At 43.6% G+C, this 121,896-nt stretch overlaps 2 protein-coding genes across 5 annotated transcripts; one reads left to right on the forward strand and one right to left on the reverse strand.

Moving 5' to 3' along the window:
• Positions 1-5,754: 5,754 nt before the first annotated feature.
• Positions 5,755-89,084, reverse strand: GRAMD4 (GRAM domain containing 4). Of its 3 annotated transcripts, XM_054220563.1 has the most exons (21): positions 88,890-89,084; positions 62,486-62,696; positions 51,677-51,797; positions 36,940-37,060; positions 29,723-29,784; positions 27,484-27,616; positions 26,967-26,992; positions 25,168-25,259; positions 23,512-23,603; positions 22,461-22,509; positions 21,538-21,609; positions 20,133-20,176; positions 19,932-20,041; positions 18,488-18,642; positions 15,614-15,649; positions 14,796-14,813; positions 14,117-14,264; positions 13,554-13,647; positions 12,404-12,488; positions 10,672-10,740; positions 5,755-9,653 (listed from the first exon to the last, which is right to left on the reverse strand). In XM_054220563.1, the coding sequence occupies exons 1-21, from the start codon at positions 88,916-88,918 to the stop codon at positions 9,552-9,554; spliced, it is 1,869 nt and encodes a 622-aa protein (XP_054076538.1). In that variant the 5' UTR covers positions 88,919-89,084; the 3' UTR covers positions 5,755-9,551. The 3 variants fall into 3 exon arrangements, with proteins under 3 accessions (XP_054076538.1, XP_054076546.1, XP_054076555.1); XM_054220571.1 differs by lacking the exon at positions 14,796-14,813; XM_054220580.1 differs by lacking the exons at positions 14,796-14,813; positions 15,614-15,649 and having other exon boundaries at positions 5,757-9,653; positions 88,890-89,082.
• A 382-nt stretch (positions 89,085-89,466) lies between these two features.
• LOC128904362 (histone H2B 5-like) lies at positions 89,467-106,158 on the forward strand. Of its 2 annotated transcripts, none has more exons than XM_054188553.1 (2): positions 89,467-89,550; positions 103,981-106,158. In XM_054188553.1, the coding sequence occupies exon 2, from the start codon at positions 104,010-104,012 to the stop codon at positions 104,388-104,390; it is 381 nt and encodes a 126-aa protein (XP_054044528.1). In that variant the 5' UTR covers positions 89,467-89,550; positions 103,981-104,009; the 3' UTR covers positions 104,391-106,158. The 2 variants fall into 2 exon arrangements, with proteins under 2 accessions (XP_054044528.1, XP_054044529.1); XM_054188554.1 differs by lacking the exon at positions 89,467-89,550 and adding an exon at positions 90,151-90,157.
• The last annotated feature ends 15,738 nt before the right edge of the window (positions 106,159-121,896 follow it).

Raw genomic sequence — 121,896 nt, forward strand, 5'->3', positions numbered from 1 at the left:
AACCAGCTAAAGCGGTTAATCACTCCCGGCCTTGCAGTATTGCAGGTTCAAGGTGATGCCAGAGACATCCCCCAGCGATGGGAGCACCAGAGCGATGCCACCAGCTCCTGAGGCACGCGGTGGTCCTTGGTCCCTGCAGGAGCACAGGGCGGCTGGAGGCAGCTGCGGGGACAGAGATGGGGAAAGCTGCAGGAGCATGACAGCTGGGCACAGGGGCTACGGGGCTGGAAAAAGAAGGGCTACCTTCACATGAATGCATCTGCTGTGCGCTGAAAGGTAAGTTTTTGGCCCATTTTTCAGTTCACACTGCTATGTGCCCACAGGCACAGAAAGGAAACAGTAAGTCTGGAGAGTAACTTAGGTTAAAAAAACCCAACACAAGAAATAAATCCCTTTTTATTTCAATTTAACATCTAAGATCCTTACTTGCGATTTTTAGGAGCAGAATACACTGCCCCACAGATGACAAGTCTTCTGCTCCTCCTGCATGGATGCTCTGAGAGAACCATCCCCACCTGCCCCAGCTTCCTGGAGGGACCAGCTGGACCCAGCGCAGCGCTGGGACCTGCACCAGTGCCCGAGACAACGTCCTCAAACGAAAATCCCCCACAACCTCTCCTGGCCATGCTCCCTGATCCCCTCCAACCATCCCTGCTCTGATTGCAACGGCCCCAAAAATTAGATGACCAACTACCACTCCTCTCCTCACCTTCTTTTTGCCAGCTCTGGTTGAAGCTTTGAGAGAAGGAGCAGGGAAAAAGTCGGTGCTTGAAGGAATCGGATTTAGCAGATTAAATCTAGCTCTAACAGCAGCATATGGACTCTGTAAATATCTGCACAATCAGGTTTTGTGCAGAGTTAACTTGCACACATAGATGTTAGTTTTAGCTCAGGTTTTTTGCATTATTCTTTAATATTATAAACTTGGGACCAGCCTTTAATGTGTATCCAATTCATATTCAAAAGTTACCTCTGAAGTCTGATGGACATTGCAAAACTGGAAAGGGGAACGGAGGCAATTCTATGTATCAGCTCTATTACAGACACCAAAACCATACCTGCAGCTGCAGATCCAAGGGCCGCTAAGAGAGCCTGTAGCAGCTTGGCTGAGCTGGAAAGGGAGACATACATTGCTCTTCTCACTGCTCTCAGGTCCTCTGCTGGCCTCCTGACATTTTAGGAAGGTCTGGCGATACCTAGCGCTGGCATAAGGCAGGTGGCAGGAGGCAGGCAGCTCTTAGTTTGGCATGAAACCATTGTCAGCTTAAAATATTTGCTTAAGCAGAAGCCAGAGTTTGGGCTTTTCAAGAAGGTGTTTACCCAGCTGGAGCTGGAGCCTGGCACACCTGTAGAAGGAGGCGTTAAAGGGCTCCCGTCATCTCCAAGTGAGGAGAAAGCTGTACGGTGCACATTAAGTCTTCACTAAGCAGTCCGGCTTGTCAGGAATATAAAACAATAAACCTACTCAAACAGGAGGAATAAATTTTAAGCATGAGTTAGCAGAGCAGTAAGTCCAAGGTGTTTGCTGAGGCCATATATGATTTTTTGTGTGTGTGTTTATTCTCACAGAGAATCACAGAATGGTAGGGGTTGGAAGGGACCTCTGGAGATCACCTAGGCCAATCCCTTAAAAAGCCCCAAATGCAAGTGATACTCACCACACAGTGACCTCGCATGGAGACCATCGTGGTCATATTTGAAAATGGCCATTAGGGCAATACAATAAATCCACATTCTTCATATAAACATTCTTTATACACTTTTTGCTATATTTAAAAGCAGAGTCTCAACATATTTACATGTCTTTGAATACAGCATCTCCCCTCCTTCTCCAAAAGCCTTTCTGAACTCTGCTCAGCCACAGATGGTGGGGGGAGCACCCACAGCCATCACAAGTCCAGTTTTGGACACAAAGCTGCCTGTCCCCCACATCCCATCTGTCCTCCTTTCCAGCAGACACCATTTCAGTCCTGCATCACTCAGAACAAATCCCAGGCTTAACTCCCCTCCGCTGTGCTTTGCTTTCCTTGGAAAGCACCCAGAGCCCCTCATCTTGAAGAAGGATTTGAGCACAGCTGCCACCACTCCATGAGCCATGCTTATTTTGGGAAGTCGTAGGGGTTAACGCACCATGAGGAACAACCTGAAGCTCCATCTGTGAGCAGGAAGATGGTTTTCTGAGGCATTGTCCCTGCCAGGTGAGCACTGTGAGCAGTGATGATGCCCCATGTACCTCTGGAAGCTTTCCTAGAGCATGCCCACTAACCAACACCATTCACGCGTTTCCTGCAGGCATCCAAAACATAAGGTATTGCAAGAAAAACACATCTGAATACAGGAAAGCCCGGCACTAATATACTAAACCCAACCCCCAAGAGTAAAGAAAGGTAAATACTACTGTTATATACACACTCCATGAAGAAATGTCCATTTCATCATTTTCCCCCCCCCCAACCTTTTTTGCAGAGTTTCTTTTGTTCCCAAACGCTCCGCAGACAGCACCCCTGCAGATTTATAGACTTGCATGATATTTTTAGGGATTATTTGGTTTAGAAACAGCTCATGTGAGTTTTATTCCCTGTTCTTGTTGTGTGGCTGGTTAATGTTTGGCAGTGGCTAATGACGGTCAGAGGAGGTGATTTTTCAAAACGCAAATATAACACCGAATATAGTTATTTGATTTACAGACTTAACACTAGGAGCACTCCTTCCCAAATACTTATCTGACCTGAAAAAACTAGGGAGAGGATTTTCAGAAGTTCTTACTGACTTAGCCGTGAGAGGTTAAGACCTCACCCCTGGGCACGGAGTAGCATGGAGATGCCTGAGCAAATACTGGCTCAGGTCCCGTCCTTCCCAAACACCATTTTGCAGCAGGCAGCTACTTCTACGTTTATTCCTCTACAGACAGGTTTTGTCTGACATAGGCTTGCACCAGGAAGAAAAGTGGTTTTGTGAAGAAGAGATTGTCCGCTTTGAAGAGCTCGCTCAGCGGTTCCAAGCAGCATCCTCTCCCTTCAGTTGCACGGGTCATCGGTAGCAAAGATGTGACACATCAGCGTGAGAAAATGGAAGCCACCAAGTAATCCAAACCAGCAGAGGCACCAATTTAGCTCCAATTTACACAAAATGGAAGATGTAAGAGGTGGAGGCAGCTTTAGTGAACTTGTGGCATGTTCATCAGGACATGGTCAGTCAGTTATTGCTAAATAATCAGGACTGAAAGTATGAGGTTATTTTTGTCAGAGGATGAAAACTAGAACAACGCTGAAGCAGAAAAACCCAGGCAAGAGGAAAGCGAGGTAAAATTCTCAATTCAAAGCTTGAGCAGTCACAGAGACAGCAAACCAGAAATTTGGTCAATTTAGGAATGAAAAAAGAGCAACTTCTCTTCGGACATAATTCAGCTTGAACTTTCAGCTAGACTGTAAAGTAAAAGTCAGCCACAAAACACCAAATGAAGTGAGGATGAAGAGAAGTTTCTGGTCTAGGCACACACGTGCTAGTAGGATTTTATCCATTTGCACGAGATGATCCAGAGATGAACTAAAGAGCAGGGGATAAAGAAAAGGGCTGCAGTAGGTCAAATGGGCCAAGTGGGTTTGGAGGAATGTTTGTATATGCACTTGAAGAAAAGCAAGAAAAAAACATAAAGGAAAACAAATATAGAGAATTAGGGGAGGGTGAAGCATAAGGCAGAAGCCATAGAATAAACAAATCCAGTATTTAATAGAAAAGCATAGTGAAAAAGGAAGACTGAAGGAACTCACGCTCAACATACAACTATTTTCCATGGAAACTGGCAAAGATGGAGCTTCAGTAGAGGATGCAAAAGCAGAGATTTTGCCTAATTCACATCTGAAATAGGCCGTGAAACTCACAAGGTAGAGAGAAGAGCCAGCTATTTCAACACAGAAACAGGTATTTTACCTTCCCGTCATCTTCCCTCTCTGTCTCCCAACCAAATCCAACCTGGCCAAACACAGCAGGCAGCAGTTCAGGCTAAATATGGTACCAAAGACACGTTCACAACAACCACATCCCTGAGGCACTGCGTTAAGCCCACTCAGCTCCTAGAGCATCCACAGCCCAGTGAGGACTCTTGCTGCAAGGGAGTGTTCCCTTCGCAATGCCCAGACTTCTCTAACACAGAAAAGGAACGCTGCATCTCTTTCGTACTTTTTACTCACAATGTAGGAAAAATATTTGAAGGTCCGAGGTGAGCTAATAATTTGTGGGTTAAACATTTAGCTTATCCTAAAACTGTCTAAACAGAGGAATTCAGTGAATCCAGCGATTCAATAGAGGAACTCAGATTTAAAGATTACTTAAAAGTAACAGCAAAGAACCCCATCTGCTTCTGCAAGCTGAGTGCTGTAACTGTCCTCTACCGGTAATGCAGATACTGCACAAGGCCGTGCCTTTATCTGCTCGTCCGTGTTAAGCCTGCCTGTGCTGGTGACACCCTGTGGACCACCGCCAGCACTCCTCCTCTCCTTGCACAGGCATTACAGGGACACAGACAGCAGGTAAAGGGCTCATTTCAATTCAATTCTATTATTTCCAGGGGCTGCTAAAGTGAGCTTGAGAAAGCAAGTGCCACTTTCAGGATGACCGTCCCCTCCTCCCAAGTGCCATGCCGTCTACAGCCAAAATGAGACTTCCAGGCTCCACACCCTCCTTCCACAAGGCTTCAGGCAGGTGGGGTTGGATCCAATCGCTGCGTGCACTGCTGTAGAGGCAACTTATCTTGTACAGATATTTAATGAAAAATGCATTAAAGCGGTACAAGAGGGAAGTTAAGTATCGTCAGAACAAGTTAAGTATTGTCAGAACACATAAAATACCAGCTTAAAAGCACCATTACATCACCAGACGCATTGTTGCCACCATGAGAAACCGAAATGAATGGAGCAGCACACATTCACGACCGGAGGATCCGTCCCAGACCGATCTATTTCAGCTGAGCAAAACACAGAAAGGAGTATTGTAGAGGCAAACAAATAGGTCTGGATTAGATGACCAGGCAGCTCACTGCCCGTATTATGTTCCTAACCACAGACAAAGGCCCCTGTACCCAGTGACCGCCAGCACTGTGCAGCAAGCCTCCCTGGCACGGAGCATGGATAAAGAAGCCCTGCCATTTATCCCCAGCGGGGTTAGAGGTTACACAGAAACACAGCCAAAAGCTCGGCAATTAGGTACGTGTCGATGCGACCCATGAGGTGAAGCAACCGCAGATGCTGCAGAAGAACAACCATACCTGGATGTGAAACGCTCCTGCTGAGCACACCTCCTACAGACCTCTGGGGTGGCAAAGGGCGTATCCTCACCTCCAGTGCCCACCTCTAGCACAGGCTGCAGCCATTTGTTTCGTGGAGGAGCTCTGGAGACGCGAGTTTGTGATCCTATGCACAGCCTCGGGTCACCCACACCCTCTGGCAGTGGCAGCATCTCAGAAATCACCAGTTGCTTTTTCATCCCTTAAATTAACCGTATGATTACAAAGTGACAGATGTACTTACAGACAAAGATCTTACGAAAAATATATATACACTTTCCAACACAGTAACAGGATTATTTAAAATAAAAGCATGTTCCTTCAAAAGCAGTGAGAAACAAAACCCACCCGCCCTCCCCCCCAGTGATGGACTCGAGGGGGCTACGAATCTGCCAAAAAGCACCAACTCACCTTGTTTCAAGAAATCCGGCATAGTTTTGAAAGATAAGTTATTAAAGTTTGTAAAAAGTGTTAGCACAAAGCATTTTTAGGTTTATTTAAATAAAAATTATAATTTATACAAGACTTTTTAAACAAACAAGATTTTCTTAAAAAATGTACAGGGCAAATCATTTCATTATTTCAATTCTTCATACAGTATAAGTCTTTTGTCAAACAAAAGTTACACTGATAATGAATTATTTACAACTTCAAAATATAGACTCAAACTTCAGACATAAAAATTTTAACATCCATTATATTTCAATGATTAGTAGAAATTAAACATCTGCCAAAATGTACAGAATTCAATAAAAACTACCAGTGTTTTTAATACAAGTTTAAGTAGCCAAAAAAAAGTACATCCTTTCATCTCTTCACGATCGGGTAAAATCTCTTTTCTCTTTGTCTGCAGGAACAAGGGTAGGGATTTGCTGCTGGCGTCCTGTGTGATGTTGCTACTAATTAAGAGCTTGTTTCATTCAATCTTGCCTCACAAAAGCTACAGTGCACAGAAAGGCATGATTTCATATTTCAGCTTTTTTTTCCTTTTGAATTTAAATGGTCACCGATAAAGAATTAAAGCAGTCAGTTTTCATCTCCCTTTTTTTTTTTTCCTCTTTAAAAAAGGGACTCAAACTAACCAATGCACTTCTAAAGAAGTTAAATCCAATTACACGTGAATGATCCAGCCATGAACCACAGACATCAACAGAATTGCAAATATAAACAGCAAACAGACAGACAGAATGACAAGAACATCACTTTCTGCTATTAGAAAGTAGCACTTTACATTAAGTGGTACGAGCCAGCCTGTTACTGAAGTACAGCAGACTACACTGCAAAACTACGTAAGAAGATTGGAATTTAAGGTGAACTTCAGTGTAATTATACAAGTCAAGTATGTATTTACTCCCTGCCCATCGCCTCCCGCGAGGGTGCAGCAGGAGGACAAGCACAGGGTTATCTTCTAGTGTCTCCGATGTTACGTACACCACAGGAGCAGTCAATGGAGCAGGAACCTGGACAACCCAACGTAAAGTGCACTTTGCAAAATATGTACATAGATGTTTGTCAGTTATATTACAACTCTATTTAAAAAAAAAAAAATCCAGTCTGTTTCCTATATATTAGAATGAAACAACATTGCATTGCAGTTTGCACCAGGTTTACTGCTTTAAGAATTGTTAATTTTTATGTTCGCACTCTTAAAAGTGGGGATTAATTTCAAACGTCAACACACCAGATTTTGTAAGAAGTTTCCAATTTCTTTCTCCAGAAAAAAAATTTTAAGAGCATATTGTACGCATGAGGCATTCCAGTCTGGGAAAAGGGTAATGATCTCTTTTCTTTGTCTCCAAAGGTACGGTTAATGGTCCTGGCACCGCCAGCATAGGACTTAAAGCTCCTCCAGGAACCAGAAATCCAGGACAACCCTATGTGCCAGGACTAACCAGTGAAGGGTGGGAGCGGGAGGAGGTAATAAGTGCAAGTCAACTGATTTCCTACTGAAACTGCTGTCATGATCAGAGTGAAGGTATAAATTACACTTGAAAAATGATACAAAAATAAGAAAAAGAGCATGCTCTTTGTAAAAAATATAGTTTTGTGTTTCTTCAAAAAAAAGGATAACCTTAAACACACCCAAGGGATTTTGTTCTTAAGACAAAATGAATGAATCTGATTAAGATTTATATAACATTAAGCGATTTTAATGCCTATTTGTTAGCCACACTTACTATTCAAGGAAGCTTCTGGAAAGGAAAGCCAAATGATAATACACAGCAATTAAAAAAAAAAAAAAAGAGATTAATTGATTTTAAAGTAGGTTTGATGAGAAAAATTTAAGATGGAGGATTTTTACTTAAACATAAAACCTGCACGTGTAAAGTGAAGAAACTGTCAAGCCACATCCATATTAGATGGTGGTAAAATGGATTTCACACCAGCTTCACTTACGTTTTACGTTTTCAGGCCCTGAGTTACACCAACCTAAGGAGGTGTTAGAAAAGCACCCCTTTTTCAGGTCACGTAAAGACACGGTCAAGTGCTACTCTAAAGGGAGAACTCAAAAATAGCATTTTAGCCATTCTGGTGGATTCTCCCCCATTCGTGTTCACATTTCCACCCAGGGCACAGAGTTTTACCCCGGTAGCGTTTCACTTTACAACACACAACCAAGTCATAATATTCAACAGTGTTTCTTCATTTCAGGTTCGTATCACGCCTCTTCACGGCCAGACTGAAATAAGGTTTGTACAGTTTGACTGTCACCTTCTTCATCACTGCTGCATTTGGTGAGAGATAGTTTTTAATTAAACTGTGCTAAGTGTTAAAGACCTTTTGGTGTTTGTCTCCCCTCTCCCTCCTTCATTTTGCCCCTTTCCCTATAAAGAAAGAAAATTCCTGTTTAAAAAAAGAGAAAAAATATCCATGAAATTAAGTCTCATTTTTACATAACAATTTGCATCTCCATTGCTTTTTTTGGGGACGTTCATATAATGTCTGGAGTCATCCACACAACTCAAAAGACTCAGCAAAGGAAAAGACATATTGGAAGGCTTGGCATAACTCCTACTGTGCTTTCATGAAAATGCAAATAAGATCCTAAACCTCTCAGATGGGTGCTATTATATAGAGTATAAAAGCTTTCTTATTAAAGACAAAGGTCAATATGTGCTTTGCTGCTAAAAAGGCCTGAGAGAGTTTAGAGAAGGAGCACAGCCTTCCTGTTTTACCTGGCAGTTTGGTTCGATTGTTACTAAAATTTAATTTTGCAAGGGGAAAGACAGCAATATACCAATGCCCCTCAAATTACGCTTTGAAAAGGAACTAGTGCTTTCAGCTGCTCTATTCTAGTGTTATTGTATTACAAGGTAACTCCAGACAAAAGCCAATTTAAAAAGAAAAGAAGAATCATGTCTCAGTTTAGTTTAATTATTCCCACCTCCCCTAAGACAAAAAGCCTGCAAGTCTTTAATGCATTAACATACAAACACTTTGTACATACAACATGTACAGTAGTTGAGCCCTTCCATGGCAAGTATCTACAGAAATACAAATATACGATGCCTAACATTTTAGGAACATTTTGGTGCCCTCTTTTATAAAAAGTATCTGCCTGCCTTCCTTCCTCTTACTTTGGTTTATCAGGAAAGGAAGATATAGTTACAAACTTTCCCTCCAATTCATTGTACAAGCAATTTAAATGTCTATGCAGGAAAAACTGAACGTAAGCAAACCGGTAAAATACCCTTCTGCAATGCAAGAATTAGCAAGAAGGAGTTATTTTAAGTGCAGTTATAAATATGGAAATACTAAGGATGATAACACTTCCTTGGTGTCGCCGTCAGTTTTAATAAAGAACCCAATTAAAAACTCTGAGCTGTAGAAAGAGACTTCAGGCTGCTGCAGTCATCATTCTTACATCTCGGGGAAAAATAACTAAGATAAAGGGACAAACATATCCCTCGTGATATCAGTAGCGTTAAAGGGATCAATCTGTTTCACTTTGTTATTTAGTTAGCTCTCCAAGTATCTTCCAAGCTTTTAATGTCAGTAAATAAACATTAAAAGTGCTTAATGTGCAAGGCTAATAGTGATGATAGCACTTTCACCGTTTTGTTTCATTTTGTTTTTTCTTTTTTTTTTTTTACAAAAACCTTAAAAACAAACATGAAGGCATATATAAAATACACTTGATTTATGTAACAGATAGAATATAAACCACCAGACAAGAAAAATTATTGCAAAATAGATGAGGATGTTCATTTTTTTTCACTACCAAGTTGTAAAATAAGAAAGTTTCCTTTAGATCTTCTAAGGTAAGATACTAGCTCTCACTGCTTGATGATGCAGAGGTTATTTTCACATACTGGTTGAAAATTGTCTCAAAAGCTTCATCTCTGTGTACCATGGCACCAAACACCAGAGGCTGAATGACAGAAAAAAAAGATCACGTCAGTCTGGAAAAGAAAAATCTTCCTCTAAGTATAGTTTTGGCCAAATCAATAGGAACAGGAGATGAACTGTACTCAAAGTGCATTAACAAAGACATAAGAATCTTTTTTGCTACTAAATCCTTGGATATACGGCAGAGTTTCTAAGATTTTTTCACTTCTCCATCTTCTTCTTAAAACAACTATGGCATAAAATGCATCAGCACAGAGCATTAGCAGTGGAGAACACTTCAACCCTCTTTCCTCTCCATCTGCTCAGTGCATGATTGACCTCTGCCTTCACTAAAGATTTTTTGAAGTCTTTATCAGTGTCTCTGTTGCGGCTCATAGAATATTTATTTAGGTAGATGAATACTTTCAACCTTGTAATTAAGAAGTAGTTCTCAATATTACACAACAGGCAGAAAGCCTGGTACCATGGTCCTGTGACTTGGAGAAAAGTTATTTATAGGTGATTAGTTTAAAATAAGGTTCAGTCATATGTTAAGAAAAGCTTCAGTCGCCCAAAGGGTATTTGAGGCTTAGAGAAGCTTAAATCTTTAGCACCACAAGACTGAAACAGGACAACTGCATCTGAGTGTCAGGCCCTTCCATCCCAAAGCCTCCTCACCCGCAGATACTCTCAAACCACCAAGCTTTTCGTTCCAGACTGCACGGCAGAGCAGTCACCGTGCTCCTGACGAACGATGCTGGGGAACAGTCAATGGAGGATGTGAAATAATGAAGCAAATCTTTCTGAAGTGTTACAGTAAAATAGTCCAGATCCAGTGGAACAAGCTAATAGTTTAAATTAAAATTCCGAAGACAAATATACTGAACAATAGACAACTGAATTTAAAAACCAAGCAAACAAAAAACCAAAACCAAAAACCAAGAACAAAACCCCACTGGCATAAGGCAAAAAAAACCCCTTTATGTTGGTGCTAGCCAGAGAAGGAAGACAAAAAGGACATAAAGTCAAGCACAGCAATACAGATACAGCCAGCTACTTACTTTTTGTGTAGATGGTGTTGATACAGCAATACCCATCCCTGATCCCGGGAGAACAGAGAGCACTTTATACTAAAAAGGAAAAACACAGAGCAAAGATACCTTATGTCCTGAACAACTGCAAAAGGTGCTAAGAAGGTTACTCAACTCGTCACCAGCGTGTGTATCCTCCCAGTCACAACTAACAGACCTCTGTTAAAAACAAGAGGAGGACAGATGCTGTTCTTTGACCCCGGAGTCAATGGGTACAGCATCGCCCGTACAGCGAGAACCTGACCCTCCTCTTCCTCCCATGCTCCGCGGTGGCACCCAATCTGCCTGCCTGAACCGTCCCCATCCCTGAACCGAGCACACCGGTACCACCACGGCGCATGTGAGCTGGCCCAGCCACGACGGCAGGGACCACGCCTGCAGCTGGATGGTGAGGGCAGACAGTACGGCCCGGCCCCACCTGTATATACCTATGTGAGAGTGTGCCTGTGACCATCACCTACGGGTTTCCCTAGGAGTAACATTCATCCACTGTTTAAAGGAGCAGCAAGCAGACCAGAAGAAAGCTTCTTTTTCAAAATTAAATAGACAAACAGGGTATGTATAGGCTGCTTGTGGTTTTTTTTTTTTTTTTTTAAGTCTGTGATGCTAAGAAGGAATATAGTTGGCTGAACTGGGGAACATCCCCAAGGGGGAAGAGACCCCAAGTCTGGCCTGTGTTTCCCACCCCCAAATAAACTCAGGCATAGTATTTTTTTATGCTTGGCTGGATGATCTCTGTCTCATCTTCAGTAAAAAAGCTACGCAGATGCCAAAGGACCTGTATGGCAGTAAAGACCTACTAAACAACGAGCCAGCATTACTTCGAGTATGATGTTGAAAACCCATCAATATGAATTATGAATTCCAACGGGAATGTTCAAGTTTTGCATAAGTTGTCTGCTTTATAGACGTGATATAAATAGAAGGAACTCATTTGAAAATCTGGAGGTATTTAAGCAGCAGACATCGGGCTGAGGTGTTTCTTTGCACAGCATGATTTAGTTTGTGGCACTCCTAGCCACAAGGCGTAGTAGAAAGCAGGGGAATCTGCATTTAAGAGTACAACAAGTTCAGAGAGAGTAACAAAAAATGACATTAAACGCCACAGACAGTGGTGCAAGGCACCAATAGAGCCACTGGTGACTGCAGGCTGATAAGACTCGACCAGAGGAAGGATCACGTTGTACTTGCCATGCTTCTAACCATCTACTTCTTGACTCTGTTAGTGATGGGACCCCAACTAGATGAAACTCCAGCCCGATCCAGTCTCGCTATTCCAATGATTTACCTTCCTCCACTGACAATAATCCCTCATCTCTCCGAGGCATCTACTTTTAAGATGGGGCATCTACCAATATCAACACCCAAACTGAAGTTAGTATTTACACAATTCCTGCTAACAATAAATCTTAAAGCCTACACAGCTCTAGTCAATGCAGAGGTTAAGAAACAACACTATTTTTAAAATAATTCAGGAGTGTAAGGGTTTAGTAAACTACTTTGTTTTCATAGTCATAGTGAGTTTGCTTGTGCTGAGTCCAAATGGCTAAACAAGCAGTTCTGGGAAACATACTTGATCAAAAAATTACATTTTACTTATAAAAATTATCAATGGTATGCTTTTTCAAAATAACATAAGCAGAAGAGCAAAATACGACTAGCTGAACAGAAAACCAGCTTTCTCCCCTATCTGCAGACATACCTTTTGAATATCCGTTATATCCGTTAGCTTTATAACTTTATTTCTTTTAGATGAGCCGGATTTGGAGCTTTCAAAGCATAAGTAACTGGAGACAAGGAAAGAAAATGCTCATTTTGATACAGTATTCTAAAATAAAGCTCTTAATATCCCTCCTGCCACTTACGAAGTTTAAAATCTCACAGGTTAAACTCAGCTTCAAAAAAAAGAAAGAGTCACACAACACGCAATTCAGCTATGGCTTCTAATTTAGAGCAAACATTTGTAAACTCTAGCAACTGGCTAATGTGTCTGAAAGCCCAGAAAATACAGCACGCGGACACAGAGAAAATCCTGTATTTATATTACTGCACCGAATGGTTAAACTTGACAAGCATTTTAAAGACATGGGAAGCATGTATATCCTTAAACAGTTGAAATACCATATCTCAAAAGGCTTATAAATCTTTTACCATCCTAAAAGAAGATTAATGGAAAACGCTGCATTAGTTTCATGTTTATTGTGATGCAGACAAAAGCTCAGATTTCTGAACGCTGGAGAGTGCTCTCCATCACTAGGTGACATTGCATACAGATGAGTTTTACTTCCATTCATTACACTCCAAAGGAATTTCAGTGCAAGACGCAAACAGCAGTGATGATAGTTATCCAGCCCTGGGAGGCTGGGGGGTAAGTAAGGATTAAAAAAAAATGGAAATCAAGTACTAGTTTTGAAACCAAGGCTTGAATTCCTATTTTCTTTTTGTTGCGCATTGTTTCAAGGAAGATATACATTCAATTTGACTTAAAAAAAAAAAGAAACTAAGAATATTTGCCAAATAACCATTGATCACAACTCTCCAAACACACTTAGCTTTTAGGCTTCTTCTTTAGTATATATTTAGTGTGTTATCCACATCAAGAACTGCAGCTACTAACAACTGACTACTCTCCATTCCTACACAAGCCTTTCCAAGGCAAAATCACATTTGTTAAGCATTACCACGCCCCAGATTCAGCTCTCCCTCTCCCACGGTGCTTTCTTCAGGTTTTATAGCACCATGAAAAGGCATTTTTGTTTCAAAATATTGTTAAAGGATTACTTTTAGATTCATGGGGTTTTAATGTCTGTTGCACTTCCCTCTTAACATACGTGTAGAGTGCAATAACTCACTTTTCTGTGACATATAGAACTCCATTTCTGATGTAGTCTGTAGGCATCTTCCTATCTCTGTTAATCAAGCAACAGCGCCAGCCATTTTCACACACTGAAAAAGTCATAACAAGAAATCTTACATTAAGAAAAAGAAAGAGACAGGCATAATCCCCAACAGTTTCCTTATAAAACAGCAGAAAACACTGAAAATTAAACTTCAGCTACCTAAACCTAGAAGTGTTTAGAAAGAAAAGCCTAAATAAGGTGGTTTTAGGCATCATAACATTTGTTTTAACACTAGTTTTTAAGAAACTCAAAACAAAAACCACACACAAAATCATTCCCTTTAACTTGACTATTCCATTTGTATTACCACAAAAGGCACAGCAGGCTGTGCATTCTCTCGAAGAACGGCAAGGATGTGGAATGAAAGACACTGTCTCCATTCATCCTAATTTAAAGCAAGCCTTTTTAATCAAATGCTTATACCTGTACATTGCACAGAAAGGGAATTCGACTTTAAACTGTTCTTGGCTTTTTAGAAAATATTCTACCAATGTAGCCTTCCTGTTGCATAATACCTGCCAAAGGACGCTCATTTTCCGACAGGTTAAAAACTTCATGGAAATTCCCCCTCTTGGTGGTATGAAAACGACTTGTGTCTTCATCTTTGCTTATTCCAGTTGGGGTGCTTGAGCCCACGTAACTTCTGGATGCTGCTGTTTGAAGCTGCAGAAAAAGAAACACAATTCCAAAATCTGAACAGCAACATTGAAGCTGCGCTCTTAAAAATCACTTCGCTAACTATTCTTCCTAAAAAAATCTGTAATGCAACAATTTTCACTAATTACTTCAATAAAGTTAACTTAGGACTATTGCACTATACTATTGCTATAGCTCAAATCTCTAATATGCTAGCTGAAGATCACCTTTCAAAGTGCTGCCCTTTGATGGACGCCCTTTGCAGGGGTGAAAGCACATGGTGCTAGATGTACCTATCCTACAATACCATTTTTCTACAGTAAAGGGTATATCTGAGTAGACACAGCTAAGTCACTGCACACAACTCCAACTACTATACTAGTGAGACTAGTAACAGTTAGTATATTATCAATACTTGGCTTGTCTTCAAGAGACAGACCAAGCCCAAAATATTATTGCACAAGAGCAAACAAAGAAAAAGCCACACAAAACTGCATCAGCTCATTAGTAACACAGATGCTGAAATTGAAAGGAAGTTTTCCACGCTACGATCCATACCTTTTCATGCCCTGACAGCTAGCAGGAAAAGAAACAAACAACACAAATGTGACAGTGACAAAAGAAAAAAAGTGAAGTCTATTTAACAGTATAATATATAGAATAAAACATGAACTGAGTGAAGCTGCAAGATCTTGCTCACAAACCAAGAGACTACACACAATGAATGCAATTAAAAAAAGAAGAGTTATCAGTGGTTAGAGCACACCAGTTCAGTTTATTCAGGTTGCGTTAGAGCCATTGATCTTTCCTTTGCTTTGAAGTTGCACTGAATTTTGAGTGTGTTGACACGTGAAATAAAATCGGAATGGTTGTCAGCATCCTTTGGGGCGGGGGTGGGTAAGGTAGCATGGAGTTCTTACAACCAAAGTGCTTGAGTAAAATCTACTTTTAAGCAGAGCTCCTGAACCATAGGAGACTGCCCTGGCAAAGAAGCCTTGCTTCTTGAAGGACGGTGGGCAGTTGCTTTTGGAAAGCTTGCCTGCACTTGGCTTCTTCATCTTGGTGGGGCACCACACGATTCCAAAGGCTGGCTTTTGTCATCGAAGCATAAACAGCTCCGTTCTTACACATGCAGTTAAACAATTGGCAAACTGACAACATGCAAGCTCAGGACTAAGCCCTTCTTCTGTAAAGGCCTGATGCTGTTGGAGGCCAACCGGCCTCTGCTGCGTTTTTTTTGCTTGTAAGTTGGCAGCACTCAACACTTTGCAGGATTTAGCGCTAACAAAAGCCATCCAAAGCAAATGAAAAAATGCGCACTGCGATCGCTGACTAGAAACCAGACTGACAAAACAGGCAGAGCAGAGGGTATTTACCATCCAGCTTTTAGGGTAACTGTAATACAACGATGCCTCGGGGGAAAAGAATAAAGAAAGTTGACATGGAAAGCAAATGGTTGGTGATAACTGTACTATTGCTTCAGTTACTACCCTTTTGTGGAGCCCTTAGCAATGACTGAGCCCCTGGAACCAAGAAAAATAATTGCTTCTCCAGCAATTTGTGTACAAGTAGAGATCAGATGAACTTTTGGAAGGCTTTTTTGGACAAGTTATTTGGCTTCATATGCACATAACCAGGTGAAGCTCCATGGCGCAAAACATACAAAAGGTCAAGGCAAGAGGTCTAAAACTTTTTGGGTTGGAATGAGGATTATTCTTGCTCTCTGCTATACTGCTTCGTACCTATCCATTATATAAAGAGATTAAAAACAGGTGTTTAAACTTCAGTATACCACATGCCATACGGTGGCTGAAGATTTGAGAATGTTTGGCCCTTACTTCTAGTCCTTCCTAACACAGGCAAATGTTTCCTCTGCCCTTAAAAAAGCAGCTAATTTACCCGTAACCACCCAGGCTTGACACGGAATCACGGAATCTTCAGAGTTGGAAGGGACCTCTAGAGATCATCTAGTCCAACTCCCCTGCTAGAGCAGGACTGCCTAAAGCACATCCCTCAGGGCTGCATCCAGGCGGGTCTTGAAAATCTCCAGAGAAGGGGACTCCACAACCTCCCTGGGCAGCCTGTTCCAGTGCTCTGTCACCCTCACTGTAAAGAAGTTTTTCCGTGTATTTGAACGGAACTTCCTATGTTCTAGCTTGTGCCCATTGCCCCTTGTCCTGTCGCTGGGAACCATTGAAAAGAGCCTGGCTCCGTCCTCCTTAAATCCACCCTTTAGATACTTGTAAACGTTAATCAGGTATCTGACACAACCTATGGTTGATTACTACAAAAAAGCATTGCATCCAATTCTGATAAGCCTTAAATGTAACTGGAAATGACTGGATTTGTAATGCTGGAAGAGCCCTGACTGTCTAAAAACGTCACCAACAACCTGGAGGTGGGAATACCTGGAGGTATTCCTTTTCACTTGATCTGTCACCAGCTTTTGACATACAACCTTTACCCATCAGATACTGTTGTCAGGATTGTTCTCTAAGGACACGGGGTCAGAGTGGTGGCATAAGCAATGAATATTGCATTGTGTCTAGGTTTACGGTGTCTTGTATGCTGTTTAATGATAAGAAGTCAAAGCAAAAGTACGTGTGCTGGAACTACATGTTTTTGAACTCTGCCTTTTCTATGAAAAAAATCTGAAACCTATTTGGTTTTTACATTTTTGTAGAAAAATCTACTTTTTATACTGTGAAGCTCCCAGAAATCTCTCAAGGGGTAAGAAAGTGTGTCTGAAATTATTGAGACCAAGTTAATGTTTTCAAAGACATTTGGAAGCAGATAATGCAGCTGCATATCCTTTCCAGGCAGACAAGCCAAGCCCATCAAGTCAGACACAGTAGTACCAAAACCCTGGTCTACTTTGTCAAAACTTAAGCCATAAAGAAAAGCCAGAAGGCATAATTAGTCTTTAAGTTTATGGATTCAAGTTCAGCAATTCAGAGCCCTTCCACCTCTAAGGCAGATTAGTGAGACCCAGCAAGAAGCTGCCGCCACCGCCACAGCGTGAGAATGATAACCTGTAAGCTCAAGAGGCACAGAAACTTTTAAGCCCATCTTCTGCAAGCAAGAGAAATACAGGCTACGGATGGTTCTGTCCAAGTGCTCATTCACCTCTCTCGTCCCTTAGAAAACAGGAGCAAAAGACTCACATTCAGTAAGAGATTGTATTTGTCTTCTATTTCCTTCTGAAATACTCAAATTATGCTGCAGTTATCATTTTACCACCAACTGCATCATCTCCCCCAGAACTCTGTATTTCTTCTTTTTCTTCTTTTTGACAGGTTAACAACTGAGGGTTCAAGTGTTTAACCCTCCTGCTCTCCAGTTGTGCATCCAGGCCGAATTATCGCTGCCTTGCACATTTTAGTCACGGAGTTTATGACAGTGCTCAGATACCCCACGAATGCAACTAGATATTGTGACAGGAGGCATTAAGCAAATGCTAAGATGGGATTAGACTGAATTTTTATTACTGGTATTTTTTTAACTAATCAACATTGACAAATGCAGGGATATGGAAAAGCGTGACTTGCTTTTCAGCGATCATGTCAAGCCCCAAAATAATTTGCAAAGATGCACAAAACACAACACTTACAGATTTAACTATGAGATTTTAAGAACAGAAGAATTTACTGTTGGAATACCAGCATGGTGAAAAGTCATTTATGACAACCTGCTAAAAGGTCACCTAATACAAATAACCATAAGACATAATGCCTACAACTATAAACTTATTTATTACCTCTGTTAAGGCTTATCCCCTTAGTAAGCTGCATATTATACTCACGCCTTTTTTATTTATTTTTTTTAACTAACTGTTCTTCAATCTCAACAAGCATCTGAATTTCCACTGAAAAAAAATGTCTGAGAATAGAGAAGGGGAATACAAAAAGAGTAAATTTTGACAATAAAATCACACAGAATGTATGCTACAGAAGTTGATATGAATATGGATGGTGTTATTTTTGTGTGTTTAGCTTCATATGATTTCCAGTATATGTATATATATTGATAGACACATTTTGATAATAGATTCCTTTCATATAAGAAACAGAATCCATATAAAAATTCTGTGGATCTTGAAAATAATAAAAAAATAGAACTAACATTGACTGTTAGGATTTAATTAACCTTCCCTTTAATGTGCTCTAGTCACTGGGGAAAAGGGAAAGGGAGAAAGGGATCTGATTTTCAGATGTTGAGAACAGAGGGACAAAAAGATTTATTACCCTTACCCGTCTCGACACTGTAGCATTAGACCTTTCTTTGAGCTGAGGATCTGTTGGGAGACTTGTCCAGATGATATAAGGAGTATCATACTTAGCTCTTAGTCTGGGGCATCGTTTGAAGATAAAATCAATAAGGAAAAACTTGATTCCAGCATAGAGTCCTGAAAAAAAGGTCACTTTAGTAGGCACGTTGAAGGAGCATAAAGAACATCACTGTTTTGATCATGTTTTATCAAATTCACGAATGGAACCAAATTCTATATCTTTGGTCATAGTGCTAAACCATTCTCTTGGTTTTAATATTTTAATATTCTGATTCTTCTTCCAAAGACAGGAAATTATTTTTCTTTTCGTCTCCTGCCCAGATTCCTTCCCCCCCATCCCCAGTTCTTTTAAACCACTTAGGTAGCTTCTCATTATTCAGAAGAACATTAAAATAATTCAAACATACATTCCTTATTACCAGAAGCATTCTGAAAACATGATATACTTCCAAAACAGAAAACATGCCAGAGCACTCAACTCTGCAGCGCCTTGCAAGAATTTAAATGGCAACAGAGGGCTCTCATGTACTACATTAAACTCTATCTTCCAGTAGTACAGTATGTCTTCTTATCATATCCAAGATATTTCCTTGCATTCTGCCAGATTAAAAAGGGCTTGAAATACTCTCTCAAAACTTCACTGAATGCAATTCAGATCTCTTTCTAAGAGTCAGAGTAAAAAGATAATTCCTCACGCATCTAATTCAATTGCCACATCATGCACACCTGCATCTATGTTCAAGCTAACACAAATTGAAGTTCAGTGCCCATAAAAGTAATATTCATTTGATTGTATCATTACTTTAATAAAAAAAAAAAAAAAAGAGAGAATTCTTGGTTCACAGGATGTGGCTTCACATCTTAGAGAAAAGATACTGTCATGCTGTAGTGAGAACCCTCTTTTCCCAATTCCTAGCTGAGACTTTAAGTACCTGCAGCTTCACTCACAGTAATCTGTTCATTTTGTCCAGTCTATCATCCAAGTTTTACAAGTCGTCCCATTAACCCTTCCATTTTTTTCCAGCCCTGTCATCTTCATGCCTGTTATGTGATCCCACGTATTTAATTTGCAGGAACGGTTGAGCAAAAAAAACCCCAAAATATAGGATTTCCCAGAAGTCTTACAGCTGACAGTCTGAAGAGCTCTGCTAATAGCTCGTCATAAACTTCCCCTCTTCAAGAAGTGAATGCATTATCCAGTCTTTTTCTATTATATTATGCATCCATTGATGTTTTTCCAAATGAACGTGACAAACAATACCAATCACAATGAAAATACTTCGAAATGCTGCATTATTTATTAATGCAGGCTTTTCTTAAACTCTAAAATTCTCCCTCTAAAGATCATGTTAAGTTTTAACACATTAAGTCTAGACTGTAACACGTCAATTATTTATTGTGTTTACCCATTGCAAGCCCAATAATCCTGTAGGGCAAAAAGCAGGATGCGATAAAAGCTGCCCATAGAGTAATGTAGAGCTTCTGTGTTATTTCTGGCTGGACCCACATGAACAAGCTGAAAACAAAAAAAGAAACAAAATTTTATTACTAGACATTGGTCAAGTCTTGTTTTAAGAGGAAAAAAAGACTCACGTCAGATAACTTACTTTTTAATTTTTTCCAGTATGTCTGCCATCTTGCCAAAAAGGTTCTGCATAAGAAGCAAGAGAATTAAAACCAAGCCCTGCACTATTTTGTTTTTTTTTTCCACATAACAGAAACCAACAGAGTTATCTTACAGAATAAGCAATTCCCAGAAGTGATTTTTTAACTAATTTTTATCCATTTATGTACTTCACAATTGAGTAAATACAGAAAAGGATAGGAATACTCTACGACTTCCATCTAATTTAACATCTTGTTCTGTAACTCATGATTGATTGTTAGAAGTGAAGCAGCTATTTGACCCCACTGTCATGAGTGGAAAGTGTTTACATCACTGCAAAAATTTTAAATTAACCTGTCAATCTAAAGTTACGAGCTTCTGTCAGTAGGCAACAAAATGGGAAGTTTCTTCACACGTTTTGAGCACTGAAATTTCAGGAAATGGTTACTAAGTTCATCAAGTGTTGGACTGTTAGCTTCTTTGGAAACACACCACTATCAGGTTTTTGTAATACAACCGTGGAGTTGCTAGATTCCATGTCATTCCAACAACTGTTGATGCAAACCGACCCCTACTCAGGACTAAGAGGGTTATTCTAAGAGCCATCTTCTCTAACCCATTCTTGCTGTCACAGCACCTGTAAATTTCACCTTCCCCATAAATTTCCAAAGGTATTCATATAAACACATGCACCACCACCACCAGCAGGAGGGAGATGAGCATAGAGAAAGATTGGCAAGAGAAAGATAAGCTACTTCAGCAGCAGCACGTCATTAGACATGGCACAAGCTGCAGTTCAACTGGATGGTGGAGTCCCTCAGCTGCTGGGATAGCTCATCAAACTGATGGACGTGGGAGAAAACCTTCCTTCACCCTCTCCCAACAACCAGTAGATTTCAGGGCTGGGGATGGTGTTTAAAAGAGGCTATTTCAGAGATGCTGTACAAGCTGTTGAATTAACACACCTAAACAGACAGCAGCCTTCAGCTAAATCTTGAAGGAATAAGGTCTCCCACACCAGTTTTGTGACTAGCAGATTTGGTATATGGATCCACACTCCATTACATCGGGGTAAGATTCGCCACCTGATCTACATTATCAGAAGCTCATATGCGTATATTAGGGGGAAAACTATCAGAAGCTGCTTCTGTTCCCCTCCAGATCTCGCTCAGAGCCACGACCAGAGAACCTCCAACAGTTCTCTGAAGCATCGTGCCATTTCAGAAGCTCCAGGAATCTTACTGAGATCTCTACTGCTCGTAGGTAAAGACCCCTGTGCAAGAAAGGTATTGCTTGTTTGAGTGTTTGTTTTCACATGCTGCATAACAACATTCTTTGACCACTTGGACTATGAACCTCCTTGTTTCTAAGGAAGCAAACAGAGAGATCCGAGAGCAGCACAGTACCTGCGCCTTCTGAGCCACATCTAGAACAAGCTGAAACTTTTCAGACACGGTCAGGTCCTCTTTTGGGGGTTCCTTTGGTAAGAAAGAGACAACCCATTAATTTTCACCTCAGCTGAAACTGTTATTTTACAAAACTCCTCATGACAAGGCAACACCTCAAACTTCTTGGCAATAGACCTCTCACTTTAAACAGTCTCTAAATTTGCCAAGTTCCTCCCTTGTTTCAGATCTACTGTTCATGCTTTCATTGCTGGTTATCTTTAGTTCTCGAGGCTTTTGCCTCATGGTATATACAAACAGATTAATATGAGGCTGTGAAAGACACAGCAAGTCTTTGGAGCAGCATGGTTACAATGATTTTCAGTCTATGACCACACGCTTAAACTGACCTATTTCTGGTCTAGCACAGAAATGTCATTTTTGTTAGACGTTTTACATCTAGAACGTTTTAATTTATTTATTTAAATAGATTATTGACCTTTTAAGAGTAACAAAATTATCCTGGAAACAAGGCCTCAGTAAGTCTTAGTGAAAGGTCTGAAATTCAAAGAGCTCCATCTTACATTAACGTGTAAAATCCTTCCTGCTTAAAGCAGGGTATGCAAACATTAATTTCAAAATGTTACGAAGAAAACAGAATGCAAGGCTTCTTGAAGATCCCAGAAGATCTAACTTGTCCCAAGCTGGCATATTAACACTGATTCCAGAAATGGGATTCAAGTTTGGAACATTTTAGGGTGAAACACCCAAACCTAAGAGCGCTGTCAGTGAAGATTTCTAAATTGCAAGAGAAAGGAAAAAGTTGTAGTGTTTTTGCACCTCACTCTTCCTTCCTTTCACAAGTACCCACATGAACGCAGAGGAAGGTCTTAAAGGTGCAACTTTGAACGCAGGCATACAGGCCAGGCCGGTCAAACACCTACCACGGGTTCAGAAACTTCAGGCACAATGCTCCACTGTATTCTCCAACCCCTAGAAGTTATGGAAATAGTTAAAGAGAGCAAGTACTTCTTCTCCACCTGCCAACATGGATTATTTGTAAGAGGTTAAAGAGTAGCTTTCTGCAATAAGTACTTATGGCTTAAATAATAATAAAATAATACCCAAATCAAGGAAGGAGCCACAACATAACAAAAGCACAAGTGGACAACCACAGACAACTTTAAAGGTATATACATTTAAGAAAAAATAAAATATTAGCTAGGTAGACACTACACAATCACTGCTTGTGGGTTTTACAACATAAGTGAACTGTGTACACAGAGTAAATAATTAAGAAGATATTTTTTCCTATTTTTATTGCAAACAAAATTAGATCAACTTATTCAGGAGCCTATTTAATTCTAGCAACTTTCAGAGAATAGAGTGCCAGAGAGTAAGTACCAATGAAGAAGTCAGAAAATTATTTTAAAATATGCACATTAAGGTTCCCTCCGCCATTTTAAGGGAAACCATCAGCCTAAAATAGCATTTTAAAAACATCTTCTCAGTACAGAAAACGTACATTTAAAAAAAAGTCTTAATTTTTAATAGAGACTGAAGTTACAAATGGAAGATATGTTGGATAAAGTATGCCAAGAGCTACTGAAAAAGGCAAAACTGCAATTCTAGGCCTAGGTGAAAATTCTCCCCAGGGAAAAGCAGCAGGCTTCAACATTTAAGGTGACATCCTCCAACCACTCTGAATGATGCAGGATTTTATTTTAGAATTTTAACGTGCTGAGGGATTTGTATGAGGACATGCAGCATCATTTGTGATGATCCAAGTCACAGGATACAAAGATAATTTGTTAGACTACTCAAAAATTAGAGAAATTGAGTAATAAAATTAACGATATTAGAGTTTGAATTTCACTTTGTTAGACTTAACTCACAACATTAGAAAAGGCAACAGTTTACAACTCAATGCAAGAATAATAAAACATCTTTCAAGCAAAGCGTTACAAGAGAATAATCTAGTATTTAAGTAAATACCTGGCTATGAGGTAATTTAGGGACAACCTCAAAATTGCTAAAAATAAGAACATAGGAATGGCCCAGCCATGCCATACAGCATTCATGTAAATCTGCAGATTAAGAAGAAGAAAAAAAAAAAAGAAAAAAAAAAGAGATGTGGATTACAAACTGGGGTACAGTGAGCTGCACGAAATACCATTGCCCACTGTACTGTTGGTTCGGAATCATGCAAATCAGATCACAAAACCTAACAAATTTTAGCCACCCTGTGACTGACAACAGCACTGCATTCATTAATGTAATATTGAAACTAAGATTTAACCAAATCTCTAGATGACACTTAACTAGTTCTCAGCTGCTTGAGAGAGATTATTGAGTATTTCCAACACTGCAATTACATGAAGGGGTGGGGGAAGTAAACCCTAAGGTCTGTGAATTTGCTTTGTGACCATGATATGGTCTAACCTCACCTAAGGCAGTTGAAGCAATGGTATAGTAGAAGAGTTATAACAACTAGCCCCATACAGGGCAACAGGATAAACTCTCGCTCTATTATTTCAGGTCAATTAAACCACAAAATTTTAACCAACCTTAAAAAGATTGCAGAAAAACAGGTTTTATTTTACCTAACAAGTACAAACACAAAGTGCTTCAAAAGGTATTCTGTCCCTACCCTAGCTTCGGAAAACACAGAGACTACAGCCTCCCTGCCAAGGCTTTTTACTGATAACCCCAGAATGAAGCACTGCTCTGTCTCCGACGTCCCAGAGCGTTCTGAGCAACAGCTGAAATTCCTTCGTTCAGCTTTTATCTGAAGAATGGGTTTGCCAGGAGAGGCGAGAGAAAAATCAGTAGATTAGGAGAAGGGACAGACACAGGGCACAGGGAGGGGGAAGTCTCGCCCTCAATATTCCTTCAGCTGTGTCATGCAAAGTAGCATTAAATAAGGCTCTATAACTTACAGGGAGGGATCGTTTAACGAAAAGGTCTGTGATATTTCTACCAAACAGGTTCATTCAGCTACAACTACTGGTAATAATTTCGTTCAATATCAAAGTGTTTCACATACACTGTGACCAAAAGAATTTAGATCATTTAATTAACAATTAGAAGGAAAAAAAACAAGTCAAAACTCCACTAAATAGTTATGTGGCATGCAAACCTCCTTACATAGCTTGAATGCTTGAATTTAGCTCACAGAGCCAGTGTTTGCACATGAAATGACACCCAAGTCAAGGCATTTTGTCTCTCATCAGTAAGTATGATCCTAACGAATGGCACGGAGCACGGATGGTGAATGATAGCTTGTCAAACATAGCCACTATCATCACTTCAGCCCTAGACAACACGAGATTTTGCAGAGGCTGAAGTAACCACGAAATTACAGGACTGGAAGGCAGGAAACAAGAACCCAGATAACAATGCCCAGATCATTTTAAATTATTTTAACAGTTACAAAACTATGCTACAATAAACCCAGAATACACAATTTAAGTAGCTTTGAAATATAACTGAAGTGACAGCTACTGGTATGTTGCGTTAAATGAAATTACAGTATTTGGGTTGACTTAAACTGCAGCATAACCCCTGCTCAGTTATGGCAGTTTCAATGAATTTCAGTTAATAGTACATTTTAAAAGTCCTTACTACTCCTGGAGGAATAGGATAACTTACAATAAAGGCAATAGCAGAAGTGTAGATAGAATACCAGTCTGATAAGGCAGAAAGATTCTTCACAAAATTAGTAACAGGTTTGGCACCTCTCTCTAAACAGAAGCAGAGAAAAACACAACCGTTAGAAATAGCTGGCAGTGGTTAAATCTCTCGTAAATGACAAACAACCAAATTAGAAAATTAATAGGAATATTCAAGACATGTAAAGATAAAAAGGCTTATCCAAATTAAGAAAAATGAAACCCATCGATGAAACTGAACAACTTGGCCTCGGCCCATTGATCCAGCCTGTCCAGGTCCCTGTGTAGAGCCTTCCAACCTTCAAGCAGACCAACACTTCCACCCAATTTGGCACTGTCTGCAAACTTACTGAGGGTGCACTCAATCCCCTCATCCAGATCATTGATGAAGATATTAAAGAGAACCAGCCCCAGTACTGAGCCCTGGAGAACACCACTGGTGACCGGCCGCCAACTGGATTGAACTCCATTCACCACCACCTCAAAGCTTTTTTACCACTTGGGCAAACTAGCAAGGGGACACAGGAAAACAGGAGAGGGGCTGCTGCAAGACCTTTGCTTTCTCTGTTGGAACACGTGGGTTTTGCCTTCCCTGCCAAGAAGCAACACAGCTTCGGTTGTGTAGAGGGCCCCAGGAGTACCCACCCTCATTTGCAGTACAGCTCACAATGCTCAAAGGCTTTCCCCTCAAGAGAGCCTGCGACTTGCTGTCCTACTTTGTTTGGCTTGAAATTCAGCTATCCTTGATATAATCCCTGTGGCAAGTGATTAAACAACTAGGACTAGATTTCCTTGAGTATCAGCAGCACAACCAAAGCAGCGGATGAAGTAAGTGGAAGGGCATGTTCGAGGCACTGGAGGAGGTCACGGACTCGAGCACTGCTCCACCATCCTAGACCCAACCTGCAGGGAAGGTCAACACCTGGAAACCGCTGGTGACAACAGGGGTCTTAAGAGCAACCAAGGGTCTTGAGAGCTCTGGGTGGTTGTCAGGCACAGCTGGACAACAGGGATGTAGATTTTGTGGCTCACCGAGTGGAAGTTAAGAACCACCCAAAGCCTAAGCTTGATAGTGCTTTTTTTTTTAAAAGCTATTCTGAAGGCAATGCACATCCACCACGGAGAACAGGTCACAAGTATTCTCCCAAATGAAACTAGAATGAATAGCAATATTAGAATAAGGAGAACAAAACTGACCTTACATGGAGATTACAGACCCTTATTTCAACTTTACCTTCCCCCCCTACAATAACTTAACAATTTGGAGCATCAGCCATTTTTTTTTTCTGGCTGCGCGGAACTTTTGGAGGGCTTAACTACTTTGTTTAATCCACCATCTTCCATCCTCCACCTTCCAAAATAATTTACCAGCTTTCCAAGAGAAAGAAACGTGAGACATACTCGGGGCACACATCATCCAACACCTCCTTCTTAGAAAGCATAAGCTAATAGACTAGCAAACAAACTACAAGCAGCTCAGGCACTGGTGTATGAACACTCTTACTTTTGCCATTGGAAAAATACCCTGTTCTCATTCGTTACATGCTTACACATTTTAATTAACATTACATTTTTAGTTCAGAGATACCCTATGTAATTCAAGATTAAAGGCAAGCTTCTACCACTGTTCCTCTAAGTTCCTTTGCACTCCAAACACTAATTCAGGATTTAAGGATCATTTCCTCTTGTGAACTGGCAGAAGTATTTCAAAACACTGCAGCAATCCTCCCAATAGGGTTACTAAGAACTATTTTTACTTCCTCAAAATAAAACACTTACTTAATCTTCTCATATTTTCAGTCAACCTGAAAAATAATGGATAAAAACAACCTGTTAAATAGGCAAGTAGTGCACAGTTGTGTACATTTAGTCCCTGAAATACTGTTCAAAGTTACAAATTAGATGTTTGTGCTTAAAGCTTCATTCTTGGCTGTTATGAACAGTTTCTAGTAACTAATACAGCCTACTTTGCATCAGACCAAAAATTGAAATGTAAAAGCTCTCCAGCCTAACTAAGACTATGGCCACAGTTTTCAAGAGGCATATGATGGAACGTGGTAAATAATATAACTCTTATTCTACCTTAGACACCAGATAAACTTCAGATTTCATGTTTTGGCCAAAGCATTCACAAACCTTTTGAGATGGTTTTGTACTTTCCGTTTTATTACTTCTAATGCAAACACTTGCTCAAACCATGTAAAAGGTTGCTAAAAAAAAAAATAGAAAAGAGGGGAAAAAAAAAAGCAACTTGTAAAGAAGCCAACAATTTCTCGTAGTCACGTTACATATTTACCTTCTAGCACTAAGTGGCTCTTCTGTTTCCACTGTATTCTCTTCTGGCTGAAATCTGAAGTCCTCAACATACTCCCCAAATTTGTCACAAAACCACTTCTGGAGTCTCGAACAGACTGTGTGACTACGCTTATCTATAAAAAAGAAGCACTGAGTATCAGGGTAATACTAGAAGACAACTTCATACAAAGCCTGCCCCTGTTCCCGCACGCCATGCTTCATTGGGAAGCAGATTTGTACAGCTTTCCTGTCCTTCACCAACAGTCTTCACGGTAAAACTCACTATGCAGTTTCCTTCTGCCACTGCACTAAGTCTGGCAAAATAAAATGGTGACTCCTGCTTCGCTGTAAGTACAGCACATGGAAGTATCTTATTACCAGAAGTACAGAGATTACTTAAACATCCTAACAAACGAGAATTTTTAGCAAACACTGTAAAAACATTTTCTGGTCAAGAAGTTCCTGTAAACAAGAGTGATGTAAATCTCTGCGCTCCTATTGTGCTGAAGGGTCACTTTGAAAAAAGCAAGTGGAAAGCAAAACACTCCTGAGCAGAGAGCAGGACAATCAACTTGCAGCCATGCGAATTTGACAGGAAAGGGAGGGGGAAACTTAAGCAAGATTCTGCAGGAGGTATTTTTATTACCACTTTCCATCCATTTACCCACTGTAAAGACTCTGTGTGTGTATATACATAAAAACCACACACGTTCTTTTTTCTAAAGTCAGGCTACAGAAGTTATGCTGTATGTGCCACTTTCTATATACGGAATATATAGTCATAGCAGTGTCTGGAAAGTCTTATATGGCAAAGTGACATAGCACTGGAACAGGCTGCCCAGGGAGGCTGTGGAGTCCCCTTCTCTGGAGACTTTCAAGACTCGCCTGGATGCAGCCCTGAGGGATGTGCTTTAGGCAATCCTGCTCTAGCAGGGGAGTTGGACTAGATGATCTCTAGAGGTCCCTTCCAACTCTGATGATTCTGTGATTCTGTGAAAGTAATGGCACACTTTCTCTCCTTCAGTTTCAGTGGAAAAACATAACATAAATATATGGCTATGTGGAAATAATATGAGGATAAAAGCCTTAAAGTAGCACAAGTGAGAACAAAACAAACCCCTTTTGCTCTACCTGTAACTCGGAAAATAGACAGATCATTCTTTGGAAAAGGAGGCCAACACAGCAAGGTCACAAAGAGGACGCTGGTCACAACTATTCCAGGACCAAACTTAGTACAGAACTCCATAAAATTAAGATATGATTAAAAAGAGGCATGAAAGATTTATCAGCCGACTACAACAGCTGAAATGATACTTTTAAGCATGTGTGAAAAAGCAACCAGTGCACAGAAAATAAAATCAAACTATTTATTAATGAATGAGTGATACCTAGAAAAAACAAGGAATTTAGTGGCAGTTCACAGCTGAGAGAACACTTCCACTTGAAAATAAAAAAAATACGAAGTAGCTTCACACATGCTAATACTTCAGATAGCACTGAGAAAGAAATTTTGAGTGTACAAGACAGAAAAAAATGGCAGGTTGTAGTTCACATAACAGAAAGTATTGATATTATGGAGTACAGGAGGAGCAACTTCAAACTTTATCTGCAGATTTAAAAGCCTAAGTCTCAATCAAGAGGTGTGGTGAGGAAAACTTAAGTGTACTGAAAGATTGAGAATCTGCCTGTTGCCTTAATTCTTTCAGAAATCACCATATTATTGAATTCATAACAAGCAGCAGCTTGAGCAATGTAGACGCACATGTAAGAGTCCAAAAAATGAGTAACTCTTAAGCTTATTCCTTCTCCAGAATGTCTTTTCTTTTAGAAAACAGAAGCAGTAATATGGTTAATCGCATAAAAGAGCTTTTGCAGTTGAGAACAAGATAGAACAGCTTTTCTTTGTAATACACCTGTTTTCTGCTAAGTCAAGGATCAGCAAGGCATGCAAGAACGATGAAGTCAGGGAACAGCTTTCATTACATTCCTAAAAGCTTTAAAACACACAATCAATTCCTTGCCGAGGTGTGCAAATTCAGCTACAAAAAGTAAATGCAAAATCACGTATAGAGAGAGAAGCAGCAGCTGCTCAAATGGTCTTTCAGATTCGGCTTCTTCAGAAGCCTGCTTAAGGGATCCAGCGAGTTCTTCAGCAAGGTTTGATCTTCTAAGAATCAGAAGAAAGGGGTGAAAAAAATCCGACTGAATCAAACTGCTAGTAGACATCTGACCAAGATTACCTGTTCCGTTGGCTTGCGTCTGTGGCTTTGCAGGTTGCTGAGCTGCAGGCACCTCTTCCGTCCTACAAAGAAAATGGAAACAATGGGAAATGCTACAGATGAAAAATTTTTTCCCTTTTAAGTAAAAGAAGCACTGGAACCTCCAGGGTTTCCATAGCTGAGATAATACAAGAAAACAAGGAAAAAAACCAAACTTATGCTCTTTTGCAAGATTCAGAATATTCATTGCACTTAGGATCCAGGGAAACACCATCCGCTGGAAGGAGAGGTGTGGTTTAGTCATTTCCTGTCACCAGCAGCACAATTTCGTCTTACAACTACTAAATAATTTAGTATCAAATCTGTTGCATCACTTATGCCTTTTTGTTGTATATTCATTGCAATGCCTGCCAGGAGAACTCTTCAGAGCCCCGACTCTTCCCGCAGTAATAAATGAAAAGAGATTCCACATCGCGAGTTGATAACCACAGTACTAAAACAAAACCACAGTTTAACACGTGAACCTTGAATTCTGCCATCGCTACCGGAGCCAAACACCACCCATCTTCACAGTGAGAGGAACAGGTGTCAAGAATTACTTAAAATGTTATGTTGTGAGCTCTTGAAATGCACAGATACCAACCGATTTCAAAAGTATCTTTTTAAAAACTTGCAAAATTGAAATAACTGTCTGAAAAACTGGGACAAAAACGTTCTGAAAATACATGGCAAGTAGCAGGCATCATTGGTCTCATCTTTCAAAATGAGTCAAGAATAACATTCTCGTCCATTAAAAGCGAACAGATTTTGGAAAACACAAATGCCTTTGCCATTCTGCACATGTGCACGGTTCCAAATTACATTTGCGTTATCCACAGCCTCCAACTGCCAACCTGTCTTGAGAATGCTTCAGGCTTCAGTCCAAAAGTCTTCAGCCATCCATGTAGATATCCTACAGAAAGATTTTTTCTAATGAAGCAGCAGCTTTGACAACAGAACACCAGACACAGCAAGCTTTGCTTGACAGGGAGTTGTACGATTGAAAAGATTACTGCTTGAAACAAAAACATGCCAGGGGTGCAATTTCATTATCACTCATTTATCAGACAATATAGGTGCTTTCAAATGTTCCCTTCATCTTTTGCTCCTCGGGAAGGGATCCAAGCAAGACGCCGATCAGCAAATGCACAGCGAGAAGAAGGATCCCATTGTACTGGGCAGATTGCAGCAATATAGATGGATATAGAGTTCTCTCTCCTGCTGTTCCTCTAAGAAGTACATTAGGGAAAGATCTCAATGCACTGTCTGCACATGGAAAAGGTCATTACTAATGTGTGCTGTCTCAACATCAGCATACATCAACGACTAGCATGGAGAAATTACAGAATTAATTACCTCCCTTCGTTCCTAAGCACTCCCCATATTTAATGAGCTTTCCACATCCTTGTTCTTTTCTAAAAGGACATTTAGAACTAATTTAATGATTTCTAAATTATAACTGGACATCTATCTGTGTGGGGAAGCTGAATTCAATGGTTTCTGCTTTCAAAGCCATTTGTTCTCACACGTCCTCACCTCAGGACTTTTCCACACGACCTCTGCATTTGAAGCAACTCTTCTTTTCAAAAGCCACCTGAAATTACACCAGTTTATTTTTTCTAGCTAAACTTTAACTGTGGTTTCTGTGCCATCCTTCCAAAGTTTCTACACAAACCATGGGTTCCCCACCTAAATCCTCGTCTCCTTGCTCTTTCCCCTACGTCCTTTCATTTCCTCCATTTCCAGCTCCATCTCTCTAAAGACAGAGCCATTAATGTAATTAAATTTGCACAAACTATTATTCAGCAGTGTCTTGTTTTCCCCTATTGGCTCATCAGGTGGTTACACCATATAGGTGGGCATTTTCATCTGCAATCTGTCACTGTTTCATTGAAGCTGAAGACACATTTAAGTAGAAAGGAGAGAGTAACTCACAAGCAGGTTCACACAGGCAGGAGCCAGTTACTCAACACGCTCCAGTTGTGCAAAGGCAGTGGGGGGGTGTCACACCTGAATGGCTTCAGTGACAGAGCCAAGATGGGATCCCACCACCACCGGCACCTTCAGGCTGGGTCTTCCTTTGACATGCTGGGATATATTTTCAGAAGCAGCACAGCGTCATTACTCCCCATGTTTCTTGGGAAAATAATCCAAAAAAATCTCATCAAGAAGCAGTTCTCGATAGCAGCCTCACGGGGCTCCATAAGGAGCACATGATGGTTTGGCTTTGGCCCTTCTTGGTGCTTTTTTATTTCCTTTTTTTTTGGCAATGTCTCACTTGCCATCTGCCTGTTACTCCTTCCCTGTGAAGGGCCTGACCTTTACGAATCACCAGGTTAATGACAGCTCATTACTGCACCTGTGAATCAGGTTATAATTAGCCACTTTAGACAGATTTGGGCCAGGAAGCTCAGAATTCATTGTTTAGGCTTGCACACCCACTGGGAAGCTCAATCCCAAAACCAGGTCATGTTGAACCAGACAGCACATCGAGACCACTGACAGAGGGGAGGAATTATTTTTCCTACAGTTTGTGAACCTCTCTTCATGCCAGAGATCAGCTAAAAGGCTGGAAAACATAAATGGTCCCCGGAACAATGCAAAAGGCTCTGTTTCTGTGTTGGCTTCCTAACTGCAGCCTGTACCAAAGAAAACAAGCTGCATGAACCATGCTTTCCACCGAGAAAAAAGGGTGTGATTGGTAACACCAGCAGATCCCCATCCTGCGCCTAGGTTGTGTTTGTGCAACTAGAGATTGCACCCATTTGAAAGCACAGGCTGATTAAAACAGAAAAGAAGCAACTGCAGCCAGTGGAGAAGACAAACATAAATGTGCCGAATTTAATTTTTTTTTTTTTTTAATATATACTGAAGTCAGGGAAGCACGACTGTTAGAGCCGTTCATGACTAGCAGACGGGCAGCATTCAAAAATGACCAGCACACACTGATGCGGCGTCCACTCGATGCTGCCCCACAGAATGGCGCCAAGGGCTTATTTCTGTAGCTGCAAGTGTGACACAGAAGTTAAGGCAGCCTTGACACCAAAGGCCATTTACCTTAACTAAACATTTTGGTTTTGTGCACCTTTGGCCTTGAACATGGTTGCAAGTTGAGGCGTATGTGAATCAACAGACTCTCCCCAACAACTCTGTGAAGTCCAGACCCGCTGCACACAAATGGGTCCCGTCGCTGCTGGGATGTTCTCCGACATACTGAAAGCAGTTTTCCTGCAGGCTGGCTTGAGTACTGAGTTCACAAGCAACCCATCACTCTCTTGACAGCTGAGCTGGAAGCCAGTCAAGGCTGTTATATCTTTCTTACTGCTCAAAGCAACATAAATGTGTACGCACTTCTATCACAAGCACTTTACAACCTCAGAAATACAAAAATAAGCATAAAGGAGATATTTTCACAGCCCAGTTTAAAGACTAATCATTCAATTATACATGTTTTCTTAGCCTGAGGAGCTGTGACAAAACTGAGTTAAAACACTTTCATATGTTTTGCATCTTCTTCCCATTAAAACACACCAAACATTTCAGAAGCCTTTGTCCTCCCCACCAGATACTCCCACATTTTACCTGGCTAGTGTCCTAAACTGGTAGTTTCAGAAACAAAAGAAAAGGTTTCAGAAGAAATAACATCAACCTAAAGTTGTACAAGGTCCAACTGTTCATAGGCAGGAAAAAAAAAAAGTTTAAACTCTTGACAGGAGCTACTTTACAAGCAGCAGCCTGTCACCAAATCTACTAATTTAAAAATAAAGGCAGGCACCAAGTTCAGCCCACAGGATATGTCAGCAATCCCGTATGGATGTCAGCAATCGCAGCACGGCACAGCAGCCAGGTGGGAAACTTTTGACCCAGGTTCTTGCTACCTGCGTGGAGTCCCAGCCTGACGGGGATCCTTCCAGGTCGGAACGCTTCCTGCGCCCAGAGCAACCTCAAGCTGAGGCACCTTCTCAATGGACAAAGTCAGCCATAGCCAAAACATCGCTTGTCTAGAAGATGACACCATTTAACAAGAGGCCAGGAAGAGTTAACCAAGGTAAGTAGTACAGAAGGAATACTGGCTTATGCAGAAGCATCGTCTATTTTCTCCTCTTAAAAATAGCTCGCAATGATACTAATAAAAAGGTTTGCATAAGCCACAGCTTGTTGGTAGGTGTTGTTGCAAAGCTTCTTTTTTTGTTTTGGGTTAGGTTTTTTTCCCTGTGTGATGGATGTGATGGAGATAGCTCACAATTTGTAAAATAAGGCAGCAACAAGCCCACAAGTTACACCAAACAAGCATTGCTCACACAGACTATTCCGAATTATTTATGCATTGTTCCATTAGCAAAATGTCATAAGCTTCAGCTGTTGTACCAAATGCTGAGCCGTCCCAAAGTGTGTCTGTGGAAAACTTCAACTGAGGCCACTGTATTTCTGAATACTCAGATACACAGAAAATGAACACCATGACAAATCAAACCACTAAACACCCTCTTCTTCCACTCCTCCCTCCACACAATTCAATGAAAGAAGCCCATGGTCTTCACTGAAAAAAAAATTTAAAAAAATTAAAAATCTACATTGTTAGCTCATTGTTTTCTCCTTGCTGAACACTTTGCAGCATGTATTTCTATAGCTACATGTATTGATCTATTGCACAAATACTTTTGAATACTGCAACTATTAAAATAATTTCTTCCCTCTTACACCACAGCATGGTTTGTTTTTCATTAGTAGTTCACTTCTGTAAACAAAAAGAAGACTACATGCACACGTGTTTATATGCATATCTATTTAAAGACTATATGAAAAACTACCTAACTGAAAAGCCAGGCAAATTTGGTTTTGTTGACATAAGCAGAGATGACTTCCTGCAGTTACTTCGCTTAATAAAATTGAGTTTCTATCAGGCGTAAATTTGACCTATTACATATTTGATTGTGCCAGCCAACACTTTGCCTGTTGCCTTAACAAAAGTATTTTAAAATGCATACAGTGAAGTGCAAGAAGATAAAAAGCAGTGTAGAAGAATTTCACACAACGGAGCACAGGTTAAGGAAAAAACATGGGCAACCTGATTTTTCTCGTTCAGGGTAGAAACTGAAAATTTTTCATAGTCTTATTTTGTTGTCATCTTACATATACCTGCCTGTCACAAAAAGGTTGGAATATTAGCAAGACTAGTTAGAAAAAGATTTGGATAAAGGGGATAATTGGCTGAATGTAATCCCCAAGTGCAATACCCAAGCTAAAAGGGCTACCGTAATCCTTAGGATATCTAAATGGGAATACAGTGTTGAAGCAGACAGGTCATGCTACCTTAATTTAGCAACGGCACGCCTGCTAGAGATTTGCTGTTGTCCACAAACCAACAAGACACAGATGTTGACACTAATATTGATAAAGACAGACCTTCAAACTCTTTTTTTCTGTAAAACACATGTACCTCTTAAGTCACAGTGAAAACCAAGCATGAAATTTGGCAGCCCAGGTCAAGACTGCACGTGAACCAACCTTGCACGGAACTAGTGATTTTGGAAAAGCATCGGTGTGAAACACCAGCCAAAAATACCCCGTGGTACTGGGTACTGAGGATAAGAGGGAAGGCCTAATTTATCGTCTATATAATGCCTTGGCAAACCCACATTTTGAATACTGCACGAATTCAGCCTCTTCACCTTAAGACACAAGAGTTAAAGAACGGCAACTGAAGTGATGAAAGGAGTACTCTTAAGGAGACACTGGAAAAGCTGGAACTCTTCACTGGAAAGGAGAAGAGTAAGAGAGGAAAGGACTGACCAAGGGCGGTAAATAAGTTGAATGCTGAATAGTTATTCACCAAATCTCACAATTCTGTAACTACGGGGCACTTCTTGAAACCACTAAGAAATCTGTTAAAAAGGAAAGAAAATAAATTGCTATTTTAGAGTCAAGAGTGGACTTCTGTAATGTATTGCCTCCATAGCTCCCAGTGGCAGATAGCATCGGCACTTTCAAGAGGGGGTTAAACAAATTCACGGATAACATGTCTGCAAACAGATACCGAAGTGAGAAGGCAGCAATGTGCCTTCTGATACTCCTAATACAGCATTTTTGGATGCTATAGGCATAGGAAGTAAACAGACCACATAAAGCAACCAAGCTCACACGTTTCCTATAAATAGCTCCTATTCCCATTGCTACAGAACAGCAGGAGACATGGACCGCTGGTCTGACCAGAAAGGCATTTTTATGCTCAGGATGAGTACAGAAGGAAGCAGCAGGCTGGGGAGAGTTTGTATGGCATTGGGAAACCTCATATCCAAGCAAAAAAACTTTCCCTGTTTGTTCCTGCTTGTCAACTCTAAGTAACTGGCAGTGCTTATTGCACACAATTACCAACTCAGCCTGCACTATCTATCTCTCAGTGACAGTAGTTGACGGTGAACCACAGATACTACTGTTCAGCCAAGCAATCTTAGCTACTGCTGAGGAAGATAATGCAGGCAGCTACGTATGCAAGTGGTCTAGACCAACAAGGCCATCAAGCAGCTGCTATGGTCTTCAAATCTGAAGTCCACACAGCTAGGCAGACTAAGGAGAGACAACATCAAATGTGATGCTTGGCATCATCAAGGTGGGTGTCCTCAAGGCTGAAAGGACTTAGGGGTACTGCAAGGCATGTTTCCATTTGTCACGGCAGTGGTAAGGAAGGCTCAAACTCCAGTCACTCCCTCACATTTAAGGGTTGTGCTGTGGTACTGGGATGTCCTTGCTGATGCTAGAAAAGGAGTAACAAGGACTGGGCAGTCTGGACGTGACATAGGTTTTGAAGAGGCAAAGCACGTGCAATAGCATGGCAAAGGCTCTGGCATTCAGTAGCACACAGTGCACACCAATAGCTCCAAGTAGGTGAGATCCCAGAGGGAGGGCATCAGAGAAGGTGAAATGAAGAATATCCCAACTAGACAAGTGTCAGGACACCTCTGTAGCTAGGGCAGTATGTATGGCCAAGTAACGCAGGTGTACATGGGTGTACAAGATGCACTTTTATAGGAAAACACAGACAGTTTCAGTTTCTGTGAGCTACTAATTTATTTTAAGAGCCCCTAGGCTGGAAATGGATGCTTTCACCAGAATTCCTCAGAGACAGTCAAAGATCTCAAGTGGCTTTCAGTTTTACAGCGAAGATATTTATCTTACCTTGCTTTAGATATTTCTCTTACCTTGCTTTAAGTACTTCATTGACTTTTTGTTCTAGTTCTAATCTCCTCTGCCGTTCCTTTTCTAGCTCCTGCCTTAACGTTTCAGCATTTGTTTCTTCTCTCAGCTTCCTGAGCTCCTCCTCTGTAAATTAAGGAAGAAGAAAAAGATTTAGTTACCCTGAAGTATTTCTATAAGGAAATTAAAACCTAATTATGACAGATCAGGTGGTGGTTGTTGTTTTTTAATCTGTGCTATACCAAACATTTTCACCAGAAAAAATGATTAACCAAGGGCTAGAAAGACTTCATAAAAAACACACAACTACATTATGTACAAAATGTTTAGTTAAAATAGTTAAAGCAAGGAGAAAAACAACTTCAAAGTTTTCTTTTCAAGGTGCAATGTATCAAAAATAAGGCCTTGGTACAAGCTACGTTTATCTAAATAAAACGTGACGTACCCTTCATTCCCCAAAGAAAGGATCAGCAGGAAAGGCTGTCTATTGCTAAATCCAGTGGTTGTAACAAGAGAAAAAAAAAAAGTATGTTTTCTTCCCCCATGTCTATGAGTAGAAAAACCCCCAACACATACTCACATAAAGTCATACGATGCCATATAACCTGTCAATGAAATCTGTCAATTTCTGGCACCTCTGCATTTTTATACAAGTCAGATGGCCCCACTATGGACCTGAATATCTCACATTTTTAAGAAGGGGTTATGAGATAAGGAACTAAGTTCAGATTTTTACCCTGTTCTGAGGTTAGAGTGTGCCCTACTAACCTCCATATAATAATTTATACATAAATATATATATATGTACATATACTTACTTATACAAACACTCTCACAACTTTTTTCACGAGAACTTAGTGTCAACTACGCATAAGGCTCTTTTTGTGTCTAATTAGCCTTGTGTTTTTGTCACTGGCAGCATCCCTGTCCATGCCCTTACTTTACTCTAGAGCTGCAACGCTCAAGCTACTATCACTGATCACTCTTCCCAGACAGGTATATAAGAGACATGACAAAAAGGAGATTGTGAATCTCTTTTTGTTGAAAGAAAGAAAAAAAAAAAAAAAAAAAAAAAGACACTCCATTTTGCTCTTTGGGTTTGTTTTTAAGCTCCACCTCAACAATATAAGGTAGAACAGCAGGTGTATTTCAAGCTTAAAGAAAACCAGAACAGAAAATACTCGCTAATTCCACTATCAACACAGACACAGGGGTTCAGGCTTTATGTCATTTTACAAGATTTGTATATTATGTTATACCCTCCAGCAACCTCTTCTGTTTCTTTTTACATATTGCCTTGTAAATCTTTCATAAGCAGATAATTTTGATATCTGAGCCCCTCTGACACCAATCATTATGCGTATTGAGAAGGTCTGAAGCCCTAGTGCAAATATTCAGAAGAGCTGATAAACTCTCCCCCCGTCCACAGGAGCCCCTTGTGCAGTATCTCCGATCATTTTATCCACTGTGCAAGTTAGGTGGTGGTAGATTAACCATATTCCTGCAGCGCTAAGAGATTTAGGGCACAGAAGAGAGATGGGAAAAAGCTACACAAATCGAGAGGACAGTACAATGTGATGGCTTCCACCATGAAGCTACAGATTGAACTCCACCAAACTGAAAGGAGTGCTGTCATCTCGCCACTGATGCTTTCTCTGACCAGAGGAAGAAGAGCTGGAACACAGAAACCAAGTTATCCTCCAGCAACTAAAACTGAAATGTATTCCCAAGGGCAGGGTAGGGAATTTTCACTGTTGCAGCAGGTATTGTCTCTCCTGTAAATAAATGGAAAGATATGGACATAAGGGCATACCTATGGTGCTGTTCCTAATTATGCGTCCACAAGGAATTTTAAATCCAACAAGAAAACTATGTTTATAAGTAGCTTATCCTACTTTCATGGGCTCGCCTTGTTCCAGAACAAGAGCACGCACACAGCTGAGGGGAAACATCTGTTGCACTTCAAATGCACCGGAGCTTGAGCAATATCATGAAGATATCACAAAAAGTTCCAAAGCTTGATAGGGATGTTATCTTCTCAAGGCCATTAAAGGGAAAAAATTCTTCATTAAGTACTTTTTTTTTCTTTTAAAGAGGAAGTGACTATGCATTGTGTATACATAAGAAAACCGCAAGCAGTGTGGTTTTCTTGAAACTTCTTCAAGTGCCCTTGAAACTCTACTCAGATCTTCCGGCTTCCTTAATCCTAGTTTTTCTGATTGCGCTACATCTTGTTCCACTAAAAACAAAACAAAACCCCCAGAAACTTGACCACTAGGAGGACAAACAGTGCCGGAGCTGCAGAATTTCTTTATGCAAAGAGGCAGAGTTAAAGGGTACACAACAAACGAGGTAGAACTCCTATAAAACATAACAAAAAATACAGCATCTCATCATTAAGGATTGTCACGGCTTCACATTTCATGGCATTTCCTAACTTTCAAGTACATGACTTTGCAATTTAAATCCACTCCACTACAACTGCTCTGGCCCCTCCAACTCTTTAAAGCAGCGTTTGTTGCTGCTTTGGCAGCACTGCAGTCTGGCATTGTAAAACCTCCGTGTTTGGTTAGTTAAATACTTTACATTTGCTAAGCAACAGAAACCACAGGGTGGGGGGGAGGAGGGGGAAGAGAAGCGTTCTTCCTTGCCCTCTCCCCTGAAATAATCTACAGTTTGGCCAAGCTGAACTGAACTTATAAAGGACATTTTTTTCTAGCCCTGAGGGCTCCTCCTGTAGAACGAGTGAAGCTGGCTACAAAGACCAGAGGTCACGGACCCTTGAGAAGAGCCTGTAAGAACATTTCACCATGGTATCTATCTATTGAGCTTTACAGATGAGTATCCTCCTTGACAATGAGAACAGAGTGCTCCTTGGACTTCGTCTTCAGGCAGTTAAAATTCAAAGATCCTCCCCTCTCCACACACACACAAAAAGGTAAAACATAAAAGGACACACTTTGGGTCCAAGATTAATCATCTTCCATAATTTCTCTCCCAGGTACATCAATCTCAGCTCCCTATCTTCCGCTGGGCAAAAAAACTTTAAAATATTACAAGAGGCTCAGCGCACATTTTAAGTGGACATGCAGGTGATGTGAGCAGCCATAAAGGTGACTTGGTGAGAAGGGGAAAATTACTGAACAGAAGAAAATGTCTGCTGAAATGCTGACAGAGAAAATGCCTGCCAGCCTGGGAAGCAGAAGCATCCTTGCGAAGTGCAGCTGGCCTCTTAGAAGTACCCAGCTGGGTACCTAGAAACCAGAGGCATCCTGAGATACCATCGACAAGAGCAAAACCAAGGAACTGTGGCATCAACTTATCATCTGAAAAGGTGAAAAACAGTCTGGAAAAAGGGGAAAACATCTTGAGAAAGTAAGAATTGGTACCTGACATTGGCTGTTCTATCTGCAATAACAGGACAACGTGCTAGAAAAATAAAAATTGGCCCAAGAGAACAGAAAACATCAACATCTATTGGCCACGCAGGGTAAAAAAGAGAAGTTAATAGCATCTATTGGTTGCTGTAGTGGTGGTGTCCTACACCTCCTTATTTCTCTACAATACAAAAATGACTTAATTTTTATCCAAAACGGAGTTTCTCTGTTTGAGAGCTTCCCGTGCTGCACGTACTTTTCCTTTCCTAAATAGGTTGAACTCTCTGCACAAATTTTCTAAGTGATCTTGGATCTGGGGAGGGTTTGGCTTGTCCTCCCACTTCTGGGATGGTTGGGTCCCCCCCCGGGATGATTTGGCACCTTCTGAGATCCGTCTAATAAGTTTGCTACTGGTATTATTGTGAACATACAGATATATGTGTACATAAATAATCCATCATAAGTATTTCTGCTGCTGTATTATTGATATGTTTGCTTCACTAGTGATAAGTTTGTAGTAAACTGTAATAATATACATGTACTTGGTTGCTGCCATGCTACTGAATGCTGCCAATAATTTATAGCAGCTTTATATATATATATGCACATATATATTTTCATTCATATATATATTCACTTTATCACAGGTATAGTTGCTAGTGGTGATTTTTGTGGTATCTGTGGAAATCTGTAATAGAGAAATTTAGACTAAAACACCTATGTATTACAGAATCCTACCAACCCACAGTCACAATCTCTATATACCTCCAGGCTGGGTAACCCTTTAGGTCGTGACAGCACGTATGACCCTGAAAAAATGCTTCAAAATCTCTCTAACAAAGTCAACTTGTGTAAAAAAAGCAGAACAATACCTGGGTAATACTGCACTTTTAAAAATGAGAGAAAAATGTGAGGAAATGCAACAATAGTGTTTCAACTACATTAACTTGCATATTTTTGCACTGTAAACCCTAGGAGAGTTGACCCCGTAGGAAAGACCACCATCAGCAATGCATCTCACAAGTTACCAAAAAAATGTATCCATGTCAGGTTTTCTACAGTATTTTATCTTCTATTAGGTGTAACACAACTGTCGCACCTGCACTCTAAGGATTTGATCATTTAAATTTGAAGACTTAACAATTCAAAAAATTTAGTTGATATCACGTAATTTTTAAAAGATAAGCTACCCAGCATTTTGTTCCATCATTGTATGTCATCAGCCACCAGAGCAACTGAAAAATTTCAGTTTACTCCCCAGAATACACAAGCTTGTAAGAAATGTTTTGATAAAAAGCTCTTAAATAACGAAGTATTTAGTTCAGGTGAGACTGAAGAGTATCTGAGAAGTATTTAGAAAAGAAGGATGATATATCACGCTGGGAAGGCGTGGCAGCAGGTTGGATTTCTAATTCAATACTGCATGTGCAGTAAAGCGGATGTCTCCCTTAATACGGGGATTGGAGGTGGATTAGGGAGTCTCCTAGTAGCTATTTTACATAATAGTATCCCTTTGTAGGCCTACAGGTATGCTGCAAAATCCCCCTCTGGCACAAAGTGATAAAAAAAAAGAAATAAATCAAAACAGAAACAGTGGTCTGCAGTCTGTAGCTAGCTACCAAATTAGTTTAGTGTTAAATCTAAGGAGTGAGAGTTAAAAACTAGAAATGCCAAAAAGCGTACAGGCACTCAGTTATATTTACGTGGGGAAACACCAGTACTCAACAAGACAGAAATAACCCTTCTGCGTCTATGTTAACTATGGCAAATCTCCCTACAACCCTTTGAACATTACCAGAGTTCAAGTATGTTGTTTAATTGGTACTGAACGCACTAAATCCCAAGCCACACCGATGGAGCCACACAATGGGAGTTTTCTCCAGCACAGGCAGCTTCTGCCCTTGCCAGACGTCCATCTCCTACAGAAAGCTAATATTTTAACTTGGTCCCCACTAAACCAACCATACGACGTTACTAACAAGATGTTAGGAGTCTGAAAACATGCCTATTTTCATCATCATAGACATCGAAGAGCTTTTAGTCTTCATCTTAAACACCAGCAGCAAATATCAGTGCTGTGAAAGACGTGGAACGGCTCCACCACTTGTGAGAAAGCAAAAGACATGCAAAGAGCATTGTCTGACCAACAAGTAGCGATGGAAGAAGGACCCACAAGAGACATCCCTAACCCGTTTTCTACCAGTTTACAGTTATTTTGTAATTCATATACTCCTCTGGAGACAAGTTCACAGTTCATAGCTATAACTGGATACAGCTTAATTGTGTACTGTTTGTTACCTGTTCTTCTTCTAACCTCTGACTTTCCTTCCCCAGGGCTTACGTCCTTTCCACCAGAACCACAGAGACCACCAAAGACTTACCACAAATCTACCCAAAAGACTTCAGATAAAACATTAGCCTTTGATCCCAGAGATTGCAAGACATTCTGCTTCTTTGCATGCCAGATGCTCGGAAAAGAAAAGGGCTTCTTTAAGCCATCGGTCTATCAGCTCCATTTCATTATCCATCCTTTCTTCTTTAAGTCGCATCTTAAATTCACATCCTCTTTCATGCTTAGACTTCTACACTTCATTCAGGAAGCACAAAGCTCACCTGTTTAGGAGGACTACTCAGCATTTTAAGAAGGAAGAACCTAAAAACCTACTGTTCCTGCTCTAGATTTTTATTTTTCTTTTCCCTTTAATTCAGAAAAGCCATGAATGAAGTTGGTGAGGCATAATGATGGGTTTCAGCATCACTGATCCCTCTTTTGCCAAGTGCTTCCTCAGAATTTGTTTTGGTAACTATGTTTTTCGTGGACTCCATATTACATCATTTAGTTTTAAAAAAAGAAGTAGATTAAGGGGAGGTCCTGTTAAACTGAAGGCAGAAGCTCTCAGACTTTGTCTAGCTCGGAGGTGGTTCTTTATGACAACCGAGGCACAAAGGTGAGAATAATGTAAATTGTTTTTCTCTGTATCTTGCCATAGGTATTTTGCAAAGCAACATTGAGAAGGCTAAGCCTCATATACGAACATTTAGTAGCTACATCAAGTGAAATGAAAGTGTTACTGAGCCCAGCACCCTGTTTGGTGATGGTCAGGACAAGGAACTCTTCCACCGGCACAACAAGAGGGACTTGCAGCAGTACCCTCTGAACCACCACTGACCTGCAGCGCAGGGACTTCCTCCGCCAGGCATGCTGCACGGTGCTAAGGAGGGGAACAGCAGCCAACGTTACAGCATCACACAGAGTGCTACACAAAAACTACTCCCAATACATTGCGATTATGATTTCCTCTTTGTAAGACCACAGTTTAAGGTGCCAGTGAGTGAGAGCATTAGCTACTTAGAAGGAACAGAGCCACCTACAAGCCCTGATTCACCTCCATAACCTTCAGCAGCGACTGTCACAATGAAATTCCACACAGCAAGGGTGAACTTTTGTCATATTTTTTGGTATCATTCAACCACTTATTTATTCAGTGGTGAGTACTTCTAGATGAGCAAAGCAACCATTGTATGGAAAAAGTAATTCAAGAGTAAGCGCAAAAAAAAAAAAAACCAACCAAACCACCCCAAATCCAACACCTCATATGATCTACTGCTATCTAGGGATCAAAGCGTGTTGTCCACCCATTGAGCTACACAACTAATCCTCTATGAAGTCTCATTCCTCCTTCTGCAAAAACTTACTTTCCTATTATTCCAAAAGACTCATCCTGAGCCACTTTATCTTCAGCTAAACTGTGTAGAAGAAAATAATGCTAAAAACACACGAAGGTGGTTTTTTTTTAACCCAACCCGTCTATGGATGGGGACAAAAAGTAAGACATCCAAATGCTAATCAGATAAGGAAAAAAACCACCAAAACAAAAGAAAAAAAAAAAACAACCAAAATGAACTCAGCAAAGAAGGAAAACTGAAGAAAGAACTATTTGGGGTTTTTTGCATTTGAGAACATGACCTTGCTTTGTCAAATTAATGCTTTTCCCTTGTGGTCAGGCCTTTTGATTGTTTGCATGAGTCTTTCATACAGAAAAAAGTGTGAAAAAAGATTTTCTAAAAGGAATATTGGTGTCATAAAAAAAAAAACCAAAAAAGCAGACAGATACATTAAAGATGAACTACATTTTTTGAGTGCATATCCTTGCCTCCCCTACCCCATTTTATATGGGGATGTTGGTAGAATGGAGAAAGGTTATAGGGAAAATGTGGTTTTTATATTTAACTGTTTCTTTCTCCAGCTGAGTCTGGTTTACCTACACACATCAAAACGAAGAAGTGACCTGTCATATTCAGAAAGTCATGCCAATTTGCCTTAAAAAAATCCTAACAGAGGTTTGGCAGTTAAACAATCCCTGTTTGGCAATTAAACAATCCCTGTTTGGCAATTAAACAATCCCTCTTTTTACTTTGTTTCCGTCATTCTGTTGTGCCTCTGCTCTTTCAAAGGTAGAGGAGCTGCTGCTCCAGTACTTACAACAAGCACAGTTTTTGAGGACCGATTTTTGAGTCTCTTTGCATACGCCTACAGGGCAGGGAGCAGCGTGGGCTCTCTCTGCGCTGATAAGAAATAAGCCAACTCTGATCCAGAAGCAGTGGAGGGAAGGCTGAGTCTGAACCGTCATCCTCCTTCTCAGTGTCATTAATATTCCCCTGGTACTATTTTCTTCACCCCGATAGCACCATTTCATGTGAAGTGTTCTACTTCATGTGATGAGGGAGAGTGATTTCCAAAGCACATTATATTTGACAAGATCGTCTTCCTCTGTGCAAGCTGGTCTATCTCCTCTCTCACCATTCCTGTTATGTCCCACTTCAAGTGGGTGAGGTTAGAAAGAATTAAGAGGTCATTACTATGTACAAAATAGTTATGCTAACAACCAATTAGTAACTTTACATATAGTGTTTTCAGTGGAGCTTTATTGTATTATAACACATACAGGATCATTTTCCCTTCATTACAGAAGGATTTTAAATATAAGCTTCCTGAAAATATGCAAACTATCTTAAAATTCAATAGCTGAGACAGATCCCCTTCTCAAAACATCAAGCGGGAAGTTTTCTGTTGCTAGTTACACTTTTGCCAGCTTGGAAGTCATGAAGAGTACTGCTGCTCTATGAATTTTCAGAAATTTCCGAAACTAAAAATGCCAGAAAAGTTGCAGAATCCATCTAAAATGAAGGGAAATGCTAAAATTTTGTTATTACTGCAGAAACTGTTTTCACTCCCTGGTTTTGGCAGAAGTGAAACCATCTATAAATGTTGAAATAACATCTGGCTCAGGAATAGCAGCAGGCTCTCCCAAGGCTTTTGTGTGACTGAGCCGAGCAGGGAAGGGCAGGTTCCACACAGGGCTCCCAAAATCTCCAGCCCAGTTAGACAAAAGGGACAGGCACAGCAGTGCTGACCGTGACCCTGCCTGAGCTTTCACAACAACTCTGCAGTTCATGAAGCCAAGTTGGGCAAGCAAAAAAGGGCAGAAGCAAGCGCACACCCCACCAACATAATGCGATGCGTAGGCAGCATCTGTTTGAGCTGGTGGAGGAGCTAAAACAATACATCTCTGTCAGCAGAGTGCTGCACTTTGGGTAACCAGCCCCGCAAAAAGGCGGTGTGACGACATGCTGGGTTGGGCCCTCCACCATTCTGGCATCTTCATGCCACCACCATTCACGCACTTTGGACAACGACATGCATAGATCGCACAAGCCAGATCCAGAACAAGGACCGGCCCAGGACTCTGGCCTGCTGCCATGCTGGGTTGGAGCCACATCCTTTCCCTCTCCCCTGGTCTCAGGAACTTTATGCTCTTGGAATCCAAGTTGAGAGCGAGCGTGAGCACAACCCATCCTCCATCAGTCAGAGCAGAGTCCTCACAGATGAGAAACAGAGGTCTGAATCCCCCTTAGTCTGCACTCTGGCCTCTTAAAACAGCAGGCAAGAGCTATAACCTGCTTAGAATTGCCTCTTCCAACAATGTGTCCAGGAAAATGAAGCCAGAATTTTGGAGGGTTTTTTTGTCCAGGAAGGCTAGACATGAACTCAGTACACATGGTGCATCATGTAACCATCTCTGGGTATAAGGAAAACCCTTCCCACACCTCTTAAGAAACTTTCTGTTGTTTTTGAGAAGTCTCCCAGTCAGAAGTCAGACTTGGAAAAACTTAAAAAATTTGTTAATACAAAGCAAGCGAGAGCAGCTCTGGTGAACAGACCGCTCTGTGGCAAAGCCTGGACTCAGTCTTTTCACTGTGGCTTCTCTGGGTGCCCAAAGAAAACGTTCGGGAAGATTCCCCACCAGTCACCATACGCAAACCACAGTCCTCGTTCAGAGGGACTCCACAAGTTCAAGGGATGCATGCAGGTGTCTCAGGAACACCCTGTTAGTGCCTTGGAGTCCCGGATTTTAAGCCGAAAGAAAGAAGACTCCAGGGGAGGAGTAAAGGGTGAGAGAAGCCCTGGGTAAGCTCCACTGCCACAGCAGCCTCGGTGCTCACCAGCGTCAGCAGGATTTGGGATGCCATGCTGCAGCGCCAGGATCTGTTGGCCAGCGTTGACCATCTAGCAAGGAATGGCTACTATGGCCCAAAACTGGTATGTGGGGGCCTCAGATATACACAGTAGCTACTTACTCTCTTACCAGGGTCTTCGCCTGCTATGTAAAGCAATGTTTTATTCTGCTTCAAGATTTCTGAACCAAAGGTGACTACAGGCTGCCGTGTCAGTGAGAAGACAGCAAAACCAATGAATGCAGCGAATCCGTTCCTCTGCTCTTCTCCAGCTCCGCTACTGAGGGTGTTTGACCCTCACGTCAGGAGAAATTACACCCAGGGTGTTCTGACATAGCTGGTAATTGGACTCTGACTCAGCTTCATAGTCAATTTGTTACATACAATTACTATGGGTGTCTGAGGAGGTATTAGCATTTCTGTACAGAATAGGACTTTGTAGTACAGGTCTTTTGCTGGTCACAACCACCACCACACACGTCACCTCTAAGGTTTATCACTTTCTAACACCCCAGGTCTCTCTAAAGACCACATATGGTTTTCTAGAGCTCCACTTTCATGAGGTCTACATTCTGCTAGGTCACTCTTCTTACAAAGAATCATTGGGTCATTTATACCAAAAAGTAGAAGCCAGAGAAAACAGTTAGTCACATAAAAGGTCTAAAAAGGCACATGAGAATGAAGAGAGTGGGGAAGAGGAAATTTCAATGGGAAAGCAGCATAATCCCAACTTCTTTTGTAATGTTGGTATGAAAATCATAGACTGAAACCATCAGTTTCGTTAAGTCCCCAGAGACTCCTGCCACAGCCTGCTGTACAGAGTGGAATGCAAAACCCTTGTGGCAGAGGACTTTATTTCCTCCTAAAGCTTTTCATCCTCACACGGCGTTTCTTCCATTTACCAGTTTATGACTAACTCTCTTCCCTAACAGTCACCTGGCTTGTTTACTTTTAGCTGCTGCTACCACCAACTCCTCTTCCCTGAGCTGCTAAAATTAGCATTGCAAAAGGTTTGACACCCTTGAATGGGAATCAGCTAATGCTTCACGTAAACCACAGGATGCACATGTGCTTACAAAGCACCTTGTAGCACCAGGACCAGAGTGCTGATATCTGCAGAACTGCCCTCCATAAGCAGGCACAAACAGTAATGGGAAGAAAAACAGAATGTTTACCCCAACGAGATGCAAACCTAGAAAGATATTGCCTATCCTTTTGTCTTTCAAATGCAAGAGCAGCAAGCACGTTTTTATTTCTTGTTTAGATACAACTAGATTTTGAAATGGAAGCACTAAATCCACTACTAACCTCAGCATATCAACCTCGCTGCCCCAGTTCAGTCAGTGGTTACCTTCCCAACCTGAACCCTCAGCTAGCATCAGGGCAGTGTTCATGTGCATTAAAAACAAGGTTATAGTAATACACAAAGTCCTTTAGAAATGGATGATTCTGACGGCAACAGCTCCAAGACAAAGCTTTCTCCATCCATGTGCACTCGGAGGTCCAGCAGACGAAGCTCTTTGCACTTTCCCTTCAGCAGGCGTTCAAGTCAGCAGGAACCCACCCCGACGCCACAGTCTCACCAGACCCAACACGCATGTTTTCAGCATTCCTGTAATAAGGCTCAGAAGGAGCCATTAGATTACAGAGATTAAGACCATTCCCGCACAGACAGGAAAAGCAACTTTAGCCCTTTTGGCTGGAAGAGTCAGCTGATCCCTCCCTTGCTTAAGATGTCATTATCCAAGATCCCTTCCTCCACGTGCCTCATCCTCCTGTCACTCTGCAGCTTAAATCCCTCGCATTTCCAGTCACATTTTATTTGCATTTACAGCTATGCAACACAGCTAAGCAGTTCCTCTCCATCGTCACTTCTCCAGATGTTTAGATTATCTCTGCGCTAAGGAAGAAATTCATCTGGCATCTTGGATGAAGATATTTTCCTTTTACAGACAACTGTTTGTCTCCAGTAACTACTTGCTCCAGATTTCCTCTGCAGCTTTTAGAGGCTACAGATAGGTTTGGGATATGTTTCACTGAAAACACTGCTCAGCCAAACTGCACCTTTCATTTGTGCCTGCTAATGGCTGAATGGAGTTTCCAGAAGACAGCACTTTGCTCTTGCTTTAGCCAAGCACTCTCAACTACAAACCCACACTGACCTGTAGCTGTGTGGACTATGTGTACATTATACATAATATATAACTAGGAGGAAATTTTTCCTCCTTAAAACCTCCTGGCTAATAACACACCTATACAAATAAGAGGTATAGAAGAGGCAAAAAGAAAGTCAGGATCAGGCTGATAATGGTTAGAAACGCAACACATTAAAAAGAAAATCCGTGGAACTTTAAATATTTCCCCCACATATTAGCAATTGCTTTGATTTCTGCACACCTAGCTGGAGGAAATGGGAGTAGGAGGAAATGACAAACAGTTTATGTAAAAATACAATTCTAGAAAGGTGTCCTTAAGGAATGCCATTATTAAAAAAGTATGCAAATACAGCTGAGTGACTAGCCTTCTTAAAAAAAATAATCTATTGCAGCGATAGGATTAAAAAAAGAAAAATAAAAATCAGGCTTTCTTCCAAGGCAAATTAAAGTAAACAAACTGCACATTTCCAGAATGTTTGTTTGCTCACCATCAGTTCACTTTTGTGAAGAAAAAAAAAATACTGAATCGTTTCCAGTACCAAAAAAAATTAACTCAAAAAGAAGAAGGCAGAAAAGAAAAGAATACATGAACCATATGCAAAAAGTGAGGTCCTACTTCTCTCCAACCGACAAAAATTTTTTACAATGAGATTGACGAAATACTGGCACAGGTTGCCCAGAGAGGTGGCAGATGCCCCATCCCTGGAAACATTCAAGGTCAGGCTGGACGGGGCTTTGAGCAACCTGATGTAGTTGAAGATGTCCCTGCTCACTGCAGGGGGGTTGGACCAGATGACCTTTAAAGGTCCCTTCCAACCCAAACTACTCTATGATACTATGTATGTCAGCCCAAAATTCTGAAGGGGGTGGGTGTGTAAGGGATGAGTGTTAATGTGTTTATTTCTCTACCAATTTATCATTCTTTCTCTTGTTTTTACATACAGAGTTGCAACCAATTTGCCAAGACAAGACTGTAATTGCAGCTAAAGCAAACCCAAGGCTTTGGTAAAGAGCTCTTGACCTAACAGTAATGGCTGGAGTCCCCTAGGACTGACCCACATCACTCAGCCGAACTACCCCATAGGCCTGAGCCTCCAACCACCTGCTCAAAGTTTACATGAAAGGGTGAGCTTCATTACCCTCTACCCTGGAGTTTGCCACAAAAGTGAACAGATTCAAAAGAAACAGATTTAGCTAAAAGTGGCAACGCGGTTGATCAAAAGGTTTTCAAACTACAGCATGAACCTGGAGAGCAAAAAGGTTCACAAAAATGAGCGTCCCACATGGTTACTGTAACCACATACTAAGGACTGAAAACAGATTCACCAGCCATGGAAGCGTTTGGGAAACATACGGTGTTTTTAAAGCAAAATATATGTCCTAGTTCAAACCAGAAATCAGTTCTGGGAAGTCCTGCTGTTTCTGTTACACAACAGATTACATCAGGAAGTCACAAGTGTCCCATCTAGTTTAAAAAACAATTTGATAACAGCAGCTTAAGCAATATGTCTTTGGGGATGGAAGGAGTACATGGTAACTCTGTACTGCACAGTCAAATAAGAATTCAAAGAAATCACTGAAACCAACATGGCGAGTCAAACAGAGCTTTCAGTTTTTGCTTGCTATTCCAATCACGATACCTCTTCCAGATACCAGTGGAAGCTGATAGCAGATCGCTATAAACCCTTGCCCAGTCTCCTTTATCGTGCCTCCCTCTCATACACAAGGGGAAAAAAAAATAATCAAAGCAATCTTGCCAAATGATAAAAAAGTCACAGAAAATTAATTCCAAATCCTTAAGAATATGCTGAAGATAAAACACAAGTCTTGTTGTTAGATTATAATCTAGAAATTTAATAGAAACTATAACCTTGTTATTTCTACCTCTTAGGAAATATCTGACAAGCTTCAAACACATAAAAACACCCCCATATTCTGAAGTTCAAAAATAATCCATTAAAATGACCATTTTGTGAAGCACCTGAGCAAGAACTCTCATTGATTTATTACAGAGATCTCTACTTCTATCAAATTAACAGAATGCTTGTCTCCTGTTTTTTTCAGTTTTAACTATCCTGTCTTACAAGTTGGCAGTTCAGAGCTGCTGAGGTAAAAATTCCAAAAGTCTTACCAATGCCTCTAGCCATGAATGACAATTTTGTCTCATATATACATATATATACACCCACAAAACCAAACAAGTAACACTTGAAATCTACAGATACTCTTATCTTTATTTCTTATACTACTTACCAGTAATTCATATACTGTTCAGAGAGGTGTTTTAAGACCTATTACTTGTTGAAGCAGCTGCCAAGGAAATGGTCACCCCTTCAGAAATCTTTTCTTACAATTACTACTAGACAAAAAACACCTATTGCAACCACATTAAGGTTAATTCTAAGATAACCTGAAGGTGTCAACACCAGGACCTCGACTAAGCAGCTTTTGTCATGTAGTGAGGTATGTTGTGAGGAATGCAATGAGGAAAAAAAATATCCAAGTGACACAGAAACCTTGGGAATGTTTTTAAGTTCCTCCTAGAGAAGTGTCAGCCCACGTGCTATCTGCACTTCAGCCCACATGCCATCAGCCCACCTCAGAATTCTGATGCCAGCTTCTGTGGTTTAGAGAGGCCTTATTTCAGCAGGCTTAAGCCATTCTTTTCCACACAGCATTAATTTTATACTTACGTAAAAAGTGTTTTTCCAGTAAGGCTATTTCCAGGTGACCTTTGATCTCATTCAGTCTGTCAGATTCCGTTCTGTTAAAATCCTGGACTCCTGAAGCCATGATGATGGTCCCTGGACCAGCCTATAAGAAAGCAAGAACACACTGACAGCTCAGAGGCACATTTGGGTTTTTTTGTCATTTAAATACATGAACTTTCTTCTGGGCCAGTAAAGAAACAGCCACGTTTCGCTCGTGCAAGTATTGACAACTCTGTATGCCTCTTATTCAGCATTAAATTACCACAATAAGTGAATGAAAGCTAATAAAATGCATAGCATCTCCCATGTGAGTTTACAGAATGCACTTCTGCAGGCCTTGGGGAGTTACAGAAAACAAAGATTTTTAATTCCCCCCCCCCCTTACCAGTTCTGCTGCATCACCATTTAGCCTTTCTTCTGCTGATTTAAAAGGCATTTTTATATTATCCCTCTCCTCCCACTCAATGAATGGTCATTGCAACATACTTGACGTGTAAAATTGTGAAGCTAACAAAAGTAATACTTTTCTAGATATTCACACAGTTTTGAAAACACATACTGTATGTTTTAATATCCATTTATGGAATGTGAAATTCTGACGGCTGCAGTCTCTCCGCAAGGAAGATCAGCGCAGGGATCCCCTGCTCCTCCAGCACAGCCCAGTTACTGCTGAAGGATGTGGTTGGTGCCCAGAGGCTCATCCGGGCAGACCAGGAGAGCGGGGAGTCAGGAGATTGTGTGTCTCCTGGAGACTCTCTCAGTTTTCTAAAACTCCTCTCACAGCAGACTGTGTTTCTGATTTACCAGCACCCCTCAAACGAAATAAGCACTAGAAATACTGCAGAATGCAAGAATTAAAGTGCAACTTGATTAGTTAAGAACAGAATTGACCGCTGCCACCTCCACAAATGGAGCACAGAAAAAGCCCATGCAGCAGAAGGCAGGTGATGCTGTCCTTCTCTCATGAGGTGGGCCCTTTCAGACAGCAAGAGAAAGGGTGGGCATCTCCCTGAGGGCATCTCCTGGGTCATGGCTGTCCAGGCACTGTGTGCAGTCCCCAACAGGTACAAAAAGTCTGCCAACGAGAATGACAGGAGCTTCCCCAACAGCTTACACTCAGCCGTGCTAGATTACAGAAGCCTACATCTAAAAAATGATCTCAAGACAAAAAGGGATTTATTTACCTATCCTAACCATTTCCCCGCCCCTTGTTTGAGCTCTGAAAACACACAAGAACCGTATTGCTTTCAAAAGTCAGCTTGCATACGTTTAACCATGACAGTTTAAATTACATACATATATAAACTCAACTGATCTACAAGAGAGTTAATTAAAAGACATTTTCTATGTTTTAGGAAAGATGTGCAGAAAGCTCACTGATGGCAAAGTACTTTCACTGTTGGGAACAACATGCACTTTTAAAATAAAACAGTGTGGAGATATCTATTAAACATCTGTTTTCTTGCTTGAGCTGAACAGATGCTGAGTTTAAGCCTCAGAATTTGTCTATACAGGCAAATTAGCGCTCTGTAGGCATTTACTGCATGGTGTTTACCTGGCACCAAGTCCCCACCTGGGCTTGCTCAATTCAGCACCAGGCAGAGATGCTATTTCCAGTCCTGAAAGCAGCACAGTTACACCCACACCACCCTCCGCCAACGCTACTGGCCCCGATGCGGAGCAGAAGCCGGCAGCTCAGCAGCAGCTTGTGCTACTTCTACTTTGGAGCCAGGATGAACCAAAAGGCACGGCAGAGATGGACAGACCCCAGGGCAGCCCTCAGGCAGGGACCTGCACCGCAGCATCCTCCATCCTCCTCCTCATGCTCCAGATTTCCCATTCACACCTGCCTTTATCCAGGGAGATGCAGTACAACGTGCCACTTGCAACCACTCCAAGGCACTGCTGAAGAGTAACAGACATCTGTTCTCAGATGAGCATGGGATGGCAATTAACCTCTGCGTTGATTTCTTATCTATAGAGATAACTCGTATTTATTTACGCTGGAACATTTAGTGTTATCACTTGCCAGACACTTGGGAGAGCCCCAAGGAGGAAGGTGTGGCTGAAGTGGAACAGCAGGGGACCCTTACAACACACTCTACAGGCAGGCAAAAGGAAGGCATTATGAAAATACAGATTGCTGCCCAGGCGTTAAAGCATGGCTTTCTATATTGTATATCCACATCTGGTACAAAGGGAAAATCTCTGCTCCGACCACTCAGGAGTTCATACAGAACTGTCTAAAGAAACAGTGCCACTGCTTAAAAGTAAACAAACAGATAAATAAGTAAAGTCACGTACAGGTCAAAGAGCAAGATGCTGTATTCATCAAGAATGCTCCTGGGCTCTGTGCATGGGTTTGCATCACAAGGTTTTGGTCGTGGAGGGGCTACAGGGGTGGCTTCTGTGAGAAGCTGCTAGAAGCTTCCCCCATGTCCCATACAGCCAATGCCAGTCAGTGGCAAGATGGACCCGCTGCTGGATAAGGCTGAGCCCATCAGCCAATGGTGGTAGCACCGCTGGGATAACATATTTAAGAAGGGGGGGGGGGGGGGAACCTGCTGCGCAACAGCAGCCAGAAGAGAGGAGTGAGAATACATGAAAGAAACAGCCCTGCAGACACCAAGGTCAGTGGAGAAGGAGGGGGAGGAGGTGCTCCAGGCATCAGAGCAGAGATTCCCCTGCAGCCCACAGGGAAGACCATGGTGAGGCAGGCTGTCCCCCTGCAGCCCATGGAGGTCCATGGTGGAGCAGAGATCCACCTGCAGCCTGCGGAGGATCCCACACCAGAGCAGGCAGATGCCTGAAGGAGGCTGTGACCCCATAGAGAGCCCATGCTGGAGCAGACTCCTGGCAGGACCTCTGGACTCGTGGAGAGAGGAGCCCACACTGGAGTAGGTTTGCTGTCAGGACTTGAGACCCTATGGGGGACACGCACTGGAGCAGTCTGTTCCTGAAGGACTGCACCCCATGGAAAGGGCCCACGCTGGAGCAGTTCATAAAGAACTGTAGCCCATGGGAAGGACCCACATTGGAGAAGTTGGTGGAGGACTGTCTGCCATGGGAGGGACCCCAAACCGGAGCAGGGGAAGAGCGTGAGGAGGAAAGAGCGTCAGAGACAACATGTGATGAGCTGGCCACAAACCAAGACAGCACCTGGCTCCTGCCCAACCAGTCCCTCTCCCCAACCCCATGTGCTGTGGTGGGGACAGGAACATAGAGACTGAGGTGGGGACAGGAACATAGAGAGAGGAAGGAGAGGAAGAAGAAAGGGGCTAGCAAATATCCAAGCATATTAAAGTTTTCATCCTCATTGAAGATACTCAAGATATTTCACCAAAAGATGAGCTACATTTCAGAAATCCATCTAGAAAAACAGCTCCACTTTTGCCTCTTCAGAAATGTTAAGTCATTAATTAAAGCCCAGGATACCTTGACAGTGCCTCTTAGGAAGGAGGAAAAAGCAAAAGTTGCCTAGGACGAGGGAATGAGTGATATGGGTGAACAGAACTCTTTCTGAAAGTTTTCAAATGTGTGCTTCTGCTAAAGCATTGGACCCAAGAAGTCTGACATAGGTTAATGGGTTAAAAATCTGCAGGTAAACATCATTAAACTAACCCCAAAAGGTTACAATGACCTCCTAAGTTAGAGGAAAAAAAGGAAAAAACATCCACTAAGTTAAAACAATAACTATTGCTAACAATACTAGGAGCAAGATCATGCAATTATCATATAGTAAAATAGTTTAACCAGAGTAGTAAGATACAGTGATACGAGTTTGCTGCAAAACAAAGCATGCAGCTTCAAAAATTAGTGACAACATAACGTATTAATGAATGTAAGTTAGAAGCGTTCAGAAAACTGAGCATGTCCAGGACAGTGGTATGGGAGACATTTAAGCCGATGCTTCTTTTGTTCCAGAAGATTTTTTCCCCACACACCTATACACCTCATTTTGTCAAGGGGTGTTAACGGGCTAAAAGGATAAGAAATAAGGTTTACACATTTCCTGGAGGTCAGCTGCCTGCCTCTGGATTCAAAAAGTACCTCTGCCTGAAGTTACCATAACCGACTCAACTCATAAGTTAACAAAAAAATTATCTTGTATTAATTCCAGCGTTAACTGGGTAGTTTTTCTTTCTTCTGCTGCCTCTGCAGGCTAGTGCTGGGACTCTGGCTGGATTAACTACATTTTTAACATAACTACAGATGCCCCTTCTTGCTTCTGACTCACAGTAAAAGCCTTGAAGGCTTCCATAGATTTCTGCTTTTCCTTCAGCCTCTCCAGCTTTGACAGTATTTGACACAGGAGCCCTCTTAAAATGTTGGCAGTCACTATTACTTAGCAAAGACCGTGCAGAAGGCTTGGCGGTGCCTAGGAAGCCTGCAAAATGCCAGAGTTGAGCGTAGAAAGTCAGAGCCAGAGGGGTTAAAGGAAGATCTGTGATGACAATAGACTGCCTCTAACCCACCGTCAAGAGTTCAGAGTTGCTGCTCCAAGCCACATCCAGCTCCGGATCTGAAAAACCACAGCTACCCACAGATGTGTTTTTCAAGCCATCTGTAGTTCAGGCTTTTCATAGCAGCACCTGCCAATCTGAGAGCTCTCTGCTTCCCTCCCCAAACCCCCTTCATCCTTCGAGCCCTGGGATTCGCTTTGTGGACTGAGCACCGACACCAGCTTCACCGTACAGCCACAGAAAAGGTCTAAGTCACTTAAAAGAAAGCATCTGCATGAATAATACTTAATCCTTAGTAGCAATTCTGGGAAGCATACCCCTGTTGGCAAGCTCCTAAAACACAGCTCTATTTTACATAAATTAAAAAAAAAAAAATTTAGTGCTAGCCAGGTTTAGAGACTTCAGTATCTCAACTGTAATGTTTGCATCATGCTTTATACCTTCCAAGCATCATGCTTTATAGCTTCCAATCATTATAAATGAGGTGACAGATACAGAATTGTTTAAGGTTTTAATTGACATGTTTTAGGAAAAGCCAAACTGTACTGGAACAGCAATTAAATTAATGTTTTCTGTGACACAATAACTCAGATTTAATCCTAGCACGCTGGCAGGGAACCTGCATAAGTAGATTAGGCTGCTTTCAGTACACTATGCCAGGTACGAGAGCACTTCGATTTGCGATGCTCACTGCCAGGTTAGTGTAGAACCTCCATGGGTTTAAACACAAATTTGTTTTTCACCCCTCTGCTGAAGGGGCCTCTGCACTGAGTTCATTCATATACCTGTATGTAGTACCGAACATTTTCTCCCTTTTATAAAAATGGAACACTTGTCACATTAAGAGTACATAAATTCATGAGATGAATTAAAATGAGGCAAATCGAGCCAGAACTAGCAAATACAAGGACAATCTATGATTTTCAGTGCACAGCCCCTATCCCTGAACTTTTGCATCTTAGCAAACCAAGGTGCTGGAACAATGTTTTAAATCCTTTTTACATGCAGAATCGTGATGTAGCAGGAAGGAACCCACGTTCCATCTACGGAATCAGAAACCACGATGACCCTGAATAAAGGGGACTTTAATTACCAAGCCAGCAACATTACCTGAATTTCCAATATCACAACAAGACAAATGCTAATTGGGAAGCAGGAATGGACCAGGTTACCCCCTCTACCTATTTTGTGAGTGTGGTGGTTTTACGAAACAATGCAGAAATAACAGTGCTGCATACAGTGATGAATGTCCTTGCTTTAAAAAAACAAAACAAAACAAAACCAACCAAACAAAAAAACCACCAACAAAAAACAGCCAGACACTTACAGTGAAGAAGGAAGGGAGGAAGAAACCTGGGAAGCCAGTCAGGAACACAGAGATGCTTAGAAAAGAGTTAATTTGTTAGCCAACGTGGCTGTCTTGGTAATGATCTGATCACAGTGTCCAAGTACCCACAGACCTAAGGAAATACCTGCTACCCGAGATATAACTGGCAGTCAGGGCACTTAAATGAGAGCGGGAAAAGTACCCACACAAGCAAACAGCCAGCCTGTACGTTGAGAACAAACTAGTTCAAATTAAGACACCTTCTGAACAAAACATCTCAGAAACCACAGAGGACAAATTCAAAGGAAAATAACAAATCCTTCCAACCCCAGGGCTCTCCTACCAGGAGGAAGGAAGCTGTGTGCTTTACCCAAACACGAGTCAGGATTCACCGCTTGGATGCGCACAAGTCTATGGGAACGGATGGGTTACATCCAAGAGTGCTGAAAGAGTTGGCAGACGTGCTCGCCAAGCCACTTTCCATTATCTACCTGAAGTCATGGCTAACTGGGGAGGTCCCAATGAACCGGAGGATAGCAAATGTAGCACCCATCTACAAAAAAGGCAGAAAGGAGGATCCAGGAAACTATGGGCCTGTCAGTCTGACCTCGGTAGCAGGGAAGGTCATGGAGTGGATCATCTTGAGCGCCATTACAACTCATATAATGGACAAGCAGGGGATCAGGCCTAGTCAGCATGGGTTTATGAAAGGCAGGTCCTGCCTGACGAACCTGATCTCCTTCTATGACAAGATGACCCGATTACTGGATGAGGGAAAGGCTGTGGACATTGTCTACCTAGACTTTCGAAAAGCATTTGACACTGTGCCCCATAGAATTCTCATGGAAAAACTGGCGGCTCATGGCCTGGATGAGCATATGATCTGCTGGATCAAACACTGGCTGGATGGGCAGTCCCAAAGAGTGGTGGTCAATGGAGTTAAATCCAGCTGGCGGCCGGTCACAAGTGGTGTCCCTCAGGGCTCAGTGTTGGGACCATTTCTGTTTAACATCTTTATTGATGACCTGATAAGGACATAGAGTGTATCATCAGCAAGTTTGCAGATGACACGAAGCTAAGCGGGAGTGTTGATCTGCATGAGGATAGGGAGGCTCTACAGAGAGACTGGGATAGATTGGACCGATGGGCCAATGCTAATGGAATGTGCTTCAACAAGGCCAAGTGCCGGGTCCTGCAGTTGGGCCACAACAACCCCATGCATCACTACAGGCTTGGGGAAGTGTGGCTGGAGAGCTGCCTGGCAGAAAAGGACCTGGGGGTTCTAATTGACAAGCGGCTGAACATGAGCCAGCAGTGTGCCTAGGTAGCCAAGAAAGCCAATGGCATCCTGGCTTGTATTAGAAATAGCGTGACCAGCAGAAGGAGGGAGGTGATTGTCCCCCTGTACTCAGCACTGGTGAGGCCACACCTTGAGTATTGTGTCCAGTTCTGGGCTCCTCAATATGAGAGAGATATCGAGGTGCTGGAGCGAGTGCAGAGGAGGGCAACGAAGCTGGTGAAGGGCCTGGAGAATAAATCTTATGAGGAGCGATTGAAGGAGCTGGGACTGTTTAGTTTGAGGAAGAGGAGGCTGAGGGGAGACCTCATCACTCTCTACAACTACTTGAAAGGACATTGTAGAGAGGTTGGTGCTGGTCTCTTCTCACAGGTAATTAGCGATAGAACAAGAGGGAATGGGTTCAAGCTGCAGCAGGGTAGGTTTAAGCTGGACATTAGGAAAAAATTCTTCACAGAAAGAGTGGTTAGACACTGGAATAGGCTGCCCAGGGAGGTGGTGGAGTCACTGTCTCTGAATGTGTTTAAGACTCGTTTAGATGTGGTGTTAAGGGATATGGTGTAAGGGAGAACTTTGTAGAGTGGAGTTGATGGTTGGACTCGATGATCCCAAGGGTCTTTTCCAACCTAAATGATTCTATGATTCTATGTTTATTATTGAACTAAACAGGTAAAGTTCACAGTTTTAAAGTTTTGAGATACAGAATAGAAGATGACCTCATCTGGCCATCCTTTCTGTCCTTCCAGAGGGTGTAAACTTTGAATGTGCTACTTCAGTAAGACACATGAAGTGTTGGGCCCAAGTCCCACCGTTGTATCTGTGGCCCGGGACTGAACATTCACATCCCTTGTTGGAGGTGTGTAACGGAGGATGCTCTTTGCAGATGGTTGGGGCTCTGCAATCACAAGCTTTTATGACAAGGCTTTTTACTCCAAAACCTCCATTTGTGGCAAGTTTTTGCATACGCTCGTCAAGTTCAGACACATACATAAAGAAGAGGCACCTAATGCACACATGTCTAAGTGCACTACGTACCCTTGAGGCACAGTACAGAAAGGCCTTCATTCACGTGACTGTGCTGTACTGCTCTAATAGACAGAGATAATTTTTTAATGCTTCCATAATGACTAATACAGCAGACTAAAGGGGGGGGGGGGAAGAGAAAAAAAAAAAGGAGAAAAGGGCAGAGATGAAGCCTTTTTCAAGGGAATGGCTGACAGAGGAGTCAGAGACATCTGTGTATTGAAGATGCAGATAAGGGGACCAGGACTCAAATTTTGCATGCCTATGCTCATTTCCAAGCCACGAATATTGCTCTTTCAAGCCCGTCGGTTCTGTACTCAGATTTTAATAGAAACAGCGCAGCAACAGCAGTGGAAGCACAGTACAGCTCACACCTATCTGAAAAGTCAGGAAGCCTCAGTTAATGCACAAGAGTTGCATTGACTTCTGTATGCTTTCAACAGTTCCATAAAGGTATAAAACAGGAAGAAATCAACAAGATTTGGTGTTCTCACAATCAATGTAATAAAAGTATAATGCTCAGTTGCTTACAGAGCCTATAAAAGAAAAATAGCCTGTATAAGCAATTTAAGATTTGAGTTTTAGTTACTGTATAAAAATAATTCAGGTACAACTCAAGCATCTGATCTCAGTAACAAATGGAGCCATAAGTCAGAATTCCTCTGTTCACATGATCTCAGCCACTATTTTAATATTGACTTAAATATACAAGCATCAATTTCTTTACCCCCAGCACCTCTGCAGCACAGGGGATTATTTCTTTCTTCCTTTCATTTTATGGACGGGCAGCAGTGCTTAATGGGACAGATGCCTGTGAGGACCAGGTGTTAATCCCCCAAACTTCCCATCTGAAATTTATCCCTGACATGTGAGACCACTTTCTTCACAGAAGTTTGCTTATTTTGCTAGCATCTGTAACACAGCTGCTGCTCTTAGGCTGTTCCAGCATCACACTGGCTTTGTAACTCCCAAACATCAGGAGCAAAGCAAAACAAGTCATCTGATCTTGTTGCTGTTTCCTCCCCCTCCCCCTCTTCTGTTTTTAAACTATACTCAACTGTATCCCAAGACCGAGACCACGACAGGCTACTTAAGGCTGTACCACGACAGGCTTATACTTATGTGATAAGCCAACAGTGAAGTGTTTCTCTCCAAACTACCCTCTCAGCACACAGGGCTGAACAATTTGAGAAAACGGAGACAATCACCACAGATGTGTAGCTGTAAGGCTTTATAACTAGTCAAAACTGTAAGTTTACCTTGCTATTGCCTCAGCCGTACCATCTTGGAACTACTACCCTGCTAAGGAAATACAGAAAATAGTACCTAGGGTTCAAGACAGATCTTTCTGTAGCCTCTAGCTCTGCCATCCAGATCCTTCTGATTAGGTACAAAGGGTATTCCCTTTAAATAAATACAATGCCTTAAGTTTAATGAAAACAAGCCAGTATTTACCTAAAACAAACTCAGACAATATCACGTTGGAACAGCAGAAGCACAGATTAGTCCCAGTATACACAGTATCTACTGTCTTAAAATGTCTTAAAAAAGACATACGACAGATGCCTTCAATAGAACAAGAGCAAAGGAAAGGCATTTAACAGACCTTCCTTGTCTAAGGAGCTTGAGGATTTGCATACAATAGACTTTTTGTGAGAGAAAAATGCTCTGTCATTACCACTTGTTTGTTCCATGATCATAAGAAAAAAAATTCTGGCAAAAGAGCTCCACATAAGCAGGACTGGATGTGGTAACATACAAGCTCACCTTAATTCAAAAAAAACCTAATAGCTACAGAACAGGATACAAGCTGTCAACCCCAAAGGAGATGCTTAAGCGTATACAGTTTGAAGTCTTTTAGTCTAGGACTTGTGGTGAGCAAGCCCTGTGCTGTGCTGCTAGAAATGAGCTTTCAGACACCAGCCTGACCAGATTTTGTGGGTAAAAAAAATGCACATTGAGTTTCCAAATAGAGGGGTAAAAATTCTGACTTCCAAGTCACATTCTAGAGAACAGTTAAATGGAGAAATTATAATTTAGATTGTGGCACTCCACGCTCAAGGATCCACAGGCATTTTTTAGCAGTTAAAACAGTATTATTTTTTCTTTTAACCAATATTTAACTTTTCCTGAAATGGTGTCTTTTAATATGGTAGCTCTGTTTGACTGCTTCTGCTTACAAGCACCAAAAAGTTTTAACACCTGAAGAGTCTCGCTCACCTCCTGCATAGAAGCATTACTGGATAAAACAATGCAGTGAAGAACAAGATGGTGTTTTACTCTAATGAAGTCACCAGAAGTCTTATCCCTACAGTCCTGGCTAGTGACATTTGAGCAGATCTGAGCTCCTCACACTGAAAAGAAGTCATTCCTTCACATCTGTTCATTAGTAATTCAACTAAACAAATAAAAACCAGACAGCATTCAGAAGCACATCCAAGGTTAACAAACTCGTCAACCCACAACATCTAAAATCAATAGTAAGGACAGGGAACCCTAATATAAGAAATTAATTTGATCCTTCCACAAAATGGAAACCTATTACTGGAAACTTACTTCCTAGTCCACAAGTGTTCAAGCTTTAAATACAAAATATAGGGACAAGAAATTATTAATTTCTGTTATTTTTCTGCCTGACAACTATATAACATAATCTAATGAAAATCAAATCAAGTACTTACAGGGTCTCTCAGCTCTTCATTTTCTCGAGTTGACGTTCGAGGTATTTTCACCGGGATTTCATCTCCACATTCAGTGTCTGAAGCATTTGGAGACTCTGCTAAATCAAGGAACTCATCTCTCTTGTGACCTCTGAACCTTATTTTGTCCAACTTCTTTAGCATGTTCAGCACTGCACTTTTCTGCTTTACCTTAACATGACGGTTGGAGTCTCTGCAAGAAACAAGACATCAAGAGTACTTCAGAAAGCTTGCAATAAACCTAAATATATGCATTCTAATACATACAGCACAAAAAGGACATGGACTTGTTGGAACGGGACCAGCGGAGGGCCACAAAGATGGTCAGAGGGCTGGAGCACCTATGCTATGAGGAAAGGCTGAGAGAGTTGGGGTTGTTCAGCCTGGAGAAGAGAAGGCTCCGAGGAGACCTGATAGCGGCCTTCCAGTACCTGAAGGGGGCCTACAGGAAAGATGGGGAGGGACTCTTTATCAGGGAGTGTAGTGATAGGACATGGGGCAACAGTTTCAAACTGAGAGAGGGTAGATTTAGATTGGATATCAGGAAGAAATTCTTTACTGTGAGGGTGGTGAGACACTGGAACAGGCTGCCCAGGGAAGTTGTGGATGCCCCATCCCTGGAACTGTTCAAGGCCAGGCTGGATGGGGCTTTGAGCAGCCTGGTCTAGTGGGAGGTGTCCCTGCCCATGGCAGGGGGGTGGGAACTAGATGATATTTAAGGTCCCTTCCAACCCGAACCATTCTGTGATTCTGTAATACATGCACTATGTGCGCTTGCAGCCTAGAAGGCCAATCACATCCTGGGCTGCACCAACAGAACCGTGGCCAGCAGATTGAGAGAGGTGATTCTCCCCTACTCTGCTCTCGTGAGACCCCACCTGGAGAACTGTGCCCAGCTCTGGAACCCTCAGCACAAGAAGGACATGGACCTGCTGGATTGGGTCCAGAGGAGGGCCACGAAGATGATCCAAGGGCAGGAGCACCTCTCCTATGAAGACAGGCTGAGAGAGTTGGGGTTGTTCAGACTGGAGAAGAGAAGGCTCTGGGGAGATCTAATAGCGACCTTTCAGTACCTGAAAGGGGCCTGTAAGAAAGCTGGGGAGGGGCTGTTTGCAAGGGCATGTAGCAATAGGACAAGGGGCAATGGTTTTAAACTAGAGCAGGGTAGGTTTAGATTAGACATGAGGAAGAAGTTCCTTGCAATGAGGGTTGTGAGGCACTGGCACAGGTTGCCCAGAGAGGTGGTGGAGGCCCCATCCCTGGAGACATTCAAGGCCAGGCTTGATGAGGCTCTGAGCAATCTGATCTAGTTGAAGATGTCCCTGCTTACTGCAGGGGGTTGGACTAGATGGCCTTTAAAGGTCCTTTCCAACCCAACACATTCTACGATTCTATGATTCTATAATCACTAACTACTTCTAACCACCTTTCAAGGGCCCTCCTGACAATGGGGGGAAAATATGCTGCAGCTTAGCTTTTTAACAGGCATTTTTTTTCCCCACAGTGTAACAGATGCATGGTTTGGTTTTCAGTAGTTGATGATTTACCATCTTCCCACACTATTATGGCCTCTTTCTCATGGCTATTTAAAGCAAGTCAGAACGGGCACAAGCTAACAACCTGCACTGCAAAGAAAGATTTGCAAGTCAATTCCTAACAGGTTACTTGAAACAAAAAAAAGTTTTACTGATAAGTCCACATTTTTCAACTTGCTGATACTTCTAATCAAAGACATGAAAATCCACTAAGCTTCACAACCATCCTTTAAATTCCCAGAAAAATCAGAGCAAGAGAGTAGCGAGGCTCTCTTAGCCCTACTGCTTCGGGCTAAGAAAACAGGAAGTACTGAGGGTTTATTGAAGAAAGCCACCAGACACATCCATGCAGAACATGCCACCAAAAACTAGAGACTGTTGAACTCGACCATAAACCGCATTCAAATACACTGCCAAGATCCTTAAAATTACCACTACTGATAACCTTGTATACCCTGTGCTAGATTTCTGTTACTGCCTTTGAGACACAAAGGAGGAACACTTTATTAGTGATACTTTCACATTTTTTTTTAAAACTAGCACGACCAAAACTTTACTATAAGAGAAAAAGCACAGCCAGTATTTTTGCAGAACGTGCAGGTGTCACGGTATCAGGAGGAATGAGAAATGCCCAGGACATTTCACTTCCAGAGACAGTATTTGACATGAGCTATACTTAAATTATAAATCATACTAGGAAAAGCAGTTTGCTTTTCAAAGATAATAGAAGAAAGCTTAATTAATGTATGTAAACTTATTGTAATGGTAGCTTTCCAAGACACTGCACTGTATCATTTCTGATTTAAACCAGACCTGCCGAATCTGTCCGATTCAATGCTCTACACGTATCACACTCTGTACCAAAACATCCCAAGCTCCATCTTTTTAAAAAAAAAAAAAAGTTAGTTCCTTGATCCTACCACTCCAGCAAGCTACTGCTCTGGCATTTTATAATAAACCAGCCACAATTTTCTCTCCTACAAACTTTGTGCGGTGCCGCAACACTCTCCAAAATGGACTTTTGCAGTGCTAACAATTTATTCTGAGGCACTTCTTCCTGTTACTATGCTTTTTTCCCCTACAGTCAACATTGTCTTCCTCTTCATTAAAAAACACGCTTAGCTTTATAGCACACCATCCCCGGCACTGGTGTGAGATGAAAAAACAAAGGCAGATCTAGACATGTGTCACTTCAGGCGTATAAATAAAGAGCAAGAAAGAAGAGCCTTTTGCCACTGGCTCCCACAGCCTTTGCACTTGAGGCAGTTCTCACCTCCTAACACAAACTTCTTTTCAACAGAGCTCTTTGCCTTTCCCTACGGATTCTCCGCTTATCCTAACACTTTCCCAGTGACTATTCACACCGAGTTCAAACCAGATCGTTCCCTTCAAAATCTGCTTTAGTTTGCACCTCTGTCAAGGTTTATTAGCACCCTTCACTTAAACACAGAAGTTTGAAACTAATACAAATCCTCTATAGTGCAGCTGGCAAAAAAAAAAAAACCCACAAAACTCTTCCTTTATCAGAGATGCTTAAAGTTGCAACCCTGTGTTCGATATTTCGCTTAAAGAGAATCGCTTGTGGTAACTCACACCAAGGTTATTTTCTATGAACAGCTTTTCTTTGAAGTTCTATTACTTGTCAAAGCTAAGTTTAAAATAGAAACACTTCTTGCTCATTCATTGACTATTTGATGAAGAAACTTGTCAGCTATCACATCCAGAAATATCTCTAGGCCTACTATTAATAGCAACTAGAGAACAAATGTCATCAGGGAAGTTTAAACCTCTGATAAGGACTGACACAGTTGTATCACTCTCCCTTCCATCCGAAAGATCTCCATCTGTGTTCAACCAGTTTTACATACCATGTAAATCAGACCTACAGCAAAGCAGTTGTAAACCGAACCCCCTTTGTCCATCACCCATACTGTCACTGCTAACGATACAGCTATATGAAGAAATAATAAGGTAGAGTGCTATCCCCTTTTCTGGTCGGCACTTATCAGCCCACACCAGTGGAGGACAAGCATGCATCCCAAGTCTTCTCCATCCCTCTTACGGAAGGAGCAGTTAACTCAAGGCTGCAGACCAGCATTGCTGTCCTGGGCAAAATCAGGAGTCCTCAGCACTCTCCTGTTAGAGCCACATTTGTCCACTGCTCCCCAAAGACCAGGGCTGGATCCGGACCTCTTTTTATAGCCTAGCATATACCGTACTTTAATGGACAATGATCGGAGATCAGTTTTCCCCTTACAGTGGATTCACATTCACTTACCTCACCAAAAGAAGGGAGAAGCAACTAAAATATCTCAAGACAAAGCAAACTTCAACTTTACTCTTCAAGGTTTGCCTTCAGGCAACAAAGAATGAAAAACCCAGGAGGCCGGTGAGAAGGCCCAGCAGTGTAGCTGCTTGGGCTGGGACACCAGCTGGGAACACCAAGCCCTGAACTGCAGCCTCCTCCTAAGACAGTTCATGCATTTCAGCCCCAGTCGAATGATAACCTGGCCAAGAGATACACCCATGAATACATAGATCAGTTTTACTAGTAAAAATACCATCAATCTACTCTTAAGTGTGTTACCACCTGGTCTTTTAAAAATGCAAGCCTTTCTTTAAAACACCAACAGATCACTCCGCTGAACAGAGTCAGCTTAAATACTCTAACACAGAAACAAGCAAAAAGGTGTCACTGGTGCCAATACTTTTTATTCAGCAGGTTCACCATTAAAGAGGAAATAGTAAAGAAACGTGTTCCTAGGCGTTTTTAAGTGCTCTAAGTACAAGAAGATGTTATATAAAAATATCTTCTCAGTTATAATTTAAAAATAATAAGATCATTTTGTCTAAAAATTGGTTTTGAGTGCACCAGGCTCCCGGATTACTTACAGTTACATTAGATTAACCTTAGCAAAAACCTGAGCTTGCCAACAAGCTCCTATAGAAACTCATTATCTGGCCTCCAGCCAAAAGCACGATCTAAGACAGGCTTTTTATGTCAGCAGCCTGTTCTTGCAACCAGCAACTTTTTTTTTTTTTAGATAAAGATCAATAAATATGGTGACATTTCAGCAGTTTCAGGCTCACTAAACAAAAAAAAAAAAAAAAAAAAAAAAAGGCTCCTTGGGAGACTTTGCATTCCAAGTGGCTCTGGTCAAATTTAGATGAGCTTGAGGAAACCTTTGTAAAACATATGACCCGAATCTTACCTTTATTGTAAAATACAGTTATTAAATATCAAAAACACTTGCTTCACCATCACTGCTACTCATCCCCTCACCCTCTCCCATCTACCCATCCACATCCTGTCCTCAGCTGGTTTGGCCTCAAGCTTCAGGCTGTTTCTAGTAACTCCCCATACCAGCAACACCAAAGCCAACAGGCAGTTCTGCACACGCAGAGCTCAGAGAGTGAATGTAAACCAGCATCTCCTTCTGCTTTCAAACTAACCGCAAACAAATATTGTGAAATTATAATAAAAATACAACTATTTTAACCCCACGCCTTGTAAATGCCTTCGTACACGTGACAATAATTGTTCTCACTACCATACAACAAAAAAGCTATAAATAAGAATTAAGACCGGTATCATGTTTGCAAATTATTAACTTGAGCAAAATAAAATCAAATCCATCCTTCCCAATCAAGTTTATTTCTCCATTCAAACACCCCACCATTAACACAAGGAACAGGAGGTCGTTCCCACACATGATGCTGTAACAGAAAGTGCTTCAGAGCACAGCAAGGCAGACGCTGACTCTGCAAAACTGATTTAGGTCCAACTTTGTTGCACCTCAGCCAGATCTAATAATATTAGCAGGCCCTCTGTCATAATATAGTAAGGATATCTTACATTAACATGCTTACAAACAAGGCTATTCAGGCACCCAGGTTTTTAAGAAGGTGGCTTTTATTTCTCTTGTTGCAGTAGCAGAGGTTAAACTAGCAAAATTATCCTGAAGTCCCAAACCATCTAGTAAAAGACTAGGCAACAGTTTATGTACACAGGGCTTGATTAGTGAAAAAGGCCTATTATTTTCCACACTTAAAAAAAATCCCCAAACTAAAATCACCTTTATAGAGTTTGGTGTCCTGGTTTGGTTTTGGTTTTTTTTGTTGTTGGTTTTTTTGTTTGGTTTGTTTTGGGGTTTTTTTGTGGGTTTTTTTTTTTTTAATTGCCATTAATATCTAGTTGCTAAAGCAATTCATTCAAGGCTGAAGGATCCTTTTACAGAGGGACAGAGAAGAGGTAACTTTATTTGGACCTAATATGAAAACCCTTAATTAATCCCCAAATAACTATCAGACATTCAGTTGAAATGAATATATCAAGGCCCCAAACCAACATATGCGCACTTTCCAAACTTATATGAAGTAGAGAAAAATCAAGTTTGGGATGCAGAAGGGAGGAGGGAACTCGTGTAAGGGCAGCACTCAGTGCATTGCTGCTGTCTGAAATCTGCCTTAACTCCCCCCAGTCTCCTACAAGTGGTTTATAGCTTTTGGTTTTCTGTTGTTGCACCTAGTTTTTATACAAGAATATGCTGAATTGAAGTATGTGTCCTGGTCGACCAGGCAGAAATTGAACAACTTCTAAAATCTTCATGTGTCCATTGTCAGAGAAAGGACTCTGCTTCACAGCACGGCGATTCAGTTTTCCTTAGTTGTTAACAAAATGCAAACCCAACACACAAAGTCAAAGAGCATCGCCTCAGCAAGTGCTCATCTGGAGCCCAGGGGGAAAAAAACAACGAAAAAAACCACTAAAACATCATGGATGAATTTCATCCCAGGTCAAAAAGGCCATACAAGACTATGACACATCAAAGTAACCTCTAAAGCGCATGTGTTCCTTTTGCTAGAAAAATGGCATTTCAGAAAGCTGAAGACAACATTGGAGCTGAAGCAAATCTAGTATACCTCGAGTTCTCATCTTCACACCCCATCTCCTTCACATTCTCCTTTCAATCTCAAAATGTCTTTCTGCAGAAGTTTGAGGTAAGAGCTCTGGTATCGAAGAAAAGCCAGGCTGCGTGTGGATGAACAAATACAGACACGGTGTCAACACCGGGACATTTCGGTCTTATCGTGCGGGAGGGACGTGGAAATTGAGGGAGTGGAAAGTATCAGGATTACGTTAGGTATTCATTACTTCTTCACTGAAATGTTCCTGCGTACTATCCTAAAGGAGTTGACAGAAGAGCAGGAACACAACAAGATACACTCAGGCCATCCGCATACCAACTGATACTGACAACAAAGCTTGGTATGGTGTTTTCTGTTTCCAACTAGAACAGGAAACCTCAGCGAGTACATCTAAGCCTGCAACAGATTCATGGTCCAGCTCTGCATACTGCTCTGTGCGAAAAGTTCCCTCTTACTACGTAATTTTCTCCCCAGTTTCTCATTTTAATGGGCAAAATCTCATCTCAAGTCACTGTCTGAACATTTTGTACTTATTAATATTTAAGAAACTAGGCAGAGAAAGATCAACTGACTGCACTTGAGAGCTCCTTGCCTGCTCAGCTTTTGTTTCCCCTGTGCGCACACTTCTCCCAGTTCGCTCTCCAGAAGACTCACATCTGCAAAGAAAACCAAACCTTACCCACAGTGTCTCTTCTTGAGCAACAAGGAGTGGTTTTGTATAGATGAAGTTGGCACTTTTCCAAAAAACCTCACGTTAAGCTCAACTCAACAAGACACTTAAGCATACAGAAGGGACACACACCTCACTCAACACAGCCCTGCCATGAACACTGTCCATGTGAGTCTCACATCACCCAGGACTACGCAATGTGTTAAGTTCTATGGATAGAACAATGTCATCATTTCCCACTGGAGACCAAGAAACAGCAATATTTCGGGCCAAACACCCAGTTCGACTGGCCAAGAGCAGCTTACACACACTCTCCAAAAGTTACGAGCATTGCACAAGTGCCCTCCATTTCCGACATCAACAACCACACCACGCAGACCTTGACCTTCAAAGCTGAGCTCTCCCCACGTTCAACCCGCCACAGGTTCATCCTGAAATTAGTCACCGCCTTCGCGTCACAGTCTGCTAAAGTCTTCCTCAAATTACGTCACCCGTGGCCCCAGGGTCATAACGCAATGTAATGCATAAACACAGCAAACTGCTTTCTGGTTTTGAGTAACACCTGCTGAAAGCTCCCAACCTCCCAACCCTTTCAGGGTCAGGGGTCCTTAAAACTCTAGGGATAGACTAGACTAGATGGGGGTAGACTTTGTTGGGTTTTTTTGCATGAGAGATGAAGTTATCAGTTAGGCTACCTATGGTGTGGAGAAATATTATACTTAGTAATTCAGGTTCATTTTTCCTTTGCGCTAAAGGGAGATGAACAAAGAAAATCCCACCAGAATGATTTCCTCTGTGTTACAGACTGCTGCCAGAAGCAACACTTGATTAACACGGGTCGGAAACTAGCAGGAAGTTGTGCTTCTGTGTTGCAGGCTTAATTAGATGCAGCTATTAATTAAGCATCAACTCTGAAACGATTTAAATTGTCCACTGACAGGGGGGAGGAGGGAAGGGGAAAAAAAAGTGGAAAGCTGTGTAACATGCACTACGGTACAACACGGGAGACAGAAGTTCAACATACCGATCCTGACTGCCGGTGGTGAGGTTGTCACAGCAACCATAATGCAGCTTCATGAATATGCATTACACTAAAATCTATTTTTTTCCCCAAGAAGAGACTAACATGTCATTCAGCTCACAACATGAAGCTGCCTGGAAGACAAATCGGGGTTGTACAATAGAAGTGACTTGTCTTCAAACCCTTCAGCTCGGCTGCTGCAGGCAGGAGGGGCTCAGGGAAGAGGGGAGATGCAGAACATGGCTGCATGGGGCTGCAGGACTCTTCTGTACCTGCCTCGGACAGAGGGTACTTCAGACATATTTGGCAGAAATTTTAAGGCAGAGGTTCTCAAAATGAGCTGCTCAGTTCCTACAAAATTCCCAACCTGTGCAAGGTCTTAATCCCTCAACCACCTGGGAACAGGCCCTTCAGCCAGCCAGAGGAGATGGCACCTCCAGCGACCCTCCACGGAAGGATGGAGAAGGGGGAGCTGCTGCTCCCACTGCTGGGGACGCAGTGCCCAAGCCAGATGAAACTGGGAGGCCTTGGCTTGATCATCACTGGAAAATTGTGGGTGGAGGGGTTCACAAAAAAAGAAAAATACAACCCAACCCCAAACCACACACATGTGCCTATACAGGTCACACACCAATGTGCCAAGAAAGAAACCGAGGGCAGTGACTGTGGGACTTGTACTTAATCCCCCTCTTAACATCCCACCTCCAAAAACACACCCCGTCCGCAAACACGTTTACACCCTACACACCTCTGTCTCTCTTTCATCATGAAACCTAAAATTACCAAGCTGTGTTAAATTAATTCCTCTGTAAACTGGTAAACTGGAAATTTTAACTCCCAAAGCAGGAAGATAAAGCTCATTTTTTCCTCAAGACACCTGTGTAGGAAAAAAAAAAGTTAAACATTTCCTATGCCATCTGAAGAGCAGCACCAAAAGAAACCCTGCAGGAAGATGACTTTGCCTGCAGTGAGGAGCTCGAGCAGCACGCAGGGACTGGAGTGGCCACCAGTTCAAGCCATGGGGCAGCGAGGGGCTGCTCAGCACTGGTGTTTGACAGCTGCTCCGCCTGGCAGATATCCTGTGAAAGGGGTAGCATACTGTGATAGCAATAAAAGCCTATCTAGGTGACACCCTCCCTTCCTGGTCACCCACTGGGTCCCCTCTCGCCATCCCCACCCTCCCTGCTGCATACCCATCCCGATCCCAGACGGGGCCTGAAGGTCAGCCAGGCCTGAAGCCCACTTGATTGCAGGCTGACACCAAAGGGAGCAACCCCGTTCATTTCTTCCCATTTCATTTATGTCACTTGACCACTCCTGCAGTTTATCAGCTCGGTGCTGACACACTAATTTTTGTGTTTGTTTCCTGGCAAGGGCAGCCTGATCGGAGCAGACAGCTACTGAGCCTCACTCATGGTTGCACAAGCTATTGGAGCTGTCGTGCCTCCCGCATAGAAAATGTTTCTGGTGGCGGGCAGAGGGAGAAAGCATCCTTTTACAGCAGCCACCTGCACTTAAATCAGGTTAAATGACTGCAAAGCCTCACCCTAAAGACAGTGTTTATGAAACTGCCATGAGGCACATTTCAGAAATCAGTCCCATGCCAGAGCTTCAGTCCCTCCTCTGAGGGACGGGGGAAGAGCTTGTCACAGCTTAGCATTGACGAAAGGCTTTTTTCTGCTTCCTCACTCTGAATTTTGTTGACTAGTCAGGGGAGCTGAGGGTGAAGAGGGAAAGAACATCGACAGCTCAGCAAGAGCCTCCCGAGTCCAGAAGGCTCAGGCAGCTCAGGTCTGGCTGGTCTTCAACCAAGTAAGAAACCAAGGCAGAGGGGAAGCACTGCCGTAAGCAAACACCACAACTTCTGCCTATAAAAACAAAGAGACATGGGGATGACAGGTGGGGGGGGTAAAGGACGGGACACGACTAACACAGGGTAAAATTAGGCTATCACTGCATATATCTCCTCTCTGTTCAAATGGAAGTGTAAGAAGCCCAGCTTGACATAGCACTCAGAATAAAGTTGGACTTTTACCATCTGCTTTAAAATAAACATTTAAAGTCAAAAGTACACGTACTAGCATGGAACATCTTATTCAGACTAATAAGTGTATTATGGAAGGCGATCACTAAACTGTTTAAAAAGTGTGATCCCTGCCAGCCCTGAAGAAGAATTTTAATTCTATCCTTTCACGTACAAAAAGCACAAGTTATTGAGACCAATGCAGTTATACCTGTTTGATGCTGACTGCATTTTTTATAATATCAACTGCATGTTCATCATCTTCAGATGATAAATACAGATAAATCAGAGAATGGGGGTACTACTAAAAAAAAGACACTGTGGAAACAAACCCTAATCTAAGCTTAGAGAAAGACGCTTTGAGAACAGCCTTCTAAGGTTTATGCAGAATGGCTTGGACCCAGCAGGTATTTCTTGAAGAGGTCTCTCAGCAGCAGGCAAGCACGTCATTTGCTCAGGATGACTGCTCACAGATCATCCAGCAATCTTCAGAAACATAATAAAGGTATAAAACATGGTCTAGTTTTGAAGAACGACTACATATTCCTTTTTTGAGAAACAAAGATTTCATCTTGCTATCCATTGAATAAAAGAGAAGTAAGAGGTACGCATTTGAAGTGGGACACAACTCGCAGCTAACAACTGTAGCCTAACTAACCTCTGCTGACCTACACACAGTGCATGGACCTCCACTGAGCGCAGCAACCATGCAACCTGTCACTGAAAGAGAAGTCCTTACCAACAAACATCCACGGCTCTTAACAACAAACATCTGCACTTCACACATAGAATCATAGAATCACAGGGTTGGAAGGGACCTCTGGAGATCATCTAATCCAACCCCCCCTGCCAGAGCAGGATCACCTAGAGCAGGCTGCACAGGAACGCGTCCAGGCGGGTTTTGAATGTCTCCAGAGTTGGAGACTCCACCACCTCTCTGGGCAGCCTGTTCCAGGGCTCTGCCACCCTTGGCATAAAGAAGTTCCTTGTCATGTTTAGGTGGAACTTCCTATGTTCAAGTTTGTGCCCATTACCTCTTGTCCTGTCGCTGGGCACCACTGAAAAGAGCCTGGCCCCATCCACATGCAGCGGTGCCAACCTACCAACGCATCAGTTTCACTTACGGCAAGGCCATACAGAAGGCCTCATCCCTGGAAGTGTCCAAGGCCAGGCTGGATGGGGCTTTGAGCAACCTGGTCTAGTGAGAGGTGTCCCTGCCCATGGCGGGGGGGTTGGAACTAGATAATCTTTAAGGTCCCTTCCAACCTAAACCATTCCATGATTCTATAGGGAGTTACTAAAGCTATCAGGCAAAAGACCACAGACCTACAACTGCTGTGTTACACACGCAATGATAAAATGAACTCCCCTTTTTTGTTCACAAAGCAACCACACACAGGTCCACGTGCATAGTCCCCAAATTCAGCTGTCAAGGCACCTCACTGAGGGCAAGGCTAATAGCCAGAGTACAGCACAATGGTCTAGCTCAAGGGGCTTCCCTCAGTTTAGGGAGACAATTCAGCAGAAGCCAATGTTAACAGCTCTGTGAGCAAGTAAAAAAGTTTTCCAGATGCGAGTTTACAGAGGAAGATTCCCAGGATTCAGTGATTTTGTGTACAGCCCTTCATAACTTGCTTCTGCAAGCTTTAACTATTCTACTGCTGATTTGAGAATCCATTACGGCTCCAAATTTCCTATGTCGCAAAAATAAACCACATTAAAAACAAAAAAAAACAACAGGTAAATGTTTGAGACATCCCTCATCGATTTCTGTAGTCAGCACACAGCCGATGGAAGGAACTGAGTCTTTTACCAAACATCAGCAGCTCTCCAACCGCCACACAGTCATAAAAATAATTTTAATAAATTAAATTTTTTTTAACTTTTCCCCTCATGAGTAAAGAAGCTCAACATTTCTGGTCCATGAAGAACAACTACAAAGACATAGCTAGCACATACCAAATTACAACCACCACTATAATTAAGAACCTTTAATTTCCTCCCTATATACTGGCCTTGAGCTTATAAAGAATGTCTATAATCCCCAAATCCCACACATTTCCATGTGAGAAGCAGCGCTGCTGCTTATTCTGCTCCTTCTCCCTTCCTCCCAACAAAAACCTGAAAACGCTCCTGAAGTTGGTGCTATGGGCACAGAAGGTATAGGGCAGAAAAAAAAAAAAAAAGAATTATAAAATTACTATGTGGATTACGCAAGTTTGTAGTGTTGTAATTCCTCATCATGTCAGCTTCTAAATGAAGGGGCGTGGAGGATTGCGTAAAAATTTGCATGGAAAATACGTAAAAGGATACTGTGTGAAAGACTGTGATGCTGCACAACACACCAAGGAGGGATTTAGCCAAATTACACGAAGGAGTAATGGAGAAACTGCAAGTTTCATACAGTAAATCTGGCTTCAGGCATCAGCTTCATTTCTGGCACCATCTGTACTACACAGCCACTTGTAAAAGCCATGTAAACTATTCCTTGAAATTTTATCACAGAGTGAAAAACCCAAGGTCAAGCTCCCACCAGACGGACAGAAATGTGAACAGCAGCTCTGCTGGAAAGCGGCACTTTGGAAAAGAGCCTCCTCCATTCCCACCCACACAGCTCGTCAAAGGACGCGAGGGATATCTTTCTCTACATAGCAGAGTTTGGAAATAGCAGAGGAAGTTGTGTGACACAGGAAAGCACCGAACTTGTCCTCTGGGTATCGCGGACCTCTCCTCCATTTCTTCAGAGTGCAGCTCTTTACGTAAGTCCGTCTGCACTGTTGGCACGCTTGCAATAAACAGGACTGAATCACAGTACCCAAAAGACAGTTTTAATTTCTGGACAGCAATTACGTGTTTAAATAATTTGGCTATTTAACTAACTTCTCTTAACCGAGTGAAATGGCAGGCTTTAGGTTGAAAGGCCCTGCTGTTCAAGGTAATCTCCCTTAGAGGAACAAACCTCTGCTCCCTCACATTTCAAACTGCATCATTTCCTCAGTTGGCAGAGTATTTGATCTTTGTCCCCACGCTTACAACAGGAATCCTGAATTAAAAAAAAAAAAAAACAAACAAACAAACAAAAAAAACAAACACCCACAACAAAATAACCCAGCCACCAAACCTAACCCCCAGTTCTAGGTTGTAAGAAGCTGGTATAGCCACACCAAGCAGCAGAGTAACCAACCCTGTGAGAAACTGGAGGGGCCATAAGGAATATAATCACCATCCTGCACATTAATTCTTCTGTTGAGTAAAGTGCCTTAAATTCTGCCATAACTTCAGACCTTTTATTTCACGTGTTGATTTTAACATGCTTTGTACAGCAAAAGTACGTGGAAATCTTTGCTGTTAAGCCTGATTCCCGCAAGAGGCATGCGTAGTCTGGGCATCTGCTCCATGCTCTTTCCAAATAATACTATCAACTGCTATTTAAAAAGCCAATTTAGGTGATACCTCTAACTGCTCTAAGTAGAGGATCCAAGATGGAAACCAGTGCAGAAAAAGGCTGCCACACACGTTCAGCAGCTGTGACTGGTTAAATAAGCAACTGGTGGAAGAGTATAAATGTGAGGCAGAGCAGAGGTTGTCCTATCAGCCCACCAGCAGTTGCAGATGGGGGACGACAGTGTGGGCCTATGCTGGGAAGTGGAATAACCTCAGAACGAATGGTGGAGTCAGACACTTACAGGGAAATACATGGGAGGGAAAGAACAGGAAAAATAAAAAAGGCTGTTACTTCAGTTAAGTTTCCCATGCATTCTTGTGTTTTCTCCCAAGTTTTATTAGCTGGTGAAATCAGTTTCATTTTGCAAACAAAACCAAAATAACTCATCACTGCCACAAATGAGCTCCAGCCAGCAATCATAACCCACTCGTCTCCAGACGGATGCCGAGCAGCTCAGCTGCCCACCTTCATCAGCCTGGCGTGCCCGGCTGCATGCGCGATGGACTGGGGGGAAAGATGGAGATACGCAGCTACATTCTATGAGCAATTTTGAGGCTTCCTTAAAGCATGTGTGGAATTGAAGAAAGTTAAACAAAGAATTGCATGGTTATAAGAAAACACAGAAATGATACATTACCCAAGTCTGTAAGGAAGATACAAATCCTCTTCCTAACAAGTAAACGGCCAGCCGAGGCTATTACCATAAACTAGCGCAGTTCTTACTAATTTGGCCATATTTGTAGGAAATTAACATTTTAATGGTGCTTGTTATATCCTATTGCCTCATAACCGCAGATGGCAAAAAAAAAAAAATTACACACAGGAGTTAACAACCACATTTTTGAATCTGCTTGAAACTCGAACAAGGTATCTTAGAGCAAGTTTTTAAATAAAGCAGAGCACATCAACATACCCAGCTCCCCTCCTCTACTGAGCATCACCAAAGCACAGTTATATGCTAAGTGGCATTTCTCCCAAGAGAAGCCAGCTCCTCTCTCAAGGATTTCCACACGGTTTCCACTGTGTTTCAACAAAAGATGTACCAGACACAAGGAAGAGGCAGAAAAAAAATCTCTGCCAGTTTGCGTTTTTGATCCCAAACATGGGGTAACCTATGAATCCAAATGGTGTTCATGCTTAATGGATCAGCTCTTCGGTTTATTAACCAAGCCTGTACAAGCACTCTGATCTGCCATACTTTTTGCATGCTCTATTTCAAAACAAAGTATTTTCTTATCTCAAAATGTCGTAAATAAACCACGAAGCCTGTCAGGCTGCTAAAATGATACAAACCCAATGACAGTAAATAGCAACCTGGCACATCACTGAGCCTTCAAACTTGAAATAGATTTAAATTAAGACAACAATAGCAAGACGGAGACTTTAGTAACGAAGTGAAGAAACCAAGGGAGAAGAAATAAGATTATTTCAGTCATCATCTCAATCAGACCAAGCAACTTAAAAGCCAGCTACAGGATGGCATTTATGCCTGCCTCTAAGACTGGGATGAGGGCCAGAATTACACTACTTGAGCTGACGGGTTTATTTATGCCGTAATGACACTTCAGTTAGCAATGATAAAGGTCCAAAGGTCAAAGAATTTTAAGAAGTGCCACATACACAGAGTATAGCTTTCTGAGCAGTTATGGTTGGGGTGGGGAAGGAAGGGGCAGGGAGCGTTACTCCTTGCACGCAACCACCTGCCCCACAAGCCACCATAAAACTACCTCAGCTCTGCCCATTTCAAAGCTTCGGAAGTTCAAAAAGGAGATTTCTGTAGAGATCCCACCTTTCTTCGTCCAGCCACTCCCAAGAAACGGTTTGTTTTTCCAAGTCAAAGCCAGAGAGAAACCAGTGGTGCCTCATGGTAAAACTGAGAGGCCACGTCACCAGCTGAAGCCCAGAGACCACCCACAGACCTCCAAAAGACCTCCTGTAAACTCCCTGAAAAATCTGCGGGAAGGAGTAGAAACAAAGTCAAAAGTGTTGCGCTCTGCCATTTCTGTCAGTCTCTTAACCAGGACTTCTTCCAGCTCTAACTTATCCCCAATTACTTCACTCATATTCACATATTTAAATCTTGGAATTTTAAAAACTAAACTATGGATTTCACTTTACAAGAAGGATCCTAAAAATTTAATTACCAAGCAGGATCCAATCCTGGTTTGGGGATATTAAGCCTTTTGTTTACACTACACAAATGTTTTAACAGATAGGTCTCTCTCAGTCATGGAAACTTGGAATTCTGAGACATTTTGCACAATGACAGAAGCATGCCATCAAAGACGGCAGGACATGATTGAACTACCAGCTAGCACTAAGCTCCGATTTGCTTGTATAATTGCCATTTATGTTAAAAAAATTTAAAAAAAACCCCAAACTCATTATTCTTGGGATTCCAAGAGGCTCCCATCTGTGCTGAAACACAAACTACAGAGCATCAACTATGCTGAAGGGGGGTGGGGGGGATGGACGACAAAATCAAAAGAAAGATGACATCTTTGGATTTCGTTGTGGTAGGCATCTGAGGCCGTCATCCAGCTGCAGGACCTAGGCAGGCTAACTAAACTTGAGCAGGGACTTGGGTGTCTGTAAATGGGAGTCTGTTCTAACTAAGAGCTAAGTCATGGAAGATGAGATGACAAGAAACAGGAACAGGCTGTCTTTAGGGTGAAAAGAAAAGCTGTAAATACACAATAAAGGGGTAGTTCATATCCACCGATACTCCTGCCAAACCCTTATATTCATGGGATAGTACAAAATCTTCAGAAACTAAACAGCACTTTAACCAAGGACTGTTCTGGCTTTTCATTGCTGCACTCAGCTTTGATGCTCCACAGCATACCAGAGGCATACAAAAGCTGTACTGCAACAAGCAGAATAAAAAACATGCCCTGCTACCACCTCTGCTTTGGAAGAGGCAGCCACAGAACCCAGAAGGCAGGAAAGCAAGTTTTTTTGAACTACAAGACTGTTTTCCAGTAAATGGAAAGGTTTCTGGGCGCCCAGGAATCACGACAAACAGTAAGATGGGAAAGCTGGGCCCAATTCGTACATAACCAGCCCAAGACCTTTGACTAAGAGCTCACACATGTACGGAAAAAAGTCTCTGGATTCAGTACAAAAGTTAACACGACTACAGAAGAGATCAGACCTCTTCATGCTGGTGTTCCTACACAAGGATGCGTACAAGAGCACATGGGGCACAGAAGAAGCCATCTCCTTTCAGGAACGACAGGACTACTGAACCTCACGCAATTGAATACCTTTATTTAAAGGTGTTTTCTTTAGCAGACTGGCTACCAGGCAAGCTTTCCTTTCCACCTGCCAGGCAGAGCGCTTTGCTCTCCCCCGCGTCACAGCGAAAATACTCACATAACTCGTAACAACTGTATTTTGCAAAAAACTTTAAGAGTTGAAGCTACTGATTAATCTTTATTTAAAGAGAAAAAGAAGTTATTTCAAAAGCTTACCAACTTGTAAGAAAGAAAATCTGCATGCTTGCAGCTAATCTACTTCAAGAGTTGGCGTCTGGCATTTCCTCCGCAGTTCGGAAACACCAGCGATGCATCTGTTTCCTAAACACAGTTTCTCATCTCCCATTTCAGATAACCAGCAACCTGTGGTCAGACAGTCATCTTCAAGGTCCAACCCCTTCTTAGTGTTTCCAGTAAGTATATCTGCCTTTAACTACTTTTTTTCTGACTTTTACAAGAATTAACTTCATAGCAATTAAATTGCTGAATTAAAAAAAGCTCTAGAAAACACCAGTCTATGTAACTACCAACACTAGGTTCAGCCGGAGCTTTTGAAAAGGGAGGATAAAGTAAAAAAAGCAAATCACCGCCTTTAAAGCAAACAGACACTCTGTTTTGTGTCAGTCATGTAGTGTTTCCAAAACTCATCTGACACAATTGTTCAACAGTTAAATACACACATGAAATTTTCTATGCAATGGAGCAAGGTCTGTTGTTCTTTCATATTAGCTCTCAGATATTATGAAAACTTCTAGCCAGCTAAGAAGAAAGCCACCTTCAGGGTAAAATAAACAGATGTAGTTTGCTTTGGACAATAAGGAATACAAACTGCATGGAAAGATTTTTCCATTATTTAACAAAGACAATAATTTGTCACCAACAGTAGACTAATGAGTCACAGACAAGAGCTTAATGCTTAAAGCTTATATCTAAAGAAAAAAAATATTTACGCAATTTCAAAGTATTAGCAACAAAACAGAGAATGAGTTTTGCAATAGAGCCCATAGTCTCCAAGCAGGATAGCTGTATGCATCCAAGTGAAATCCGAAGCGGAGACTGCACACAGCCAGGCTTGCATTCCACCAGGAAAACCAGACTGAAAAATGCCGGTCATTGTTTCTCATTCAAAAAGCATATGCTGTCCCTGCTCTGCTCTAGCAGAGGGCTGCCCAGGGCCAGAGAGCTTCGCCAGGCAAACTCAAACTGCTAAGCAAAGCGAGCTCCACATTCCTCCTGTAAAATATCCCAAGAAATGGTATTTGTGCCTCGCTTGTTTTCAATGTGCTGTTGTAGAGGGCTAAGTGACCCAGCGTTAAGAGGAAATCGTTGTTGGCAGAGTGCTCAAACTGGGGAAAGGTTGATACTGGAAGAAACAGGAAAGAAGCAAAAGTAGCTTTAGAAAAGGTGTATTTGCTGTAAAAATGTTTCCTAATACAGTTTTCTGGGGACATCCAAACTATCCCACTTTGACTGGTTATTCCCATAACTGAAAGTAAAAACAAGAGCTGCTGAATGTGCGTACATTCATCAGTCCCACAAGCAGCTCTGCTGGGGAGGGAAGGCAAAATCTTCCAAATAGGCCCAGACCCTTTTATAAGCATCAAAAGCTTTATATTCAGAACATTTCTCTGAAACATAACAGGGCTAGTTCCAGATAACTGGAAGACACCGCATTTCTGCAGAGCTTTGCAAACTCCTGACGTTAGTTTTAATTACTGCAAGTTTCCAGGAAGCTCCCACAGCTGAAGAAAACCCTGGGAGCTCAGCACACTGTAGCAGCTGGCAGTTCTCTTAAAGGATCAGTGTGTCCAGCCAGATACTCCACAGCTTGTTGGGAAGGACATTCCTCACTGCAGGATCCCAGGTGATCCCACAGAGCTGCTAAGACCATGCAGGGTTTTACACAAAACCGAGATGCATTACATTTTCACACAAAAGGTGATCTCAGACACTCTGCAATACCTTTTGGGTTGCTTGGTAGATTAGCCTTTAAGAGGAGAGTGAAGGTTTTGGATAAAAGCACTGCAGAAATGCAAAGAATTACAAAGTTAACCAAACTGGAATAATGCACACAAGTGGTTTAATGCTCTGAAAAGTCAGACAACATAAAGAACATAGCTACACAGGCTCCACTTATTCCTACTCCTTCTGATGACATGATCCTTGCAAGCTGACGCAAGACTTCGTACTGTCTGTGGAGCTGGTTTCTGCTATTATCCGATGATCACCGTCCAAAGTCACCCTGATATTAGTCACACGAGGATGCTTTGGACCTTTTGCTACTCTCAGGTTCCATGCTTCACACCTACCTTTGCCCCATGCAAAGAGGATGGCAGCTGCTGGGAACTGAACCTCTCGGCTATGTGCAGCAAGAGGAAGAAGCCAGGATCTTCAAGAATGGTACGTGCAGGCAACTCCGTCGGCATTACTCCCTGTCTCACAAGGGAAAAGGTGAGGAAGACGGAAGATGAATAAAGCCCCGAACCCAAAAGTGAGTTCAGGTATAGGAACCCAGACTACAGATCATCTTGCAGCTTGATTTTGAACCAGGCAGACAAAGTCATGTTCACTGAGGGCCATGTAAGCACAAGGAACATCACACCGACGGTACACTGCATTTCATCTTCAGGTGCTGAACATGCAGTTTTTTTCCTGTTGCAATGTCGTATCTTGTTGCAACAGCTGTGCATCTTACAAAACGCTCAGATCCCTGTTCCCTTCACTCCCAGAATGGGGTTACGGATATTTTCCGAACAGTCTCTTTTCTACTGCTCGATCTCTAAGGATCAAATTGGGCATGCCACTCTCTCCAGCCAACACAGAAAGCATAAACTCACCCAGTTTCTGGCAGTATGTTGTCCCTGGAATGAAACCTACTACTGGTAGTGGCCCAAAAGTTACGACCGGTGGTAGTTCCACTACTACAGGAGTGTCTGGGGAAGTAGCTTGTGCCTGACACACACAACTGTACAACTCCCTAGACTCAGATCTGGAGTAAATTACAGTAAATTATAGGGTTTAGAGACCCATGTCAGTCCTAACATAACTAGGAGGGACCCGGAAGCTGTACAGCTACAGACATCAGCTGGCTCTACTGAAACCAAGATGGAAAAAAGAGATACCCTTGTCAGGCTCATAACACAGTATCATGGACTACACATGGCCTTCAAACTACGTTTTAAGAGCTCCTTCTCTAGAGGCTGCACATTTCCCCAGCCCTATGGCTGCAACACTGTAAATACTGCTGACGGTTATAAATCCACACGCCTCTCTGTAGCCCTGCTACATTTCCCCAGGAATTACAACATGCTGTTAACCTTGAAAAGTGCATCAAGTTATTTTAAAATGCAGTTACTGTGCGCACCTGGGAATGCAGAGATGAGATCCAGAGAGAGGGGAAGTAAAACACGCAAACCATTTCCTGAACGTAGAAGAAACGCGGAGTCTCAGGTAGTAACATCAGCGGTGAGAGGCTGGAGGACTTTTTTCCGAAGGTAGCTCTAGAGCTAAAACTCTTTTAAGAAGTTCTCTTCTGCATACACATTTCTCACTTGAAGAGGCCACTTTTCAAAATTTAAGCTAATGATAAACTTCAGGTTATGAAATAAACTCTATTTTGAGCTAAAGATGTTTGTGTATCCTTCACTGAAAAACCTGGTACTAATTTTCAGTCTCCAAGAATTGCTTGGTTTCCGAACCAGGGAATTTGAAGTGTTCTATATATAAGTAACCTGATACGTGAAATTAATATTGAAGGAACAAGTGGCTTTTATAACATGGTAAAAAATGCCAAGCATTAGTAATGCCAGATACTAATACAAACTGCTGACAGTCCTATCGAGAGCTCTGATAAGACAGTTTTAGCAGTTGGAAACTAATTGCACTCAGTCGCTAATTGCATACATCAGGCCAGCATGGAGTGCATGGCTTTGTTCTCTTTAATTAAGATAAGTATAGACTGCTCATGTTGTGCAGTTACTTTCAGGGGAGTACTGTGGAAATCTAAAATGCATCTATTAACCATTTTATTTGGACATAGAGAAGGCAAGCAACTGCTAACTAATTTTTCCACGTGATTTTGCCATGTTCTTTGAGAACCTTACAAAAACACCTTAACCAACCACACACACCTAGATATACAGGAGGGGACACTCAATGGTCAAGAAACAAGAGTGTCCCCTCCCACAGAGTTTCATGAGAATCCCAAGGACAAAGTGATATTTCATGCTTTATTTCCTTTTTCTTGTCCTCCTCTTTCCCTCCTGTCCATGAGCAGCATTACCGGTAGGCATTACATTAGCAGTTTTAGTCTGCACCTGAAGTGTTGACCTAAAAATGAAAACCCTGTTTACAAATTCTATATTTAACTTTGACCACGGAGTTACAGATGTGGCAGAACAGGGAAGCATCCGAACTTCCCTCGGTTTAGTTTATAGGACAGATGCTCACCTTCAGGCATGTCACAAGGGAAAGGCAGTGTAATATAGAAAGTGCCCATGGCGCAGGCAGTTCAGCCCCGATGGAGTACAACGCAGCATGGGATGGCTGCTGGAGAACGAACCCAGCCCACAGCAAGGATGGTTCCTCACAAACATAAGGAAGAACTCACTCAAAACTGAAAGGAGCTGTTTCAGACAGCAGTCCATACAAACACACCCCAAGAAACACACATACCCCTGTGACTCAGCATCTAATGATGACACTTATTAGGCAAGTGTAGCCAGCAAACCTAGTCATAAATCCCTTAATCACAGGTCAAAAGAGCTGTCAAAGCCTGCATTGATGGGATCAGGAAAACGATGAAGCATTTGGGGTTTTTTAACAAGGAACATCAGCTCCTGTGGAAGAACAAAAGTACTCAGAGAAGCTGCATCAGTGACTTACAGCACCGAAGTGACCTCTCGGACCTGTCTCCTAAAAAAACACACTCAAAATTTACTTTAGAAGTGTCTTATTTTTACAGCATACTGGGAAATGTGAGGCCACAGCTGGAGTCCTGTGTCCAGTTCTGGGCTAACCAGTACAAGAGAGACATGGACATACTGGAGAGAGTCCAACAAAGGGCCACGAAGGGACTGGAGATTCTCTGACTGAGAGCTGGGACTGTTCAGCCTGGAGAAGAGCACGCTCAGGGGCATCTTGTCAACATATATAAACACCTAAAGGGAGGATGCAAAGAGGATGGAGCCAGGCTCTTCTCAGTGGTGCCCAGTGACTGGACCAGAGCCAACAGGCACAAACTAAAACACAGGAGGTTGCCTCTGAACATCAGGAAACACTTTTTTACTGTGAGGGTAACCAAGCACTGGACCAGGTTGCCCAGAGAGATGGAGTCTCCACCCATGGAGATACTCAAGAGTCATCTGGACTTGGCCCAGGGCAACCCCCCCAAGCAAACAACTGCATCTTCAATCATTCAGGCACCTCTGAAGATCTGGTCTTGTAAATCATGGAATTAAATTTACTGTTACCCGAGTATGCACCGGGAGAAAAGATTGGGTGTTACAGAGAAGAGGGGAAAACCAGCAAGAGCGCTTCTAACCACAAATATGGTAATTTTGGTTTGCATCCGATAACCGATCTTTCAGTTTAGTCAAGGCAAGAAGATTTCCTGTGCAAAGAAACGGTACTATTAAGGTGAAAAAAAACATCCAGAACTTACTCTCTGTGAAGACTGCAGAGCCTGTTAATATTTATGAAGTCTGAAGTGGCTTCAAAGACTCCTTACTTCACTTTCTTCTGTCATAACAAAAAGCAGCACTAACTCATTAAATTTTAAGGTGAGTTCACTACAAACTATAACTGTTTTAATAAATTCTGACCTCCTAGGAAAAGACCTAACTTCTTTATTTTGCGTGTGTTTGTGTCCCCCATATCAATTACAGTGACAAGATGAAAAAAGAGAACATGCATCTGCTCAGAAACTTGAAAGATCAAAGCACATAAACCTGGAAGCACCCAACATTATGACCCAAAACCTATGTTTGACGGCTGTATTTCTGTGCACAGATTATGTCATGGATTAACCTGCCACCATGCAAGGCCAGGGCAGTGGGCAGAGAGAGAATCTCTTTTGGAAGACCCTGATTAAGCACTTAGCGTCAAAAGCTTTCCCTCTGATCAAACTCTGTGTCATAAAAATAACACATTAGAGGAAGTCATCTCTCCTCCTAACATAGACGCTGCCATGCAGATAATATTTAGCTGAGAAAAATCTATGTAGGAAAGAAAAGGAAACAACGTTACAGGATATAAAGCTAGAAAATCATGTGCTTTATTTGGGCTGGACACAGTCAGGTTTGGACAAGAGAGCCTCCAATCTGGGATGGCAGGTTTTTCTGCACATAATACTGGAATATTTCTGGTAATAGCCAGGGCTTCGGGGACTTCAAAGTTAGAGAGTATCACTGCTAAACCTGATAAATACTGGGGGTAAGGAGAGGGAGAAAGATACCAGGACAAGCCATTGAACAGCTACATAGCTTTAACCCCAAAAATTCAGCTAGGTACATGTTGCCCTTGACTCAAGTATTCCTGAATTTATTTTCCAGACCTATAAGAAACAAAACATCAGGAAATGTGATCTATTACTCCTTAAATAAAAAGATATTCACCATAGAACTGTTACTGGGACCATACATTACACAAACACTTTGTGTAATCTTCGTATCTTTAAGAATCCCTATGGATTTGGTGGTGACTGAGTCAAAAAACAAAGCATGACCTTTCAGCAGACAAACTGATGTGAAATGGGGTCGTTATTAATTTTCCAACAGATTTGTCATCACTTTGGGGGTTAAACAGTTAATGTTCCTCCTTAGCTTTGAAATCTCTGTATGAAGGAGTGAATACTCAAGTATCAGAATGATGCTGAAGACACAACACATATATGTAGTATCACATGTACATATGACATATGTGTCCACAGACAATGTTCCACACCCCAGAAGTATACCTGACCTTTAACAGCAGCACTAATCACTTCTCAGACACTGCAGAAGTTCCCTTACCAAAATACTACACTAAAAGTTGAGAGGGCTTTTCCCCCCAGGTCTCAAACCATATTGAATCTCTTTGGCATCCAACATTGCCCCAGCCATTCACTCTCATAATGAACTTCAGTTCCTACAAGCTTTGAATATCACACACCGGGAGGAGACGGGGTAGGGCCAGGGAGCAGCCTCTGCATTGGCTACCTGCTCTAAATCACCAGGAATTAGTTTCCAGCTGGGAACACAGCAGGGCTGCATGTCAGCCCCCTGATCTTGCCTCCTCAATCAGGATCACCCCTCTGCCAGTCTCTCTGAAACTGGGTCCCACCAAGGACAGGCTTTTCCCAGCTGCTGCCCTTAATTCCTTTCCCCCACCACCAGGCACTGACGTCAGCTCACCAGGCCACAGCCACGCTGACAAGGTGGGCCAGGAGGGAGGTCAAAGGCTGGGTGATACCTTCACCCAGAGCAGAACATGCACCGTGCCAAGGAACGGCACGCATACCTTCAAGCAGCAACAGCCTCCCCCACTCTGCTTGACTGTCACCCCCCTGAGCCAGGACACAATGAGGAGACCAGGTCTCACTAGTGCCACAGTTAAGATAGGAAAAAAAACCTCAAACCCACCAGTCTGACACTTTAGTCCCACCTGCCACCGGCCAAAACCGTCTCCAAGACCTTACCTGCAGAGCTGGAAACACGACATGGCTCATCTTCAATTCAGTCTGGCATCTCAGCCCCAAACCACCTTTATTACGGCAGAGGGATGAGCCAAACATACTTGTGGCCACCATATGAAAAACAGTGAAACATAACTCAGGCTTTCAGGGATTTTTGCACAATTTGGTATCACGACCCCATAAATTAATTTTATATTTTATCAGTTTTACAGCTACAAGCTTAAATGTCAGCTTCAGTAGAACACAGACCAGGACTAAAAAAAGCCCTCTCTTTTTGAATAACTAGCTAACTAGATATGACATTTGATACCTAGATATGGCATTTTAAAAAAAAAAAAAAAAAAGGTTTATGACAGCTCACATCTCTAATTCTGAGGAATTAAACTACTTATCACACGTTAAAACCTTTATTACGGCAGGATACTGTCAGATAACGCAGAGCGCAGGTACCTGGAATCCCGAGTCTATTGAATATTTCCCCTCCCACCCACATCTCAACCACCACTGGAAATGCAATACCCGAGAACCTGTCCATCATCCATTCCACATTCACACAAGCTTCACAGTACGACATCTACTCAGCCTAAAACTCTGCAGCTGCAGTAACGAAGTGCAACGTGAAAACACGATGAGAACCTGTTATTTTCTCCTGTTTGCCCCACATGCACGTTTAAGCCCAGCGACAAAAGCGCGCAGGAGGCTCGCGACCTACGTGCACACCTACCGGACGTTCTCTGAAGGAGTCTGAGTTGATAGCTTGGACTGTAAACCAGCCATTTACCCAGCCATCCTCTCGGTCTCCCTGAAAGCAAGCTCTCCGGCAGCATTTCTCTGCTCCTACTCCTCCAACACTCCAGTGCCCCGTCGCTCCACATCAAGATGCATCCAGACACTGCGTGCTTGGAGGGATCAGTACACCGCTGGCTACTATTTAATATGAGGATGTGGCCAGCCCCTAGTTCAGCCAGGCTCAGCTAAAGCCCAAGAAGCAAAAACACAAACGATGCTACCAGGTCTTATTTCCAAATCGGATGCCACCTCGGCCGGGGGGGCTGGAGGAAGTAAGGGAGCGAACGGCTGCAGCTCCAACTGCTTCCCCCTCGCCAAGGGAGATCCCTGCCAGCAGCCGTAGGAAATCCCGCCGTGATCAAAGCCAACTGCGGGGCGGCGTGAGGACGAGGAGCAGGTCGGGCAGGGAGAGCGTACCAGCAGCCACCACACGGCCCCCAAGACAACAACAACCGGGGACACCAGCTGGGACGAGCCGCCTGTGCACACGCAGAGGTGACCTTTACCAGCCTCACCGGCACACGCTGTGTTTACTACAGCCGGTGACCCCCGGCTCCGGGGCAGTGGCGGTGATGCCACCTGTCCCCACGGCCCAGGACGGCGCGGGGGGAGCGGAGCTCCTCCGCCCCGGGGGGCCGCCAGACACCGCCAGCGCCCAACGGGGACAGCCTGCCTTTTGCCGCTAACGCATGAAGGCGGCCCAGGAAGACCGAAGCACCGGCCGACCCCCCGGTGGCTCCCCCCGCAGCCCCCGCTCCACCCCCTTCCCCCTCAGCCGGGGGTTCGCGGAGGGTTCCCGGCCCGGGGGGGCCCGGCGCGGCCCGGCGGGAGGCACCGCGTCCGCGGCCCGGCCGCGGGGTGAGGGTCGCGCCTGTCCCCCAGCCCACGGGGCCAGCGGGTCACCGCCGACCCGGCCCGGGGAGGCCGGCGCGGGGCTGCGGGTGGAAAGGCTCGGATTAAAATATATAAATAAATACATAAATTAAATAAATAAATAAATTATTATTATTATTTCCCCGCGGAGGCGGCCCAGCGGTGCACTCACCCTGCTCGTAAATCGGAGCAAACTCTCATTCACGCTCCCCGCGGTGCCCAGGCCGCCGGAGCCAGGCGACGCCCCGCAGAGCCGCCGGTCGCTGGGCTGCGCCGGGCCGGGGCCGGGCGCCGCCGGGGCCGGGCGCGGCCGCTCAGCCCCGGACAAAGCGCGGCGGCCCTGCCCGCTGCGGGCGAAGGCGGCAGCAGGTGCCCGTCCGCCGCCGCCGCCGAGGCCGTACCGAGCACCCTGCGCAGCCGCCGCAGCGCCCAAGCCGCTCGCCGGCGCCGCGCTGCGCGCCCGCCCCGCCCCCGGCGGCCCCGCGGCGGGAGCCCGCAGAGGCGGGGGCGGGCGGGGCCGGCGGGGCGGCCTATGGGCGGCGCGGCCCGGCCCGCAGGAGCGCGGCGGCGGCGTAGAGGGAGGTGCCCCACCGGCCGCAGCCCGGCCCCTGCTCCGGCGGCGGAGGCGGGTCGGGCCGGCCCGGCGTCCGCAGGGCTGTGGCGTGGAGCGGCAATCGGCGGCCCTCGCCGACCCGCACCTGCCCGGCGCCGGCAGAGGAGTCCCGACGCCTAGCAGGCAAGATCCTCCATCCTGCGCTGGCCCTTGGCGGCGCTGCCCTCTGCCGCAGGCGTTGCACGGCGGAACGGCCCGCAGCGGGGACCGCGCTGCCCAAGTATGCTATTCGCTATAGAGCCGATGCCATGGCGGCGTGTGTGGGGAGCGGTAGGGCGCATGGTGGCCCGGCAGCATGAGGGCTCCGTCGCGCTCCGGGCTTGGCGAGCACCCAGCCCCGCGGGTGCTTTGCTGGGATCCCAGCGCTAACGGGGCTCCGGTGAACCGGGGGGACGAAGGCGAAGCAGGTGCCCCATCGCGGGCGAGGCGGCCGCAGGGCCGGGGGCTGCAGGCCAGGCCCGGGAGCCCGCGCTGGACCACTCTGGGCCAGTGGTGGCCATGGGCAGGGCTGGCCGTCTGCAGCCTGGCCACGCACCCCCTGAGGAGCCCAGGCCTGCGGGGAAGGGGTCGTCCCTGTGTATAGACACCTGTGCCAACGCTGTGGATGTTAATTGCTTAGTAAGCATATAGGGCTGCACACCGTTGGTCATGCACCGTTTGTCGTGTTTTGCGCCGCTTTGTTGTTAACCCTGATCTCTTTTTTATAGCTTAAGAAATACAGGGAGTATACATGCCATAAGAAAGCCTTTTATTTCTCATTTCTTTCATGTCCTGTCTCCTGGCTCTGGCGATGCAGGGACTGCCTAACGGAGCGGCTGCAGTGCAGTGTAAGCGATATACAAAATTATACAATTTGGGGAATAGATGCGCGGACCTCGGCGCGTGCCTCTTGCGCAGCGGAGACAAGCCGTGGTCTGCTGGGTGGTGTCACCCGGAGGGGATGGCCCTGGCCCCGCTGCTCCGCTCCGTTGGCAGATTTGTCCATTTGCAGGCCGGTGGCCGGTGATGGCACATTCTGCACTCGCCAGCATCCTCGTCTTTCACATCATCTCGTGCCCTTTGCATGCTGGCTTTGTGACTCTTTTTTTTTTTTTTTTTTTTTTTTTCCCATCAAGAATTTATGAATCAAAAGATGGGGGAGTGGAGCCATGTGGAGGCTGAGTCAGATTGTGAAAAAGAAAACCCAAGCGAGAGTGTGCAATTGCATATCACATTTACAAACACGGTTTCATTCATCTCCATATGTTTCTCCTGTTACTACTAATAAAGCTCTGGTTTCTCAGACTGGTGCTACCCTGGGAACAGTTTGATCTTCCTGGGGTTTTTACTCTATAGCCTCCATAGTATTTGTGTTATAGTGTATTATTTTCCCAATTATATTTTTATTACATTGAACACATGTTAATAACAGAAAGAATCTGATAATATGAATGTACTTCCACACCCTCCTCTTTTGTTCCTATTATTCGATGTGCAAAGAAGTGACAGCTTCTTTACCAGCAGCAATTTTTTCCCTCTATACTGGTAAGATTTCCTTATTATAAAAACAAAAAAAGCCTTTTGCCTGAGTGTACTCCCCTGTTTGCTTCCTCTTTCTTTCTTCATCCTGCTAACAATACCCAACTCATCCCCATAATTTTGGAGCTGCAGGAAATCTAGCTTTGTCTACTGAAATATTGCTACAGAAACCTCCATAGGCAAAAGGAGCCAGAGAGCAAGGTCTGCTTTAGGCGTAATGGTGTCTGGGGTTTTCTTCCCTGGCAGGGAGGTATAACTGTGGAATGTACAGTAATTAATTTAATCCAACATGGGGAGAGAAGAAGGAGGAAGAAGGATTGTATTGGAAAAAATAAGGGTTTTTTTAAAGTTGCAAATGTAAGGTCTAAGTGGCAATTTCAGTGACCTTCATGATTTCTATTTTAGGCAAGAGGCAGCAACCTAGTACAAGGGTATCGTTTGTCTTCTCCTGGCCCCGTTCATTGTTCTCCTTGGGTTTAGCTTGTCCCTTCCCAGGGCTTGACTGTCCCTTGTCGGGGCAGCAGCACCTCTCACTCGTGACTCTCAGAAGTGCTGTTCTGGCAGGTGATTTTTTTTCTCCAGCTGCTTGTTTCACATCTTCTCTGTTGTGCAAGGTCTTTCATTCTTATGACCCCCCATCTGTCTCTCCTCTGTGTCTCATTTATGCTTCAGTATTTCTGTCTTACCAAATGTTGTGCTGGTTACTTTACCTTCCCCCTTCTCTCCCCTTTTTGTCCACTCGTGCCTTTTTCTCTCATTTTTGTCCCTTTTCATGTATATTCTCCTCCTTCCCTCTTGTTTGGTTTTTTTTTTCCTTGTTTTCTGTCCTGGTTTTTATACCCTGTCTTGCTCTCTCCTTTCTGACATCTCACTTCAGTCCACTACCTTGCTGTATCTTCCTCTTGAGAATTTTTTCCCCACGCTTTTCCTTTGCTCATTGTCCTCCCCCATCCTTTCTCCTGACTTCCATTCACATACATATATGTGTATACATGTGTCTCTGCTGCACTCCAGATCTTGCATTCTCCGGCTGAAACAAAGAAATGACTAATGCTGATAGCCCGATCCTATTGCATCTCTTTCTCAGCACCTGAATTACGCCGCTCCTGCCCATCCTCAAACACACATATCGGGTAGACTGAAGAATTAATTATGTGGGAAATGTTCCTAAATTCGGAAGTGGGAAAGCAGCTCTCTAAGCTGCACTGTGAACAGAGCAGTTATTGTGCTCCCACTGACAGTACCAGAGGAGGAGTGTAAGCCCCCTGAGCCCAAGGAACTAATGGCATTTTCTTCGCGTTTCTAAATTTCTGATTCTTGGTAATGAAAAGTCTATAATTTTAGGTAAAGCACACTACCATGTATTTGAATTATCCCTTGAATCTTGAACTGATCCAAAATAAGACCCCAGAAAATGTGCTTTTTTTTTTTCCCCCAATTGTTTTGTTTTATACATTTGTTAAGCCACTTTTGTGCAGCTATTGGGAGAGAAATGCGTTTCTCCTCGTCAGAGCTAAGCTCTGCCTCTGAAAAGGGCTCTGTGTGGGGTGAAACTGGGATCTCAGCTTGTCAGCTTCCCTTTTTTTCTGAAGCCAGAGGGAGAGGAGAGAGCTGTGACTGCAGGATCATATGGATTGGGTGGGAGATGGAAGAATAGATGCCTAACCAAAAAATGCTACATTAACCTCAGGGGGTGGAGTTGTTTAATAATATTTCCCCTTGACTATTACTGACTACAAACAGCATCACTGGGGATCAAGGGCAAATGTTAGATTTTGCTATTTAAAGAAGACTCTTAGTTTAAAAAAAAAAACAACCTGATTTAATAATTAAACTATTTTTTTGTCTTTCAAAAAGCATACTAATAGCTGGCTGGAATGAAAACAGCTCCATCCCACGGATTGCACCTCCGCTTTCTGGCATCTTACCTGACTCATAAAGAGACTGGGGGATTTTATATGCCACCTACATCAACTCAACATTTTCCTTTGTGGTGAGAGTTAATCACCATCCTTGTCGTATTATTTCACCGACCCTCTTGAAGATACGATCTGTCAGGGGGGATTGTTTATCTTTAAACCATCCTTGAAACTTCTTGTAGAATAGGTGGGTTTTTATCCGAATTTGGGGAAAACACACAGGCGGTCCATTGCAATAAGGTCGTCTTTGTTATTTGTTAAAAACTGGCATTTACCTCAGGATCAGGGAAGAGAGAGTTTCCATTTGCAGAGGTCTCATCTGCGACATGAGATGTGCCACCTGGGGAGCTGAAACGCATCAGCTGAAGGTAGAGGACCATCCCCGAGGTAATCACCGCGGGAGGTGTGTGCTCAGGAAGAAACCGTGGGGTTGTAGTCACAATGATCAAGGATTTAAGAGGGCAAAGTTTTGTCAGCAGAGGCAACAGAGTCCGGAAAAATGGACATGCTTTTGGGCACATAAAATCTCTCCTTATAAACTGTTTGTATAACCTTTGTGACCCTGTCTCCTGTGAGGATTGTATGTAGCAGACTGATATTTGTCAAGCAGAAAATACTACACAAAAAAAGACAGCGAGATAGGAATGAGAACAAAAGACAAAGGTGGCAATACAATAAATACAGCGTGTGCAGGAGGCGAAGGAAGAATGGGTAGGAGGAAATGAAAGTGCACCTCCAGGAAGGTTATTGGGAGTTACCCTGGAAAGTGACAGGAAGCTTTAGCAGAAAAACATGTGACATTTTTGCAGAAGAAATTACTGAAATGAGGTACAGGGAGGGCAGGGAGGAAGGAACAGCTGAGATCACTCTCGAGCTCAGTGCTTAAAGAGAAATCTTTGTGTGAAGGAGGGCCAGGGGAAGAATTTAGTAAGAGTCTCCTCATTTCTCTGTTCCAAGGTCAGGCAGAATCAAGGAAGGGGAAGGAAAGGGGAAAACCAAAGGAACTGAAGTGAGCCGTTGACAAATGTGGATGAAGGAAGGGTAGAAAAGCTGCTGCCTTGTTGACAGAAAGGGAGAAGACCTCTTTGGGTCCTCTGTGGGACCTGGAAAATGAGTGAGTAACACATGGGGTGCTACAAGACAGGAGGCAGGGAGCATCCTATCAGGAATGATCTCTCTGACTGTACCCAGTATAAATATGTCTTATTTCCATTCTCGATGTGTATAAGCCTTAAAATGCAGTACGGATACAGCAGCTCTGCCCTGAAGATACGGATGCTGCAGCTGTCTCCTTGTCACACCTCCCTTTTTCTCCCACACCAGAATTAATCCCCGTATTCTCTCTTCCCCTGCACCGTGGGTCCCCAGCCCAGCTCCGATCATCCTTCTTATCGATTGCGCCTGCCTGATACCTGGGGCACAACTCAAGATAAGGACTCGGGAATCACCCACAAAGATGTGCTTCTTGAGGCAGAGGCACTAATGAGCTCTGCGGAGGGCGAGTGCTGCCAGAGGCACCAGCGGGGAGGAGAAGAGCAAAGGGTGAGCGGTTCATCTGAGGAAGAAACAGGTTGGGGGGCCGTAGCAGTGGGGAAACTAAAGGTGTGGAAGCCTCAGGAGGAAAGTGAGCGTAGGAGGATGTAGCCACAGATGGTTAAAAATAACATTATGGTACAGATAATGTGGCACTCCACTGACATTTTAAACCTGCCGCCTTTGAAAACGCTTCTATGTTTTGAAAAGCGAGCCTTACATTTAATTGTTCTAATTGCTGCTGAGCAGCCAGGACCGCTGGCATTTTGGGGCTGTCACTTTGTCCCGCAACGCCCATTTTCTTCAATGCTGTCTAGTGATTGCAACCGAGTCTTCAGCAGAGAGCTCTTTGCACCCCTGCCTGGTGTAAATACCGATGTGTCCCTAATTATGCTTTGATTTCTCTGGAAGGGAGATGGACTTTTTTAGCTTGTGTCAGTATAGTGACTAGCACACTAAGTCCGTGTGATAATGATGCTATCACAAATCAGAGCTAAACTAAAACACCGTTCACAGGCAGTTTGTGCGGTGTGGAGTTTGGGCACGGGCTAACCTGTCCTGAAATATTTTTTTCGATGTTTCTGGAGAACTGCAAGCTTTTTAACCCCATGGCTAGTCATTCAAAGTAACGTATCAGTCTTTGTACAAATACCACGTGTTGGACAGGACCAAGCGGCAGCAGACCTCCTGGAGCTTTGAACCTCCTGGCACTTGTAATGGGTGTGAGAGAAAGAAGGAAGGAACAATAAAGAAAAGCATAAAGGAAAGAGAAATGCAAAGTGAAGGACATCTGTGTTTTGATCAGTAGCACGGCAACATAAACAGAAAGGCGTTGTCTGGTTAATGTAGAGCAGTTACTTGCTATTGCCAGACCCAAATGGTAGAAATCTTACAAAGAAAAAAAAATCAGATTTTGTCTTGGAACTATGGAAGATATGGGTTTCTTCATCTTTCTCCCCTCCTCTGTTGCCCTCATCCTCCCACTTCCAAGTAAGAATGTAAGTGATGTTCCTTCTTCTCATCTCCAGCAGAAATTTATCCATGAACATTTCTAAATGGTTTATTGTCAATTCTTGTGCCAGAGTTTACTTTTACCTTCAATAACTCTTGTGTCCTTAGTGCTCATCCCTCATCTGTTTCGGGAGTGTAGCCAGCTGCCCTCTTTGGTGGAGATTTGCCGTGCTGTCCCAGCGATGCTTTTCTCCTCTCCTTCCATATAACGGGCTCTCCATTTTCCTGCTTGGTACAGAAGATGACCTCTAACACTCAGAGGACTCTCCGCCTGTGGTAATGTGATCTAGTGGCTGCAGCAGAGAAAGGTGTCAGCAGTCCTGGGTTGTATTCCCCATCCAGTTATTGGGTGATGTGAGATCTGGAGAAGGCCATTTGTCTTTGTTTCCCTGCAGGCTCCAGTAATGGTCACGCATCACCATTTTACAGTAAAATTGCTATTACCATGCCCATCCATTAATTATTAATACACACATTACAATATTTTCAGTATCTTGTAGCAATGAAATGTGACTCTGTGCCACTCACTGCCCTTTAGCTTGTGGCATGGTTTGCGGATCTTTTGGATGTACCTGTGTGGTACACGCGGCTCCTGCATTTGCACTCTGCATTCCCAGGCACCCGTGTGTTGCAGCCGGGATAATGCAGCTTTCACATATTCCTGACTTCTTCATTTATTGGATGCTTTCCGCTCATTTTTTTTAGTCATTTTCAGGACTTGTTGAAATGTGGGTAATGTAACTGGGAAATGATGATTGAAGTTAGAGACTCTCGTTTAGAAGGCGTGTCAGTCCTGATTGATTACAGCTGCACACGTCATGCCCTCGCCAGGCTCTTTCTGCCCACATAAGCGGAGGGTCGGTGGCAGTCGCTGCCCAGGTCTGTTGAGCATACGTGCGTTAGACCCATATACATGGCATGAAGGTTGTTAAAAAGTTTTGCTGGGCTTGTTTCACCCCTGTCATTGAGGACACAGTAATACGTTGTGATGCACCCATCACATCACTCTTAAAAGCCTTAATGACCTTGGTATGATCTTCAGTCTAATTTAGGAACATACTTTCTCCTTCGGCATGTTTTTCTAATCATACGTATTATTCCCAGTCAACATGGTATGTCCAGAGTAAACATTCTGGAGCACAATCCCTGCTTTTGGTTTTTTTTTTGCTATGCATATTATCTGTAGCACTGGAAAAGGTCACAGAAACCCACTGAAACCTGGGGATGGAGCCTGTGGGAGGAAGAGGTGCCACACGTGTCTGTGTTGGTTCCCACCTATCTCCTGCCTGAACTCAGAAGCAGCTCTCATCTCCGGGGGCTGCTGCTTCTCCCTCTCCCACCCACTTTCCCCTTGTGGCCTGCAGGTGTTGGGCTGTAGCTTTTCATATTTTTGGCCATGGCTGAATTAGCACATTTTTAATGTATGCCTTTTTCAGCACCGATGAAAACAGTCTAGAAATTTGATTAATTCTCCATTACTCCATAAAATCCATAAAAATAGTTTGCTTAAATGGCATAGCAGTTCTTTAGGCTTATTATCATTACTAGTTTAGAGGCCGTAGTTCCATTGTAGAAGGGTTATTTAGATACAGCAGACTAAGTAAGTATATGGTCTTCTGCTTTTATGGAGAAACTGAGATGTTGAGGTCAAAGATCAAGTGATTTTCATTTTTTTTAGGCACAGAGCAATTTATTTTGAATCCATGTTTTTTATTTTCAGTACCATAGGATGTCCTGGAATAAGTAAAGCATCTTTCTGACGTGTAATGGGTCGTTAGTATTACAGCCCCCAGTCACCTATGATTTTTGTTCTCATACCCATCTTCAATTATTTGTACTTTGCAAATCACCAAGATTTGTAGAGCTTGTGATGCTGCCAACTGGCTGAGCTGCTGTGGTGCCTTGCTGCCTTCTCCTGCCCAGCACGTTTGCTCCGGGTCAGTTGGAGATCCTCCGGCTGTAAGTCATACCATGGTCTGACCTCTCCCTGCCTCCAGAGCAACTTTGCTGAATCAGTCTAAGGACAGGAGGCAAGGCACAGGGTTGCTGCTGAGAGGTTGACCCCCAGTTGGGCCCAGCTGAGTTGAAGTGGGACATGAAGGGAGTAGAAGCCCGTTGCTCGAGGAAAGGATTTGTAGCAGAAGCAGTGAATCCCGATGACTGTGAAACTTAGAGGCGAAGCTTGTGCTGAAGTTTATGTTGTGTTAAGGTTTTGACTTTTTGGTAAAACCCCAGGAAGGGAGCGAGCCTGGTTGTGTTCCCCGTTGGACTATGTTAGTACTGAGGGCTTTCCCAGGGTGGTTGGGGTAATACCGGTTTCTTTTAGCTACTGGCACTCTTTGTGGGAAAGCTGACTGGAGTGTGATTGTAGCAGATGCTGGTATGGGGTGTACTCTCTTAAACATTTAACGGGTATCGATCTACAAAAACATCATTTCTCCTTTTTGCATTTATTAGGTCCTATTGGTCAAGCGTGTAGATCAGAGAGATTCCAAAGCAGGTAGCTAATGAGTGCTGTTATAAAGAGCTGATAAAAGTCACGCTGAAGCTTCCTCAAGTACTCAGTTATTTATTCACAGCAAAAAAAACCCTGATAAAATGTGGAGTCTGATTTTTATAAAGTGCTGAGCCTCCTGGATTCCAGTGGAAATCAATGTTGGCTGTTGGTGCTAAGCATCTCTAAACATCATACTTGTGGTTTCAGAGCCAGGTTAACACCCCACCACCATTGACTTCAGGCACTCCTTTAATCAGAGTAAGGACAGCAGTATTTAGCTTCCTGACAGTCGTCATTCTTGCAGTACTGTCCCCCTCTGTCACTCTGCTTGGCTCATGAATAAGATTTTGTTTTCTTTAAAAAATAGGTGTATATTTTCTGCAGAGAGCTCTGATTCAGGGTGCTGCTCCTTACTTTATCTATATGATGCTAACCCTGAGAAGTGCTTGCAGCTTGAGCAGAAGCTGCACAAGTTGCAATTGTCAGTGATTAAAAATGTGTTTTCTAAAATTATAAGTGGAAACGCTCGAAAAGAGAAAAGAAAATATTACTGTAAGGAGTATCCTGTACTGAACTCCCAGAAAATGTGTTTATACAAGCAAAGCTGAGGATCGGTCAAAGAGTTAGCAAGCCAGCATATCTCGGTGCTCTCTTCTGCTCGTATTTCTTCTAAAGCTGCACTTTGAACATCACGTACCTGTGTCAGGGAGTGAGTTTGTAGCATTTCTTTATACTCTAATGAGGAGGGGGCATCTTCAGTTTTAAGGTATTTTCATGGTCCGATACGCAAGCATAAATCTCTTCACTAGAAGAATTGTGTGTGTGCATCCAAGGTTGAAAGTTAGCCATTGAAATGGTAACTTTACAGGAGCAATCATATAAAATGCAGCAGAGCACGCGGGATTGGGGATGGGGCCTTATTATTGATACTGGATTACCTGGGAGGAGACCTGGCATCCCAAAACTGATCTCTGTGCCCCTCCACCATGGGAAGGGATCAGGCATTTCAGACTAGTTTACCGTATTCTAGGAAATTCTTCTCCTTGTTACTTCAGAAGAAAGCAAATATTACCTCATCATCACATGCCAGACAACATACCAAGAGAAAAATTCTTTCCAGTCCAAAATATGACTATCAGTTTTTGCACATGAGGCAGCATCACCGATGTCTCATGGTGACTCATCACGCTCTGGTCTGCTTTGCTACCTAGGCAGAGATTGCTACTAAATAAACGTAAATATCTGCTTGTTTTCTCAGTTATTACTATTTAATGGCACCTGTTGGATGAGCAAATTCTTGTTTAACAACTTCCAGGTAGATCGCCGTACATTATAAAAGGGAAGGGATTTGCAGTTTGCAGAAATATGCTGTTCCAACGACAGTCATTTGCCGACATCTGGTAATTTGTAAACTGTATTTACCAGATCTGCTGTCTGTGCTCTTACAAGGATTTTGGAGCAGATGAAGCCAGTAGAAAGCCTTTTCCTTTCAGTGGAAAAGGTCCTTAATTTGTTGCCCTTCTTTATGTTTCAGAGAGAGTAAAACAAAAAGCAGCAGCTAATTTAACTTTACATTTCTTGATGTGTAGAATTAAAGCCAAGTTTTCTTTATTTTATATGGCAAGAGAATCTAAGGAAAGGGACAATAATTGGACAGAACTAACAGGACATTCATATTTAAGGGGCAGCAAGATCGCATCAGCTCTCATTTATTGTAGCAAGGATTGAAATAGATCATCAGAAGGTTAGCAAATAAATTTCAGAACATCAGATGTCTGAAAGATGAGAGCTTGAATTTTCCTACAAATGTTTTAATTTTTCACCAAAACAACCTAAGAACAAAGTGCCACTTGTAGAAATGTAACTTTTATGGCTGATTAGGAGATTACAGCAAGGGAGAAGCCCAGCGGCCATGGGGATTTACAGTGGATGCCGCAGAGCTCATCACAGCCAGGACACCTTTTAATAGGAAAAAGAAGGAAAAAATCCAAGTGCTGTTTCCACCCCTGCATGAGGAGAGGTCCAAAAGGCCAGCTAATAATCCACCGATGGTCAGCCGTGCACACTGCTGGCTCCAATTTGGCACTGGTCCTACAGACTCAGCAGCAAAGCCAAAAATGAACAAAACTGCTGCGGGAGCTTCCCTGCCTGTCTCTCTCTCCATCAATAAATCAGGCCTAGGGAAAACAGAGGCAGCATCAGGCTTCACGTGGGATTTCTCAGCAGGGCGCCTCTCCCATCTCGGATCGGAGAGACTGTGGTGATTTGTATCTTTGAATATGTTTTCAGTTCATTTTCCTTTTAATGGTGCTGAAGAAAGGGGTGTCAACACAAAGGAAGATGTATCTGTCACTCCGCGCCGCTCTGCTTTCTAGCAGCATGCAGGCTGCTGCTTGGAGCTGGTGAGAAAAAGTGCTGTGGTTGGTTTTGTTGTTGGTTTTCTGAGGAAGGAAAAAAATGCCAGCACTAATAACTCATTGACTCAGAGCATACAAAGCTGTAAAGAAAAAAATGTGCCCAAAGATTTTCCTCAAAAACCTGAAACCTTCCAAATGTCACCGTGATGCTTCAGAGCGCCTCCTCTTGCACGGACACGCCCTGTGTCCCAGGATGGCTTGGACCTGGAGATGAGCACCGTGTCCCCTCCTTAGGGGTTCCTGTGGGAGCCTCTGGCTGCAATATCTCATAGGAAGTGTCCATCAGGGGAACACAGCTCATAAAGCATGTTGTAGGCAAGAGGTACCCAGCTTCAGTCTCCAAGAGTCACGGAATGGCTGAGGCTGGAGGTGCCTCTGGAGACCATCTAGTCCAGACCATGCTCAGAGCACGGTTGGACTTGGGTTGCTCAGAGCCACATCTGTCTGGGTTTTGAGTACCTCCAAGGGCAGAGACCTTACAGCTTCTCTGAGCAACCTGTGCCCGTGCTTGCTCACCCTCACAGTAGAAATGTCAGTCAGGATGGCAACACTTCCAAACACAAAACCCAATAATTATTAACCTCTTCGGCTTTTCTCTTTAATTTTTTTTTTTAAAAAGGACAAAAGAAAGAAATGCAACTGTTTTCATTTAAAAAAAAAACACAAAAACTTTTTTTAAAAAATGTTTTCCCTCAACGAACTCTCCTCATGGACACTTTGGTAATAATCCCACTACTTTTATCTTCATACCAGAGCAACACCTGCCTGTGGACTGCGTTGCACTGTTGACAGAAGGGTTTCTGATACTGTTGACCATTATTATCATTATTTATTTAGCACCTGGCAAACGCAATTGGGCCCTTTGTGCTAGGCGCTGCCCAAACAAACTGGAAGGAAGACAACCTGTTCCCAAAGAAGGTGTTATTTGCCTGTTAAACAGTAGGCTGCAAAGAAATGGGTGGAGGGAAGCAAGGACACCGAAGCTTTTGTGCTAGTCTCTGAACTTTAGCATCGTGGCTTCCCTCATCACAGCCGTACCAGGGAGAAGAGCGAGGTCCTGGCTGCACTACCCGAGAGCATTAGTCGGTCAAATGGACGGAGATGTCCTGTAGGCGTGGCCTTTTTCTGGAGACATGTGAAATCACTCTGGTGCCTTTTGGATGCTGTATTCGTTTTTTAAGAGCTGCAGTATGAGTGCACTTAACAATTAATACATATTTTAGAAGGACACACTTTTTAAAAAGCCTAAGAAATAGTCATTTACATTTTTCAGCTGCAATGTTTTTTTCAGTCAGGAAATTAGCTCAAGAGAAAAAGAAGCAAGTGCATAATTATTTCTTCTCTTGGAAAAATGCCTTTCCATTGAAAAGACATATTTTCGAGTCTGCAAACAAGAGCGGTAGATTTCTCTTCCTAATGTTGCTTCCCAAGTAGAGGAAGAAAAATTGTGGTTTCACCAAAGGAAGAAAATGTGGTGGTTAAGGGGGCAGGCGTCAAGAGTAGTTTTGAAAGGTGTCCAGGACTTTAGGGGCAGTCCAGCACTTGCCTTTCCAAATGCCTCCACTCAGAAGAACTCCCCGAAAAAAATAAGAAAGGGGATGAGGTGGCAAAGTCAAGCAGATAGTTCGGTGAAAATCATGGTTTTGGAGATTTTAAAGAAAAGGTAAGAAACTGATGTAGGAGGGCGCACCTAGGTACCCTAAAAGCAAAGCATCTTTGCCCGTGGTTTTCCACCTACCTCAGCCCACTTGGCCATGAAGCTTTGCCAGGGCGTGAGTTCAGCTGAAGGAGAACCAATCTCACAATGTGCCCATCTCCTTCCTCTTTCTATGAGACTGCTTCTCCTTTATCTTCAAAGAGTCAGCAAAATACATTAGTTTATGATTGCCAGGTGGTATAACCATATATATTACAACTACAGGTTTCCTGAAATAAGGAAAGGACAGTAATGCTCATAAACCAAAGCCAACTAGAAGAAAGCATCAACAGCTTTTAATACACTTTTTTTCTTTTTCTTTTTTTTTCTTCCTATTCTCCATACCTTGGTGTTAGGTTGCGAGTTGCTCCAGGGGTTTGAGAGGGTTTTATATGTATTTACCCAGTTTTGGTGAGGGGTTGTTTTAATATTTGTATGCATTAGTCGTGAGCAGTTTGAGGTTCTGGTGCAGCAAGGAGTCGGTGGTGTGCTTGCAGCCTCTTACACGAAGTTTTCCCGTACGCTGGCCTTTTCCACCTAGTTAGACAGTATCCCATTTTGTAATGACAAAATACTTTTTGCAAGTTGAAGCAATAGAAACTTGAACGGGTCTCTCAGACCTCACAAAGGCAAAACTCCCATTAATGGCAAGGAAGAAACTGTTTTGCTTGAGCAAAACCTCAGCACTAAGGACATTGGTGCCAATTTTTGTTTCTATCCAGGCGAGCGTTTTGGAGGGCTGTGGTGGAGACGTTGTCCCCCCGATCCCTAGCATCCCAAGCGGTGCCAGCTTGCCCTTGCAGCCGGACGTACCCCGACTTGAAATGCTCCACGTTGCCCTTTGCCCATCACCTGCCAGACCATGCGGCTGCCAGAGCCCAGCATCGGTGCCTCGTAGGGTAAAGTACCTCACGTACTGAGGATTTACAGCCATGGAGGTTTCTCTCATGGTTTGGAAGCAGGAGCTGGTGTCCACCAAGACGTGGGCATGTAAATCCAGCCTCAGCATTGAAGATGTTTGCTCCCACAGCTGCTGTGTCTGGCTTTGATTGCAGATGTGGACAACAGTGGAGCAACGAGGCCAGAAAGGAGAGTGGCATCTCCTTCCTTCCCAAGGAGGAGAGGCAGGGCTGAGCATGCAGCCGTTGCTTTGGCACAGGCACCGTTTTTAGGTCCCTCTCTGATGCTCTGTGTGTGCAGACCATATGTTACATCCCAGCTTTCTCTCTCCTGTTTACTTCTATCCGTTTTCCCATGTGCCAGCAGCCCTGGAGCTCTTTTTTCTCTTCTAGTCTCTCTTGGCCATCACACTGTAATTCCTAGGTCATCTTCAAAGGAGGCACAGAGCAGTGAAAGCCCAAGCCCTGGGGTGATGCTGGAAGCTGATCCTCCAGCAAAGCCTGGAAAAGTCTTGCCTTTCAAGGGAGTGCTCAAAGTACCCTCTGAAACACAAAACCCTTTACCAGGTTACAACAGAGTTATTCCCATGCAGTAAAACACGTGTAAATTTGCAGTGTAGAGGAGGCACCCAGTGTTACGACCGTCTTTCTGTTACCGCACTTACGGATGACAGCAGTCAGCTGTCTATTGGATCCAAAAGTCAGAGTCTATTGGAGATTGTAATAAACATACAAAATAATTTTGACCAGTTTCATATGAAGGTGGCTTCAGTAATAACTTGCAACAGTCTCCAGCCCATTCCAGCAAGATTTAGTGTAATCTGTGCTGCAGTTAGTGTTTTCTTTGGAACAGCAATGTTCTTCTCAGAAATATGTTCTCCCCCAGCCCATATTTACTAAGTAGATGCCAAGTAGGCCTGGGTTCAGCGACGTTTACAAGGCCGGTGTTATGAGGATTTAAACAGAAAACAACACAAAAGCATACACAAACTAGAGCAGTTCTCACTGGCAGTTCAACAATGCTTCCATGGGGTCATGGGGTGTTTGTCTCAGATTCAGAGATGTCACTTGTCTGTGTCTCAGACTCGCTCAGCTTTCAGTAAAACTATACTGTAGAAGAACAAAAAAGAACTTGATTTTTTTGTTTTCTCTCCAAGCAGCTCCAAGACCGAGAGAAGGAGCTCTCAGGATGCCGGAGCCAGCGAAGTCCACCTCTGCCCCCAAAAAGGGCTCCAAGAAAGCTGTGACGAAGACCCAGAAGAAGGGTGACAAGAAGCGACACAAGAGCAGGAAAGAGAGCTACTCCATCTACGTCTACAAGGTGCTGAAGCAGGTCCACCCCGACACCGGCATCTCCTCCAAGGCCATGGGCATCATGAACTCCTTCGTCAATGACATCTTTGAGCGCATCGCTGGAGAAGCCTCCCGCCTGGCCCATTACAACAAGCGCTCCACCATCACCTCCCGGGAGATTCAGACGGCCGTGCGCCTGCTGCTCCCGGGAGAGCTGGCCAAGCATGCCGTCTCGGAGGGCACCAAGGCTGTCACCAAGTACACAAGCTCCAAGTAGCCGGACACCACCTCTCCAACGGGACCATCAAGCACCTCTGTGCAAGCACAGGTAGGCAGCCACGGTCCGGGTAAACGTCAACAGCTATTATCCACAGCAATTCACAGCCTTGGGATGGGCATGGGAAGCTGTCTAGTGGAAGAGGAGACAGTGATCTGGATGTCGGCTGATTTTCATAGTCTGTTTGGGACATGTGACGGGTTCTGCGGGGCTGGTGGAGGAGGCCTCTGCTTTCACATCTCATCCGAAGGACTGACCGACTGCAGTATATCCAAACTCTCCTCTGTGCTTGGCAAACATGCACGTTTAGCGCTGGCGGGGGAGACTGGCAGCTGCAACACAGAGGGGCCATCTCTGAAGTCTTCCTGTTTGGCTGCTTTCTCACAGTCGTTCGAGACGGGCACCGAGGAGTCAGCGCTGGTGTCCTCTCCCTCGTAGCCCGGATCCATCCTGGTGCACAGCAGCACAGCCCACCCCATGCCGGCAGAAGTGGCATCGACAGCTATCTGTGCTTGCCAGCCTGTTTCACAGAGCAAGCCTGGCAGGCAGGCAGATGCCCGGGCGGATACCAAGCACTGTTCCTCCTCATCTCTCCCGACGGATGAGCCATCGAGCAGGCTGAGGGTGCCGGCGCTGGAGCCGCCTGCTGCCTCCCACCTTGTGCCAAGGCAGACGGACGGACAAGGGGGGATGTTGGGAATGGGTCGCTGCCTTCCCCGGCTGCTGCTTTGCCTGCTTTAGGACTTGCTTTGATGTGCAAGACATTGCTAATTCTGCTGCTTTTCAGAGACTTTTCCTGCCTCGACACTGCCTGGGTGCTCCCTTCTGCCATAAACGTGGGCGAGATGGGGTGGTCCCCAAGGGGGTCCCTTCTGCGAGCGCTGGGGTGGTGCAGGACAAACAGCACAGACGTGTCGGGAGGGGACTGAGGATTTGGGAAGGCATCTGGAGTGGGAGCAGGGGTGGTTAATGCAGTCTGGGGAGAGGCAGGCTCCCCGCAGAGATGCCTGCAGGCCCTGCCTTCCCTGCTTTATTCACCCATTAGAAAGCAAAAGCAGGAACTGGGGCCAGGTGGATATATAGGGATACTTGCCTGGATCCCAGTGATATTTTAAATATTTCTAACTACTTCAGATACTCCCCATGTCTTCTCAAAGTCCATAGTTAAGGTGAGCAATAATAAAATCCTGATAAAAGCCATAGAGATTAGTGGAGGGGTGTCTCGGTTGCAGGTTTATCTTGCACAAACTGCTGGTTAGCAGAAGAGCACGGGTAGAAGTGGTGTGAAGTTGAGGCTTCCTACTCAAAACACAAAATTAGCCAACATTTAAAAAAAAAATCAAAATCTCGGGTAGGCAGTAGCGCTCAGATAAAAAATATTCATGTCTAAAATAACAACTGCTTTCTGCAGTTTATTCTGTCAATAAAAAGGGCAGCAAAGACATAGAATCCAGAACTAAGTGCAGGTTCTCCCCAAACTCCAAGACCCCCAAACTCCAAAAGCCTCCAAGGCTTTTAATTGAAAAGTAACTTCATACCCTGAAATAGCAACCTTGCAGTACATCTCTTGCTTTCCCCTATGTTTATTTCTATCCTGTTTCTTTACACTTTGAGAGTGATGGGGACCCTTGACAAATTTGTGTTGCTTTTGGAGCTGAAGGACTCTGCAGCTCCAGAAGATTCAGTTATTTCTTGTTTTTCTAAGTGTTGCAGTCATTTTCCAGTTGGTCTGAGGAAAGGACCACCTAGACCTGCTCAACCAAGAGCACCTCAGAAACCCAAGAGCAGCATGGGGTCTCCTGTGGGCTCTGTGCAAGAGCGAAGGTCAAGTTGCTTACGGGCTGCTCCTGTCCTCCTGCTTTGGGTTTGAACACCCCACACCCGAAAATGGGCTTTCCTCCCATGCTTTGCTCGGTGCTAGCACACAGCCATGGTTCATACCCTAAAGGTGGCAGGAATCCCTAGCGATATCTTTCAGAAAGAGCCAAAGCCAGCTCCCCAGGTGTCAGCACCCACAACTTGCAGCTCCCAGCAGCAGTACCTGTGCATTGGTAACCTGGACCACTTGGCCAGGACACCTGAGAGGTGATAGCTTAGCGCTTCCTTTTGTTTTCCAATCAAATACTCAAAATCAGATACCAAAGATGAGAATGTACCCGCAATGGGCCTAGAGCCACCATGCTTAGACCCCCTCCCACCAGAAATCAGACAGCGGATGATGCTGAAGGGGAATCATAGAATCATAGAATGCGTTGGGTTGGAAGGGACCTTTAAAGGCCATCTAGTCCAACCCTCTGCGGTAAGCAGGGACATCTTCAACTAGATCAGGTTGCTCAGAGCCTCATCAAGCCTGACCTTGAGTGTCTCCAATATAGGGAGTGAAGGGCTGGCTGGCAGCGCTGGAGCTTTCTCCTCCTGTCCCTGTGAGCTGCAGGTCAGAATTTTTCCCCTTGGGAAGTCCTCCTGAAGGTAGGAATTCAGACGAATAAATCTGCCCCCGTCCAAGCGGTGTGTGCGAACCGGGACACACATCTCCCAGGATTACCCAGCACAGCCTCTAAATCCTCGCTGTCTCGAGCAGAGCAGAGTCCCCCTCCAGTTTCCGCAAGCTGCAAGAACTCAGGAAAACAAAATGAGACGTTGTCCCTCCAGGGTGTCCTGGGCAGCTCGGGGAGCTGGGGACAAGGCTGGGCGCTTGGACGAGAGCCGCTGGCCCCATACACATACTCACAGAACTGGTTTCCTTTTCTTCTGCAGCTGTTGTCACTCCATTTTTGGAGGTTGTGTCAGAGAGAGGAGAAAAGGCAATTTAAGGCTATAAAAATACTTGAAGGCTTAAAGAGGATTTTTATATTGTCTAAAGCCAAGGGACTGACTGTCGTGTCCACCCATTTATGGTTTAGGCTGTCGTTTCACACGTCATTTGCTCTTCACTCTCCCTTTGTACCATTTCTTTACTTGCCCCTGACAATGTAGAGCACGGGATTAGGAACTGATCCAGGTTAAAATGAGCCTTTTTTTTCTTTTTTTTTTGTCTTTTCTTGCAAGCTTTGTTTTAACCCAGTTCTGGTGGCTGCTCTGATCTGTCACTGTCATGCAGACACTTGTGCCAGCCAAGGGAAGGGCTGATCCAGGAAAAGCAAGGCTGGCATAAACTAGGACTGCCACAGAAAGCAGTTGGGAAATTAATGGCCTTTGTGTCAAGGAAAAACAAAGAAAGGAAATCTGTGTCTCCTGCAGCGGTCTAGTTAGCAGAACAGACGTAGCTTTTCAATACGCCGCTATGGCTGGTACCCTTGCAGTGTCCCACAAGCAGTTTCTCCGACACTGGAAATCAGACACATCCCAATTCTGTAGATCTCAAGTGTCACGCAAAGGACAGGGAGGAGGTTGGGAAGGGGACTCTGCTCCCATGCAGCCCCCCGGCTGTAGGGGTTGGAGGCTCCTTGTTCAGCCGGCAAACGGCATGCAAGGCGGCCGGCCTGCCCTTCCCGCAGCTGCCTGCTGCAGGAGCACGATCACAGCAGTTTAATGGGAATATTTTGACTGTGATGAGGTCGGGCTAAGCCTTAATAGTAGAGGCGATAGAAAATGGTCTAAAAGCTTAAGCATCAGTTGTCCACTCAGTAATCTGAGGTGTGACGTATTCCACAGTTCCCTGGTAAGGGGATTTCCTGCAGAAGAGGATTTCTGCACTTCAGGATCTGTGCTTTTAAAAAATACAAATTTCCAGCTCTGGAATTGATAAAACATTTTAAAAATGAGGATAATATACCAAGCCCCACTGTCCCTACTTGATACCTACTGCAATCCCAGAGGCATCTCGGGGCCATTCCTGTGTTTTGCCAATTAAAAAAAAAATTCAACTGCAGATTGAAAGTTGGAAAAGGAAGCTGAAAAAGAGGAATACAGCCTTGATATTAACCTCATATTAACCCCGTGGACATCACTGCACTGAGTTATTTGTTTTCATGTACAATTTAAGAGATAAAATTAGCTGCTATTAAAATTAACTCCTGATTTTCTACCCTGCTTCCCTAGAAGGGCTTAAAGCCCATCCGCCCTTCACAGCACAGCTCAACCTACAGAAGAACCGAGTGGCCACATGCACGGAGGTCTGCTCCTGCTCGGGACAGAGAGGTCTTTAGTCAAGCACAGGGGAAACGAGTGAAAACAAATGTGGAGGACGAGCGCCTGTCCTGGGCACCGCTGCGTGTCCCTGGAAGGGTTGCCTGAGCTGAAACCACCGAGGAGCCCTGCCAGAGGAGCCGCGTGGCTGTGTGCCCTGGCAACAGGCAGCCACACGGAGGTAGCCCCAAGTCCTGGCCCACCCCTGGAGTCAAGCTTGGCATGGCCTCTGCACAGCCCTGAGCGTTTGTCCCATCATTGCATTTCCTGACGGTTTACATCCAGACCAAATTGTTTACAGGGAAAGGAAGAATGTGAACTAAATCATAAAAATCACTTGCTGCCAGAATTTCGAAAGCTCCCTGGGACCAGCACCTGGGGAGCAATCTCTCGTGCTTACTCTCCATGCATGGTATCTTGTGGGCTTACGTACACAGAGTTTTTCTGACAGTAAGTGTTACATCGAGTATGATCTATGTCATATTACTGCTGGTCTATGACCTATCTTGCTGCTAATTACCTGGTTTCGGTTAAATGTATAAATAAAATGTAAATGCCAACCTGTTGAAAGTCAGGTGAGACCCAGCTGTCAGGATGTCTTTGCTTCTGCCATACCACCAGGGCCACCCCAAGCCCTGCATTTCTCTTTCTCCATCGTATTTCCTGCAGAGCCGGGGTGACAGCAGCCACCCTTCCAGCAGAGGTGGAGCCTGGCTGGTCCTGGCAGGGGGTCAGTCAAAAACCAGAGCCACCCCTCACTGAGGGGGTGTCATGGGCTGCCACCGTGTGTCCTCACGGGGTGTCACTCAGCCCAAATGTCGTCACAAGGTGAGCATCTGTGTGTTTTCAAGTCCTTCCAGTGAGCTTGGCCCGGGCAGAGCTGAGCCTGCACCCTGTCCTTGCCACGCTCCTGCTTGGGGTGCTCTCTGCCTGGCACCCATCCTTTCACCCCCAAGGGACAACACTTTTGACTTGCACAGGCTGAGCGCCCTGCGATTCTGTGCTTGGAAAAGTGTTTTATACACATTCACAATTACCGTTTATCTGAATTAACAATTGCTGACACTAGAAACATCTTTTCTTGGACTGTGAGAAGATACAGGCAACAAACGTGGAACAAGACGTAGCATCTGAAAACCCCAGGAAGAAAAAGATCTTCCTTTTAAAGAATGGGTAGACATGTAGTGTCAAGGCAGACTTTACATGAATTTACGCAACCTGGATCAACCCTTTGGTGCATCCAGCCCAAAATCTTGTTTCCAGCAGTGGCCATGCGAGAACAGGCAAGGAATAGGGCAGACACACATAGTAATGTCCTCCTCCTATTCTCCCAGCTTCTAATAATTTTCAACATAGTTTATATGTGTTTAGCAGCTCTCAAGGGGTTTCTCTTCCATTAATTTGTTCTCGAACCAAACTGTAACACCTCCAACATCCATTCAAATGGATGTAAATCCACTCAAGTGAAACACTTACCTGCTGGACATCTGCATCATAATGCACTCGCTGGAGAGGGAAATGCGTGTGCCGGCACGGATCCTGTGGGCAACAGAAACAAGCTAAGACTTCAGATACGGCACGTAACAGAAATCAGAGACAAAAAGAGTGAGAGTCTTTAAAGACAGACTCATAAACTTCACATAATTGGGGGAAAGCAGTATTTGGAGAGAAAAAAAACCCTTATAACTAACTCATCTGAAGTATTTCTTTCCAAATAAATAGGTGATGTTACTTTTAATGCTGATTTCCATTTCGATACCCCCTTGCAGAGCAGCGCCCACCATGCACTTCCATAACGGACCTGACGCCTGGCCATCGGGAAGACCCAAACCAGGTTACAAAAGGTACAGCATAACATATGGTCATGCTTCTTCAGGATGTTGGGAGAGAAGTATTTTTTTTTTTAGTTATTCAGTTATTATTTAGTTATTGACTGGTTATTCAAAGACCATTAGCTGGACTCAGGTGCCACATGGCTACGGCTGTTGGCAGAACCAGATATAAGAACTCAGGAGCATCAAAAGAAACTATGAGAGAACAAGGTTTAAAAATAAGTAAAAAGGAGCATGCAACAAGCAATGCACCCATTGAGCCCTTTGCCGATGAATGTTGGAGGTGTTACAGTTTCGTTCAAGAACAAATTAATGGAAGAGAAATCCACTGAGAGTTGCTATACACATATAAACTATGTTGAAAATTATTAGAAGCTGGGAGAATAGGAGGAGGACATTGCTATGTGTGTCTGCCCTATTCCTACAGTCTTCCTTGCCTGTTCTCGCATGGCCACTGCTGGAAACAAGATTTTGGGTTGGATGCACCAAAGGGTTGATCCAGGTTGCATAAATTCATGTAAAGTCTGCCTCGACACTCCATGTCTGCCTATGAACTGTGGAGGGTTTCAGGCAGTTTTCTTAGGCCTCTGGCACTTAAAAGAAAGCATAAAAAAAAGCTTTTTATCTTCCTTTCCTACATGGCGTCTGCACTCGCCTTGATGTTTATGTGGATTGTGTTAGCCTGGCTTACATGAAAGACGTGAGAGATGTTTTGTTTCTAAAATAGTTAGAGTTAATAAACACAGATGGTGTGAGAAAGAGAGAGGAATGGAGCTTCTGCTTTCTCATATAAAGGAAAGCTGTTCTCAAAAACATTTCTCATTTTCTTCCTTGAAGCAGTCGATTTTTTAAAAAAATACACAATTTCCTGCCTTTTAATGTCCATAATGCTAATTCCCCCCACCCCAAAAAAAAAATCTTTTACAGAATTCATTCAGAAAAAAATTCTTACAGATTTAACTGTCTTCTAAAGAGAGAAGAAGATTGTAATAGTAATAGAAATGGGAAGATTGGTAAGAATGGGGAAGGGCTGGCAGTGGCTGGGTGTGAGGCACCAGAAGGGACCAAAGGCAGGAGACTGTAAGTGACCGCTGCAAGAGTGGCAGGCGCTGATGGGACCTCAATGAGGAGCCCACCAAGATGGCAGCACACACCGCGAGCAGCTGCTAGGGACACAGTCAGGAACCAAAGGGCAGGGAGTAAATCCTGGTAACTCCCAGGGGTGGAGCAGGATGGACAATGTGGTTGCTGCCAGCAGCTAAAGGGTTCAAAAGTGTCATGGTTTGGGCCGGACTGGCCAATGACGAGATGACAGATGCTCTCCTGCCACCTCTCACTCCGAGGAGACGAGGGAGAGAGATAAAAAGGTTTATGAGTTTAGAAGGAACACATCCAGAGCCAGCACATGGTCACCAGTCTAAGAGGAACCCAAAGTCATTGCAAAGATGGGACGCACGCATCCTGATGCCTGCATGCTGGTCAGACGGCCCGGACACACCCACCTCCTGAGTACCTGGGCATGAGAATATGAGCGTGACTGACTCAAATCAGTACTGCTTTAAAATAAATTCACCTGCCTATAAGGTGATAAAGTCACCCTCCTATAGGGACTTCATAGAATAGAATCATAGAATCATAGAATGTGTTGGGTTGGAAAGGACCTTTAAAGGCCATCTAGTCCAACCCCCTGCAGTAAGCAGGGACATCTTCAACTAGATCAGGTTGCTCAGAGCCTCATCAAGCCTGGCCTTGAATGTCTCTATTGAATGTCTCCATGACTTGCATTGAGTTGGCTACGTTGTAGTTGCTCACTGATAATTCACTTACATCCAGCTTCTGTGCACCTCACCAATTTACTGCCCATCAAACCTCCTCCTGTGCAGCTGTGGGAGAGCATTCTTTATACAAATTTGCCGACACTGGAACAAGTACCCAGCACAACTTTTTAAATAAACCAGGAGATGCTTCTGACCTAACCTGCCCCATGGGCTTGGACATGTCCTGGTGAGTACCAGGCGGCCTCTGAACAGGAGGCCATGAGTGCTGTTGATAGAAGCACTGTCTCCTCTCTTCACCTGAGGCTGTCTGGGAAGACCAACAAAAGGAGGGAACATAAGTGCACCACATCCAATTTCTCTAAAGTGAAGGAAATGTGAGGCTCCTGTGGCCATTTACCACCTTCTCTTTGTAGGCTTTGTGTTTCTTTGGAGTGATGCAGTACTCAAGGGTTCTCAGGAAGCCTGGTCTTGCAGGCACTGTTGGAAACAGGCTATTGAATTGCTCCATCTCAATAAAACCTGCCCTTGCGGGAAGCTTTTCTGAGCTCAGTTCAAGAAAAGTGGGAAGCCTGTGATGGCAGGGGTTGCTGGTAGATGGTTTGTTGGGATGAGCGATTTTTTATCCCACAGCTACTTCCTCTTGACCTGTCATCAAGGTAATAAAAAGTCGCATCCAAGTGCTGACTTCGGAGATGCAGCATCCTCCCCTCTCTTCTCACAAACTCCCTACAAGGCCACATCCGTATGGTCACATCCGCGTGAACTCACGTTAAGCCCACAATGCTCCCACGCTGACTTGCGCTCTGGCCCAAACTGCAGCTTGAAGTGGAAAACTCGGTGGGAGAGCAATATAAGAGAACACGAATCTATTCCCCCCACCCCTTTCACAGCTGGCGTTACGGCGAGAGGACCCAGACACCTCTCACCGCAGCTGGTCTTTTGGCTAACAAAAGCTGCCTCGGTGGGGTCCACCAGCCCCCGGCCACTTAGCAGGAGAGAGCCAGAGCTCTTTTTAGCCTGGATGATTCAGCACAAAGAAGCTTTTATAGCTCAGCAGCAGGCATCTTGCGCCTCTTCTCATCACGCCTCTTCTCAAGTTTTAGATACAAGGGGACACAAGTTCTTACAAACCCCTGATTCTGTCAATTCCCCAAACATACGCCTGTAATGCCGTTTCTGGCATTTAAGTATCTTTAAATGGAAAAGATAGAGCTCTTCGGAATCACAGGACACTGCACGCACCACCTCTCTTTCAGAGCCAGCATCTTCCCTGGCATCAGCTAATCACCAATATTCTGTCACATTCTGCGTTCGTAGGGCAGGATACTGAACAACGCCCAGGAGCCGCGGCAGAAGGTTCGATGGAAGCAGCTGCGCGCCGTGGAGGATGAACAGGAGGTCCTCCGTGCCAAAGGGTATCACAGCAACCGGGAGCTCAGCCATATTTTAAAGGGATTAGAAGCGCATAGATGGCAAGAAGAATTTTAATAACAAAAGACTAAATAGATGCAAGCTTGCAAGCAACCGTAGCTCTCTGCTTTATAGGAAAGTTACACTTGGTACAAAGGAACAGCAGGAAGAAGCCTTATCCCAGCCTGCCAGCTGCCGTGGGGCTTGCAGCATCCTCAGAAACAGCCCGTACCTGTCAGCCCTGGCCAGGAGCCTCCACTAGGCAGAGGCAGAACAGAAATTCGTGCCCTAAGTGCCCTATTCGCATGAATGCATAGACAGTTTGGGCTGTTCAGAAAGGAATACTCAATTTTTGGAAGTTTTCCCTCTTTTGTTTTTTTATTTGTTTGGAATTTACAATTTGTATTACATTTTTCATGTTTTCTTCAGGGCTGTGGATAACTTTGACACCCAGGTACACACCTGCCAAAGCTTGAGCAGGCAACAGCTCTGGAAGTGACCTGCAAAAATGTGAAGTCAACCTAAATACCTGCAGTTTTCCTTCTGGGCACAAAGATGCCAAAGCATCTGTGCCTGGTACAAGGCTGAACAACTTTGTACTGATACTTAACCCTGATGTTCTTCCAGTTTCTCTCTAGCAAGCTGTCTTAGGAAAAGCAGGAGCACGGAGCCACTGCTTACTCACTTAATGTTATAGCTCAGGAAAAAAACAACTCCCTGATTGCTTTCCGCCCCCTGTTTGGATGAGTGGGAAAGGGGGCTTGGCATAAGACCTCCAGCTGTTAGGAGGAGCACAGGAATTGCCAGCCGTAGCCACCTACTTCCCAGCTCACAACCCCTAGCCCTGCAATTGCTCCGATTCCTAACCTGGGACATGCCTTCCTAACCCTCCTGGGCCACTATTCAGAAAAAAGAATTCAGGGAAAATATATGAAGAAAGAAGCGTTTCTGAAGTAAAGACTAACAGATCAGTACCCTAGAGAACTGCTTTTATCCCTTAAATTATTAATGAGAAAAGCACACGTGACTTGGAGCAGGAGTCCATTCCCCAGCAAGTGCCATCTCCTCCAGGCTCGGCATCAGGTGCACTTTCACTTTCTATTATTTTTGGACAAGGGGTCAATTTAGGAAGGGGCCAAGGGTAAGGACTCCTTGGAAATTAGGCACAACAGTGTTTTTACTTAAACCTCCCACACATCTCTCCAACACAGCTAAGTGCCTGCACACAGGTGGGAATCCAACCTCCGCTTCCCATCCTAGCTTCAAAACAGAAGTCGTCTTCTTAGCTGGGTCTGAAGATCCGAGCACTAGTAGTACTGTCACCTATTGTTGTTGTTATCAACCTCCACAAAAGCTCTTTTGCCTGTCCCTGAAGGCAGTTTAACAGTGAAACCCTTCGTATTATTTCAGCACTGAAAATAGTGTCCTCTTCGTACCTTGGTTTTGCCACGTTCCTATGCTTGTCAGATGAAGACCCAGAAGAGTTAGAAGCCATATCAGACAGTCTTCTCGGTCCCCTAGAGCCAGCCAGGTATAAGGTTTGACTGGGTATTATAAAAGATTTATCAGAGGACATGTGCTTGAGGTGACATCTCTGATCACTTGTGGGATTTCGCAGCACAGCACGCGTCAGGTTGTGTTTCGCTGTGCAGGGCTGCTGTTCTCCTCTACTGGCATCTCCCTGGCTCTGTCACTGAGCACTCACAATCGAGATTTAAGATGTGGATGTGTATTATCTAAACCATACCAAGTATAATATCCTGTGTGTCTTGCTAGAGGCCCAGTCGCTGTGTCAGTAAGCTCCAGTATGAGTTCCTACTTAGATTCTCAGGTTATAATTAAGTGAGATTTCACTAAGAATTCAACTTATTTTTAGCAAGGTGGAAAAAGTCCTTTTTCATCTTCTGATACTCATTTCTCTCCTTCAACTCAGCCAGGGTGTTGAGTCACACAACCTAAGATGGTAGCACCTTGTCCTTACAGAAATGGGTGTGATATCATCTGGGTTTTGAACCCTGAGCTGAAACGCAGTGCCCGTGCCATACTGGAGAGCTGAGTCACCAAGACAGGCACAGGGAGAGAGGCCTTGGGCACAGCAAAAACACTCATCTGCAACACAGCCCAAAGCCCTGACCCTGGAGGACAACACACACAGAGCTCCTTCCAGCAGCTCCTGTATGAGCTGGCTTAAACCTGCTGCTGACAGTTGTTTTCATTCTTAGAATCATAGAATCACAGAATGGTTCGGGTTGGAAGGGACCTTAAAGATCACCTAGTTCCAACCCTCCTGCCATGGGCAGGGGACACCTCCCACTAGACCAGGCTGCTCAAAGCCCCATCCAGGGATGGGGCATCCTCAGCTTCCCTGGGCAGCCTGTTCCAGTGCCTCACCACCCTCACAGTAAAGAATTTCTTCCTGATATCCAATCTAAATCTCCCCTCTTTCAGTTTGAAACCGTTACCCCTTATCCTTAAAGATAAGCTGTGGGGATGGCAGAGCAGTGTTTGGTATAAATCAGTTCGCTGAAACTCAGCCAGCTTGTGTCAGGGCTGAAACAAAACTGAAAAGAAAAAGTCACCCATCCCAATTATTTTATTTTTATTTCAGCCGTGCTAAAATAATTCAAATGAGAGCAGATCTCAACAGCAAAAATCCCAGCTTCTGTGCCAGAGGGCCTGCTTGCAGGCACTGGGAGGGGCTGGCAGGATGGCGACGGCACGGGGAGGAGGAGCGGCCGGGGGACCCTGCCAGGTCCCTGGTCCCTGGCTCCGCTGCCTCTTGCCAACACGTTGCAACCTGCACAGTCTCCGGCAGGTCCCAGCGCTGCCCGTGGATGAGGTACAGCCTACGTGTGCGCCGGGCTCGCGGTGAGAGGCTGTGACACCACCACCTGCAGCCATGGCCGGAGCGGAACGAAGCTGGGAAAATTCAGCCCACAGCTCCCCGGGGACTTGGTTGACACCTAGCGCCGGTGGTCATGGAGTGACCCACGCACCCCCTTTCATCTTCTGGTTAGAAATAAAACAGGAAAATCACTCCTCCTCTCACCCTGCCTCCTGTAAGAAACGGGATAAGGAAAGCAAAGATCCCTGAAGCTTATGGAGGGCAATTAAATATTGCCACAGACTGATCAAACATTGTACTCAGCCGTCCCCACTCTCCCTCCAGTGTCTCTTCTGCCTAACTGCACTGGTCAAACCCACGGTGCCAACGTGGGCGAGCTCCCGGGGGCATACTCTGCAGCAGAATTTATATTCCATTGCACGGTGGGTGTGAGCTTCACCCAGCACCATCATTTTGAAGGCGGGAGCGCAGGTTCTCTCCTCTACTGATGTCTTGGAGATGCCCTGAGGCAGACAAATCTGTGCTCTTGCACAGAGGCAGCGGGAGGATTAGGGACAGTTATTTGAAGCCCGTGTTGCTCCTCCTGATGCTGAAGGGCTCACACCCATGGCACCAGTGTGGTGGGGCAGAAAATGGGTCCATTTGAGTTTGGGTTCCCTGAGCTAGCAAAGCACGGTGCTTTCCTCAGGCAGAGGAGGCTGTGTTCCTTCTTCTGTCTTTAAACCCCAGAGATCTGGGTTACTTTGATTCTTCTTGCAAGTTGTATCCCATACTTGGCAACTTATTTCATAAGGTATTTGCCGGAAGAGAGTCTGACATGCCACATCTCTCCCTAAAACTAACATGATCCTACTACAGCGGGAGTTTGGGGGATTAGTAGCACTTAATTGCACAGTTCTTTGAGTAGCATGAATCTTCCTCATACGCAGGCTGAAAGAGTCACAAGCTAATGACAAATATTTGTTCTCTTTAATTATGTGTAGCAAGGGAGGACAGCCCAGCTCCCTCCAGCTTTCCTCCTCCATCACTCTGACAGCTTCAACACCACCTGCTCTTGGAGCAAAGCAGATGCAGAAATATCCACACTGATTTTTGGACCGAGCATCACAAGCTTGCAATGTGAGAGCATGCACTTTATTTATAAGTACCAGTAAGGAACTTGAGCACACCTGAGACATCACTGACCTTCCTGATCATAGAATCACAGAATCATTTAGGTTGGAAAAGACCCTTAAGATCCTTCAGTCCAACCATCAACCTAACACTGCCAAGTCCACCACAAAGCCATGTCCCTCAGCACCACATCTACACATCTTTTAAATACCTCCAGGGATGGTGACTCAACCACTTCCCTGAGCAGCCTCTTCCAATGCTGGATAACCCTTTCAGTGTAGAAATTTTTCCTAATATCCAATCTAAACATCTCCTGGAGCAACTTGAGGCTGTTTCTTCTCGTCCTATGACTTGTCACTTGGCAGAAGAGACCAACCCCCTCCTCACTGCAACCTCCTTTCAGGTAGTTGTAGAGAGCGATAAGGTCTGCCCTCAACCTCCTTTTCTCCAGGCTAAACACCCCCAGCTCCCTCAGCTGCTCCTCATAAGACTTGTTCTCCAGACCCCTCACCAACTTCATTGCCCTTCTCTGGTCACACTCCAGTGCCTCAACGTCTTCTTGTAGTGAGGGGCCCAAAACTGGACACAGTATTTGAGGTGAGGCCTCACCAGTGCTGAGTACAGGGGGACAATCACTTCCCTAGTCCTGCTGGCCACACTATTCCTGATACAAGCCACAATGCTGTTGGCCTTCTTGGCCACCTGGGCACACTGCTGGCTTACATTCAGCCGGCTGTCAACCAACACCCCCGGGTCTTTTTCCACCAGGTAGCTCTCCAGCCACTCTTCCCCAATCCTGTAGCATTGCATGGGGTTGTTGTGACGCAAGTGCAGGACCCGGCATTTGTCCTTGTTGAACCTCATACCATTGGCCTTGGCCCATCGATCCAGCCTGTCCAGATCCCTCTGTAGAGCCTTCTGACACTCAAGCAGACCAACACTCCTGCCCAACTTAGTGTCATCTGCAAACTTACTGAGGATGCACTCGATCCCCTCATCCAGATCATTGATAAAGATATTAAAGAGAACTGGCCTCAGTACTGAGCCCTGGGGAACACCACTTGTGACCGGCCACCAACTGGATTGAACTCCATTCACCACAGCTCTTTGGACTCAGCCATCCAGCCAGTTTTTTACCCAGTGAAATAACCTTTCTTGCCTTCTTACCTTCACTTGCCTTTTAGAAAGTCCACGCCTAGCAAACGGTTCAGGTGAAGCAGGGAAGGAATGTGTTATTTCTCGTCACCGAAGGATTTCTAGATGTTGTGGAGCTCAGAGGCATCACTACAGTTCTTCCAAAGTCAGGCAGAAAGGAAGGGAGCAGGGCTGTAGCTACTGTCAGCTGTGAAATACTCTATGAGCTGAAGGCAAAGCCATACTTGACAGCTGCAGAATAAACACCTGGTCAATCTATCTGACTCATTTGGGCATCTATGGAAAGAATTTTGATGTAGCTACACATGAAAAAAGCTTACCAGCAAGGTCCTTCTCTTGTTCATTCCCATTAAGTAATCAGACGAAAAAAAAATTTCTGCTCTTCTTGTCTAGCTCTCACATGATGAAAAAACAGGTTAAATGCATTACATTATTGTTGGAAATACATTGCAGTGAGGAGACTGGAAGGGCTGACCCGGCAGGCTGGTCTCACCCTGCAAGACATGGTTGGGTTTCTGGGTGATTACCAGCAAATGGAATGAAATGCAATTAAAGGCCAAGTCTTGGGGCTTCGGACTGAAGCCCCACACTGCACTGCAAAGAGGTGACGAGGCACCAGCAAGTGCCAGACCCCAGGCTTTCAGGGATCTATGGTGGCAGGAGGACAGATTGAAAAGAAACCCAGAGGCTGCTCTTCCATAGGAGTGTCAGCCTGCTGAGTGCCACCAGCGTGCTGCCGAGCCATGCATCTCCCAGCGCTGCCCACCATGCTTGGATAGCAGAGACAGTGTCGTGCGGCCACACTGGGACCTCCCACAGCAGCATCTGACTGGTGTAGACACATCTCCGTGACCCGTGTCCTACAGGGTGGGGTGTAGGTCATGGAGACCAGAGTGTCCTACAGCACCCTCCAGATGTGGGACTGGTCTCGGCATTTACACCTTCTGCTCTGTGGGGCTCGGAGATGATATTTTCAGGCAAAAGCTTGCCAACTGATACATTTTCCTTCTGGACTGATTCTGGGAAAAGGGAAGGAGTGAATCAAAGAGTGTCTAGACTTTGAATTTGGGGTTGCTGAGAGAAGTTTCCTAGCACCTATAGCCAAAATCCATCCTGATGTAGTTGGATGTCTTTTGAGTTTTTTACACGGCAAAATCAGCAAATACTTCAGGTGAGATGAAATCTTTACAATAAAATGCTGTAAGTGGGGAGAAATCCAGCACCTCCTGTACCATCAGCAGCTGGGTGAGTGGTGTCCTCTCTTCCTGAGCCCCGGTAGTGCTGCAAGGGGAGGCAGGGAAATTCTCCACCCCAGTGCCAGGGGACACTGGGAGGTGCGTACCACTGCTCCCCTTCCAGCACCCTCTGCCCAGGGCCCTTGAGACTACCCAAGGTCTTAAATGACTCATTTATAACAGAATTCCAGTCATCTGCATGCAGACATATTCATATAAAATTCATAGTCGGTGGCATTATTTTGCACGTGCCAAATTCTGCTCCTCTGATGGATTTTAGGAAACCACCAGGCGTGTCACTTCACTCTTCTTCATACACTACTCCTAATCTCAAAATCCTATGACATCTTAAAATATCTATCAGTTTCACCAAATTGAAATATTGATGTACTTCAACTGCAACGTCAATACATTTTGAAGTTGTTTTTTGGGGGGTTGTGGTTTGTTTTTTTTGGCTGGTGAACGAGCAGTTTTGTATGCTGGCATTATGGGGGAGAGCTGAACATCTACAGCCCTGCTCCTCCAAGTCAGACATGGATTATGAGCAGCCTCGTTCAAGCTTATACACGCGTAGCCTGTGGTGTAATGGGGTCCTGATCCACATCAGGGGCTCCACTGAGCTGCTGCAATGCGAATAATAATAAGCACAGCTGATGGATAAGGTCAAGAAAATGTTTGTCTTTGAAAGATCAGGATTGATGCTGTTCCTGTACAGAGAATAAATGACACATGAAAATTTGCTCCTTGGTAGCCCAATAACTTACCTTTGTTTATGTTTCTCCTCTTTACAATTAACCCCTGAAAACTCATGAAAACACCATGAATATAATATAGATACTGTTGTGTATATTTAATATTTAATACCTTTGAGTTTTGGTGCTATGGTTTGACCCTTTTTTTAAATGATTCTTTTCAGAAGGCCAGATATGAAAAGACTGCGATTTAGAAAACTCTTCATAGGCAAATTAAGTTTTCCTATGAAAAACAGAAGACTCTTTCTAAAGAGCTTCACTGGATGCTCTTTGAGAGAGCTAACATTTACTCCACTGTTTTTATCATTGTCTTAAAAGGTAGAGCAACTCTACCATGATTCATTTTTCATGCTTTGGGTAGGAAGGGATAATTGGAGTGTGCTTCATACTGATTGTCTGCAACTGCTTTCTAATTAACTAATTGACTACAGAGCTAATGAGATTCAAAATTAATTTTTATATTTGAATTTGGCCAGACCTATTTTAAGAACCATGAAGACAGACTGGCCAGAGGCTTTCATTTGATGTCAATCAGACCAGTATTTTGGAAATACTGTTATAGTATCGCCTGGGCAGCTATTTTGCAACGGCTTTTGCCTCTACCTGCTGGCTGGAAGATGAATTGCATCATTCCCGGTTTTTCTTTGTTGGGAGGCAGGCAGTCCTTTGGGATAAGAATATATATAGAAACATGAAAAACACTGTCTAGGGACTCATTTTTTTTCCCCATTCCATAGCCGGGTGAAGAAACTATTGGAAGGAATTTGTGGTACGGATATGTGAATAAATATGATGTATTCATCACAGTTAGCGTCAGCAGTCATGACTCGCCTATCTGTAAGAGTTCTTTTAAGGCATCAACAAGCAAGTGTCAACAGACAAGCAAAACCCAACGCATAGATAGAGTCAACTCGATTTTCAAAAGGCATTGGGGAAATCCTTCAACAACAGCTCATAAAGTAGCTGCCATGGAGTAAGAGGGAGCGTCTTCATGTGAGCAAGCAATTGGCAAAAAACAGGAATACACAAGCAATATTCCCAGGGAAGGGGAGTCCCAGCTGGAGTCCTACGCTGACATGTGCTGTGGCTGCTCTGAGCAACTGATTTCTAAAAAACCTACAGAAGAAGGTGAATAATAGACCTTCAGGGATAACAGGTAAAATCAGTCAACCCTACGCAGCTGTCCAAAGTAATAAGGACGAAAGTTACTTCAGCAGTTGCAAAAGGGCTTCAGAATACCCAGAAACTGGACAGTAAA

The sequence above is a fragment of the Rissa tridactyla genome, chromosome 1, assembly GCF_028500815.1.
Source record: "Rissa tridactyla isolate bRisTri1 chromosome 1, bRisTri1.patW.cur.20221130, whole genome shotgun sequence".
NCBI classification, from domain to species: domain Eukaryota; kingdom Metazoa; phylum Chordata; class Aves; order Charadriiformes; family Laridae; genus Rissa; species Rissa tridactyla.

What these genes read in the sequence shown, in the direction of transcription:
- GRAMD4 (XM_054220563.1), bottom strand. Translation starts at nt 88,918, where the DNA reads ATGAGAGTTTGCTCCGATTTACGAGCAGG. An exon ending in TGCTCCGATTTACGAGCAGG is followed by an intron (nt 62,697 to 88,889) that starts GTGAGTGCACCG and finishes TGTTTCTTGCAG; the next exon opens with AGACTCCAACCGTCATGTTA. An exon ending in ATGTGGCTCAGAAGGCGCAG is followed by an intron (nt 20,177 to 21,537) that starts GTACTGTGCTGC and finishes CTTCTTATGCAG; the next exon opens with AACCTTTTTGGCAAGATGGC.
- LOC128904362 (XM_054188553.1), top strand. Translation starts at nt 104,010, where the DNA reads ATGCCGGAGCCAGCGAAGTCCACCTCTGCCCCCAAAAAGGGCTCCAAG.